The 112,083-nt window shown below is 40.0% G+C and overlaps 10 protein-coding genes, 1 non-coding gene and 1 pseudogene across 15 annotated transcripts in view; 4 read left to right on the top strand and 8 right to left on the bottom strand.

Moving 5' to 3' along the window:
- Positions 1-2,383, bottom strand: part of cox5aa (cytochrome c oxidase subunit 5Aa) — a 6,380-nt gene extending 3,997 nt beyond the window's left edge. Inside the window, exons 1-2 of one of the 2 annotated variants that reach the window (XM_034085904.2) lie at positions 2,230-2,383; positions 869-985 (exon numbers count right to left, since the gene is read on the bottom strand). In XM_034085904.2, coding sequence (XP_033941795.1) covers positions 869-985; positions 2,230-2,302 — 190 coding nt within the window. In that variant the 5' untranslated portion in view covers positions 2,303-2,383. The remainder of the gene's footprint in view (positions 1-868; positions 986-2,229) is intronic. The other variant, XM_034085902.2, reaches the window with a different exon arrangement.
- Positions 2,384-3,731: 1,348 nt separating this feature from the next.
- rpp25a (ribonuclease P and MRP subunit p25, a) lies at positions 3,732-4,881 on the bottom strand. The gene has a single exon (XM_034085994.2). The coding sequence runs from the start codon at positions 4,553-4,555 to the stop codon at positions 3,890-3,892; it is 666 nt and encodes a 221-aa protein (XP_033941885.1). The 5' UTR covers positions 4,556-4,881; the 3' UTR covers positions 3,732-3,889.
- A 1,300-nt stretch (positions 4,882-6,181) lies between these two features.
- On the bottom strand, positions 6,182-12,414 carry LOC117447650 (protein mono-ADP-ribosyltransferase PARP6-like). 2 transcript variants are annotated; one of them, XM_034084441.1, is made up of 23 exons: positions 12,320-12,414; positions 12,141-12,208; positions 11,780-11,839; positions 10,927-11,021; positions 10,776-10,836; positions 10,581-10,671; positions 10,429-10,495; positions 9,820-9,969; positions 9,603-9,735; positions 9,326-9,457; positions 8,881-8,976; positions 8,690-8,782; positions 8,456-8,581; positions 8,278-8,343; positions 8,065-8,132; positions 7,909-7,957; positions 7,671-7,783; positions 7,490-7,562; positions 7,307-7,376; positions 7,098-7,177; positions 6,940-7,003; positions 6,766-6,850; positions 6,182-6,650 (listed from the first exon to the last, which is right to left on the bottom strand). In XM_034084441.1, exons 2-23 carry the CDS (start codon positions 12,171-12,173, stop codon positions 6,554-6,556), a joined length of 1,902 nt encoding a protein of 633 aa, XP_033940332.1. In that variant the 5' UTR covers positions 12,174-12,208; positions 12,320-12,414; the 3' UTR covers positions 6,182-6,553. The 2 variants fall into 2 exon arrangements, with proteins under 2 accessions (XP_033940332.1, XP_033940333.1); XM_034084442.1 differs by having other exon boundaries at positions 9,603-9,732.
- Positions 12,415-17,253: 4,839 nt separating this feature from the next.
- Positions 17,254-26,079, top strand: pkmb (pyruvate kinase M1/2b). Of its 2 annotated transcripts, none has more exons than XM_034085696.1 (11): positions 17,254-17,309; positions 18,863-19,037; positions 19,162-19,253; positions 20,388-20,519; positions 20,648-20,834; positions 20,953-21,223; positions 21,311-21,461; positions 21,544-21,696; positions 24,304-24,470; positions 25,196-25,377; positions 25,498-26,079. In XM_034085696.1, the coding sequence occupies exons 2-11, from the start codon at positions 18,887-18,889 to the stop codon at positions 25,602-25,604; spliced, it is 1,593 nt and encodes a 530-aa protein (XP_033941587.1). In that variant the 5' UTR covers positions 17,254-17,309; positions 18,863-18,886; the 3' UTR covers positions 25,605-26,079. The 2 variants fall into 2 exon arrangements, with proteins under 2 accessions (XP_033941587.1, XP_071059646.1); XM_071203545.1 differs by having other exon boundaries at positions 17,284-17,305.
- Positions 26,080-27,161: 1,082 nt separating this feature from the next.
- On the bottom strand, positions 27,162-41,900 carry LOC117448579 (potassium/sodium hyperpolarization-activated cyclic nucleotide-gated channel 3-like). Its single transcript, XM_034085895.2, has 8 exons — positions 41,257-41,900; positions 36,984-37,407; positions 35,948-36,109; positions 34,681-34,899; positions 33,411-33,557; positions 32,001-32,262; positions 30,863-31,027; positions 27,162-30,189 (listed from the first exon to the last, which is right to left on the bottom strand). Exons 1-8 carry the CDS (start codon positions 41,898-41,900, stop codon positions 28,646-28,648), a joined length of 3,567 nt encoding a protein of 1,188 aa, XP_033941786.1. The 3' UTR covers positions 27,162-28,645.
- A 1,013-nt stretch (positions 41,901-42,913) lies between these two features.
- trnap-agg (transfer RNA proline (anticodon AGG)) lies at positions 42,914-42,985 on the top strand. Its single transcript has one exon. It is a non-coding gene; the product is annotated as a tRNA-Pro (tRNA).
- A 2,035-nt stretch (positions 42,986-45,020) lies between these two features.
- Positions 45,021-63,998, bottom strand: nptna (neuroplastin a). 2 transcript variants are annotated; one of them, XM_034085896.2, is made up of 9 exons: positions 63,688-63,998; positions 53,754-54,101; positions 52,326-52,494; positions 52,145-52,239; positions 51,219-51,352; positions 50,080-50,353; positions 48,133-48,154; positions 46,433-46,509; positions 45,021-46,277 (listed from the first exon to the last, which is right to left on the bottom strand). In XM_034085896.2, the coding sequence occupies exons 1-8, from the start codon at positions 63,776-63,778 to the stop codon at positions 46,449-46,451; spliced, it is 1,194 nt and encodes a 397-aa protein (XP_033941787.1). In that variant the 5' UTR covers positions 63,779-63,998; the 3' UTR covers positions 45,021-46,277; positions 46,433-46,448. The 2 variants fall into 2 exon arrangements, with proteins under 2 accessions (XP_033941787.1, XP_033941788.1); XM_034085897.2 differs by lacking the exon at positions 53,754-54,101 and having other exon boundaries at positions 63,688-63,992.
- A 6,247-nt stretch (positions 63,999-70,245) lies between these two features.
- LOC117447606 (UDP-glucuronosyltransferase 2C1 pseudogene) lies at positions 70,246-73,095 on the bottom strand (annotated as a pseudogene).
- A 2,717-nt stretch (positions 73,096-75,812) lies between these two features.
- LOC117447934 (ubiquitin-conjugating enzyme E2 Q2-like) lies at positions 75,813-84,883 on the top strand. Its single transcript, XM_034084957.2, has 13 exons — positions 75,813-76,113; positions 78,806-78,910; positions 79,038-79,160; positions 79,254-79,310; positions 79,624-79,776; positions 80,843-80,927; positions 81,026-81,086; positions 81,171-81,261; positions 81,348-81,406; positions 81,621-81,669; positions 81,755-81,850; positions 82,560-82,626; positions 82,717-84,883. The coding sequence occupies exons 1-13, from the start codon at positions 75,955-75,957 to the stop codon at positions 82,746-82,748; spliced, it is 1,137 nt and encodes a 378-aa protein (XP_033940848.1). The 5' UTR covers positions 75,813-75,954; the 3' UTR covers positions 82,749-84,883.
- Positions 84,884-85,815: 932 nt separating this feature from the next.
- On the bottom strand, positions 85,816-95,220 carry scamp5a (secretory carrier membrane protein 5a). Its single transcript, XM_034084359.2, has 7 exons — positions 95,011-95,220; positions 94,054-94,134; positions 93,848-93,967; positions 92,117-92,273; positions 91,921-92,022; positions 90,329-90,446; positions 85,816-88,356 (listed from the first exon to the last, which is right to left on the bottom strand). The coding sequence occupies exons 2-7, from the start codon at positions 94,058-94,060 to the stop codon at positions 88,123-88,125; spliced, it is 738 nt and encodes a 245-aa protein (XP_033940250.1). The 5' UTR covers positions 94,061-94,134; positions 95,011-95,220; the 3' UTR covers positions 85,816-88,122.
- A 1,148-nt stretch (positions 95,221-96,368) lies between these two features.
- On the top strand, positions 96,369-101,064 carry parp16 (poly (ADP-ribose) polymerase family, member 16). Its single transcript, XM_034085922.2, has 7 exons — positions 96,369-96,462; positions 97,682-97,878; positions 98,554-98,691; positions 98,773-98,979; positions 99,179-99,350; positions 99,453-99,597; positions 100,149-101,064. The coding sequence occupies exons 2-7, from the start codon at positions 97,690-97,692 to the stop codon at positions 100,282-100,284; spliced, it is 987 nt and encodes a 328-aa protein (XP_033941813.1). The 5' UTR covers positions 96,369-96,462; positions 97,682-97,689; the 3' UTR covers positions 100,285-101,064.
- A 3,444-nt stretch (positions 101,065-104,508) lies between these two features.
- Positions 104,509-106,429, bottom strand: LOC139434003 (cysteine-rich motor neuron 1 protein). Its single transcript, XM_071203389.1, has 4 exons — positions 106,099-106,429; positions 105,003-105,090; positions 104,717-104,912; positions 104,509-104,610 (listed from the first exon to the last, which is right to left on the bottom strand). Exons 1-4 carry the CDS (start codon positions 106,427-106,429, stop codon positions 104,548-104,550), a joined length of 678 nt encoding a protein of 225 aa, XP_071059490.1. The 3' UTR covers positions 104,509-104,547.
- Between the last annotated feature and the right edge of the window lie 5,654 nt (positions 106,430-112,083).

Below are 112,083 nucleotides of genomic sequence, written 5' to 3'. Positions count from 1 at the left end.
TTCAAGGTAAATGGATAATCGTTTTTAATAATTGTGATATCAATTATTGACCAAAAATAATCGTGATTATGATTATTGCCATAATCGTACAGCCCTAGCCTCAGGTACCACCAGGATGATGAAATACGATGCAGGAAGTGCAGGGTTAATGTGTTTGCAAGCTTATCATCTTATAAAACCTGCCCGGCTGTTAAAAACACTCGGAGACAGAGTGTCATCATTTTATCTTCTGTTGCCACAATAGTAGTTGTAGTGTTCACACATTACAAAATAATAATTAAGAAGTATGTGCTGCATTCACAATCAGAATGGTAGGGGAAGCATTGCTTTGACTATGGCCAGGTTTCAAATCTCAACAGGTTTTGGTACCAACAAACAGGTGTCTGTAGCCTGATGTATTAAAAACTGCGAAATACCGACAGCTCACATTGAAAGCTAATTTGACAAGTTAGGAATTGTTTCGTTCAAATAAAAAAGTGTTTAGTAGAACAACATGTGTACATTCCTCACAAACGGGGTAATGGAAATATATTGTTTTGGTTTCTTTTTTAAACAAGTTTGCACTCGTATGAAAAACCTTTCAATGATAGCGGGCTCTAGTGTTGAATAGGAGCTGTTACTCCCATCAAATGATACGCTACTATGCTCATTCACAAAACAAGTGCTAATCTTATGGAAATAAAATAAGCAAGCTTGTTGACATTTTATAATGCTTACACATTATTAATCTCACTACAATACATGATACTGTGAAATGTGTCGAGTAATAATAAGCAAAAAACGGTTTTATCAAAGTAAGGCATTTCTCTTGTAATATCTTCCTTAGGCAGTCATCCTCACAGATTTATTTTCAAACTATCAAACCTACCTTTTCTCAGCTCCCATGCATCAATGTCTGACTTGTTGAAATAGGTGACCCAGCGGGCATCAAACTCCTCGTCCGTCTCCTGCTTCCCATGCGAGTAACCCCTCGAGGCCAAAAGAGCTGTGTGATGTAAACAGTTTTTAACATATCAGGTTAGGTCATGTTTATTTATATAAGCTCATGTCACACATTTGCTTCACGAGGCTTTACAATTTGTCCAGCATACAACACCCTCTGTCATTGATTACCTTACTTCGAATAAGTGAATACTTCTCAAACATCCCTCCATTGAAAAACTCTGATGTGCAATAAGTGTGTGTGTGTCCAACATGCCATAACAAACCAAAATGACACATATAATGTGAACAAATATGGAAATAGTGATCTCCTTTCAAAGCATTCACAATGACAGCTTGTGTAAGGTAGCTTAGAAGGGCAAATACACTCAAGGGCATGTATCTACACTGAGTGAAGTGGAATAAGGACAGAGCAATGTTATGCAGCTGGCTCTCTTCCAGCGTCCTTATATGACCTGGCTGCTACACCTACCAGCAGGAAGGCAGTCTGACACACAGACAGGACATTTATGTTTCCGCTATTGTTTTTGTAAATACACTTCAGGTGTAGAAATCAGAGCAGTACAATTTTTAGGGACTTTTACTTCAATCCACAAGCTACCCTGCAGTATACAAAGCAATTAAAATTAGCTCTACCTTTAACAGATTTGATCACACTCTAATGCACCAATAATTATAATCAAAACATGTTATCTATATTGTGCAGAAATGGGCTAATCTGCATCATTAGTACTTCTACTTTTGGTACTTTAAGTATATTTTGATGCTAATACTTTAGTACTTTTACTTGAGTAACATATTGATTGCAGGACTTTTACTTGTAACGGAGTATTCCTACATTCTGATATTTCTACTTTTACTCAAGCACAAGATCTGAGTACTTCTCACACCTCTGAAATCATCGTACATTTATATCAATAACGCTGTGGTGAATGGAAGGCTTAACAAGAAGTTAGCAAGTTAGCAGCTAGCATCAGCAGAAGAACCACAGGCCCGGGCTGAGCCTCACCGACTGGGTCAAAGCAAGGACACAGACACCACCAAGCCCAACACTGGGACATTTTCACAGCAGCTTTTACTCAGAGTGTTTGGGTACTGCTAGTATTGAACGAAAGATTAATTAACCTAAGTAAAACATGGTCACATTTGACATCGCGGCGTGTTTTTTTGGTAGATGCACCGGTTAGCTACAGCTAGCGATTTCAGCCGTGAGGACACACATGATTTCCGTCTCAGCCCGGGCTCATTTTAAGAGTTACAAAATTACATTTAAAAATGAGCACATACCTTGACATCCCGGCTGTGTACGGGTGATACTCCGGACACCGGAGACCGAGAGACGGACGGCGGCTCTGAACATGATGCGGGACAGCCAGCTACACACACCGGGGAGAGTCTGAAGGAGGAAGCTAATGGCTTTAGCTCGACACGTACGCTGCCCCCCTTCTGCGCATGTGCAGACTGCAGAGCTCATACATGGTATATTGTTCTTTTTGTTGACCTACTTTGACCATGACATTGACCCTAAAATATGTTCTAAAGTACACAGCCTTTTCATGATTTTTCAGTTTTATTCTAATTAAAATATTTGAAATGTCAAGCCCTTAAACATACAATTCAGCTGTTATGTTAAGTTTCCATATTTAAATAAGTGAAACCTCTAGGTCATATTCTCTACTATGAAGTGTTTTTCCATGACAGGATTTTTATCAAACAAAACAAGATATATACACTCCATAACATCATAAAAAGGGGACATCCCTGGGAAGGAACATCATCATTATGAAAGTTAATCCTCAAGCAAAACATTGTGGTTGATCCATGAAAATATACATAATTTCACAAAAGTAAAAACCAGAATAGAGAATTTTGACGCAAACAACAATGTTTGTATTTTACCTTTTGTATGAGAGGATCTCTGATATACTATATATGACTAGTAACTATTTTATATTGCTGTTATCATCATGTGAACACATACAATGCTAAAATTCAAAACGCATTTTAACATGCAAACCCATTTCTTTATTATATTCTAATTATTATTTTTTTTATTTGTTATGCATGCTTCTACATAACATTAAGATTAGATTAGATTAGATTACTTTATTGTCATTACAAAAATGCAAGCACAGTGTAACGAAATTTAAGGATGGTCTAACCAGATTGCAAAACAGTCAGTTACATACACATTTATCAGAAGTATGTACCAAAATAAATGATACAAAAATAAAGGTAAATAGATGGGAAATGTATAAATAGGAATAAATACACAGATAATAATAAATAAATACAGTGAATACAGAATTGCGCTTCAGCACAGCATACGACGATTAAGCTGTCTTTGGCTCTTTTTCTGCTGTAACAAAGTACATTTCCTCTCTGTGGGACTAATAAAGGTATTCTGATTCTGATTTCTACATATCATTCAGAGTACCATCACTTCTTTCATTGTCAGTGAAGCTGCATATTGATGCAATATTGTAGATTATGATGAGGAGAATGTCCTTAATGTTGATCATCTGGATGTGAAATATTATAGTATTATAATATAATATGATTATTTCATATTATAAGCAAACTTAACGTGGCTAAAGAGACATAATGAAATAAACCCCTGATCAAGCTTAATATGTAAATTATCAGATATTCCACAGGCTGTAGTTCAAAATCGAAATTGAAATTCAAAGTCATTCAGGTTTAAAGAACAATGTAAAAGTACAAAATACAGTTTGTCCGTTTGGTAAATCTTAATTTATTTTCAATGTACCATACAAGGTAATCCATTTGTAGTCTTGTTATACTACATAAGAAAAACACAGAAATGTTTTTATGATTGAGAGCCATACAGCCTGAGAAAAGAAGCTGCTCTGTAGTCCGGTGGCTCCTCCTCAGAGGATATTTTTGTATAAATTGGACTTGACAGACGTTCACGAGGGACCTACACTCAGTCACCCAGACAGACTCTCTTGGCTGTGTGCTGTGAGGAGGGACTGTGAGCCGGCCTGATCAGACCTCTGAGTCTCTCTGCGTCCTCTGTGGGGACACTCTTGGTTTGGGGGGGTTGGTACCCAGGCTCCTGGGGATCCAGAGGGTCTTTAGAGAGCAGAATACAGATGGCAGGGACAGTCCTCTGCATGGTTATACCTGGGGCTCCCTGCTGGGGACTCTCCCAGACCTCATTCACCGTCTTGTAGTAGAGCTTTGACACCTGGTGGAGTTCTCCAACTTTTCGTTTCAGAATCTCCACACAAGTGATGGTCTTGGTGACTCCTCTTCCTGAGCCAGTGAAGACCACCTGTCTCAGCGATGTCCCATTGCTGTCTTTCCCTTTCCCTTCCCCTTCCCCTTCCATGCGAGCTGTTGCAAACCGCAGTATATTACGGATCTTGCTTCCTTCTTTCACTCGCATGTGCAGGATGTCAGCTGCTAGGCCAGGGATCGGATATGGACTGCTGTCCTCTGTGCGGCTGACTCTCCTGAAGTTGCTCTGGCCAAGCTTTGAAGACGAAGATGAAGGTGGGACATCAGGGTCGGGGGAAGCAGACTGTTGTTCCATTAAGGAGCTGCTTGTAGCGTTTGAACTCCGCATCTGACCTCTGGGTTCACTCATGGTTTAAAAAGCAGTTAAAGAACAGATCAGAATGCTGTTTCTGAGCCTGCAGCCTCGGATTAGTTGCATACCTCCCCTAAGGTCAGAAACATGTTTTCTGTCCATTTTGCATAAGAAATGTAAAACTGGTCAGCCTTGTAATCCAAACTTCAGTCTTCTCCTGTTCTTCTTTCTGCCCTCTGTCCATACAGCATCTCCTCCTCTTTGTCTTCAGAGCACTGCGATGACAGCCAGCAGTGGGAAGAGGGTATTTCTTCCTCTAATCCCATTGAAGTGAAGGAAAAGATGTCCTTGCTCTTTTCAGCACTGAGGACAGCTGATGCCAACAAACATATGAGGCTCAGAGAGAGACATGTAGAGTGGGACATAGGGCTCTTAAAGGCACACACATCATTTAATAATGTCTGTCACTCACAATGTAGTTGTTGGTATTTGAAGGAAGCGTTTGTTGAACCCTGAAGGGCTCAGAGGTTTTATTTGTCCATGTGGATGCTTGAATTACATGGATGAATAAACATTCAGTTAATTAGATTAAACAAGGCGTGCAGTTCAAACAATCCTCTGTTTCAACTGATTTGGTTTCGATTGTCAACGTTTTTAACATGGCTTTTTGCAGATATTGCACCAGTCTCACTTTTGTAAAGATATAGAGAAATAAAATAACAACTATGGCAACATATCATGGTTTTCAAGGCAGCGTTCCCTTTGCACTCATCAGAGAGCCATATGGTCCTTCAGAAATCTCTTCCTTTGGGCTATTACAGCGACTTCAGTTCTCCTCCATCGACTGCTGGCCTGACCCAGAAAGTGTGTGCTACCTCCTGACATTCATGAGGACAATTGTACCTCGGAACGTGCCCATTTATTTGTTTGCCACATTTGCATAAAACCAGAACTTGAAAGAAAATATCTGTATCAAACAGATGACTTTTCCAAGAGGCGTTCTCTGCAGGAGCAGAGCCCAGGGAGGCAGCTGTGGGGCTCATGTGGAACCAGTACACTGTTATAATGGTGCATTCTGCCTCACAGGATGGTATGCACCCCATAATATCCACTGACTCGAACAGTGAGCACAAATATGTGGTTCTCGGTGGTGTTGATATATCCCAGAACAAAATGCTATTGGCTCCATGAGAGTAACCCACTGGCCATGAATGTCAATGTAATGCATGTTAACTGTCCATCAGTGATTTCTCATTATGACAATAATGGTAAAAAACCACTCTGATAATGTCTGTGGTTTAGTCACTGCATGTGCCACAAAAATCCCAAATCCTTTTCTTAGTTTGAGACTTTCTTTTGTGTGTGTGAATCCTGTGACACATCTGTGGTGTTATAGTTATGCAGTGTTCTTTTCACTGAGGTAGAATACTACACAGGCTCATGTTTTAATGTTCTCACAATAAGATCTAATTTAAACAATTCTAATTTAAAAAAGTGTAGCAGTCTCTACTTAAAGACATTAAGAGCTGCTATAACATGAAATGGTGAGTTTTCGTTGGCTTTGTGAAGTAAAGCCCTCAGCAGTTGTTATTGTAACACTTCCATCTTGTGGTATAAACAGATATTACACTATCTGTTTTTGTCGCTCTTCAAACATTACATTAAAAGGAAAACATTTGATAATTTGAAAGAAGAAAATTATGTTTAATTGAAAAATGTGTGGTTATAAAAAGGTACAAAATATGTGTTTTACAGTACAAACGTACATATTTATAATACATATTTACACAAGACTATTTGGGTGTGTCAGATAAGACTAAATGAGATGTAAAGCAAACAAATCTTTACAGATGCCTGAAACAACACACCCATTTCATCTAGTATTATTGCAGTTGATAAAAGAAAGAGAGCTCTTCACCTTTGTGGTGTTTACTTTGAGTTAGCGTTTTTCATTTAAATAAAAGCTGACAATCAAAGAAAGCAAAACCTATTTCAGTCAGTGTGAAAAATAAATAAATATGAAGTCTGCACTCTTATGATAAAGCATTTGTTTTCTCAGCACGGCTTTGAAGCAATTACTTGTAAAATGTCCCTGTGGATCTTGTCCTCCTCGGTGTCGATGTGAACATCTCCCACCTGACCGTTCTCATATCTGAAACAGACAAAAGCAGAATGTTGTGCAAACCTGCAATATCATTTGAAATGAATCATAACTCTGGGAGGCCGAGAAGATGTGAAGGTATTTCTGTTTCTGCTGCAAGACTCACACAAAGAGGAAGCGTGTGCACACATGGTCGGGGATCGGACAAACCCAAATGTTCCCATGTTTTTGAAGGTCCTTGGAAGTTATGACTGGCAAGACATGCAGACAACATTTACAAAACAATTGTCCCAAAATAATTCCCACAATAATCAAATCAAGGGTATGATCTGAAATGTACCTTCACAGAGAGCAATGCAGTTTAGATTCCTGTTTTGCAGAAACCTGGCTTGACCCAGTGGTTCCTAATACAAGGAAAGACAAAATAAATACAGTAAATACAAAAAAATAAGAAGATATCCATGCAACCGGTCACCTTTTGGACAAACATGACTGTACCTGATTGATTCTGTTTATTTGATTGTATTTCTTTATGAGTTCTTCTTTGGTGTCCATTTGGTGTCGCCCTTTACCCATCTCTGCACAAAGAGGAAGGGTCAGTTTTAAAGAAACATGCTAAAATCAAAAGATGATGGTCATTTTTGTACAAAATGTAATTTTGTTTGCAAAGTATTATTTAAAAACAGTACGAAAGTGTGCATTCATACCAGAATACCCAAATGATATGTTCGAGATAGGACTCAGATAGATGCCTTTCCCATATGCAGCTCCATGAAGCTTGAATAAGAAACAATGTGACTTAAGTTCAAATCTGTATGGTTTTATAGATTTAACTCTCAAAAGATAATCGAATAAGGAATCCAAGACCCTTTCATATGTTGATACTCTACCTGTAATTTTGTATAAGAGGCATTAATCAGCCCCTTTCTCAAAATAGAGTGCCAGTTTTCAATGTGGGAACCACTGCAAGAAGAGAGAATAGCATCTAAGCGATTGGAGCAGGGATCACATCATGTATGTGCGCTGGATATGAAGGTTTGATATTAGTGGCACAGCTTTGTATTTACTCACTGAAAAGCAAAGGTGCTTCCATAAAGCTCCCTGGCTGTTTGAAAGCGAGCCTCTTTAGACGGAGGGCTGCTGATCAACAGGAACTGATGGGGCGTGTGCATGAACTTAAGTTGCTATTGTGCACAAACAGGAAAGCTTACAATTGACACAAATGATAAAAACAATATACCATGTCATTTTTGGCTAACTGTCATTTTGGGTAGATGTCATTGTCTAACTGTGAACTGCTCTATGTTACCCTGTCCAGCGGGAGCTTGACAATGTGTGATGTGTTGCTTGCTAAAATCCTGTTGTCAAACAAAACACATTGGTATGGATATAAGAAACATTTGGATTTGACTACATCTCACATTAATGAAACAGAATAAAAGTATGTTTAGATTGTGTCACTCACCATTGTAGTAAGGGATGAGCGAGAGGGTCTATCATGTCCATCTGCTTCTTTATTTCAGAATATGGACCCTGGATAGGATAAAATATCCTTTTGTATTAATGCGACTGCCAAAGAACCATTCACCAGCTTTCAGATTATTCTGAGAGGCCTTGAACCCCATATGAATTTAAAAGATTGGGTGATAAGTGTTGGATTTATTTTAGGATCAGTCACCTGCGACATCCTCCTGATTAACAAGACATTATCCAACGCTTTTTGCAGCCTGTCGTAGCTCTTTCTCTGCAATGACAAAACATTATTCCTTCAGAATAAAAGCAATGTCAGACTCAATAATTACAAATCAAGTAAGTAATCAAACATATATATATCCTTAGATACATTTAGCTGACACCTTAGGATTAAAGGCCAGGGTTTGTGGGTTGCAGGGATCAACCACAGAAGGGTATGGTTCAAATACGATGGTCTTGCGTGAAGACTGAAGGGCGGCACTGCACATGGCCACCAGCAGGTCAACCACCTGTAGATCAGCCATTACTGCAATGCATCAATCTTACATTATGATTGCCCAAACCAACTATTAAACTACCCATGAAACTACCTATGTGTGTATGTTGGTTTCTCCTACCTCTGCACCAGTGGCAACCTCCTCTGTAGCTCCAGACATAACCCCAAATGTATAAAAGGAAAACACACAGAGCTCTCTGGTGCAAACGGCTGGCTAAAAACACACAAAAGGTAAAAATCAATTGAGTTTCAACCGTTTTTTCTTAATCAGCAGATCGGCCACTAAATCTTCAGCTTATTGTGTGAGTGTACCTGTAACAAAGGGCCGTTCTGTAGCACATGTCGCTCATCACAGACAACACAGTATTCATTCAGCGTCGGGAGTCTCTGCTCCACATACCTCATTACCTGTTAACACAATGGAAAACAACATTATAGGTTTTTATTGCATTTCCTTTTACTATCTGCTTTATATGAGCTTAAACTTCAATTACAATTGTGATGTCACACTTTTTTCAATCAGAAACTCAGTGCAATATTTCTGTATTGTCTGCACAGCAAACCAATGGATTATTTGACCCATTACAACATGTGCCCTGCAATTAGTATTAAGTAACTAATTACATTTCAAAGTGATCTGACCCAGCAGTGATTGCTGCACTGGCAGAAAAAGCATGTGGTGAGTTTGACTCTCAGACAGCTTCTCTTTAATTTCCCTCTCTGACAAAACATAGTAGTATTTTATGTCTTGCTTTACCTGCACCAAGAAGCCATGCTGCAGAGTTGGGGTGGTCTTACAGTGCTTGATGGCCTGGGTGGAGAAAAGCAGCTCTATCAGCTGTTTGGTGCTGAGCTGTGCTGACGACTTTACCGCAGACACCACCACCCTCTGTGAGAGAAGAAACACAAGCACCGTGGTTAAAACCTACAGAACCCATATTTAGGAGTAACAACAACATTGAAAGGATGTTTCAAATATGGCCGTAACCATAAAATACCCAGGAGAATCTCTCAGATGAGTGCTTTAAATTCACCTTTCCACTGGGAGTGTAGGTGAAGAGGTCCCCTGGGGGATTATTGATGGTGTAAGAATTTGCACGATTTATTTTCATCGCTGGTGAAATGATCCTCCCTCTCGCAGGACGTTCCTGGAGCTCACCGGACCTGCTCACAGTGAGGAACAGCGAACGTTGACTTCAAATCAGACCGACTCAGCAACAGAACCGCTGGATTCATCAGACGGTCACATACCTTGCTTTTGTGAGCCAGATGCTGAGTCTTGCACGGAATTTCTTTATAGTTCCACTTGACCTGAACCAGCTGTGTCCTCTCTTCTGTCGGACTACAACGCTCTCACATGTCAGATGTTTCCACTCCTGAGATAAGAAGACTGTGAGAATACTGGGGAGCAGAAATGAAGAGTTAGTTTGAGCCATTGTGGAAAAGTTTATAGACGGCTTTGGATGTTTCCAGACTATTTGATGTGTGTTTATCAGCCTCCTATATGGATCACAAGGGGCTCGCTCCACCTACTAGAAGATTTAAAAAGCCCTTATCATCTTTATGATACAAGAAAACATCGATGTTGCACATAATGCTGACATTACGCAACTAACCAACTTGTAAAAACCCAGACCATGGTGTATTTCTAAATGTATTCAAGTAGTTTTGTAGCCTTAACCTAAAAAAGGCTGCTTATAACTACAACCATATTTACTTTCACCAAGTGCAGGTAAGTGAAGTTTACCTATTTTGCCCTTTATACCATTCAAATTGAATGCATAACGACTGAGTTAAATGATCTGATCTCTTTCGTAACAGGAACTTAAAACCCTTTACAATATTTGCCCAAACACTCACTTCTGTAGTTGCTTCCTCAGGCTGAAATGATCTCTGTTGGACGGTTGAAAGACTTCAACTGAAGGAGCTGTTGCGAGAATGAACACTTAATCAGGTGTTACATTGATTTATTTACAGTAAATGTAGTTTGCAGCAGTGTTGTTGATGCTCACCAGGTCCGTCGAGATACTGAGACGAAGAGAAGTGCAGACGGATAACAATGGGATCCGAGAGGTTAATCCTCCAGGCCTCGGCTACTTCCTCCTTCGGACACCACACAGCACAAGCATATTAAACACACCAACATGCCACAACAACAAACATGTCAATATACTGAACTTGAATTGAGTGTGTTGTAGTTCACGTACATCCAAAACGTTGGTATTTATCTTTAAGTCAACATCCACTTCTTCAATTGACACATACTCCCTAAAAGAAGAAGAAAAGTAGATGGAGAGTTGACAACGTAGGAAAGCAGCCGAGATCCTTAAAGATCATGAATAAGAAAAAGGTGCCGACCTGATGGAGACTGCAGAGTCTGAATACAAAGTCCTGACTGCCTCTATGTCAGTATCCAGCTGAGGGTGGTGAGTCAGGTCGGTGGCACAGCTCTCCTGCCGAGACAAACACTAACACTTTCCTCATGGCCCAAACAGCTCAGCACCGCGGGGGGCGAGGGATTAACCGGTCACATCGAATAATGGCTTAGAAAAAGGATTTTACGCCTTCTTAAGATATTAAATGTTGGTCACACTTTATTTTCATGGACCTCTTCATTCCTTGTATCATTTTTAGCCCACGGTAAACACTTAAAAACGGTTTACTGTAGCACTTTACGAGATGTAAGCAAGTAAATGGAACTGTTTGAGTTTGTATTAATATATGTTATGTTATAAACTCCATAGGCCGTTGATACACAAGATACTGCTGAAAGTCTAGTAAGTGGTAACCTTGAGTTAGAAAGTTAGGGTAAAGATTTTTAAGTTTAAGCTTTTCAATATTTAGTTAAAACCATATATTTGAAACCTGCTGTATAAAGAGCTCATCAGTGTTTCATTACACAAGATAAGGAATGTTGTATGTGATGTCATATGTAGTTTATTCAAGTGTTTATACCTGTTTGTTACTTATTTTGATTTGTCCTTAAATCTGCTTAAAACTACATCCCAGTGTTATGAATGATTGATCACATCTTTATACTCTTGTTTGCATGTCAAGAAAGGTTTCATAATATATAAAGGTAGTGATTTCGCTCCGAACATCCAGTGATGATAATTTGTGTTTTTGTGCAACCATTGTAGGTAGTTGTCTTAATTTAGGTGTGAGATGATAATTGTGTCTGTGCTTGAATAACATTCAATACAACGCTTACATGGACTCCACACAGGATTTCCTCCGAGTCACTGTCCTCATCAGTCTGGCTCTCGGTCTCCTGTCGGGTTAATGGGAAAATCTGTCAATCAAAAGATCTTCTCTGCTAATTACTTCCTCCTGTCGTCCTAATACAAGTCAACTATAGCCATGCTGCTGAGACTCTCACCGATTTTAAAATGTATGCAGATAAAACTATCGATACAAAGTCAAAATTCTGACCAAATGCAATTAATTGGCGGATAATTTCAGATGTAAAAAAGTATGCGTGTCAATGCCAATACTTTTCTACCCTGAAACAGATTCAACAGATTCAGTGTGATATTATAAATATGAGTAGTAGAGGGTTGTTAGAGACTCACCATGTGTTCAGCTCTTTGGCACTTCTCCAGCATCAACCAACAGTATGCTTCCCCCACTGTGACTAATGCTGGAAAACACATGTGACTTCAGATACTATTTACCAAAATGAACACATTGCTGTCAGTATTTTTTTCACAATTGAAGCTTTATACCTTTGAATACAAATATTTTTATTTACCTCGCGTTAAATTCTCACGTCCATGTGTGACGATCAAACGACAAAACGATGAATATTGCTGTTTGAGTGCTCTGCAGTGTTTGGCTCTCCTCCTGCCTTTGGACAGCAGGAAGTCTCACATGATCAGTCTCAGACTTCAGAGTCACGTGATTGGCTGACGATACCGACCACCTGATCAGCTGAACCTGGTCCAGAGAGGGGAGAGGCTGAGGACAAGACCTGCAGCTCCGTCAAGCCAAGACTTTGCTCTGATGCACACTTACTGATACTTTTACAGACTTACTTTTTTGAAAGGATCTGTACCAAACACATATGTTTTAAAAGTCTTTATAAGACCATTTGCAGGCCGGGATATCTCTGCAGGACCACAATAATTGATTTAAAAGTGTTATTTATCACATCATAAATGTGAATATTGAATATTTATAGCCTTTAACCAATATTGTGCTTCCTGCAATTTGAATATTGCTACTCCGTATTGCTTTTTCTGAATAAATGTGATTAATTTTGCAGCCCTAATATTATTGCTATCCTCTTTTCAGACTATATCAGAAAAACAAACATAATCCTCATGCTTTCCTCCAGACTCTTCAAAAGTCTGATTCATGAATCAGTTTAAAGACTATGAAAAGAAAAAGGGCCCCGATTGCACGTTTGAAGGATGGTGATATGGGTGAGGTTACTTTTATTTATTATTCCTGTCAGTGGGCCTCAGTCTGACCTTAATTGGCAGTTACCCTTGTTGGCCGTCACCTGCTGCTCTGCAGTCTGGACAGATTAGACGCTTCTACGACTGCATACATCTGTGCAGGTCTTCTCTCAACAAGTGCTTTTCCCAGAGTAATCCACTTAGACTGGAGTAGGTGATGGTTATGTGGCTGTGTTTATATATAGTAGGCACTATATGAACCCTATACTTTACAGAATACTGCCACTTTAAAAGCTGTGCATGAATATTGAGAACAGCAGATTGCATTTCTTCTGCGGAGCGCCAACCCTCTGCCAACGCCTCAGACTTTGTATCCACACATTTGATACAGCTCATGTTATGTCATCGTGTTAGGCCTTAACTGTCAGGCATCAGAAGACAGACACAATTTTCACAGTGAATTGTGTAGGGATAAGATTTCCACAGCAACCAGCTGTATACATCTATAAATATGTAATGCATCTGTTGTATAGAAACCAAGTGGTCAAGATTGAGCATTATAAATAAACTGAAATAAATAGGGAATGTTTAATCCTTGAATAAAATAAAAATATTCTACTGAGATTAAGATATCTCTATATCTCTTTTGTTTAATTTAAATTAACAGCCACAATATATATTAAGCGAGGGAAATAGGGGTATAACAAGGAACTAATGTCCCAAGCTGGATTTGAAACCAGTTATTAGGGTCTTCCACCCGACAACACCAGAAAGCTAGCCCTCTTCACATATACAGGATAAAATCATATAGACACGCATACAGATTTTAAACACACAGAAAAGACATTTTAATTGAAATGTTTAACTCATTTAATTGATTTACTATTTGCGCATTGCAATCATTGCAACTGAAGTTAAGGAAGAAACCCTTTTGACCTGACATTGCAGTTTCTGTAGTCATGAAGAACAATCTAATATCCTCCCACCATTCAGCACATATCCTGCAGGATCACACTGTCACCAAGAAGACACTCCAATCAGTCATCCACAAGAGAGAGCTGTTGCTGAGAGGGAGAGGGAGAGGGAGAGAGAGAGAGAGGGGGGGGGGGAGGCAGATGGACAGTATGTCCTGCACTATATGGCATGCAGACTATTTACTAAAACAAGAGTAAGTCATTGTACATCAGTGTACAATTGATTGAACAAAACAAAACAAACTCATTTGTATTTCTGTGTCTTTCTCACCTCTGTACATCAACATTATTTCAGAAGAGGGACAATTGAATGATGGTTTTGATTGAATAAATAAATGGAACAATGAATCAATGAATGTCACTGACGAATGCACCATTTTTTTGTTTTCTCACAACAGTGTTTTTTATTTAACATTTAAAATAATTTGTAATGTTTTGCAACTCAGAGTTATGTTGTCTTTTCCTTTGTGCAATGCATTGGGAGAATCACTGGCAAATAAAAAAACGGAGTATGTTTACATATTGCACTGATTGTACTTGAATGCATTATGAGTACGTTGCATGGATTAAAGACATTGATAGACATCCTCTAAGGATAGAGGGTGTCGTCATACTGATATTCTGAACAATCTGTGCTATTGTATTTGCTGTAAAGTGTCTCCACTGTAGGCTATTTTTATTATATGTACAGCACTTTGGCTCGACCAAAAATCGTTTATAAATGTGCTATATAAATAAAACTTGATTTGATTTGATTTGATAGGACGTGTATTATTCAAAAAGAGCTGAAAATACATATATTTTTAAAAACAAGATCAATTGTTAACCCAGCTTCCCCAAATGTCTTTCTTTTTGGTGTCTATATACGCTGGGATCCGGAGTCATGGATGATCCTGCGGTCCTGTGTCCTGGATCGCGAGCGCTGGATCGCGAGTCGTGGCTGTGGTCCTGGATCATAGGTCCTGGATGGATATCCTCGTGGATTCATCTTCCTATTATACACACATGCATTTCCAAACATTTGGACTACCTATGTTGCAAATGTATTATCTTTTCAATTTACACACGGCATCTATTGCACGTCTGTCCGTCCTGGGAGAGGGATCCCTCCTCTGTTGCTCTCCCTGAGGTTTCTCCCATTTTTCCCTTTAAACTGGGTTTTCTTTGGAAGTTTTTCCTTGTACGATGTGAGGGTCTAAGGACAGAGGGTGTCGTATTGTCATACTGATATTCTGTACACACTGTGAAGACCACTGAGACAAATGTAACATTTGTGATATTGGGCTATATAAATAAACATTGATTGATTGATTGATTGATTGATTGATTGATTGATTGATTGATTGATTGATTGATTGATTGTTAAAATGTTGAAATGTGAAATAATAAGTACAATATGTGACTATATTAATCTAATTGATTATTTAAAAGTGTAATAAGTACATTTGGCTCAAATTCCGAAGACAAATTAACACAATTACTTGTGTGTTCCTGCTTTGATGTTGTAAATGTGTCAAAATCAAACAGATGCAGCTGAAGTGGACTGAGGACTGAGGACTGAGGACTGAGGACTGAGGGCTGAGGAATGTCTCTGCAGACAGTTGCTCCCCCGCTCTCTGTCCATCTTTGGTTTTTATCTTTAACGCCATATATGGATGAGGGGTGAAAAGTCAGTTCAGATTTCCACCTCCTCGAGGATCATTAAAACTATGTTTATTAATACTTTGTAAACAGCCTTTTAGCCTGTGAACATTTATTTAACACTATTTGTTGTTTTAGCTGTTAGGAACCAGTAAATATTCCTTGTCCATGCCGTTAAGGGCAGTTTAAAAGGTTAGTTTAAAAGGTTAGTTTAAATAATGTGAGCGTGATATGTGATATCTGACTTAATTATTATTATTATTATTATTGTTATTTTATTTAAAATTTCCTGTAGATGAGAAAACCTGAATCTTATTCTTAAAATGTTTTAATAAACGTTTCTATAACCTGCAGTAATGTAAAAATAGAATGCATCTTAAACATGATAAATAAAAAGATAGAGCACCCCTATCATTTGACATACATATTTGGGCTGAGACAGCACATTGAAATAAATAACGTTGAAGGGACTGCATATACATGTTAACGATGCCACTGGGCGGATCTATGTTAGGAACAGTATGTTCCTCAGGCTATGAAGCATGGCTCACATATACATATCATGCATACATTGATAGTGACAACCAGACATATGGTGCATTTACAGTCTATATTTACAGAACACTATCTTTAATGGAAGTGTGTCATGTGTTGCTATACTTGAGTCAGTGTATTACACACATGTGTGCATCTTACAGTAGTTTGAAAATAGGTTTCATTCCCTGCGAGTATTTACTGTTGCTTTTGACTCATCACCTGTCATACCCCTAACTACATCTCATCTTCAACTTGGCTGCATCTTTCTTCAACTTTTGAAAAATCATTCCTGAATATCAAGCTCTAAGTGGATGCATTTGGATTGTCCTTTGAGGATCCAAATGCAAATGTAAATCATAAACAATAACAAAGGCATCTGAGAAAAGTTTCAATATGAGCATGACACAGCTGACACAGCTGTGTCAGATGAGCCTCTGAAGCAAAGTGGGAAACTTGAAAATTAACAAAAATATTTAAATGTTCATGTATTTTCAAAACACTTTAGGTTTCTACTTAGACTGCTTAGCGTTTAAGTAGAAATCAGACAAAAGGTTAGTTAATGCAGAATTGTGTTTAAAGTATGATATGGGGTCAATAAAGGCTGATCCCGGCAAGTTACCAATATAATTAAACAAATATTTAAAAATCTATTTAAGTTATAAAAATAAAATAAAAACATTAAAAAAAGAAGCATCTAATGTTGAAACATGCAAAGGACTTTTCCCTGAGATAAAACCATAATAGTCACAATAAACAGAATAGTAGGTTAGTAGAGAGTAGTATATGTATTTTACATTTATGTTTTTTTATTGTGTATGAGTAAAGCACCACAGTCTAAATTACAGGTCCTCCTGTTGCTCCTCATCCTGTATATGGCCTGCCCAGGCTCATGTTTGTGATTGGCCAGGCGAACAACACTACACCTGCGCTATGTGTATCCACGACTTTGTGTGATTTTATCTGCAAATTGCAAATTGTAAAATATCATTTCGTAAAATAACTACTTCCGTGTAAAAAACGCACGTTCAACTCACTGTCAAAAACTGTAAACCGCCCGTTAAATCTCGCGCACTATATCGAGTGTCCCCGCACATCGTTCTCACAGGAAAGTAGTTCCGGTTAGTAAGGGGGATAAAACCTGTCGCGCGAGCCAAAGAGCGGCGTCTTGGTCCTAAAGTTCACCCAGTAGGTGAGTAGCAGCAAGTAGACTAACTATAAGAGAGAGAGGAGATGATAGCATATGTTAGTTTTGAATGAATGTTTAAATCAATTTATAATTTATATTACTGATCAAACTGTTACTTAAACTATCTCCACATCACTTGGTGTGAATATATTTAAAGTTAGTATGCAGGACCTTTATTAGTATGCATCAATTGCATTTATGTATTTTAAATTCACGAATAAGCCTAAACTGTATTTGACCTGTAATATGGAGAGAGTACACTGGTCTGTATACAGTTTACTTTATGCAAACTGTACAGGGTAATGCCCCACACGGCTGTCTAACTTTGATTTGTTTTTACTTATGTATTTGTCCATTTATTTTATCCATTCCATTACATATTCTTTAATTAAACTGCATGTTTAAAAACGAAAGCATTTTCCTAATGAAATAATTAGCAGCTAAAAGTATGATTGTTTTGTCCGTGATTCAAACATTTCTTCTAACTTTTTGTAAATAATTATCTGTTACAATATGCAATATTTTGTGGTGATATTACTTAATAATAAATACTAGCATGGTGGCTTTGTAATGGTCTTATATAGTTTATATTATATACATATAAACCTCGGCTTTTCATCTTGTAGTTTTGAAGTATTTAGTCATTTTTCCTGATATGTTTCTATAGTCCATAATGCTCTCAGCTGCTGTGTTATTTTAGGTGAATGCTGGGGGCAGGAATGGTGTCCCGCCACAGCCACACACACACACACACACACACACACACACACACACACACACACACACACACACACACACACACACACACACACACACACACACACACACACACACACACACACACACACACACACACACACACACACACACACACACACACACACACACACACCCACACAATGTTCCCATGCCAGCACACATTTGTCATGCATGTTGCGTACCTCTATTACAGCTGACTGTAAGCTGAATCCTGATAGCTGCTCCTTTGACCTTTTCATTTGCATTGTTTGGATTCTCAAACAGAGTTTCACCTCAGGCAGCACAAATTAGGTTTTTTTACTTCCTTCTGGACTTATTGTTCATGTGAATCACCTTTAGCCTCTGTCAAGTGACCGGCTCCTCTTCTTCAGCGGCACATAAACTCCCGCTGGAATGTGGCGAGTGCAGTCAGGCAGGCACTGCTGTTGTTGTTACTCTGCACAGGCTGCCGGTCAGCTCACACTGTCACTCTGTAGAGGTCACACTTTCCCTACAAGTGTGTACTTTTCCATTGAGTTCATTGATCTAACTGTAGTTTCTGATATCCCATAGTCTTTTCATATGCATATTCTTACCATCATGCAATAATATATCACCTTGATAGCGTTTATTTCAAATCTTTGTTTCAGCAGCCATTGTTTTACCATTAAAATCACACCTTGGTGTAATCACCTGTATGATCTTCTGTCTGTAGCCTATGAAAAAACCTCCTGCAAAGCCTATTTGAATACATATCAAAGGTCAAGTTGTTAAGTACTAATCAATCATCACACTTGTTTCCTCATCTGTCTCCACAGGGAAGTGCAGACACAGATCCAGTCATGTCAAAGACAAAGGATATGGGTTCTTCGGTCATCCACACGCAGCAGATGCACGCTGCGATGGCGGACACCTTCATTGAGCACATGTGCCTTCTGGACATCGACTCTGAGCCGGCTGTGTCTCGCAACACTGGCATCATCTGCACAATCGGTCAGATTCATTGACAAACCCTGTTAATTTGTCTCATGTTATATTCTCTTGGCAACAAACAGTTTTCGTTATATTTTACAAACATCATGTTTAGCCTTGTATTCATTCATCTGTCTCGATGCAGGACCGGCCTCCCGCTCTGTGGACATGTCCAAGAACATGATCAAGGCTGGGATGAACATTGCAAGAATGAACTTCTCTCATGGCACACATGAGGTGAGTCAAAGAGGAGAGAATGATTATTAACTTTTTGCATCTTCAAAACTTCAGCCTGCAGCAACACAAAATCCTACATGGTGCCATCACTGATTCAAGTGTGCAGGGTTTAAACCCTGAGCAGTACAGCTGTAGTTTCAGTCATGAATCAAAGTGTACTTGTCCTTTAGAGATGCAGCCATCACTGTGACATTTCTCCTGTGTCTTGGTAGCTGTCTCTGGCAGTAATGTGATCCATGAGCCAGTAATCGCCCCACCGGGTTGTAGCTTGAGCTTTGGCCAACTCTTTGGCCAATCTTATACTTATCACCCTTCACCTTTAAAAGTCATGCTTCCTTACCTTTTTCCCTGTCACCTGAGTGGATTAGTCTTCAAATCTATCCTTAGTTGTAATGGGAACACTTGCAGTTTATATTTTGATCTTCAATGGTTAAATGCAGTGCTTTTTCTCAACTTGCTCAACTCTCAACTCTTGAGGTTTGTCCAGTCTGTGTTTTAGCCAGGCTTGCAGCAATAGTAAAATAATATAAGGGATACATCTTACTCCAGAAAATCAACATTTAGAGGATTGGTTATGAGGAAAGCAAAATAAGTCTGACCTTTGTCTCAGGTGTCAGCACAGCTATAAATAGTTGTTTCTGTTAGTCTGGCAGCAACAGTGTGAGTTAAAGGCATGTAGTGATACCACAGTGGAGTGTTCATTATTGACTGATGACAGCATACAGTAGAATGCATTTACTGTAGACAGACAGGCTACAAGTTATTCATAATTAGCCCATGGAGTATTTGGTGATTATTTGTTAATTTAAACGCAAGGTTTAACGGAACTATTTTTGGAAACTATTTATGCCAACCTAGAAAGTCTGTCAGCAGCTATTTATGTATAGGGAAACGGGTATGTGCAACATATGTGTTCCAGTTGTCATTCAAGATTTACGGCACATAATCATGTCAACCAGTGCCGTGCTGTCCTTGCGACTGTGTGACCTAGTTTATCGACCAGTTGTTGTATTCATTTAAAAAATGTCAAACATCTAGAGATAATCTTTCTACAACTTCATAAAACAACTTGTCGATTCGTTCACCTTTTTTATTTTTTTTCATAACATTTGTTAAACACTCTATGTCATTCAGTACCATGCTGAGACCATCAAGAACGTCCGTGAGGCAACCGAGAGCTTTGTTCCTGGATCTGCTGACTACAGACCAGTGGCCATCGCTCTGGACACCAAGGGACCAGAAATCAGGACCGGCCTCATCAAGGGCGTGAGTTCTTGTCAAATAACAAAGGCTCCAAAGAGGCCATTTTCAATTTATTGCATATAATCATGAGGTTTCATGCAGCAATTTTCCACTAGAGAAGAAACATGCTTTCCCTTCCTGCTCTTGTTTAGAGCGGCACTGAGGAGGTTGAGCTCAAGAAGGGAGAAATGATCAAGCTCACCCTGGACGACCAGTTCATGGAGAATTGTGACGAGAAAACTCTGTGGATCGACTACAAGAACATCACCAAGGTTGTGCAGGTTGGATGCCACATCTACATTGATGATGGTCTTATTTCCCTCATGGTTAAGGAAGTTGGTAAGCACACAAACAACCATCTTTTTGGTTCATATTGTCTGTCTTTTATGCAGATTTTGCATTCACCTTTCTGCTTAATGGTGGAAAATAAAATACACTTCACTCTGTGTGTCCTCAGGCGCCAACTTCCTAATGTGCAGCATTGAGAACGGCGGTACTCTTGGAAGCAAGAAGGGCATCAACCTGCCTGGAGCTGCCGTCGACCTGCCTGCTCTGTCTGAGAAGGACCTTCAGGACCTGCAGTTTGGCGTGGAGCAGGGTGTGGACATGGTGTTCGCCTCTTTCATCCGCAAGGCTGCTGATGTTCAAGCCGTGAGGAAAGCTCTTGGTGAGAAGGGCAAGGACATCAAGATCATCAGCAAGCTGGAGAACCACGAGGGTGTGCGCAGGTGGGCAGGATGCAAGCAGTCTCAATTTCCCCAATCTGAAACTTTGGAGAACTTTTAAGCTGATTTGTTTTGCTTTTTGTCTGATAGATTCGATGAGATCCTGGAGGCTAGCGATGGCATCATGGTTGCCCGCGGTGACCTGGGCATTGAAATCCCAACAGAGAAAGTCTTCCTCGCCCAGAAGATGATGACTGGCAGGTGCATGAGAGTCGGAAAGCCCATCACCTGTGCCACACAGGTCTGTGACATCAGTAGGACAACTGTTCTTTGGAAATCAAATTAAAAAGAAAAGTGTATCAATGAGTCTTCTTTCTGATCAGATGCTGGAGAGCATGACCAAGAAACCCCGCCCCACTCGCGCTGAGGCCAGCGATGTCGCCAACGCTGTCCTGGACGGCAACGACTGCATCATGCTGAGCGGTGAGACCGCCAAGGGAGAATATCCCCTGGATGCCGTCCGCATGCAGCACAAGGTAAGAGAGCCATTGATTGGTCCTATTTCGTTCGTTGTTATATTGTGTGTTAAATAGCAGCATATGTCATAGTATTGTTAAAAGTATAACAGTGCTTCTGCACGTTTTGTTCAGTTGTTGTAACTGCACTTGCAGAGTGTTGATCTGTTCATGTGTTTGAGGCTGTTAGAAGGCCTCCATTAAAATCTCTCTAACACTGTGTGGCATGTGGTACATCACGGTTCATTGGGAAAACTCTGACATCTTGGTGTTGAGAGTAGGCTGCCAAACCATAATGTAGTACAATGACTAAACTACCAAATACACAAGATCAAGCAATATATAATAATGTATAGCTTATCACTCCATCCATCCATCCATCCATCTTCTCCCGCTTATCTGTGGTCGGGTCGCGGGGGTAGCAGTTCCAGCAGAGAGCCCCAAACTTTCTTTTCCCTGGCGACATCAACCAGCTCTGACTGGGGGATCCCAAGGCGCTCCCAGGCCAGCGAAGAGATATAATCCCTCCACCTGGTCCTAGGTCTACCCCTTGGTCTCTTCCCAGCTGGACGTGCCTGGAACACCTCCCTAGGGAGGCGCCCAGGTGGCATCCAACTAGGTGCCCGAACCACCTCAACTGGCTTCTTTCGACGTGAAGGAGGAGCGGCTCAACTCCGAGTCCCTCCCGGATGACCGAACTTCTCACCTTATCCCTAAGGGAGACACCAGCCACCCGGCGGAGGAAACCCATCTCGGCCGCTTGTATCCGCGATCTCGTTCTTTCGGTCATGACCCATCCTTCATGACCATAGGTGAGGGTAGGAACGAAATGGCCCGGTAGACAGAGAGCTTTGCCTTCTGGCTCAGCTCCCTTTTCGTCACAACGGTGCGGTAAAGCGACTGCAGTACCGCTCCCGCTGCTCCGATTCTCCGGCCCATCTCACGCTCCATTGTTCCCTCACTCGAGAACAAGACCCCGAGATACTTGAACTCCTTCACTTGGGGTAAGGACTCATTCCTTACTTGGAGTGGACAGTCCATCGGTTTCCTGCTGAGAACCATGGCCTCAGATTTGGAGGTGCTGATCCTCATCCCAGCCGCTTCACACTCGGTTGCGAACCGATCCAGTGAGTGCTGAAGGTCGCAGACCGATGAAGCCATTAGAACCACATCATCTGCAAAAAGCAGTGGTGCAATCCTTAGTCCACCGAACTGCAGACCCCCTCCCCCACGACTACGCCTCGAAATCCGATCCATGTATATTACAAACAGGAGCTTATCACTCTTTGACTTTAAATAAACATATTCACACCGTTTGTGCAGACCTGAAGTTTTCTTCTTGTGTTTAACAGAGAAAATATAACAATGATGAATTCTTCTTAAGAGGAATTTTGCCCTTAGCCGCTTTCACACCAAGTACTTTGCCGTACTTAGTGCCGGCACTTAGTACCAATCGCGTTCACACCGGAGTACTTTTCCCTGAGAGAAGATTACGCAAATGAGCCGCTGACGTCACTTCGTCTTCTTCTGGCCGCAAACAACTTCACGGCGTATACTGCCACCCGAAGTCCCCGGCCGGAAGTCCCCAGAGTTGGGGGCTGGCTTCTACTGAAGCCTTCCGAGTAAATCGCCAGAACGCCGACACCTCCACATCTCTACCGCTCCCATGTTTTCTTTTTAGTTGCCATAAGTTAGTCTCTCTGCGTTTGTGCGCTGGGCGAATGCTAATAATGCTAATGCGAGGATAATAAAATGGCGGCTCTACAAAACATTTCAGAGTTTTACGGGGCGTGGTTTGCAATTCGCCCAGCCAATCAGAACTGAGCCACTTTTTTCCCCCAGGAGAGTACCACCTCTCAGCAGGCACTAAAAATGGGGGTAAAAGTTCCCGGCACTAAGTACTCTTTTTGGTGTGAACGCGACATAAGGGGTACTAACGGAACTAAACGGGAAAAGTACGGGAAAAAGTATTCCGGTGTGAACGCGGCTTAGGGGTACTAACGGAACTAAACAGGAAAAGTACGGGGGAAAAGTACTCCGGTGTGAACGAGCCTATTGTAATATCAAATTGGTCTTGTTTGCTCAAGGCTCCCCAAATGTGCATCATCAAAGTCATGAAGAAGTAATAATTTAACAACACATTGATAAAAACTGTTAACCAAATGTACTTCTTGCAACAGTAAATGTAAAGAAAGTGAAGATAACATTTTCTTTGTGGTGAGAGTATTATTTTATAAAAGATGAAGAATTAAGAGACAAGTAGCTTTCAGATTGCGAGCACATCATTGGCACCAGCTTGGATTTGACTAACAGCTTGTTTAGTATTTGTTCAACTTGCTTTGTGTTTCCCTGTTGCACCTCCCCTCCCTCTGTCCATCTGCTTTCTGTGTGTGTTCATATTACTCAATTAGCATGTGTCTGAAGATCTGCAATGCACAGCAATAGTCCCTGGACATCATGGCCATCGCTGTTGTTTAGCTTCATGTCTCAGTGTGCTTTCAGGTATGAATACTTCTGCACTGTAGTTGAATACCCCTTTGTTTTGTTTTGCTTTAAAGTACAAACTAACTCCTGCAGCGGAAACCGACTGTGTGACTGCAGCCTGACAGTTTATTTTCACGTGTTAAGATTGCCCGTGAAGCCGAGGCAGCCATGTTCCACAGGCAGATGTTTGAGGAGCTGCGTCGCACCACTCATCTGACCCGTGACCCCACAGAGACCGTCGCCATCGGTGCCGTCGAGGCCTCCTTCAAGTGCTGTGCCAGCGCCATCATCGTGCTCACCAAGTCTGGCAGGTGAGACGCAAAGAAAAAGTCCCTCCTGTAAATCTCCTCTGTAAGGCCCAGACTCATATTCATACACGGCGCTCACTGAGAGCAAAGGAAGAGGTGCATTGTAACATATCTCCCGCCTCCCTCCCTAACAGAAGCCCTCCGCTCATATGAAGTGTGCCAAATATCACGGCATGCACAATCTGTGCTCCACTTTTGACCTTCTGAGTTACGATCCCTGACATTCATAAAGCTAATTTTAACTCCCTCAACATTCCTGTCCAAACGGGAGTTCATCCCCCCAACACATGATACAGAAGACTATTACTGACAGCTGGGTGTATTTATTCATTATAAGGGTTTAATGAATCAGCTATAATTAAAATGTCCATGACAACAATGGATCACAGGACTCATTTCAGCTTATTGTTTTTAGCAGGCCTGTTCTGCTTCGCTTCTCAGGAGCTGAAAGACAATTATTTTTGGACAGTAGGAGAGGAAAAATACTATAAGAAAATAATAATGTTAGCTAGTAAGCTGCTGGATGTGAAATGCCAACAGTTTTCTCGTTTCAAGTTCACCATATCAACCAAAACCATTAAAATATGTCAATGGTGAAGTTCTTTCTTGTTTCCACTCACCTTGTGGTCAGAGCAAAATATATTGCAGGTCTAGGTTTTTTCGCACTTCTTATTGGGGTTGAAATGTCTAAATCTGCAGTTATACATTTTGTATTCATTTATTTTCAGGTCCGCTCAAATGCTGTCGAGGTACAGGCCCCGTGCCCCCATCCTGGCCGTGACCCGCTGTGGCACAACCGCCCGCCAGGCCCACCTGTACCGCGGTATCTACCCCCTGCTCTACACCAAGCCCGCCAACGACGTCTGGGCCGAGGATGTTGACCTGCGTGTGAACTTTGCCCTGGAAGTTGGTGAGTAGTGATGTTTATTTTGCAGTTAGGTAAACAATTAAAAAGGGCAGAGCAGGGCTTTATATTTAACCAACTGAATCCTTATTTTTCCATTAATGCTCCTCTTTTCTCTTTCTGTAGGCAAGCACCAGAAGTTCTTCAAGGCCGGTGATGTCGCCATTGTTGTGACTGGCTGGCGCCCAGGTACCGGTTACACCAACACCATGAGAATCGTGCTGGTGCCTTGAAACTTCATCAACGGACATTAGCAACCGCTCCCCATCCCCTCTTCTGTAACCTGCCTCACCCCTGTGTCGGACTTTTCGTTTCTGTTGGTCTTCATCACTAACAGAAATGCAAAACAAGGCCGCTCCAAAAAAAAAAGGACTGTCGATTACAGACATTAACTCCCAGATTCCAGTCATCTTTTGTGTAATTTATTGTCCAAACCCTGCTGCCGGAGATCAAACTCGAAACCGTTATAGTGGAAACTCTTCTGTCAAGCGTGTGCCTGCATGTTGAACAGAGTGGAAATAAGCGTTCCTCTGCATGCACTGTAAAGTAGGCTAAACTTTTTGTAATTTCCTTGGTTTTTCATTCTTTAATTATCCAAGGTTATGTACTGCTATTGTCTTCTCCAGTGTATCATGCTTGTTGGGGAAAAGTGCCATTGTGATCAGGCATGACCAGGTTCCTTTCCATTAAAATGAATTATTGGGTCAACTGTGTTTGTTTTCCTCTCATAATAGGTCTCACACCAAACTGAGACAAATGTTCCAGTGATAAAGATTTTTCTTTTTCTAAGGTGGGCTATTTTATGCCTTAAACATTAGATGGCGCCAGTGGGGAGATGACAGGAATCACGGGACGGATACTAAAACGGGGGAAATTATTTCAGAGGAATACAATGTAGAAAAACTCTATTGTAGTGAACATTAGCATAAAGAAATACCTAAAGGACAAGTCAGTGCTATATGGACTGTATTTTTAAATAAGCATCACTGGCAATGGTGAAGCTAGTACATTGGGTAAAGCTAGTCAATTATACTTTCTTTTATAAATCATCATTAATTATTTGTTGATTATATTTAGTATAATACATCTCACTCTGCAAAATACCAGTAATTAACATTATCAACTATTTGTAGCGAGGTTAATATGTCCCTCTGAAGTAGTGAAGTAGAAGTATAAAGAATCTGAAAATGAATATACTAAATTAAAGTAACTCAAAATGTGCACACTAACTGCGTACTACAAAATGACGCCATCTTGTGAAGTTGTAACAGGACATTTAACATCGGGTCTGTCCTTTTCTTGAATGTCATAAAAAAAAAAAACATTTGTCTGGATCTCATTTTAATAAAACCTCCAGAAGAAGAATTATATTTAATCACTAATCCAGCATTTACCAACTTGATGAACATGGCAGATACTTTTCCTTGTTCTGGCAAGAAAAATATCTGGCAGATTACAATCCGGGTTATTTTGACTGTTAGCACTGAACAACACCGTGCAGTTCTCCATTTATAATCCGGCTTAAAGTCTGAAACTTCCCCAGTGTTTTTATCAGATTCTCCTCACATCCCACGCTCTGCTCTTGAAAAATAAATCAACAGCTAGGACGAGCATCGTTGACCATATGGTATTTTATTGCATTGAATTCAGTAACTAAAATAAAATATATACCTAACATACATAGGTGATGGAATCCTCAGATTTGTTGGTTAAAAGGCATCAAAATGAGAAATAAATATATAAATAGATGAATGACTGACACCTTCTTTCCTACACACACCTTTAGGTCGGTTGCAACCCTACACTCAGGTGGTGTGGGCGTGGAGGAGAATAGTGATGAGGGATTGATCGAGCCCATTGGCAGTGAGTGGTTAGTGACGGATAGTATCTCTTCTCCCTCGAGGAGTGGGGGGGTCAGAGTCACTGCAAACCTCAGGGTCAGTAACCAGGCAGCTGAAGCCACTCGACACAATCCTCTGATGCTTTGACCTGCTCACAGCTCCACACAGAGAAAGAGAACGTATCATCTAAACACATGAAATGATTAACAAGTAGAAGGATTCAAGAGTCCGATTTTTTAAAAATCAGTCAGTGATACACGTCTTGTTGATGCAGCATAGCATCACAGAGCAATTGTTCAACAACAAACCTTACAATCAATTAAAAGTAAAATGAAAGCGGTAAATATGCAGCAATATGACCCATCAGAGTTTCTTGTCAACCACGTGTCCAAGTAACTGCTTTTTAGCCCTTTGACTGATGCAAGAAACACTAGGATCAGTCTTAGTGCATTGCTGGTTTCAGGATGTTTGATTATCCACAATTGCTTTGATTCCATGTAATTCCCTTTTTTAATCTGTTTTCATACTAAAAACAGAACCTCACTCAAGTGCTTCGATTCACAGTACCTTTGTATACCCATAGAAAAATACAGATTATTGCATACTATGCTGATGACACTCAAACAACTGTTCTGTACTGAAGTTATTGTCTGGCAGGAATGAGTTGGCATCAGTGTATTTGGAAATTGTCTAAAACGGGTGACACTTACCAGGACTGTACAGAAAAACCATCATCGCCCTCGAGTTCAACACATTCAAAAATGTGAACCGCTTCTTGCACTCAGACAGACAAACATTACATTACATTCATTACTTCAGTTTTTGAGAGTGTGATCTGATTTGTTTATGACCCATTTTGGGTGTGCAATATTGCTGAAACGCTATCTTGGAAGACATGCTGTCATCACGTTAGGTGATCTCTGAAACGAGCAAAGTGCACAGTCTGTCTCTCCTCGAACCTCTTGGAAACCTTGCATTCACACAACACACTAGTTGGTGGGAAAGACATAAAAAAGGACAATCATTTTTGGTTTCAACCATAACAGGATAAAGTTTTGGACACATTTCCAACTAAACAGGTGTTGCTAAAAGGTAACACAAAATGTTCTGGACAGTGGGGTAAAAACGAAATACTTAAAACACCGAGTGTGGTTATTATACAATACATATAACAATTGATATTTTCATGAGCTGCTATATATACCTATCAATAGGTTTTGTATTTTATTACTATATTCAAAGATGCAATATCCTGTAGAAAAAATACCCATCATTGTCCATAATTGTCCATTCAGTCTGATTAAAAATGTAACCACCGCCCTCCAATTTGATAAGAATAACACACCCTCCTTCTTTAAAGTAGTGGATAAATCAATGCCTTAAGGAGGTGACCTTCATTGTGTCCGGGCATTAAAGAAGGGTGTGTCCGAACCTCACAAGTTGGATGGAAGTGTGGACTGTTTGTGTTCGGTCTCCATCATTTTAGCAGGGGATCTAGCATGGGGAGAAAGAACAGCATGAGGCTGGATCTGAGGTTCGGGCCCTGAATGTGTCCGAATGACAGGAGCAGCTTGACCTGGGATCGGGCTGTATGGTTTACTGACAGCCACGGGGGAGGAGAAGGGGCTGGAGACCCCCACCAACCCCTCTGGGGAGCAGCTCATTTCCTGGTGTGTGGAGCTGTGAGAGCCTGAGATAGTCTTTATTTCCTGGGTGAAGACATTCCCCGAGGACTCGGCCCCGCCTGTGATGGTGTAGGCCACCCGGGCAGGACAGGAGGTCTGAGGGGTCAGAGGGCTGCGAGCCCCCACAGCGCTGGGGAGCTCAATGTTGTAAAATGTCCGTCCCATGGCGGGGCTCTGTATGCTGGGGCTGTGGACCGGAGGCGTGTAGCAGGGCGAGACTTCACCAGAGCCGTACTGAGCCAGGGAGGCCAGGGCCGAATGCTCGGGGAGAAACTGGGGGAGGAAAACAGACTGCAGGCCTGCGAGGCTCTGATGCGCCAGGGAGGCTGCGGCCCCCCCTCCGACTGCTGACACTGGATGCATAAATCCAGCGAAGGACTGAGTGCTGGGGATGAAAGGGAGATGTGAGAGGTACGGACTGCTGGACGTCCTGAACGCTCTGTCGTGAGCGAATCCCATCTGCTGCGCCGTGCCGTGTGAGGGCGGCTGCAGCTGGCTGATTAATGGGCCCACTGAGCTGCAGATTAGGGGGCTTATGGTGGAGGCAGAGGGGTCTGTGAACCTCCCTGAAAACCTCCCTGGTGCCCCCTGCTGGAGTAAACCTATGGGGTGTGGTGAGGTGGTCATGACCCCGTGGAAGGGCTGAGGGTGGAGCTGAGCAGAGCAGGTGTAGGAGACGGTGGTCTGGCTCATGGGGAACACTGAGGCTATGCCAGAGTGGGGAGGATGGAGCGGGAGCTGGTGTGAGGGCGGGGGGGCCAGAGGCTGCAGGCTGCTGGTGAAGATGGGCTGGGACGTCAGGGTGGGGGTCACGGACCCCGCGATGAGGTGCTGCGGCCTGAGGGACGCCAGAGGGGGAGTCTCAATCCCAGATCTGTAATTGATGGAGCTGGAAGGAGAACCAGGGACATAGCTACTGGACGTGTTGGCTCCGATGTGGACTATCTTCTGATGGAACGACGGGTCCTTCAGGGGAGCGGGGGGCAGAGGATGGTGGAAGAGGATGGGGGGCAGCTGGGAGTGGTGGGCCAAGGCCAGGGCCAGAGGGGTGGTGGTGGCAGCAGCCTGGATCAGCGGGGCCTGGATCAGCGGGGCCCAGATGACCGGGGTGGGTGAGGGGGGGGCGGGCAGAGTGTGTAGGCTCTGTCGGCTGCCCTGGATCAGCTGTGTGCATTGGGCCATGTCGCGGTCGTGCTGCACGATTCTTTGGATGATCTCCGTCTCCTGGAAGTTTAGTGCGCCAGCAGATTGGTGATGCTGGACCTTACTCTGAAGAATAGAGTTCCTCTTACCTGTTTAGAAAATATAAATAATGTCATGCAATTTGTATTTCATGGATAAGCACACATTTAAGCCTACTTCTGTTGGATGATATTTTGTCCCAGAAATAATTACGATAAACTGCGTTACTGTATTTTCAAGAACAATTTGGGACATATCTATATATCAGCAACCATCTTACATGGATGTTCAGTTCGTATGTCAACATTAAAGAACAATGTAGCTGAAACTGTAGAGAAAGTGTAATCCATCCTTAGTACAGAGGATTAATCTGTCGTCTAAAATAATGCCATTTTCAGATAATCAGAATCGGCCAATTATTAATTAATTATAGAATTATGTAACATGCCACTAAGATTGTTTTTTAACTATTAATATTTGTAGAAACTTGTCCGTTTTATTTTGCTGCTTTAGTAAAGCACTTTGTAATGTAGATGCTAAAAAAGAGCTAGATAAATAAAGATTATTATTAATGAATTAATAAATGTTGGATCCTGTTTTTTAATTGAAGACCCTACATCACATGTTCTGTCACAACCCAAATCAAATGTATAGAAAACATTTATTATTGTTAAAACTATATATTACAAATAATATAAAGTGAAACATCAACATTTAATATAAAATATTTAAATGTATAACATTAAATTGGCTCCTATACACAGCTTTTCTCTCTTGACTCACCGATGCGGTCCAGGCGGTCGAGGGCCACGGTCTCGAAGGCCCTCCTCATCATGGGGTACTCCTCTAGCACCTCGTCGAAGTTATCCACCGACAGAGAGTACAGCCGGCAGTAGTTATTCGCTCGCACGCTGGCCGTCCTCCGACCTCGGGTCAGCAGGCAGATCTCTGCAGGGAGGGGGGAAAGAAGGTTAATTAATTGTACAATTTCACTCACATTCAAATGCATGTCAGAAATAAAGATCAACAATTTAATAATACATATCAATATTGTATGATAATATCCTTATACAAGTTGTGTGAAACATTAAAAACAAATTAATATTATTTAGATCAAAAAAAGGAAAGGCTCGATTTGTATTATTAGTGTGAGATGATAAAACGTGAAAGGACTGATGTCTCTGAACCCCACAGATGGAGCACTTAATGCAATTTCTGCAGCTTACAGTTTGTCCTGACCTTATCTGTCGTGCCAGATCAGAAAAATAAAATAATGCGCCATTTAAAAAAAAAAAAGTAGACATATTATTCAGGACCGACATATTGAGGATATACTGTAGACACAAACACACTCACACACACAGGCTCACACGCTCTCTCTCTTAAACACATTTCCTGCACTCTTTAAATTATTATTTTCACATCTGTCTGTGTTCAGCTCTGTGGAGTAGCTTCAAGCCGAAATATAAAATGTTATGTCATACAATTATTGTTCAAAAATGTATTCTGGGATAAACATTTAATAAAAAATTCTTAGAAATAATTGTCAGATTACACTGCATTCAATCCCAATAAGATTGTGGTAGAGTGAGTTACACATTCATATTTACAAGACGTCGTATCAAGGGCATTCATAAATGAGATATTCAGGATTTCAGTTTTAAATATGGCGGAAACAAAAAGGGGAAACCCCCACCGATGGAATCAAAGATCCTAAAGCTCTGCTCCTCTTAGAGCCCTTTTAAGGAGATGATGTGGACAATTTTTACCAGCTGTAATAGTCAGAGAACTTAATCTGCTGAGTGCCAGAGCCAAATAAATCAAAACAAATCATACTATCAGCGCTCACATACATTTGAATGGACTCAGTGCCAGCTGCAGAACATATCAGCATGCAGTCCACACAGTGTGCAGACATTACCTCCAAAATAGGAGCCGTCGGACAGCTTGGTGTCTGAGGGCTGGACCCCGCAGATGATGCTGCTCTTGGTGAGGACGCTGACCACGCCGTGCTGGATGAAGTACATCTTCTTTCCGATGGTTCCCTCTCTGATGATGTAGTCGCTCGGCTGGAAGACCTCAAAGTGCAGCTTTGTCAGCATGGAAGTGACAAAATTAGGATCAGCGTTGGCAAACAGAGGCATGGAGGCCACCAGTTTACGACAGTTGAAGTTGATAATCTCCTGCAGAAGACAAACAAATTAAAGATTTCAGCTTTCATAACACAACTGTCATTGTGACGTTTCAATCATTATAAAAGCAGAGCAGTTTACGGCTTAGTGCTCCGTTAATGAGGTTCTCTGTCCTCATAAAAGGTTCCAGCCATTACTAATCAGATTACATGACTGCTAACATTATCGTGCTATGTAAGGGAGCCATATTAGGTTGCATAAATAATTAACTGTAAACCGTTTAGAGCAAGGATGCTCACTTCATTAATTCACTTAATTGCAGTTGAGAAAACCTTTAAAAAATAACTGAAGAAATAAAAAAATAAAAAGGAGGAATGGCTCTTCTATTTAATAGACATTGTAGCATTGTAGAAACATTTAATAAATGGTTTATAACGGACGATATTGTAGTTGTAAGCAAGTATAAGGATATATTTTTTTAATCATATACAGTACCATTACAACTATCTGTTAAAAGACTAGCCTACTCTTAATGCTGCACACAGGAGTTTTATTTGTCAAGAAAAACATTCATGAATACTTTTATCTGCTGATATCTACACTAATGTGTGTTATAAACAATTCATTTATATACATATATTGCTTATAATTTGTCACGTATTTTTATTTTAGTTGTGAAACGTGGTAACGCCAACATTATGATGACTCAGCTTAGCATGATGGGATATACTGTATGAACAAATGTTGTCATAATTATCTTGGCCTTAAAATTGCACTAAAACATACTGGAATCATCCAGTAACTGCCTCATTTTACCTCCAATTTTATAAAGACAAATATAAAAAATATAAGTTTTCCAGTATTAATTACTGAATAAATCAAAATAGCAGCATTGTGCGAGTTTGTTCTTTTTTACAGTTTAATTCATGTATGTCTTGAATGAGAAATTATAATGTCTTTCTCCGCCATGATGGAGAGCTACATAGCTTGTTTGGTAATACTTTACGGTAAGGGTACATGAATCATCATGAATTGAAAAATGAAAAAAGCATGAAGCATGACCCCTCTGAGGATATTCATGATTATCCCAATATTAGGGATTCCTTTTTTTTAGATCAACAATATAATCCCTTATTGTTCCCCGTTCATAGACTCAGCAGTCTTTTCATCAAGACAACCACCAGGCAGATGATTCTGACCTCTCTTAGTGGCTCGTTCAGCTCCTCCATGATGCTCTCCTCGTCAAACATCTTGCCCTGGTATCGGTGTTCGTAATACTCGTGGATCCTCTGGCGCATGTCGGCAGGGAGCTTGTGGAAGGACATGTACTGCTCCACTTGCTTATACTGCAAAAACAAGTCGGATTATCACAGTTATTGAAATATAATAAGTGTATAATCAAAGTATTTAAGTGAAATGAACGTAACTGTAATGTAGGTGCAAGAAAAAACGCTAAGTCATGTCAAAATGAGGGTATTAGAGTGATTGATGTGTTGGCTCAGAGGAGGAGTATAATGTGTCTAATTATGTTAACAGTCAACTGTCAGGCCATCTGTGAAACCTGCCCACAGAGCGATGCTGTGCCTCTGTCCCATCTGACAAATACAGTGGTGCTCTGCAGGCTGCAGCTAATAACATTAACTGCTGTGTCCTTCAGCCGTGTTCTCCAGCAGCAGAGCACTAGTCTGTGTCCTGCTGTAAATCCCTGTTTTGCTTTTATCAACCAGCTCTTTAACTCTCTCCCTATATTTCCCCTTTATCTCTGTTAAGAATCCATAATGGCAGCTCAGAAATCCTTCCCTAAACACTCTCATATGTGCTGTATCACTTCTCATTTATTTGTAATGTCCCTCTGCGGGGCATTTCTCACTTAAATGTCTAAAGATGCAGAACAAGTGTTCACACAAATGACATCCTCATCACATTAGTTTTTTCATCAGTGTGGAATAAGTATTGAGACGCTTTACAAGCTGCACATACATTTACACGTAGAGTTACTTGAGTTAAAATCCTACATTCAAAATGTGACTCAAGGCAATGTAAAAAAGTACTTCAGCTAATTATACTCTAAGAAGTACTAATTATGCAGAACAATTGCCATGTGACTGTTGTAATGTATACAATTGTACTATTAGTACTCATTTGATAATGTGTACTAATAGTACACAATGTACTGTACTGTACAGCAATGTACTGATGCAGGAGCCAATTTTCACATGTGTACTGGTAAGTAGTTAATCTGATTATCAGATTATATAAATGTATCATATGTTCTGTATAAAAAATGCAATCTCAAAAGTGAGGTAAGCTATTTTAAAAATGTACTACATTACTAAATTCTCCTGAAAAGTAAGTACCTCAAAGTACTTGAGTTTGGTATTTCTGTAAATATCCTTCCACTACTTAATTTGACAATTGTAGACCTGAAGAAAGTAGATTGGATCAGCCATGCAGAGAACAAACACCCACCTTCTCCTGGTACTGCCTCCGTGAGGAGTCCAGGGACTGGATGAGGGCAGTAGCGTGGCCCACGAACATGGCGAAGCAGGTCGCCCCCACGATCATGCTGAGGATGGTGAGCCACACGTCAGCCATGCCGATGGGGGGGTACAGGCCGTACCCGATGCACAGCATGTGGCTCATGGCCTTGAACAGGGCGTAGGAGTACTGCTGACCCCAGGTGTCATTCTGTAGGAGACAAAGAGGAGGAAAGTGTATCACCTCAACATAAACGCTGCAGCACAACTTTGTGAACCGATCCACAGTTTAAGATGAAGACCAGCGGTGATGACTCATTTATTTTCCAGGTTTGTTGGTGGTGAAGCCTGCTGAGGAGCTAAGAAAATATCACCTTGTAATATGCATGCTGATTTATCCACCTGCACACCTGCCCTGGATTATTCTCTGATGCCTACTTCAGTTATCAGTATATCTATTATTATATTCTGTACTCAGAGGGAATGTTAATATAGTTTATGTCTAAATACTTGAAACCATGAATAATTATGGCTGCAACAGAAGATTATTTTCAAAATAGTTTATTCTGCCAATTTTAACTCTAGTATTCATTTGTTGGGTCTAAGTGTCAGACAATTCTGAAAAATGTTTCTTCTAATATCTTATTTAATTTGACATTACAAAATCCAAAGATATTTGGTTTACTAGCGTATAAGACAACGAAAATATTAAAATGTGTACTTTTGAGAGCCTTAAACCAAGGACTGTTGGCAAATGTCATTAAGAAATAATAATTAATATGTATACAACTGTTGCCACTTAATTTGTTGTCTATCAGTTGATCGAACTGTGGCAGCCTAAATATGATTGTGTGGTTTTAAAGCCAATACAAATGGGACTTTAATGGTTAAGCATTTCTATATAATATCAAATATCCATGACTAAATTGGAAAGTTAAAATGAAATTTGGGGGGATTTTAATGTTCAACACCTCAGTTATTCTGCTTCATCATCACAAAGTGGGTGCTGAACGGATTTGATTGCCACTGACCAAATAACCACAATAACTGTCCTCCAAAAGATTTAAATCTTGATCAATCCTGATCGGTGCATGGAAATATCTGAGATCATATTTTTTCAGCTGAAACACACCGACTTGCTATCAGGAAAAAGACCAAGGTAAAAGTAAAAAATATTGTAAATTATCGACTAAAACTGTTCTAACTTTGTCAGAAGAGCCTGTGTTCAAGCAGGAGCCCATCAGTCATATTGCACCTACCACCATCTTGTTCCTGGTGACCCAGCAGTCGTGGGGGAAGTCCTGCAGCATGGGGACCAGGAACTGCAGACAGCCATCCCAGTGGCACAGCAGCAGCATCATACCGATCAGGTTCATGATGCGCACCATGGCACTGGCCAGGTCATAGGTCATATGGAAAACCTGTTACAGAGATTATCAGCATTAATAAAACTAAAACAGTGGAACAGATAAATCTATGAAATTTCAATTCTCTCATCATGCAATCAGAGGATTTAAAATATACAATAGATGCTCTGTGAGCCAATGGACACGCGGGTCCTTTACCAGGCCACACTGTTCTTAATCTTCTATATTCCACATGAGGCTGTTTCCCTGTTGCGTAATCATCTGCAAGCAACATTAATGGGCTCTGGGGAATGCAGCCTCAGTTGGAATTATAAAAATAAAATAATGCAGGGAAATAGATGTTATTACGTCATTCGATTGTGTGTGAGCCTTAGAGGGGAACCAACAAATGTACTCTAGAGCATTAAGAATTTGTACATTTGTTTTTAAAATACGCAGTATCATGATTTTCCCTGACAGAAAAAATATGTGGAAATCCAGACAAGGCTACAAGTTAGCAGAAATAATGCGAGGGGATCTCCCCGTGAAAAGCACTTCTGTCAGGGGAACATTTGAGATTAAAGCTGCAAATAATGATTACTTTCATAAATGATTATCTGTTTGTTCTGTGAAATCTCAGAAATGGCCATCACTTGTTCTCTGAACATGAGCAGAGTGTCTTTAAATCACTTGTTTTGCACAACCAGCGTTTAAAAACCCAAAGATATTCAATTAAATATTGTAATAAACACAACATATTCACAATTTCAAATGACGGAAATGGAAGATTTCTGTCTTTTGTTTTTGAAATGAGTAAAATGATTCATACAATTGCAGCTGATTAATTTTCTCTTGAGTAATTGGCAAGTAACTGACAAATTGTTGCAGCTTTATTAGTTAATGTGAAGTCAGATCTGAAGATCCGAAGAGTCGTGTCTGCAGGATCTACCTCTTCCCACTGGTGGATGTAGCGGATGAGTCTGGAGAGGCGCAGCAGCCGCAGCAGACTGAGGATCTTCGTGAAGCGGACGATCCTCAGGGCTCGGGCCGTCTTGTAAAAGTCTGAGTCAATGCGCGTCTCCACGATGAGAAAGATATAGTCCACGGGTATGGAGGAGATGAAGTCCACCACGAACCAGGTCTTCAGGTACTTGATCTTGATCTTCTGCGGGTCCAGGATGATCTCCGTGTTGTCCTCCTTAACGATACCTGTGCGGAAGTTGAGGACCAGGTCCATGAGGAAGAAGGTGTCCGAGACCACGTTGAAGACGATCCAGGGCGGCGTGTGCTCGTCCTTGAAGAAGGTGATGCCCACAGGAATGATGATGAGGTTTCCCACCATCAGCAGCAGCATGGTCAGATCCCAGTAAAACCTGAAACACACATAACTCATGTTGTAGATAACAGCGGGCCAGAGTCTTTTAGGTATTTAGATGAATCGTCAGGAACTACAAATGTATCTTTAACATGGTATCCATAACTGAGATGATTGTTTGATTTGAGGATACATAAGTGATTTTTTTAGAGGGGCTTTTTATTCCTTTATGAGTTATTAGGGCAACATTTTCTGGTTCCAATTTCTTAAACATGAAGATTTTCTTTGTCATATTTATAGTAAACTTAATATTGTTGCTCTAACATTGGTCTCTGGGATTTTTCAAATTTGTTGTGTATTTTACCGACAACAAAATCAATCTGAGGTAAGAATCAATTATGGATACAAAATGAAAATAATTGCAGTGCATTTAAGAGTACTTATTGTTATATTTTTGTTGAATATTGTTCATTTGTTTGCACGGTTTTATTTAGAAAGATTTAGAGAGACACAGGACAAACTTAAAAGAAAGTTTAACAATGGTTGCTGTTCAGTTTACACAGGAGACTTTAAGCCAGAGTGTTTGTGTCGATGTGCATACTGAATATATGCTTCATAATATTCAGATATATTCTGGACATGTAGGAACTTCAAAAATAAATGAATCCCTGTGCAATTTGCAATCTCACACTGGAACTGCAAATCCAGTAAATCTGTGTTCAAAGGCTAATAAATAATTAAAACAAATAGATAGCATAAACATTCCCAAAGCAAGAAATTAGTTTACTTTAGAAACTAATTATCTTCAAAAAGTGGGCTTCTGTTCACAGGGATGGAGAGGAAAATGGGTTATTGAAACTCATCTGAATTGCTTATGAGGAAATATAGATTTTTCACAACTAACTTAATCCTCAAGTATCAACAGCAGAGTGATTATAATTGCATTGAAAAGGCAATTTGAGTTTCAAAGTTTGCAAAACATTTTCATAAAAATTCATAGCTTAATTAAAAAATCTGGCAAGTTGCAGCCAACAGCTAAATATAAAATGGTCATGTCTGACCCAAAAGCTGTTTTTAATAACTGTTTACTATATTGACATTTTACATTGTCAGTGGGTTTTTCCCCCTGATTTTACAGACCTGTATGGATTTCAGAATACCCAACAATCACAGGAAACACACAGCAATGAAGATCTCTAACACATAACAACCAGCCAAGATGTATTCCCCAATGTCCATCTTCAGTGTGCATGAGATGAGAAAGCATGCATGCATGTGATTGCATGTCGGATCCATTTAATTTCAGAGACCTAATTAACCACTGATCGATCCAACAGGAGCCTGACACACCTGCAGGGCCAGCAGAATGCTGTGGGGGGGCAGACCTGCGAGGGTGCATGCATTACACCACTAAGGTTACTTAAGTGACATGTGAGGCAGCATGCAGTAACCACAATGTATGAGCCAAACACTCAAGAGAAGGGAGAGTACATGTAGAGGGAATGCTTTCAAAAGCGCTTATTTGACAAATTCCTCTATATCTTGTCATCAGGTTTAGTTCAAACCTTCAGTCACTGATTGACCAAGATAGAAGTATTTTATTAAAAGTATACATGATGTGATATGGATTTTGCAAGTAGGCAGCTAAACTGGTTTCCTTCCATTTGACATGTTCTGTGCTCAAATGATGGTCAAGGAAAGAGGCAACTAACAGTGGGAATGTGACCCACGTGATTTACCGATGCTAGTTGCTCACACCCAACCTTCACAGGAGAACATCATGTAAATAGGGAACCAGTGAAGGACAGGTGTCCATTCTAATCAGCTTTCCCTGCCAAACAAAGCATTTTCATTCCTCTCTTCATCTGCCTGTTTGTCTCTGCGCTGACACACTGGTCCTAATTGCACTTCCCCTCTCTCGCTAAATCCACCGTTCTCCTGGGAATCCATGTCATCTCCAGAAGTCAGCTCCCATCAACCAGATGTTGAGTAGTTAGCATTACTGCTCTGCACCGTGCTGCAGAACCCTGGAACAGCTGGACCAAAAAAAACTGGTCTGCCCCTGCAGACCATCCAGTTTGATCATCAGCTGACCATGCACGCAGCATTCAGGGCCACACAGATCAGACAACTTGCTGGTGTAATCTGGTGCTACCATCAACATAAAGCTGACAGTGGTGGGGTCTCTGGACCTCTCCCGGTCCAGAAAGGAATCTTGTGCTATTTGGGTCAGAGTGCAACTGCGTTAAAAAGCACGACAGCACAAAGAGAGCGGAGTTACGAGCAAAGTGAACACAAAAAGGCTTAAAATGGTGAAAGGAGCTTAGATCAATCAGGACAGCTGAAAAAGGGATCACATTTGTACTAGAGATACTTATCTCTTGCTGCCAGAGCGCAGCTGAAGCACAACAGCCTGCATGCAGCTCAGTGGCTTAACACACACCTGTACTGTGGCTCAGGCCCACCAGCAATCATATTAAACATATTTACGAAACCGTGCCAGTTCAGTATGTCTGCTGCTGTAACCACGGCAGCTTTAATACAAAAACAGCAGTTATGTATGCTCTAACCAACACACATATGTTTATAAAAGATATATAAAGGGGATACAAACTATGCTGTGCTGAAGAACAGTGGTTGTGGAAACATATAGGATTTGAAGTGAGTGACAGTTTTAGGATTGGATTCAACGGTTTCTCATAAACCAAAAGACCCGGAAGATCGTTAAGATTTACACCTGTAAATTAGGATGGGATGTGCAGGATAAAGTGTACACTTGAAGAGCCCAGAGTGTGATCCAAACCCAGTATAAAGTAATGACACCTTGTACCTCATACACAGAGTTAACAGCTGGGATTCCTGATTCCTCACAACATCATTTTCATTTCAATCTCTCCGTCCCTCTCTGTTTTCTCTGTTTTGTGGTGTGTCCCCTCCCCGACCACACCATCTCTGCTCCATTAGACTAATTGTACTGTAATAATCTCCACTGATGTGTGCTTCTAATATCTCCAATGGTCATGTTACCCTATTTTGATTACCCCTTTTCCAAGCCCCTGCTGCACTCTCTGTAATCCATTGCCCTGGCTGAATGATAAAAAAAAGTGTAATTCAGATGAGTGGAAAAAAACTGCTCTGACACACATCGGCATATACTGGCCGCTGAAAGTATGATGACAGTGAGCCTCAAGGTTAAATGTCATGAAAATCCCTTGATGGCGGTGATGAACAGAATGCTGCTTTGCATGCATTGTGCAATGAAATGTAGCGCGTGCATGAATGCATGCAAACGTAGGTGGTAAATCAGGGAGTTACAGGTTGGCTTACACAGGGAAAAAAGGTGGATAAAAGGTTAGTTAGAATACAATATGATATATTCTTGTGTAAACAAAGCCATATACACAACACTTCTCTATGCCAAACAAAAAAGGGACTTAATATCTTATGATATAATTTGGCTGTCATTGTGCTTCTAAGAGGATTTTGAATGCCTGTCAATTCATCCAAGATGGATCAAATGGTTGCCTGTAAAAATTGCCTGTACAGTCTGAGTGTTAAGAAAGGATCATTTTCAGAAATGAAGCCATTTATCTTTTCAATGTGTAAGGATTACAGCGGCACATTCCGTTGTAATGCCTCTATTCGGCACAGGCTCACACTCCTGATTATCATGTTATCATAACATCATCACAGTGATTAAAGAAAAAACACTTGGCACATGGGGGATTAGTGTGTCTATTAAGTTTACAGTGACTTTGACGGCATTTTAAATCAAGATTACGCTATTCTAATATGATGTTTACATTTGTATACCAAACAACTGTGTGACAGGATCACTGTTGCACTTTTTTGTAAAGACACCACTGTTTTGAAAGAACAGAAGAAAGGTTTTCTGCACACAAATTACCTAAAATCACTGTACGGGTGGATTATCCAGAAGCCAGCAGACTTCACTCGCTCCCTCTCGTGCTCCACGGCCCTCTCACTCCCCAACATCCGCAGGGAGAACTTGTTGACTCCTGGTTGGAGCATCGCCCCAAACTGCCGGTGCATGAAGCCGGCTTGGTACAGCCGGTCATCCTCGGGTATGATTTGATCGGTTCCTTCTAACTTGATGAAACTTGACTGGTCAAACGTTGATTCTTGCCCGGCCGTGGCACTCAGACCTCCCGCTGCCCGCTGCTGGGCCCCGGGGCTCAGCTCACCGGGGAAACTCTCGCTGGCTCCAGGGATGAGGCGCCGCTGCTCCGCGGGATCTGACCCGGGAGGATGCCGCCCGGTGATGGAGGAGATGCTGCCCCGGAATAAGCGACAGTCCCCGTTCAAGTTAGTCTTCACAGTAACGTCCCTTCCCAAGTCTTCGCTCCTGGCCTCCTCAATGCTCTTGCAACTGCTTGCAGGAGACGGGGAGGGCAAATGTTTTAGCCGAATACTTTTCCTCTTAGTGTCCTTGTCACCGTTGTCTCCTTCGTCAATCACGAAGGGTTTTTGCCCAATGTTTTGCGGCAGGCTGTACAACCGTTTGCGCATGTTAGACTGAAATCTTTCCATTTTGAACAAGAAGAGGAGCTGTGCTCAAGGATAGCCCGTGAAAACAGAGGAATGAATCATGAATCTCATTCACTTGGGGTGCCACTGGAGGCAAAACAGTGACGGCGCATCTGCAGGACAGGTTATATCTCATTTGACACTTGGGACGTGCCTCTCTCCCCCGGTTCAAACATTGAGATGCGTCAGCAATACCTGGCTCCCTTCAATCGGTCCGACGGTCATGCAAAAGTGGTGTACGGGAAATGCGTGTACATCCAGGTAACCCCACAGCGTGCAGATGAGCGCGCATCAGGATGCAGCATGCTGAGCGTCGGACGTGCCACAGTGCTGAGCTGCTCAATGACAAAGCATGATCTCCACCTCCCCAAAATATCTGAGCTCTCTGTCAGTGCAAGGTGGTGACACGTATGCACACATGCACGCAGCTAGCACCGGCATCCAAACAGCGCTGACCCATGATCCATCAGCGCTTTCTAATAACGTGAATATCGATGGAGCTAATCCATCAGGATGGCGCTGCTCACCCCACCCAGCCAGGACAGCTGAGAGCAGGACTCGAGAATCCAGCCTGGGAGTTTAAAGCTTATTCAATAGTTGAGAGAAAACCATGGGAGGTCAAAGGAATAAAGTCAAGTCTTTATGCATGGTCAGAAATGTTTGTCTATGTTTGCCCTGCACACGGAATAAATCATTTCTGCCAGCCAAATGAACTGAGCCATTTTAGATATGCATATACCTGTATAATGGATTCAATCATAATGGATTATAAGAGTTGTTTTCCGCTTTTGAGACACGTGGTCATGTAATAACCACTGTTAGAGAGCAGATATGTTTTTGTCCTCATTCTTAAGGTGCATTTATGCTATGACTTTGCATTAGAGGAGTCATAACAAAATGATGATATAAATACATTAAGAGGTAGGCTATGTAGGCCTAAGTAAAACAAAATGGTTTTAAAAGCAACAGCTCACAACTGCCAAACTAAAGTTCTGCGTTGACATATATGATTGTGTGGTTCGTTGGTCTAGGGGTATGATTCTCGCTTAGGGTGCGAGAGGTCCCGCGTTCAAATCCCGGACGAGCCCTACCGTTTAGTTAGAAGTTGTAGTGAGTGTACAACGTAATGCGCTTAAGGCCGGAAACTATCCACACAATAATGTAAATGGAGTGCCTTTGGACGACTAGTTATAATGGTCGAATTCCTTTCAACCTTGAGATTGAGCTGGTGTTTGGCTTTAACTATGAAGCATTTACTCTTTACGCTGCAGTTTTACTCTCTGAAGAAGACATTTGTAATCATTCAAAAATGTATGAGATTTTCTGATTTGCTTTCTGAAAGCAAAGTCCAACATGGGAAATTAATCTGGTAAAAGGTTTTTGAAAGCACATGTATGACTATAGAAAGATAAAATAAAGGTTAAAATATTAAATTATATACTTTAATATAAGATTTCAAGACTCTGCTACTTTTTCATCATTTTTTTCACATCAGTGGTTTCATAACATGTAAATGGAAGGAATGGATATTTCTTTATCAACAAAGTGCATGTTACTGTCTGCAGGCTGTACTGTTTTCTTCCTCTTCTTTCCCATTATCATTCAACCAAACTCAAGTGTGCCTCGGCCTCAGCACTGTAAGATTACAGTCTCCTGATCTCAAACTTCCCATATTAGAAGTTCACACTTGATGCTGTATTTAGTAGACTGCATTCATCACCTTCCATAATGTTTGCAGGCACGATTATCACCACGTGGGCGAGGTCATCTCAATATCACATGGCTGATTTGCACAGCCAGTTTATGTAGCCTACTGCCAACTAAAAGAAATGCAGTGCAACACAATTCCCACGTTCCGTTTTTGTTTAGTTTTGAAGAGGTGTTTTGAGTCATTTTGGAGGGTGTATTTTGTATTGCGTTTGAACCGAATCAGATGGGCTCTGGTTTTAGACAGAGGGGGAAAAGAGGAACTGCATCACAGGAGAAAAGACCTTCATGAAATTAAAGCATGGAGACATGTCAGTAGAGGCACAAAATACAGAAATGAGCATAATAGGGCCCCTTTGACACACACATTCGCTAAATATTTACATACAATTCAAATGGGAAACAAACTGTATTGAGTCGGTTCACCAACAATGTTGTGTAGCAGGTCGCAAAGATGTGATCCGTCAACATCAGATTATTAGCCTCCAGTGTACACTGAGATACATGTTGTGCCCAACACATTATGAACAGAGAGAAAAATGTGGGGGCATATAGAAAATGCAATTCAAAGCAGATTATTTTTTGTGTTGTAATGTTTTATGATCTAAATCGTGTCTAGAGGGATGATTTTTGAAGTTTCTCAGAGAACGCAAGTAGTATAGCAAGTCTAAAAGAAAGGCTACTGTGTGAATTAAAAAGAAAACAATAAACAAAGCCACCAAATTTTAAATCTACAAATGTTTAGGAACAAATCCGTAAGACTTTTTTTTTTACCTAACATCTCTTTACTTGAATGATACATCAACCCACACAGACATAACTACAAATCAGTTGTTGTCAAAGATTTTGCTTCCGTGTTTTTTTTGATGGTTCAGAAATTCACACATGTCCTCTGTACTCTCATGTACTCTGCAGATGTACAATTCTTTATATTACTGTCTGATCCCACTGACATAATAATGCAGGACACGGTTACATCCTCGGAATCAAGTCAAGACAATTAAAATACTTTTGAAACACATAACAATGTTTACTCTCCAGCTGGTAATAGAAAATCTGCAGAAAGCTTAACAATCAGCCCTGTGACCAACTGTGCTACCAGGAGGCAGCAGCCATGATCCACCAGCGCCCCCCTCTGCTGGGCTGCTGCATTTCACACTAAATGTGTTGAACATCATGCCCACAACAATTCATGACAAACACAGGAGAAAAAAACACTCAAGTTCTCATAATGTTAGGTAGGAATGACTTAAACTATAGCCAGATGAAAGTCATTTTTTTCCAACCACACCTATGATTTTATTTAGGAGGGTACTAAACATTCTTTGACCAAAGTCTGTTTTCATCTTTTGATCTTTGTCAGGCTGCCTAAAATACAACTGAAAAAGAAGAATAAACCGACATATGAAGTATGTATTGTTGACAGAATTGTAGTCTTTAACCATGCATTAGAGAGGTTTGGGATTTGTGTGCAACAAGTGAGTATTTCTTAATCAATGTTTGTTTGTCCTTGTTTCTGATATTGATGACACATGATTGCTCAGTCATTTAAAACAATGGTGCTGTTCTCAACATGCTTTAATATTTCTGCATCTCTATAGGACGGTCTGTGCAAATCATTACTACTTTTGCACTGAAAAATGTCCATTATATATACATTTAATGGACAATGAAGTATTTTGAATCTGAATCTAAATGTGTTTTTAGAAGAAAGTGATTCAACAGACACACTTTGTTTTTTGAGATATTTATTCTTAAAAATGAGTTGGGGACCTTGGGATTTTTCACATGTCGGTGCTGACGCATGTTTCTTTCTCCGCCTCCTCCCGCGTCAGCTGTAAAGTATTCATGCTGCTCTGCGGTTTGCCTTCAGCGCTCTAGGGTGATCCTACTAGTTTAAAGCTTTATCACAGAGAAATCAAAAGCGGTAGGTATTGATATGGATAATAATTGCATAGGATAATAGCCATGCTGTACAATACACATAATTATAAAACAATGTTAGGATGATTAGTACAGATTTCCTAAAGGTTGTTTATACAGTTTTTCATTATCCTCAACATTTAAGTGCATCATATCATATGAATAGTCTTTATATATTAAATGGTATTTTGATACATAGTTATAGTGATTTAATACATACAGTACAGTAAAGTAACTCTTAATAACATTTAGAGGGACATTGCGAAGCCCTTAAAATGCAATAGATATCTTCAGGTAAAACGGTATGCAGTGGAATGATAAAACTGTACACAACTGTCATACCAGAATATGGTGGCATTTTCTTTTACATTGCCAAGTTTTGTTTTCCTCTACAACACACAGTTGTCACACAAATCATCTAAATGAAGCCACTCTCAGAGAAAAGAGCACAAAAAAAGCCATTTCTGTATCAAACAGAAGGTCAACATCTTGCATGCATTATTTTAGAAGTATTAAAAATGTAAAATTAGTGGATAGGAGGGGGAAACAAATCATAAACGTCAACAACTGCATGCAGCAACAATGGTTATATTGTTAACAATTCAATTTTCGCATCCTCACACAATAAAATCATAAGGCATGCCTCATTGAACTCTCCATACTTATAATGGCAGATACATCTTATTAACAACTGGTATGGATACCCTTCTTGTTTACTTTCATATGGTCAATACATTTGTGAAATGAAACCTGCAAATAAAGAGAAAATAAAGCGATTAGCCCAGTCTGCCCATGGTTAACAAGAGCCTTCATTGATACAATCATACGGTGGATCATCTTGTAACTTGTGACCACAGACTTGTAATACATATTAACCACTAGGCTTTTAATAATGTAATACTTACTCAGCAGACAGGCTGCTCAGTTTGTATTCCTCTGGCGGAGATTCTTGTCTTTGTGGTTGTTGGTCGAATTAGTTTTCCTGTAGCAGAAAGCAAACAAAGAAATCAGTAGGTGAAAACTCAGATCAAACGTGTTTACTAAAACATTCAGGGAAATGAATGCACATTAAATTAATATAAATACAAAATGTCATCTTTTTGGGCTCTGCCAATTTATGATAGACAATTTGCATTGTTTATGGCTTCTCAGATGAAATACTTACAACTACTACTATACTAAAAATAAATTAATTTTACACACAATTATTCAGTTGTATGTCTTCTGTGGCTCTGAAGAGAGCTTTTTTTAGTGTGAGAAAGTAATCGGTAAAATGACCCTTTAATCAATAATGAAAACAACACTCACAGCAGAGTACACTGTATGCTTGTCCTTACTCTAGTGCAGGGGGGTCAAACTCAAATACACAGTGGGCCAAAATAAAAAAAATCGGTACTAGTCGAGGGCCGGACTGGTTCAATGTTTATTACAACACGTATTGAAATGAACTTATTGCACATATTAAACCTGGAACTAACAAAGCTTAAATTATTGCCTATAAAAACAACATTAAATAATCAGCTGCATTCATTTCTTATGGATCTATCTGCAGCTTTTCCGGAGTCATTTCTTATGATTACATTTTCCCACAGGCCAACAACAGCTTCAAAAAAACAATTTCTCTCAAAGAAAAAACCAAACTTGCCCTGTTGTCGCAAGAAAAAAGTGCAGAAAGAAACATCCATTGAAACTCAGTTTGCTGCTGTGATGCTAGTTCAAGCCAGATACTTGGCATCTCAACTTGGGTGCAAGTTCATAAATGTTTGGGGTCAGGCTCTGAGCTGAGGAAATCCTCAGGATTGAGTGAAGGTGTGCCTGCAATATACCAGCGGGCCAGATCTAACAGTAATTAGAAATTATCCTGCGGGCCGAAATTAAATCCACCAAGGGCCTGATTTGGCCCCCAGGCCTTGAGTTTGACACATGTGCTCTAGTGTGTGCTAAACAGCTAATATCATGAACACAAACTCTACTTTTCACTGAGTCTACCAGACCTATCTCAAGTTACAGATTTAAACAGATTTAAACAATTCATAACACTATAAGAAAACATATATTAAATGGTTTAAAACACACTCTAATGTAGTGCTAAGCAGCCATAATAACATTTCTAAATGATTGTTAATCTAAAGAAACTCTATAAAGACTTATTACCGTGTTGTTTTTATTTTCATTATGTTAAATGCATACACCACCCCACTATGATTGTTTACAGGGGAGGAGTTAAGCTGTTTATTAATAAAGTATGTACCACCCATAACTGCTTACAACAGCATTGCATGTCTAAAATGTTCGCACACTGCTTCCGACTAAAAACAGGGGCGTTTTTTACTCTAGACTCTAGAGCATCATGCAGGGCTTTCCTAATGAGGATTATTCTCATGCTAATTTGTTCTTATCAACAGAAAAAACATGTCCCTACCTGACTCGTTTTATTTTCCTGTGATTTATATATGTAAAGGCAGCTTAGCAACCGTTTCATGATGCTCTAAGTTTTGCTGTGTACTGTAAAGGAAGTCTACTCTGGATGCATCATAATAGCTACAACAAAACACACATCAAGCTAAACAGATACATGTATTGAAGGCACCATGTTTATACTCACACTGGACCTGCATGGTCATCATCTGAAGCAACAAGGGAAAATATGGAGAAATGAGAACCATCAAATAAAATAATCGCAAAGTAGTTACACACATTGATGAAGAGACATTTTTAGTTTTTTACAAAGATCAGAAAGCATTAAAAACAGCAGCTGTGAATGACACACTCTAAGATGTTCATGTGTCAACTATAATGCATGTGCAGACTGTTATGGTCACTCACAAACAGACTGAATGCATTTAAATCCACAACACCACATTAAAACAATTATAATGTAAAAAGTAAAACAATACTGTTGCCATGCAGACAGGCAGAGCTCACAGAGAACAGCTGTTCACTCAGAGAGATAAGTGAGGAGCAGACCCATTAATATCAGCCCTCTACTGAGGGCAATACAGTCATGGAAGCTGCCTAAAACAGTATTCATATTTTCAATGATGTACACTGGTTTGCATTCCATTTCAGTGCTGCAGTTTGAAGCAAAAGTTAAGTTACCACTTACATAAAATCTTTAAAAATTAAGATTTGCACGGCACTCAATGTTGATGCTCAACAGAACGGTGAACTGTGCTGTGAGCTGGGAAAATATGAGGCTGAATGCTTATTAGGGCTGCACGATATATCGTGTCGTGACGATAATCGTGTTATGCGCATGCGCAATATTGACATCGCAGGACGTGCGATTTAAAAAAAATAATGAAGTAGTCAAATGAACTCAAACACGTCATGTTACAATTATTTTGCTGCTTGCTACAAAAGGAAAACTCGCGCGGCTCTCATGTCAGGGGTACTTGAGTGAGTGACATGTAGGCTCTGCATACACAGCAAACACAGCAGGATAACCGAGCTAGCTCAGCTTGTTGCTCTGATAACTTAGGATCCAGAAGTCCGTGACTAAAATCCTTCATCCGGTTAAATATTGTTAAAATAAATACCAATTGTATAGCATTAAAGTTCAAGAAAGGATGGTTTGCGGACAAAAAAAACTGTCTTTTCTTCATTTCCTGTATTTTTTCATATGTATTTATAAGAAAATATCGCAATATCAGTTTTTTCCAATATCGTGCAGCCCTGATGCTCATTGATATTCATAAAGCATGCAAACTCTCACACTTACCACAAACAGGATTTAGGTTTTGCAATTTGGGGAGGATGGGAAATATTTCAACAATCTGTTAAAAAAAGTCAACAGCCACAGCTTACCTGTATAAAATATGGAGTTAAGGATTTCAAGCAAGAATTCGCTTTGTGATTCACACGATCTCGTCTATTTTGTGCAGATTCTCAAGGTGATTAAAACATCATGTAATGGTAAAATGTTCCTGCACAGCGCCACTGACTGTTAAAGCTTTGAGATGGACGGTGCATCTAATTAACGTCAACATTTTAATTTGAGACAAAAAGTCACCCAAATAACAATATTGCATTATTTATGATATAGTCGGACTATTGTAAATGATGTACTCGGTACAATTAGAAGATTCCCTACTGGCATTGGTAGATTATATACCTAAATGAAGTGACTCGTGGTGAAGCTTGCAGCAGCTTGGGGACAGCCCAAGGTCCCTGGAAAGCCATTAATAATTGAAACTGTCCGCAACACTGCAGTATCATATTTCTCATGAATATTAAATACATGAAATTGTCCTGACAAGGTGCGACCTCTTCTAACATTGTCTGCCTGTCCGGTCAGCCTCGGCAAACTGAATTATTGAATGCAGGCAGAGCACAGTGTCAGGTGAAGAAGTTGGAGTCTCTGGCAAAGGGATAACTTCAGCACCAGACACCAAAACACAGTGTGCCTCCTTTCCTAGGCACGTCATTAGCGATGCATTAAGGCTTTGCAAAAAAACTCACAGGAGAGATTGGACAATATAACCAGTTATCCTCAGATATATTAAAAACAGTGGAATTATAAAACACCTTAGCACCACCATGGGTGACTCACCGTCTTGTAAATCATCGGGCTTCTTGCGCTTCTCATAAACGACGATGATGACGATCAGGATGATGATCTCGGCCAAAACCCCCAGGAGAGGCCATAAGGGGGCCAGGTTGCTGCGGACCCTCAGCACGATCTTCTCGTCGCGGGTGCCCAGCATGTTGGTGGCGTTGCAGTGATACTCGCCCGGATCCAAGTTAATGTCCAGGTTGGCGATGTGGAGCTCGGTGTAGTTGTCTCTGCTGCTGATGGTGAAGCGCCCGCTTGAGTTGTCAATTTCCTGTCAAAGGAGAAGAAATAAATACTTAATAATGTTTAGAGTGTTTTTTTTATTTTATTCTTTTACATGCTTTTATATTCAAGTAAAGTCCAGGTTTTGAAACGATTTCACAACATTGAATTATATCCTGTATTACAGCTCCATGTTATAAATGTGCCACTTTCTTTAACTGGCTCCCAAATGTGACTTATTTTAACTATTTTTGTTTTATTTGTTAATATAACTATTATTATCTTGTTATAATTCATAGTATTCTATTTCATTTAAATCTCTCTTTTTTGCCTTGATTTTATTTTTAAAAAAAAAGGCATCAACTTTTTATATATTTGTTAATATAAAAAAATGATGTACAATACATGATTTTCTATTTGATGTAATCTTCTTGCCATAAATAAATCACTTTGTGAATTGTGTATTGCCTGACTATTTACAGTAACTCCTAATAAGTACAGCTTTGCAAAGAATCCTTGAAACAAGCAGATAATGCATTTGTAGAAAATGTTAGCTTAAGCTAAAGTAGATTAGATAAGCAGGTTTAACATTTTAACCTCAGTGTCCCTTATGCTTCGGTTGCTAGCAGAGGATTTCTTCTAATGCAGGATTGTGTAGACACAGAAACACTAGAATGACATGCAACAAAAAACAATTACATACAGTACCAACCAATCGCTACCTTTTGAACAATTACATAGTATCATTATGTGTTCCTTTCATCTAATGCATTACAGTACAACACTTCAATTATAAACTCAATTAACTGACAGTGTCAAAATAAACTGAACATTATAACCTTCTTAAATGTGGTACTTCTATCGGACTGACATTGTAAACAGGTGTTTAGGAAGAGTTTATGTATACCACATACCCTGGGAAAGCCATTGTCGAATTTGCGCCAGTTCCAGATAGGATAAGGATATCCGGTAGACTTACAGTAGAGCACAGCGACCTGGCCCTCGTTCTTATTCTCACTACGCTTGTGGCCTATAATGTCAGGAGCAGCTAAAACAAGAATAGCAAAAGAAACATAGATTAATTGTTACAATACATTAAATAAATTCACATAAATGTTACAGTCTTACTGTGGGTGCAGGGATCCAGTCAATGGGTCACTTATTTAGGATTTCCTACTTCCTTTTTTAAAGTAGAGACTGAATACAGTAAGTTATTTTAATTGCCTCAGTTTTTTTTAAATACTCGTAACCTAAATAATGATTATGGAGAACTGCCAAATGTTTTATGCAATATTCAAGCAAGAGACAAAGCACTTCAGAGAGAGATAACACAAATTGTATTTGGCATTGTCAAAAAGCTGCACGAGGGAAACTTTGCAGCAAACAGTATTGCTGCATTCCATTCAAGTGATCCATTGCAAAATAATTGTATTCGGAGAAATCCTAATATTTGTCATCAGCCTGGCCTGGTCATAATTTTTCTTCCCACAGGAAAATCAATTCTCTGTAAAATAAAGGAAAACAAAAAAATCCAATTTGCCTCGATAACGATGCGTGTGACAGCAGAAAAGGCTGACCAGATTTTAACGTTGGGACATAATCCCTCACCATCGGACACACAAGACACCATCTGCTGCCACTGAGCCGGGCCCTGGTTAGATGGAGGTGTCAAGGGCGCCTGCTGCCCCGCGAGCAGCCAGCAGGGTCGTTTGAAATCACAGGTCCTCACATGACCGAGCTGCTGGGGCTCAAGGCCATCCGGGCCATTTGTAATGGTGACACCTCTAATGCTGTCCTTGAAACTGACAAAAACGCCTGCAGATCACAAATCAACACCTACATTTGACTTCTATGGTGGCGTTTGCTGGAGGAGCCGTCTCGAAGGTGTAGACACACATGTACACTCCTGCGGCGTCTCCTCTCGGCTTCTTCAGGCTGCAGATCACAAACACAGCTCACATGAACCCTGCTTATCTGTTTAACACTCTGACACACAACAGTAGTATACCGTTTTCCCTTACAAATATTCAGTGTTCCTATTGGGGCTGCGTGTTTGTGCGATCTCCTCCCCGTTCTTCATCCAGTAGCTCTCCTGGTGGACGCTGTGAGCGCTGGTCAGGTTACACTGCAGCAGGTAAGAGTCACCTTCCACAGGAAGTGAGGTGTGATCAGAGGAGGCGATCGACGGCTCTGTAGGAAAGACAAGGGTCAGCTACGACAGAAGGGATGCTTGATGGAACTCGTGGGTGAGGGTGTGTTGGAGGATATAAACAACAACGCAGAAAGACACACAGCTAAAGACACTTTACCCACACATTCACAACATAGCACAGGAATAGAGTTGTGAAGTAGGAGGAATTAATCAGGCATACAGAGTTCCTTAAGCAGAGTTTAATGCATCCTTAGGTGACTGAGAAGTGGGAGCTCTTCCAAGGCCCACGGTTGAATCATCAGTACAAAGATGTCCAACTGCATATGAAAATATATTTTCAAGTCTGTCTGCATATAAACGTAAGTAATGAAGCAAACTACAGCTCCCAAGGTGCATTTCTGTTCAAATAATCCCAAAACGAACTTAAATTATTGTTAAATATGCCACTAACCATAAGCAACAATAAGCAAGAAGTAAAGCGCTTCTTCTACAGTGTGCAGCTCTACCACAACATATTGACCTTTTATGAGTAGTACCCATGTTGGGGAACATGGTGAAGGTGAATTTAACTCTCTTATCTTAAATGAAGAGATTAAATACCTTTGAAGGAATACGATATCAATTACACAATGGCCAATAACATAAATCCACATTAACATAAGTTTGCATCTGATTGAAATTCAGCCTGTGGAAGATAGTTGCTCAGATAACCTTTAAACGGTGTTGCATGCTGCTTAACGTGATGATCTACATCACGTTAAGCATGTTTGTACGTATAGGCCCCTGGTGAGTAATCGCAACACTTGTATATACAATACAGCTTGGCATGGTTTTGATGTAAATGTTGTCTCCACCTAAACACAATACAGTATCTAAGCTGTAAAACTACTGCCCAGATACATTGATCTAAAATGTTGCACATATTTTTACTAGAATTCTGCAATAAACTGATCATAGAATAAGTAAATCTGATAGGAATATAGGACCGGACATTTGGACAAATTAGATTGAGACTATTAAAATAATAGTCAGAAAAGGAAACGAGAAGATGAGAGCTATAGGGAGAGAAAAACGAAGAAGAGAGAAAATGGAGACGGAGGAGATGTGGCTGCAGGTTAAAGGATCTACTGTCACCGAGGGATGAGCACGATGTAAAACACTACTCCTCAGGTAAGAGCACATATAGACTAGTTGGTGGTGTCTGTAGGGGGGATGGCACCTATGGAGGCAGCTAGAGGTCTGAGGGAGGCTATAGCGAGGGGTGGGAGCGGAGGTTTCCTCTACAGTGACCACTCACTCTGCAGCACCGTTATAGAGGCCTGCGCACGGATCCAGGTGGTGGCTGGATTTTGGTGCAGGTCATTACGGCGCGGGTCATTGCTGGCTCTGCACTCATAGGTCCCAACATCGTCCACCGTGAGACGCGAGACCCCCAACAAGCTCACGGCGTTGGAGCCGTAGGCCGTGTTGATGGAGACTCGCCGCTTACGTGCGCCGTCCCAAAGCTGCCTGAAGGAATCGGCCCGGTTGACCTCAGAGTACCACCACTGGATTTCGGGGGTGGGGTTTCCCACCACGTCACAGTACAGCTCAAAGGCGTCGCCCGTGAGCTTAGTCTCAGAAAAAGGTGATTTCACAAAGCCCGCTGGTGGTGGAGGGGCAGCATGGACAGAAAAAGGGGAACAGGTGGAGGATGGAGAGGCAAGAAAATAACAGGGTAAATTAAAGTGGAAGCAGAAAAGAAACGAAAAAACTGAAAAAAAGACACTGATAGATTATTTTAAAATGGAAGAAAGGTTGATGAATAAAAAAGAAATATAAAATGTAGAAAATAATAGAGGTGCAGCTACCTAATCTGTCAAACATTATCCCTATTCTTTGTTTGGTAATTAGAAAATGTCTATCACAATGTAGAGAGAGAGAGAGAGAGAGAGAGAGAGAGAGAGAGAGAGAGAGAGAGAGAGAGAGAGAGAGAGAGCAACAGACAGAGAGAGAGAGAGAGAGAGAGAGAGATTATTGCACCTATTTCAAGGAAGATTTCATTTTATTCTGCTGGGACGTCTTTGTGAGGCTGCTCTCACTTGATTTGTCCAATTAATGCCATCATATTAATTTGTTCCAGACTCAAGCAGCGCTCACACCCGAAAGTCCTCCAAGTGACCTTGTCCTTTTTAGTAAATCTAGTCTGTTTAATCAAAACTTAATTAAAGGGGATTTTCAATAATGGGACACAGACGCCGGGCTGACTGTATACTGTTCATTTTACTGGATTGATATGATGTCTCGGTATTTGCACGGAAAGCATTAAAAGTGCAACAATTGATCATGGCTGCACAGATTGGAGGAGGAGGAGGAGGAGGAGGAGGAGGAGGAGGAGGAGGAGGAGGAGGAGGAGGAGGAGGAGGAGGAGGAGGAGGAGGAGGAGGAGGAGGAGGAAATCATAAGCATGGTCTATGGCACCGTGGAGAGCACATTGAGAGGAGATTTATAGAAACTGCGGCTCTGGGTCTCACGGGAGCGTGTGGGCGCATGGTGATAGACCCCCTTGGTTTCCATAGAAGCACTCTACGGCAACAAAGCAGGAAGAGGAAGAGACGGCCAACCAGACCAAGGACATCGCAAGACAGACAGACATGTTGTTTTTCCTCCAGCTGACATCATAACCCTGTTGTACAGCCCACGAGAGCAGCACAGTTGCTGTAGGCACAAATGGATACTGACAAACTATTTATTGTTTTGGGGGGGAGGGGCTGAATAACAATGTATGTAAAGTAAAGATTCATCATGTAGCATAGATAGATTTGAATGAAAAAATGTATGTCTTAACCAGAGGTTGCGCTAGCCTTTTCCGCTTCCCGTCATTTTGACGGACAAGATCGTAAAACTTCTGTCAAAATCCAGAATTACCCGTCGGCCTTTACACAACTCTGACGGGGGTGGGGGGCAGTTCACAGGGGGAGAAAGCATGCTTGTGAACTGTCAACGGGGGGGGGGGGGGAGACAGTTCACGTGCGCCGTGTTATGCATGGCTGCTGCACCTCGCGGGAGCGTGCACAGCGTAAAGCCAAAACTCACAGACATTTCAATGATTTGTACGGCACAGTTAGGTTTGGAAACGGTATGATTTCCTTTTTGGAGGGCATGCATAACACGCAGGGGCGGCGGGTGCTGTAGGCTAGGGAAGGCTAAGCCTTCCCAAATATTTGTGTCACTGCATCCTGGTAAAATAAAAATATAATGTATAATGTTTGTGTCTTTGACATTAGCACTGCTATGCAGTCACCTGTGCCCTGTACTACGAAGCCAGTTCAAACCATGGATATGTTTGAGTTATCTAAACTAACCCTAACAAACGAGATCTCGACGCTGGTTAATATCAAGTCGGTAAATCAAGTAGCCAGGGCTTCTCTCTCCAGCTGAGAGCGCGTTCACGTGAAAGGGGTGGGGTTAGCAACATTTGACCAATCACAAACAGGGACAAGTGTACTGACAGCGCAGCGTCATACTTCATTAATGAAAAGTAAACTAATATTAGACAAATATGAACTTTAAATTTCATATTTGTCTAATATTAGTCATGACTAATATTAGACAAATATGAACTTTAAAGTTCATATTTGTCTAATATTAGTCATCCATGACTTAAACATAATAATCCAGGATACAAGCCACCTGCAAGGTGAATACAGAACAACTGGTTAACTGGTAAATAAACTACCGACTGTTTGAAAGCGTAACAGTTTTATGATATCACTGCCCCATCTAAGACACGAGTGGATCTGACTTTAATTACATTTGAGTTGAGTGTTTCGTCAACCTAATGTGTTGCTTAAAATAATACTTCTGCATAGCCTACAGCAGGCCTATTCAACTAGCGGCCCACGGGCCCAATCAGGCCCTTCAGAACTTTTTTCTGGCCTCCAAGAGGTTGCCTGCAAATCGAAATGGCATATGTGTAATAGCACTACATCCGACGATGCGACGAAAACGCTGGTTTTTCCATTCATTTGAATTATTTTGAATCCGTTATTTTGCCTGCCGCGTTCTGCTCATTCAAAAAAAACGCACTGTGCCCGCACTTGTCATTGGCTCAGTCAAACTCACGTTACACACTAGGTTCGATAGCATCCCTGCGAGTAGCCTGGACACCAGAAAGAAGAGGCCCTTTACCGACGCGGAGACCATTAAAGATTGCATGCTTGCTGTCATCGATGAAGTGGTTATTGACCAAAAAGTAAAGACAGCTTCACTTCAGCCATTAAAAAAGTACTTCTCTCAGACACAACAACACTTCGCACAGTGGAACTACTTGCAAAGGATGTGTCGGGGAAGCTTTTGGAAAACCTTAGAAAAGCAGAGTTTATATCAATCGCTGTGGACGAATCAACTGACTGTACTGACATGGCCCAGCTGTGCATCTATGTGAGGTTTTTCGATGGAGTTCGCTTTAGGGAAGAACTTCTGGGGATTATTCCGTTGGAGGGACACATTACAGGTGAGGTTATCTTTCAAAAGATAGTCTCGTTTTTTAACGAACGTCTACTGGATTTAAAAAAAAGTGTGCCTGTTGGTCACTGATGGCGCTCCAGCTAGGCTGAGTGCAGTGGCGCGTCTATCTGCCATAGCCCCACACATGCAGTATTTACACTGTATTATTCATCAATCTGTGTTGTGTGCAAAGCTCAGTGGTGATTTGAAAAACACCATGGACACTGTCATGAACATTGTGAATTTTCGCACGAGTAAGCACAAACGAGCTACAAACGAGCTCCAAGCCTCTTGGAGCGCATGTTGGATGAACAGTTTATGGCAGATGTTTACTTTCTGTGTGACATTTTTGGACACTTGAACACTTTGAATTGCGAACTGCAGGGTCGCGAAAAGTCTATCGCTGATTTGGTTGAAAGACTTTGTGCCTTCAAGACAAAGCTAACGATCTTCAAAACAGACCTAATGACGACAAAACTGCTGCACTTCCCAAAACTCCCTGCATTTATGACCACATCACCTGGAGCAAACATAACGCCAGTCATGACAGACATCATGACAACATTGACTGATAACTTTACTGACAGATTCCAAGGCTTTAGCATTCCAATTGAGGTATTGCAGTTTGCCCGTGACCCGTTTTCCATCAAGCCTGATGCAGACTTCTGTGTAAAAGTAAAAGAGGTAATATATTGCATTGATGAGAGCCTCTTTCAGATGGAGCTGGTTGATGTGCAGTCTTCCTTTGCTTTAAAACAGCTCCTGCAGTCTGAGGGTGTAGTGGACTTTTGGTCTAACCATGTTAGCCAGTATCAGTACCCCACAATGAGGAAGGTGGGCTTGCTTATACTGACAATGTTTGGATCTACCTAATACTATACTTGTGAGTCTAGCTTTTCTCATATGAATGCCATCAAAACAAGGGCACGCTGCTCCATGACCAATGAGAAGTTGCATGAGTGTCTCAGGATTGCTCTTACCACTTATAAGCCAAACTATGCTGAAATAGCTAAAGCAAGGCAGTGTAATTTCTCTCACTGACTCAAACAGGCTAAACATGACAGAAGTCTGATGCATGGTATGTATGCAGATCAGTTTTTATGGTCATTCAAACAAGCCTACTTACTGTTTCAAAAATTGTAAAAATGTTTCCAAGATATGAATGTTATTGTGAGTCTGATGGCTATTGTTTTACTATGTTCTATTTGCATTTAGTATTACATTTGATGGAATTGTGTTGTCTTCAAAGCACCTTATGTATGCTTGGAAGTGTTGAGGATATTATACACAGTTACTGTTAATGTGATGAATACTGTTGTATTATATTCATCTTGTTTTGTACATTAGTGGACATGGAACTGTTGGGGAAAAAACCTCATGTCTCCTTAGTTTTAAAGATGCAACATTTTGCACTTTTGTGTCAAGCCTTGTAACCGAAGCTTTCCTACTTTTTATGGACTGGTTGCTTTCTGTAATGATTTATGTTGATACAATTAAAGTAAAAAAAAAAGGGATGCACTTGACTAGTTCATTTAATGTATTAGTATCTATTAACACTACTGTAAGCGAGAGTTATTTGTAGTGATTCCTTGACAAAGTATTGTGTGGCCCACAAACCCCCTGTGATTTTCCTATTTGGCCCACTTGCTAATGAAGTTGAATAGCCCTGGCCCACAGTATGTGACACTGAGAGTGTTGCACGGCCAGATACGGCTCAGCTTACTCAGATAAGGAGATAATATAGGCTATGATATTATATGATCGATGATCTGATAGAATGTGATATGAATGATAAGTGCGACACGTCGGCGTCTTCTTTGCATACAACAGTTTAAACTGTATTTCCTTTCTCCTGTAATATGACTTGATAGATTTAAACTCCGCACACTGAGCTCTGATTGGTCAGCAGGCGGTGCTTTCACTGAGTTGATCTCTTTTCTATAGACGCCGGAGGCGGGCAGCGTCAGGTAAAAAAAAGTGATTTAGCCTTCCCAAACCTGAGCCTCACGCGCCGCCTATGATAACACGGCATAACACCGGAGCCTCGCTGCGGGGAAACTTTGGCGCTGTTCCGAGTTTGTTCTAATCTGTCAAAATGACGGACTGCTTTCAGATTTGTCCGTCATTGTTAAAAAAAATCCGTCATAGACGGAAAATATTCGGTTAACGCGACCTCTGGTCTTAACAAAAGATATATTGTCAAAGCCAAATACATTCAAATGGAGCACAGTTATGCCACTATATATATGCTATAGTAACATTATCATGGCATCAGAGGTTTTTTTGTTGACCATCTGAGAAAAGTAATATTCAAACCAAGAGGACAACAGGTTGAATGGGTTATACGAATTAGGCGAAGTTCAAATTAATCACATTTTCCTCTGTGTCCTTATTATTATCATTAGTTCAGAATAAATATATAAAATTAAATTTTTGTTTTAAATCCAGATTTTTTTGTTTTGCTGACAATGACTGACGTACATTTTAAATGCTTTTTATACGATATTACGTTGGTTCCATGTTTTCTGGTCATTTTTTTTCAAAAAAGAATGGTGTTCAGGCTGGGCAAGTTATTAATGCACGAATCAATATTAATAAAAATGTATCCAAAATGGACTCGGCTGTTGGTTTATTACGTACTCCTAGCTAAAAATTAGTGCAGTCTAGCAATAAGTCCTACATTCACGAAGGTTTATAATGTTGAAATGAATTGCATTACACAGTGATAGGTGTTTCGGTTTCTTAATTACACTGCCGTTATAGAAATACATGGGGTTGACAACATAAGAAAAGCACCTGAAGAGATTTAATAACACCACAAACTGCGGCTTCAAAAATAAACATACAGTTGAATCAATAACTCTCCAACAGTTTCAAGATGTTCACCTTGTTATAGGGAGGATGTATTGCTTATTGTGTTACAATGCATTCATTTTTGATGGATATAGCTCATAAACTGGCATCAAAGTGTTTATGTAAACAATAAAAATACAACAAACTATTTGAAAACTGAAAACTAACACCTCAGCTGTCAACACAGAACTGCTGAGGGACAGATCCTGCCACAGCTCGTGAGGATGTGTAAAAGTGCTGAGCCAGTAGTCGTGCACATGTATGAGTGACGTCACTCATGTCGAGTTTATGTTGGATTCGTTTTGGCACGAGGTTATGTGTATATATAAAATATGAGCGCTACTTTGTGTTTTTTTTCTAAATCCTTCATTTATCTTGCATTGACCACATATTCTTAACCCCTGAATGTTTTGCAACCAATTGATCATTTTAATTGTTAGTTATTTATTTTGTTAACTATTATTTGTTCCAGACAAAATATATTTAGCTTTAGCTCTGCGGCTAATGATTATTCTTATTGCTACAGCTCTGACTGCCTTTAAAAAACAGTGCCAAAATTAAAAGTTATTTCACTTTTCTTTTCATTATTCTCATTTTCAGTATTGCCAAATTTGTTCACATGGTCAGAACTTTGTTTCAAATTAATTTTCAATTGTTAAAAAAACGTGTTAAGAACTTGTTAGTTTCATCTGATGCTCTTCTTGTGTTCATAGGTTTGTTTTAAAGGTGAACATTAAAGGTGAACATATGGAAATGTGTGCGTTTAGTCAATTCCGACATCATAAGAATAAATGTGTCTTTGCCTTGTTTTCTATAACAATCAATTCCCCAGAGCTCTACGTGACATCTTGAAATGTCTCATTTTGTGTGAACGACAAAAATGATTCAGTTAACAAGAATAAAAAATTGGTAAAAACAGCAAATCTTCATATAGATCTTGATAACTAACTGATGATCAACCAATTCTCAAAATAGTTTTCAATTAGTTTAATCAATTATTCGTATAATGGTAACAGCTCTTTATATGACGTTATTAAGTTTGTAGAATAAGGTTAATCTCATACAAGTCGTTTATAGTCACATACTGTATTTAGCCTTTCAGAAAGCTCTAGAGAGGAAACCATTGTATTATCATTTATAACCTTGTATGTACTTCTATCCAATCAGACTCTCATGTAACACCTGGACCAATCAAAATCAGCCTGTGAGCCACATCCTGCCAGCAAACAGCATCAGATATCAGATATTTTCTGTTTCTCCCGAAGAATTCATTAAAAAACAGTGTAATATGAAGTATTTCTGGACACTGTCCCAGTTCATGCATCAAAAAGTGTGCAACTCATATTTAGTAGCTAATTGAATGCTAAATGTGAGAACAGCATTGAGCCCTAATGGACAGAGACACCTTGGGATTAGAAAAGCAACAGAAAGCGATGCCTTACATATTCATTGTTTAAATGCTGGTCAATAATATTGTAGATATTGAAATGATTTAAACATGTTAATAAAATCATAAAAATGCAAATGAGAACTGAAAACAAAATCAGTCAATTAATCGATTAGTTCATAAATTATAAATAGGGTCTGCTGCGATGTTGTTAATCTATTCATTGTTTAAGTCATTTGTTCACTATTTTCTGACATTGTGATGACCAACACAATAAATCAATTGGATCAATCATTTGGATTAATCAATAACCGATGTAATAAATATGTGTAGCCCTACTGCAAAATACACAAATAGGACCTTTTACATTTCAGCCCAATGATACGTTATATTTTTCAGTGGATGAGCTGTATGTTTGTTATTTAAAAATGTACAAAAGACGATCATTTAGACACTCCACTCACAGTCCATCTTAAAACATTCTCTACTATACAGTGTGTCCAATCCGCTGACAAAACTACATTTTGGTAAACTGTACTAACAAACGGCAAATCTGGGACTAATAATTACAATGTATTGTCATTCTCTATGATTGAATTATATATGTGTTTAATGTTTGAATTGAAAAAAGGAGTTTGTCAGGATAACTGAACTCTGGCCTTTGTACTGATAAATGTCCTCAGTTTATAATATAAACCTAAAACTGAAATCAATGAATATCTTTTGGGATTATCAATCTATTCATTACTGGAGCAACACAATCCTATGCTTGCATTGATCGCATTGGTGAGCAATATGCATCAAATCCAATATGACAATATTTATTACCTCCAAAATGTATATATAACATTGCTGGGCAATAAATAGTTATTGCCCAGCAATTTATCAATTGTGGTTAACTTGAACTGAGATCTACACTTCAAGCAGTTTTTGTTACTTCTGTATGATAAATTACAACAAGGAAATGGTTTGATACTAGTACAGCGTCCTTGGTAAAAGCTACTCTACTTCAGATGAAACACACATCCTTAGGGAACATCGGCAGGAATAGCTTCAGAAACGATTAGCAGATACAAATGGCTACTGTGATGAGGCTGGCTGCTGTACGCCTTAATATCTTGTCGAACCAGACTCAGTTTATACTCTGATATATACATACGATTATTAATGCACTGTGTCATTTGCGGTATCATATTGCTTCTGTGGATTATATGAAAACAGGTGAAGAAGGTGAGAAAATATCACTTTCTAGCAGTCTGCCTGATAAAAACCCATTACATTTGAGCAGATCTTTATCCGCCGGTGTGCTGATCAAAGAAGAGATTAAATGAGTGGGTGTGTGCAGTATAGGAGGAGATGCATTCCTACATGGTCAACTCCAGGGAAGGCCAGAGCTGAATAAATTCTCACTCTCCTTCTCACACAATGCCGGCAAATCTACACTGTGCATAATTACAGTATCCACCCCCAAATACTCAGCTGAGACGGATTTACACTGCCCTAAACTGTTTGCTGGTGGGGGGTGAGATTTATGACCAGGGAGGGGGCAATTTCTCAGCGAGTAGAATCGCTCAGAGAAATCAATGCCTTTCTGCAGTGCAGCACATCTCAGCAAAGAGTTAACAGATCCACTGTTGCAAGAGGACATTAAAGCCATGGTTCCCAGTGCAGCATCTTTGCTCTAAAAATAGAAGCATGCAGCAAAATTAACTGGTGCTATTTACAGCACTTCTGAAGTCCTGCAGCTAATTACATGCGTGTTATGCTCTGTTACAAGGAGCTGATGCAAGTGGTGATCTCACCCTGTAGGAGAGTGATACACTGCTGGATACTGAATCCTAGCATACCTGAGCAGACCCACAGTGTGTGTGTGTGTGTGTGTGTGTGTGTGTGTGTGTGTGTGTGTGTGTGTGTGTGTGTGTGTGTGTGTGTGTGTGTGTGTGTGTGTGTGTGTGTGTGTGTGTGTGTGTGTGTGTGTGTGTGTGTGTGTGTGTGTGTGTGTGTGTGTGTGTGTGTGTGTGTGTGTGTGTGTGTGTGTGTGTGTGTGTGTGTGTGTGTGTGTGTGTGTGTGTGTGTGTGTGTGTGTGTGTGTGTGAGGAGGCCATGACAGATTGTGAACTTCAGAGTGACACCATTTCCTTTTCCACCTTCTTAATGAGCAGAACTTGTCCTTGCAGGTTGAATGTATTCAGCTGCACACTTCAAAGGACATTTTAGGGACACGGGCCTGCGTATGGCCCACATCAGCCCAACCAATACACATTGCATCCCATTAATGATGTATTGACCCTTTCATTACAAACGCCAAAGACCAAAACAACGTCGACTGATATTAGTTTATTTCCCGTTGAGGGATTATGTAATTAACCCGACTGCTGCTTGTGGTGATATATCCATGATGGACAGTGTTCTTCAGAAAATCCTTCATTAGAAAGTGTCCCACTGCAGAAATGCATGCAAAATCCCTCCCTAAAAAAACCCCGCATTTTCTCGTTTTTCTTACCATTCTGAGAAGACACGGTCTGCAGCAGCAGGGCTCCGATAATCGCCAGCGAGAAGGACATGACTGCAGCTCTTCGTTTGCCAGGTATCATCTTCGGAGACAGGAGAAAATGCCGGTAGGCGCGCGCTAAAGGTGACCTGAGCAGGATATGAGGATGTGGGCTGGATTCACCGAGGCTCCACACACACTAAAGCTGGGTAATGGGAAGTGTTGCTAGGTAGACTAGCGGGAGCCTACGGCACTGCTGCTAGCTACCTGTGCGGCTCTCTGCTGTGTGTCAGCCCGATGCAGGGAGGGAACCACCTTTTTTTACCCACCCGTCTCATCTGAAATCCCGCGAGATCTTGGAGGAATCTTATAAATTAGAGCAGAATTCAATTATATGATCATAATAGACAAGATGGACGCTTTTGTTTCTCAGGCAAGTTGTAAAAATACACAATATAAACCCAATCTTTAATGTTTTTTTATGTTTCATGCAATGGTCAATTTGAGGGTTTGCAGGTACGTTTTCATGCCCCATTTTACTTTAATTGTACTATTGGCTTGCATGGCTGATTTCCCAAAATATCCCAAACACATGGCCATTTTTATTATGTTGTTGTTAAGTTATCATAAATTACCTCTTTAAATAGCCTACTTTGACTCGATGTCATCTAAATGAAACAATACTTTTTAACCTGACTTTATCCAATGTTCAGATTGTTATATAAATGTATGCAAATGAGCACAGTTAAATTAGATTGTTTTGATGTAAATTCAGTGGGAAAGTTTCATGGCGATATGATATCTATTAGTTTAGTTACTATTCTACCTTTTTCATGTCAGTGGTTGAGTGTAGTGCTTAACAAATCGCTAAAGGCCTGAAACTGTGCCATGGGTCAAGAATACTCTCAGGCTGACTAAGCCCTGACCTCTATGGCACCAGGGACTTTAAGTAGACCTTTAATCCTATTACTATTTGAACTAATGAAGGGTAGTGGCAACCTCACGTCTTCAACACACTGTGTAACTTTGTTGCCTTATCATACTTTACTAGTATATTGTCTCTTAAATTGCTCATACTAGTCTAATAGTTTATAGTATGAACACAAGTCTATAGAGCATTGCTCACCTGCAATATAAATCCAACAATGATTGTAGGGACATAGGTGGATTAGGGGATCAGGTTCCATTCCTATTGCTGTGGTCTAAGTTTTACAGTCAATAACATGTTTAAGCTCCAAAATAACATAGTTACACTATAGTTAGTGTGTTAGACTTTAACTTTAACCTCCATGTAGCCTCAATTTAGTATTTGTAAGCATGGATGCTTTTCAATGTCCAAATGCTTTTATCAGATTGTTGTCTTAAACTAATAGTTTTTTTTCCCTTGATACATTATCTCATAGGGATTTGGATAATACCATATAAGGTATAGAATCTGTTTGAGGACAGTTATGATGTGAAGTTAAAAAAAGGTCACAGAAGTTAACTCCAACAATTGAAAAAGGGGTGCAAAGCTAATTGTCATGCATGCATTTATTGTATATATAAAAAAACATCTGTTAAGTTACAAATATTGAGTTGTCTTTAATAACTGAAAAAATGTTTTCCAATATCTTATTTTGTTCTCACCAGCAATTGACATCAATCAATCAATGTTTATTTATATAAACGGGGGTCCTTAGACATTTTAAAAATACTTAATTATCATATTCAGCTAATGTTTGGATTAATATCCACACCCGGAAGCCATATACAAATTATAAACGAAGTGACATTGAAGTTAGGCTGATAGTTACGGAGCCCCCTAGGGCAGGGGTTCCCAACCTTTATTGTGCCAAGGACCGGCAGATACATTAAACATTTTTTGTCAATTTTAACTGATTTTAATATTTACTCACCAGCAGGTAGCAACAGAGGCTAATTGTATGTAACAACCTGAACAAATACTAGAACAATATGCATCCAAAACATATTAACAACGTTTAAAAAAGAACCGGTGTCGTTTTTTCGGAATAACGGAAAACCAAAAAAACGACGTTATTCAGTTTTTAAATCAAAATGGGAAAACAGATAAATCAACGTTTTGGTTTTGTTTGTATGATTTACGGATAATCCAGTGATGGGAAAACGAGGAGAAGGTGCATTATGAAGGAGGTGTATGTGACACTGGCATTTGTTTTCAGAAGATATTATGATTGTGACGTTCGTTCCGGTACACGTCCGACAGCATTTAGCACTACATCGAGATTAAGATTAAACCAATTTATTTTGGGAACACCCGCATATAGGCTACCTATGGAGTTAGCCAGATGTGTGTAAATTACTGTTCATGGTCATTTGAAAACAAATGCCGGTGTCGGACAGACACAAACACAGAGCTGAGCAGAGCACACACACACACATCATGCGCCTTGGTGACTGGACATCTCCTTTATAAAACTAATAAAAGGGGGAGTAATCGGGCAGTTCGATGTGTGTAGAGATGTGTGTGGTTAACACGTAGCAGCCTGCAGTCACTCGCTGTTCTGATGAAGGTAAACACAGCGAAGGCGGTGCGTAAAAAGGCACAGCTCTCGGCGCGCTGGTGCTGCACTTCTCAGAAGCGGAGTTACACGTCCCGCTGCCTCCTGATGCTGCCTGCAGCCATTTCATGAAGTGAAGGAGGTTTTCCTTCTATAAAACAGCTGCGTGCAGCAGATACCGTGAGAGTCCCGGACATGAATTCATAGATCAAGGCAGACTGGTTTACTCTCCTGTTTTGCCAATCCGGTGCTTAAACAAAGGCAAGGCAAGTTTATTTATATAGCACTTTTCAACACAAGGCAATTCAAAGTCCATCTTCATCCATCTTCTCCCGCTTATCTGTGGTTGGGTCGCGGGGGTAGCAGTTCCAGCAAAGAGCCCCAAACTTTCTTTTCCCTGGCGACATCAACCAGCTCTGACTGGGGGATCCCAAGGCGCTCCCAGGCCAGCGAAGAGATATAATCCCTCCACCTGGTCCTAGGTCTACCCCTTGGTCTCTTCCCAGCTGGATGTGCCTGGAACACCTCCCTAGGGAGGCGCCCAGGTGGCATCCTAACTAGGTGCCCGAACCACCTCAACTGGCTCCTTTCGACGTGAAGGAGGAGCGGCTCAACTCCGAGTCCCTCCCTGATGACCGAACTTCTCACCTTATCCCTAAGGGAGACACCAGCCACCCTGCGGAGAAAACCCATCTCGGCCGCTTGTATCCGCGATCTTGTTCTTTCGGTCATGACCCATCCTTCATGACCATAGGTGAGGGTAGGAACGAAAATGGCCCGGTAGACAGAGAGCTTTGCCTTCTGGCTCAGCTCCCTTTTCGTCACAACGGTGCGGTAAAGCGACTGCAGTACCGCTCCTGCTGCTCCGATTCTCCGGCCCATCTCACGCTCCATTGTTCCCTCACTCGAGAACAAGACCCCGAGATACTTGAACTCCTTCACTTGGGGTAAGGACTCATTCCCTACTTGGAGTGGACAGTCCATCGGTTTCCTGCTGAGAACTATGGCCTCAGATTTGGAGGTGCTGATCCTCATCCCAGCCGCTTCACACTCGGTTGCGAACCGATCCAGTGAGTGCTGAAGGTCGCAGACCGATGAAGCCATTAGAACCACATCATCTGCAAAAAGCAGTGGTGCAATCCTTAGTCCACCGAACTGCAGACCCCCTCCCCCACGACTACACCTCGAAATCCGATCCATGTATATTACAAACAGGATTGGTGACAAAGCACAGCCCTGGCGGAGGCCAACCCTCACCGGAAATGGGTCCGACTTACTGCCGAGGACCCGGACACAGCTCTCGCTTTGGGAGTACAGAGATTGGATGGCCCTGAGTAGAGACCCCCTCACCCCATACTCCCGCAGCACCTCCCACATAACTCCCTGGGAACTCGGTCATACGCCTTCTCCAAGTCTACAAAACACATGTAGACCGGATAAGTGTACTCCCAGGCCCCCTCCAGGATCCTTGCGAGAGTACAAAGCTGATCCGTCGTTCCACGACCAGGACGGAATCCGCATTGTTCCTCCTCAATCTGAGGTTCGACAATCGGCCTGACCCTCCTTTCGAGTACCTTAGAGTAAACTTTCCCGGGGAGGCTGAGTAGTGTGATGCCTCTGTAATTGGCACACACCCTCTGATCCCCCTTTTTAAAAAGGGGAACCACCACCCCGGTCTGCCACTCCTTCGGTACTGTTTCCGACTTCCACGCAACGTTGATGAGACGTGTCAACCATGACAGTCCCACAACACCCAGAGCCTTCAGCATTTCCGGGCGGATCTCATCCACCCCCGGGGCTTTGCCACTGTGGAGTTGTTTGACGACCTCAGTGACCTCCCCCCGGGAGATTGGTGTTGATCCCCCGTCATACTCCAGCTCTGCCTCTAACATAGAGGGCGGAGTTGTCGGGTTCAGGAGTTCCTCAAAGTGTTCCTTCCAACGCCCTAACACTCCATCAGTTGAGGTCAACAACGTCCCATCCTTACTGTACACAGCTTGGATGGTTCCCTGCTTCCCCCTCCTGAGGTGTCGGACAATTTTCCAGAACAACTTTGGTGGCGCCCGAAAGTCCTTCTCCATGTCTTCTCCGAACTTCTCCCACACCCGCTGCTTTGCCTCGGCCACGGATGAGGCTGCTGCCCTCGGGAGTCCCCCGGGATAACAAATCCCTGAAGGCCTCCTTCTTCAGTCGGACGGCTTCCCTGACCACCGGTGTCCACCAGGAGGTTCGAGGGTTACCGCCCCTGGAGGCACCTAGGACCTTGAGACCACAGCTCCCCGCCGCGGCTTCGGCAATAGAGGCTTTGAACACCGACCACTCTGGTTCAATGTCCCCAACCTCCACAGGAATGCCCGAAAAGCTCCGCCGGAGGTGTGAGTTGAAGGCCTCCTGAACTTGGGCCTCCTCCAGACGTTCCCAGTTCACCCAAAACTACATGTTTGGGCTTACCAGGTCTATCCAGAGGCTTCCCCCGCCACTCGACCCAACTCACCACCAGATGGTGATCAGTTGACTCTCTTTACCCGAGTGTCCAAAATATACGGCCTCAGGTCCGATGATACGATAACGAAATCGATCGTGGACCTTCTGCCTAGGGTGCTCTGGTACCACGTACACTTATGAGCATCCTTATGTTCGAACATGGTGTTTGTTATGGCCAATCCATGACTAGCACAGAAGTCCAGTAACAAACCACCACTCCGGTTCAGATCAGGGGGGCCGTTCCTCCCAATCACGCCCCTCCAAGTGTCTCCATCATTGCCCGCAATTCAAAGTGCTTTACAAAAAAATGAAAGACATTAAGAAAATGGCATTTAAAAAATCAGTCATTAAAAAGAAAAGCTAATAAAATAAACATATAGCTCTACACCCCTGGCCGACATGTCCTTAAAATGAAGTCCGAATTTGAAATATATCTCAAATAATGTATGCACTGCCATTTTCCCACATAAACATAACAGTCTGCAATTAAACGGTTGTCTCCTGTGCGCTCCTCTTCCTACTTGGCGCACCGGTAACTTTCTCGTGCACACAAGAGGCTGAGACCAGGCTGAGCCGCTGAATCCCTCGGAACATCATAAAAGCCATTTTCAACGGTTTTCTGGTGAAAGATTAACTATGGCTACTGGAGGAAATAATATGACTGGTAGGCTATAGGTGCGAACATTAAACACTTTTTGAAAAAAATATTATGATAAAATATTTTTATATATTTAGAATTCTGCAAATATTACAATAAACTCACAGCTATTTCGCGGCCCGGCAGTAACACCTCCGCGGCCCGGTACCTGTCCGCGGACCCCTGCCCTAGGGGACATGGAGAAGAAAAAAATATATATTTGAAAAAAAATAAAATGTTTTGCGAGATCTCATATCGCAAAACCCCTTTGCGAAATTCGAATCTGTCAATAACTCATAAACTCAGAGGAACGTGCATGTCCCCTCGCTCCGAGTGTTTTCTTGAGGTGTCTTCACTTATGTGAGACCCTTTTATATATACAGTCTATGTGCCTATTGCCAAGCACTGATGTTATATCTTTATATTTAAGGCCAAGCTCAAAGTAAAATCGATGAACCACTCCATTGTTGTGGTTTCTGTGTTGCCGTAGGCCGAACTGACCAGGCTGACTAAATGAAAAGTATTGCGAGATCTCGCAAAGGGGTTTTGTACGGAAGAGGATTAGGGCCACATGAACAAAAAACATTTATTTTTTTGGGAGATTAAAGTCAGAATTCTGAGATTAAAGTCAGAATTCTGAAATTAAAGTCAGAATTCTGACTTTTTTCCCAGAACTAATTTTTAAAAAAAAAAAAAAAATCCTCCCAAAAAAAATATTCATGTGGCCCTAATCCTCTTCCGTAGTTTTGCGATATCTCGCAAAACTTTTTTTTTTTTTTTGTTCAAATTATTATTTATTTTTCTTCTCCATGTCCCCCAGGGGGCTCCGTAGATAGTTGCACTTTATGTCAGTTATATTTTAAAAAGGCTTTATGATTATTTTTTCATACCACAACACTTGGTGATAACATTTATTGAGTCCGAAAACATATTTAATAAATGGGGTAGTAAAAGGTAGCACTCCAAATGCATTTTTAATCACTGCCGAACACTATCAAATGTATTTGTTTTATGAGAGACCATCATGATGTGCAATAAATCAGACCTGCAAACAATGACTGATCGCACTTGAATATTTGCTACAGCACACATTCAATCTTCATTCTAGGGTTTGTAAAATACTGCTCGTAGATTGGGGTTATGATCCTCACGTTGATAGACTTTTATTCATTTAAAATGTTTAAATAAAAAAAATTCTAATGTTTGGTTGATTTTGACAAACAAACAAACATTTTATTTTTGCATCATTCAGGTTTAATTTTTCTCCCAACAATAATAATTCTCCATAGTAACCTTACAATTCCAATGCAGCTGAAAGCTACAAGTAAAACAACTGCCAACAAAGCAGCCATAACATCAATAGAGTTGTAAACAAACCAGGACATTTTGTACGAGTGTGTTTGCAGATGACGGGCTCCTTTATGCCTGATGACGTATTCTATCCAAAACACTGCCAGGTCGAGTGGTTTCACGGGCTGATCTCTATGCAGCCTTGACAGCCTCTGCATGTTCTCCCTGTAAGAGGGATCGTAAATAGTTGTCTTTAGAGCATCTGCAAAGTTGTGTCTGTCAAGCTCGGCGATATCCATAATCACAGCTCCCCCCTTTGCTCTGAGTCGGTTGAGGTTATCAGGCTGATCAAAGCTTAAGGGAAGTCCAACTACAGATACTCCATGGTAAATCGCCTCCTGAACGCTGTTAGTGCCTCCGTGGGTCACAAAGACTCTAGTTTTGGGATGTCCTAAAAGGTCATTCTGTGGCATCCAGTCGACCATTAATGTGTTGTTACCGAGATTAGCAGGCCTTTGTCCCATATACCGCCATATAACCTTTTGAGGCAGCTGGGCAAAGGCCGCAGCAATCTCCTCAGCGACATCTTGAGGAAGATTCGAGAGCAAAGTTCCTAAGGTCATCATAATGACCCCATGTTCTCCAGAGCTCTGGACAAAGTCCTCCAGGTCTACAGGGAGCGGTTTTGGGGGCTTGCACTGAAATCCAGCCATGTATACTACATTTGGCATTGTTGGACGTGGAAAATTAAAGACAAAATCATTCCTCATAAGCCATATGTCTGCATCCAGGAAAAATGTTGAGTAATCCACATCAGGGCCAAAATACTTCTCAACTAATGGTTTGTAATGAGGTTCTGTGATTTGTGACATGGTGTACATTCCAATAATATAACTTAGCATATTCTTAATTCTTTGAGGGAAGCTCATCTTATCTATTAGCTCTGTTGCAGTGAAAGGAACGTAAGACAGAGGTGAAGGGGCAATAAGGAGATGTGCTTCTCCTTGAATGGTCCATCTGACGTTAAAAACAAGAGGAAGTTGAAACCAACGCCCAAGCATTGTTCCTCCACCGATGCCGGGGTCTGTCAAAACCAAATCAAATTTGGTGTCCTTGAAGGACTGCATCAAGTTTTTATCCCCAAACATCTTATCAGCCATTTCACTCGACCCCTTATGAAGCTGAGAAAACTGATCCGCTGACTGCCGCTGCATCCTAATACGATTCCAGGTTTTATACCATGAAGATGCATGCCTACCCTGAAACCGCATTTCAAGGTGTCGAACAAAAAAGGCTTCAAAGTGTTTTTGATTAAATCCACCAGTGCTGGGAACAGTGACACTAGTGTAGAGAGGAGAGTTTTCAGTGATGTACCAGCTATCGGACGCCCGAACCACAGTGACCTCGTGGCCTTTGGCATGCAGTTCCTCTACGAGTACTTTCATGTTTACCCAATGGCTTCCATCCAATGGGAACACCAGGATTTTACCCCCAGATGCACTGGATAGTTGAATGAACAGTAGAGCAAAAGTGAACAGAGACGAGTGAGGCAACATCCTACTGACGCGACGTCCCACTGAAACCTATAAAAGGGCACAAAAACCAGTCAATAGATATCTATACATCAATATAACATATTTTGTGTTGACATTCATACTAATATGAAAAGCAGAAGCAGACAATAAGTAAATTACTAAAGTACTTCAGTAGCCTAAATTACTCAAGTACTATGGAACTTAAGTACAATTTCAAGGTCTGAAATTTGACTTTACACTTATTCTCTGTTACATTTTAGAGGGAAATGTTTTCACTCTCAATTGTCTCAATTAAATACCAGTTTGAGGCATTAACACACAATATTTTAAAACACAAGTTGAAAGCATGGTTGATAGCAGTAACTGTTTACCAGCAACTGTTTATCAGGTTCCATTCCTATTGCTGTGATCTAAGTTTTACAGTCAATAACATGTTTAAGCTCCAAAATAACATAGTTACACTATAGTTAGTGTGTTAGACTTTAACTTTAACCTCAATTTAGTATTTGTAAGCATGGATGCTTTTCAATGTCCAAATGCTTTTATCAGATGTTTGTCTTAAACTAATAGTTTTTTTTCCCTTGATACATTATCTTATAGGGAAATGTTTTCACTCCCAATTGTCTCAATTAAATACCAGTTTGAGGCATTAATACAAAATATTTTAAAACACAAGTTGATAGCAGTAACTGTTTACCAGCATGACCTTCTGTTAAACTTTACACATGCAGTACATTACTAGGACATGCACAGACCACATTTCCACGAAGCACACATGCCATGGCTGTTTTTACTGCATAAAAGAGATTTATTTTAACACTTACCGAAATCAACAGCAACAGTAAAGACAATCCAACTTCAAAATGTCAGTTCAACAGTATTAGTTGTTCAATAAGATGGTGATGGTAAGATTGGTGAGACTGCACGTCCAGTCTTTCAAAGTTATGACTGACTGGCATGTAGTCACATGCATAGAGTCGTGCAAGAACACAAATTCAACATGTATCTGCTGTGCCATCTAGTGTCAAGTCATTGTATTTAACTTCAAATACTCATATTGTTTTTACCTGAACAGAGCAGACAATTTTTTCACAGATGCTGCCCCCATGTTCTTAAACAAAAAATGTGCTAGAAAGCATTCTGCCATTTAATCATATTTGAAGTTTGATTAATAAAGACATATATATACATGCCATGCATTGTCAAATATTCAATAATACACAATTATGGGAGCAAAGAAACACTGCGATATAAAGGTTGTTGATTATATAAGTTACTATTTAATTTTTTCATGGAAAACTTTATATATTTACTAGCATTATGCTTTCACATGATACTCTCATCTAGTGTTTACCAACTTTTTTGCCTCCATCGCCTTAAGACTAAGTTACTTTCTACCCCTTGTTACAGGTTGCATGCAGGTACATTCGATGGCCAGATCAAGGAGAGATTTTTCCCTCCCGACTGTTTTATCCAAATACTTTTCAAAGACTTGAAGATGTACAATTATACATTAATCCAACTCAAAAATAAAGACTAGAAAGCACAAGCAAAATATTATTTAGTACTTTATTGTCATGTTAATCAATTCATGACCCTTCATATTTAATATGTTCAGGGATACTAACCTTGGGGTCATGAACCCAAGGTTGAAAAACCACAATCTACTGTAAATAATTGACAAACAAACTGTACACTACTGCAGGAACGTTGGGTGCAGTCACCATTAGCCTTAAGCCATTTTAGGATTATCATGTTTATAGAATCGGCATCTGCATAACAAATAAAAGTAAATTGGGATTTTATTGATGATTTTATTGATGATTTTTTTCATGTCTCCCCCTCCACCCTGAAGCTCTGTGCTGATCAGCTGTCACCAGTGTTTACAGACATCTTCAACACCTCACTGGAGACATGCCACGTTTCAGCATGCTTCAAAACCTCCACCATCATCCCGGTTCCCAAGAAAACAAGGATCACAGGATTACAGACCCGTCGCCCTGAGCTCTGTGGTTATGAAGTCCTTTGAGCGCCTTGTCCTGTCCCACATAAAATCCATCACAGAACCCCTCCTGGACCCCCTGCAGTTAGTCTACAGAGCCAACAGGTCTGTGGACGACGCTGTCGACATGGCCCTTCACTTTCTCCTCCAGCACCTGGACACAGCAGGAACCTATGCCAGGATCCTGTTTGTGGACTTCAGCTCTGCCTTCAATACCATCATCCCGGCTCTGCTGCAGGACAAGCTCTCCCAGCTGCACATGCCCAACTCCACCTGCAGGTGGATCACAGACTTCCTGTCTGACAGGAAGCAGCACGTGAGGCTGGGGAAACACGTCTCTGACCCCCGGACCATCAGCACCGGTTCCCCTCAAGGCTGCGTTCTTTCCCCTCTGCTCTTCTCCCCTCTGCTCTTCTCCCTGTACACCAACAGCTGCACCTCCAGTCACCAGTCTGTCAAGCTCCTGAAGTTCGCAGAGGACACCACCCTCATCGGACACATCTCTGGTGGGGACGAGTCTGCCTACAGGTGGGAGATGGACCATCTGGTGACCTGGTGTAGGGACAACCACCTGGAGGTCAACGCTCTCAAGACAGTGGAGATGGTTGTGGACTTCAGGAAGAACGCAGCCCCACCCGCCCCCATCACTCTGTGTGACTCCCCAGTAACTGCTGTGAAGTCTTTCCGCTTCCTGGGCACCATCATCGCCCAGGACCTCAAATGGGAGCAGAACATCTGCTCCCTCGTCAAAAAAGCAAATTACTGCTTTATTTTATTGCTATCTAACTATATTTGATTACAGTGTCCTTACAGATTTTTTGTTTTATATTTTATGTATGCACCATGACATCGAGTCAAATTCCTCGTATATGTGAACCTACCTGGCAATAAACCCGTTTCTGATTCTGATGTAGGATAGGCAATTGACAAACAGTTGTTGGTTTGCTAACTTATTTTGTATATTTTATTGTGGATTCTTTAGATACTAAAGTGGACCTCTATTGAGAGAAAAGTACTATACAAATAAAGGTATTGTTATTATCATTATTATTATTATAATTAGTTTAATTATAGTATTTGGACTCCTATGTTAGTGTCCCAGACAGTGTTTTTTTAAACTTCAATGCTTTTGTTTGCTTGTATAGCCTATTATATATATTGCATTTTTATTAAGTATAAAGTGAAAAGGTTTTTTTGGAGGCTCCTGCAGGTTATCAGCCAAGTAAAATCATGTTATGTAATATAAACAAAATTACACTTTAAAACAATAAAACATAATATATTAAATGTTGTGCAGTGTCATAACTGTCAGAAACCGGTGTGCAATACAAATAGAGGTATTATTATTATTATCATTATTATTATTATTATTAGTAGTAGTAGTATCTTTCTAGTTTTTGGGCTCCTTTGTTGCTAACCTTTTTTTATTAATTCCCAAGCTTTTGTTTGCTTGTATAGCCTATTATATATTTAATTTGTATTAAATATAATTTGAGAATGTTTGGATCTTGTGTTTCTAGGCTCCTGCTGGCCGTGAGCACTACTGCCAAATTAAATAATGTTATATAATATTACAAAAAAGTACACCTTAAAACACAATATAATAAAGAGATAGAGTAAATGGAGGTCGTGCAGGGTCATAACTGCCAGAAACCGGTGACAGTGTGCACCATAGCCCTCACCCTCCAGCCCTTTGTTGTTGTTCTCACGCTAATGTGCGAGATCCGTAGAACTGACTCAACTGCGCGGTCACATTCCGCCCAGACTTCCCCCTCTGCCAGCGGCCTGGTGGTTTGAGATGAGTAGAAGATGTCGGTGTCGGGTCTGAAGGCCGAATTGAAGTTTTTGGAATCCATTTTTGACCCAAACCACGAACGATTTAGAATAATAGACTGGAAACCCGATGAACTCAGTTGCCAATTCAACGTTACCGGAGAGAAGCTGCTGATCATCCACTGCAACATCACGGTGAGTCCAGGCCAAGATAACCAGCCACTACCGACTGAAACCAGGGAGCGATCCGTGTTTACTAACTACGATTCAAGTGTTTTAGTTTATTGCTGCGCCAAGATTTTAGTCGTCCCGTTGGTAAAAGATAAACAGAACACAGCACCCAGTGTTTAATTCACTTTGAAATAGTGAACCAGCAAACATCGTACAGTAACGACGCTGCGGTAGCTTAATGCTAGCTGCTCACTGGAAGTAGTGCTAGCTTGTGTCGTTGACTCGTTAGCCAAATTAACTGCGTTACTGCTAGCAACTACGGCCGTTAACTTTATAACTACTGAACTGTATTTAGTTACATTTCACGGCATTTAGCTAAGTCTTTCTTAGACTTTCACACATCGAATAAAGATTATTCTTATAGCCCAATATTACAAAAACACGTATATCTCAGTGGGCTTTACAGCTCAACAAACATGAATGACCGTGCTAAAAGATAAATACAATTACATGAAAATAATAAAAACACAAGATAAATGTCAAATACAAATTAACAGAGATAGAGTAGGAGCGAAAAGACAATAAAAACAATGACATGCGGGACAAAGATAGGGTAATCCTAAACCAATTGTAATCATATGTTCTTTTAAAAGGAACATTTGGACACTGTCCCAAAGCTTAAAAACATTTATTTAAAAATAAATATATGTATATATCAAAGGAAAGATTGTATATTTGGTTCTCAGGTGGTCCCTTGAGGATATTATTTGAATTTTTAAAACAAATTATTCTGCTAACTCAAATGTAAAAGAAATTCAATGCTTACATTCTTTGAGTTTGATAGTCTTATCTACATGCTTCTGTGACGAAACATATTCCCGAATTGGGATCAATAAGGCATATTTTATTTATCTGAACATCAATACCACTGATTGTAATGTTAATACATTTTTATCTTAAATACAGGGGTTTAGTGAACTCCTTTTTCAGTAAATAGACGGATCCCTGTGGCGAATTTATAATAAAACTGTGACATTACTGTATTTTATCAGGACACCAAATGATTTAGCAAAAGATTAAATGTAGATATGAAGGAGTCTGAATTATACTGTTACCAACTAAACGTGTGAGGTTGGCTGAAACTATATTTTGTCAACCTTAGATAACAAAATAGTTCTGGTATTTTTTATAAATGTTCAATACAAATTCCTTTATACATTATGAGTAATGTAAATACCGTAATCTGAAAATATACTAGGCGATATCACAAACATCTCACTCTTGTCATGGCACCTGTATTTGTATTGTTCCGGTGGTGCAGATCTCTTACAAACAGCACCCCGACCACATCCTCCTCTCACACGCACTTGCACTTTTGCTTGATTCTGGGTGACACAGGCATGGCTTGTTACATTTTTTAATAACCATGTCATGTCGAGACTCAAATTGATTCACCCTCTTTGCGTCGGCTCGATCTCAGAATCTCAAGAGTGCATTCAGCATCAAAATCTGAATCTAGAATATGCACATTTAACACATCTGATTAGCTGGATTATGTGTGATCACCTGCTCTTTATTGGTAGGACACACCTGATGTATCTGTTATAAGAAGAGCATGAGATGGGAAACATGCAGGGATGTTAATACCTGGGAGTTGCATTGAAAACCACTGCCTTCGTTATTTTAACAGGTTGTATTGGGCAAGATTATTATGCGAGTGTCTCCTTTTGAATTTGGTTTACTAAATGCTAAATCTCTAGAGTTCGCTTAAGTGTTGAATAGCATTCACTTAAACAAACAAGTCATAAATATGCAAACAATTATTCTGACAGCTCCGATATATAGACCCATACTCCTAATGCACAGTACTCTAAGGCTTGATTTGTCCAATGATATCTGTCTGTTAAAGCCAGGAATCTTTCCCATCTTTGGCATCATCCCATTAGATTACATGATACACTCCCTGAGTCATGATACCCATTTGTTACTTAATATCAAGTCATCACCCTTGCTGTATAAATATGTGCAAATATACGGGTATATGGTCATTCAGAATGTGACAGGGTTGTTTCCTGGGCCATGACTTAAAAGTAATGTTACACTTTTCTAGGGCTCTACCCGAATATTCATTCGTTGGAGTACTATTCGGGTTTCAATTTCGTTATTCGGATATTCGATTTTTTTTGGCAGCTGCACTGCGGCTGCCAAATAGAATTTATTGAAATCTCCAATATCAACGTAAGAGCTTGTGCCTCTTCGGGGGGTACTAACACTTAACCATACACTTTATCGTTTACTTTCTCCATCTTTATATGTAGATATCCGTTAATCTCCGTCACGTTGTTTCCATAGCAAATAACAACTTCCTGTCAACAGCGCTAACTCTCCTTCAAAATAGGAAGCCAAGCCAAATTACACTGAAGACATACAACTGCAACGAAAGTAACAAACACAATGCAATATCCTTTTCAATTTCAAAGAACACAAATTGGGTTAAATACATTAACAAATAACTATAAAACAACAAAACTGTAGAATAACAAAACGAATGCTGTGAGTAAACCGAAATACAGGTGTTGAAGCGGTTCGCTCCATTTAACATCCTCTTTAGAAACTTTGAATACAAAAAAAGACATTTGGTACAACCCTAACATACAATCTGTAGCCATTATCATCCAAGCATGACCAGCTTCATTTTCATATCCTTCTGTTGCAGGAATCCTATCCCTCAACGGCACCAATATGGTTTGTTGACTCTGATGATCCCAGTCTGGCTGAAGTGTTGGAGCGATTAGAGGATGTGAGAAAAGGAAGTACATTGGTAAGATTGAGGATATGGATCCAGCTTTACATTTGTTTACTGCTATAACACTGCAACCTTTATAGTATTGTTCAATTGCAGTTTCTCTTCAATGATTGATATCTTATCTTGCTCATTGTTCTCGCAGCTCCTTCAGCAGTTGAAGCGCCTCATCTGTGATCTCTGTCGGCTGTACAACCTGCCACAGCATCCAGATGTAGAAATGCTCGACCAGCCTCTGCCTGCTGGCCCCATTACCCAAGAGCGAAAGGTAATCACGTAAAGCAAGATTTAAATTCAATGTCTCTTTGTTGCGTTTGAAAACTCACTGCATGTCAACTCACATTGTTTTACCACATTGCAGCATGGGCCGTCAGATGAGGTGACCTCTGAAGAGGAAGAGGAGGAAGAAATGGGAGAGGTATCTATGTGTATTAATGACAACTTAACAATTCATGGTATTATAGCTAGGGATGCCAGCGATTATTCAAATATTCGTTACAGTCTCCATAATCGAAAATTATTTTTAAAATTCGATTTTATTTATATATATATATATTTTTTTTTTCCTGGCTTAGTTTCAACGAAAATATAGACTAATGCTAATAAATCGATTATTATTCGCCAGGGCTGTCCGATTTTCGATTTTGATCATGGTCAGTTTCTGGCATCCCTAATTATAGCTTATTGTCCAATTCTTTCCATATTTCTGAATATAATTGATACATTTACAGCAGGACATTGACCTGGACCAAGACCTGGACCATTACGACATGAAGGAAGAGGAGCCAGTTGATGGAAAGAAGTCAGAAGATGACGGGATAGAAAAAGAAAATCTGGCCGTCTTGGAGAAGATCCGTAAAAACCAGAGACAGGATCACTTGAATGTAAGTTCTCATTCAGGTCATGTTTTTCTGTATTACGTTTTGGTGACTTTAACTGAGTAGAGGAGCTTTTTTCCCCTATAAATCATATTTTGGATGCTAACTTTTGGCAGCCACCTCCGAATCACTCATCACGAAGACACTGGAGTCTCCTGGAAAGTGTTTCATTAAATCTTAATCCAGTAGTGAATCTAAATCCTTTCAAATACCATACCAACCTTATTAGATATGAAAATGGGATAAGAAGAATAAGATATTGAATGTTGGTCAAATTCATGCTTTCTGTATCAAATGTTTTTATACGATGAGGTAAAACTTTCAATGAAACATTTGTTAGCGCTGGAGTTGAGCAAATCTCAATATTTTGTCAACCAGGAAGCTTTCGGAAAAATAAAATTGATTGCCACTTCTCCTGGATAGTTTCACAGTATCATAGGATTGTACAATAGCCATAAAAAATACTTTTACATTTTTTTTCTTAGTCCTTCTGTCAGTTTCACCATGTTTAGTTCAGCATTAGCGCTGCGTCCTAAATGCCGACTCATCGTTCCTCTCAGTGCTGACACAGTGCTGCCGCAGAGGGCTCCAGCAGAAAGAAAAGCTAGTCTGTCCTGCAAAAAAAGTTCAGTTGGGTCCCAACATCGTCCAACAATGCAGAGGACAAAAGATTCCTGCTTAAAATAGGAACAGTACACCACACTGTAGCAGGAGAGATTATCCTAAATTAAACTGAATTAAATTGCTGAATTTATTCAGATTTCAAAAAGGTAATATTGTAAAATATCCTAAAATAAGTTGTATCATTACTGCATGGGCCTGCTTATGATCAAATGTTTTTTTTGTGGGCTTATGGTAAAAAGGCCTAGTACCTTTTATCACTCAGAGTTGGTTGTCCTGTTAAGTGTAGAAAACGCTCTATTCGTGCTGCTATTGATTGATATTAATGTACAGGGCAGTCAGGCCGTCTGATAGCCCTGATGTTCCCCTGCTCAGCCTTACAGTGGAGGTGAAGCGTCTTCCTGTTCCCCCAGGTGTCTGACCATCTGTGTGATTAACCTTTGTGTTGCAGGGCGCAGTGTCTGGCTCCGTGCAGGCCTCGGACCGCCTAATGAAGGAACTCAGGGAGATCTACAGATCACAGAGTTACAAGACAGGTGACTGCATTGACACATTCCCCACAGTGACAGGTCCCTTTTATTATGTCAGCACCAGATTGAAGTAATGCTCTGTGTTTGTGTCACGTTTCTCACAGGTATTTATTCAGTCGAGCTATTCGGCGACAGCCTTTATGATTGGCATGTCAAGTTGAGGACGTAAGTTCACATATTCAGTTTGTTTTAACATTTTCAAATATTGTGTAGTGTTTTCGGTTATATTTAACTTGTTCTTTATTACAGGGTAGACCCAGATAGTCCTTTACATAGTGACCTGCAGGTCCTAAAAGAAAAGGAAGGAATGGACTACATTTTCCTCAATTTCTCTTATAAAGTGAGTCCTCCTAATAATATTAGTCAATTGTTTTATTTGATAAAAGAATTTTCTGTAGACTCAAGCTTTTTGTTTGTTTTTTTCAGGATAATTTTCCTTTTGACCCCCCATTTGTACGGGTTATTTCACCCGTGCTCTCCGGAGGGTGAGTGTGAAGTGCCAAGTTTTCATATAAAACCCTCTGAAGACAGTATTCACTCAGTTTGTCCACAATTGTTGTGCACAATTTTATCAGTGGATTTTGACTTCTGTATGAAAGATTTCACTCAAAATACAAAATTGTCGCTTCATGATTGAAGTAACAAGACTGTGAAGTTCTTCATATTTTATACTGAATTTCTTTTTGTTCTCGATTTCAGTTATGTTCTTGGAGGAGGGGCCTTGTGCATGGAGCTTCTCACAAAACAGGTTTGTTAAAGTGTGATGCCTTGTATGACATGTTTTCCCTCACCTTTAACAGCACAGTTAATGTGTATTTTGTGTGTGTTTTCAGGGCTGGAGCAGTGCCTATTCCATAGAATCTGTCATCATGCAGATAAATGCCACACTGGTTAAAGGAAAAGCCAGGGTGCAGTTTGGAGCCAATAAGGTAAATGATGTCATTAATCTGGTCTCAGTGTCATACCATCCGACCATATCTAAAAGCAACACATTGCAAAAAAGTGCTGTCAGAGCGGCGATGTAACGCACACTTCACATGACGATTAGTTGATAGAACAGACAACAGAGTAGTGGGAGAGGGTTAAATAAATACCTTTTTCAATAATTGGTTAAACTATGCTTATGAAGCATACTGGGGCCCTAAGAGGCCTTATTGTATGAAGCAGTTGGGTTTCAGTAGAGAATTCAAGAGAGTTATATCCTAGGTTCTATTTACACTTAATTTCAAGTGTCTTGCATTCAGAGAAATGAGTTGTTCCTTCAGATTGTTTTCTGACAAAGGAAAACTTGGGAGGAGTAAAGGTCACGTTTGCGTCTTGCCATTGTATGCTTCTATTGGAGCTGATCAAATCAAGTTTTATTTATACAGCACATTTAAAAGCGATTTTTGGTCTAGCCAAAGTACATGTAATAAAAACACATTACTACAATCACAATAAAAGACAATAATATAAAAAACACAGGGAAATGTCAGGAGTCGTGCTCCGCTCTGACTAGAAGGCCAGAGAGAAGAAGTATGTTTTAGTAAGAGCAAACTGCGAAAGACTTATGGGAAAGAAAGATGGCAATTTACATTTTCCCTACTGCATGGGGAACAATTTCTGTAAATCTTACAGAACACTATTTGTTTATTTCAGAACCAGTACAATCTTGCCCGAGCACAACAGTCGTACAAGTCCCTTGTGCAGATACATGAAAAGAATGGTGAGTAACTATTCCTAAATGTCTGAGCCTCAGTAGACGCACAGTGGTTTGGATCCATTTGCAAAGAGGTTTCTCTCTCTGTATTCACAGGCTGGTACACACCCCCTAAAGAGGATGGATAAGGAGCTACGACCGCTATGCACTGGGAACATGTCTTTGGGTCAAAGTATCTTGTTTTCTTCCGAATATTTCCCCCCCTCTCTGACTCTACTGGGGATATATCATCTTTCTCGCGGACACCATCTCGTTGGCTCATTTGACATGTATTCCTTCGCCTCGCTCCCGTAAAGACTTTATCCTGGTATCACCTCACGTCTCCCCTCTCTGTTTGAGTGAGGAGGATGTGAGGGTATCACTAGTCCTGTTTTCTAAATATGCTCATTTGTCTTTAAAAAACAAAACTTTTCTCCCTATAGATGAGGGGAAATGCTTTTACTTTAGCTGCTTTGACAAAATGGGCTTCACCATCAGTCAGTTAGCCTTCCTTCAACTGGGAAATTTAACAGGAGATTGAAACTGAAGCTCTGGATGCGGCCCCTCACTGCACCTGTTTTTATTGGTCACAACTTCTTCCCCTTCTCTTTCTTTGGTGTGTACTGGTACCTAACTGCAAACATTTTAGAAATATTATTCAGCCATTGTTTTTATGATTTGAGCATCCTAGACAATAAATAAATTAAATGTTTTATCTTAAATTGAGGCAACCTACCACCCGGTATATTTTAACTCTTTCACAAATATGTTAAGTGTCTGACAAAGCAGAATGAAATGCTGCAATGTTGTCCGACTAAGGTGAGCTGTTGTCTGCGAACAAATCCAGCAGTGGTTGATTTACAACAAGGCAGGCGGACAGGAAAAGTCTGCACTTTGCATACCTTTGGAAGAGCATATATTACCACAAGAAGATAAGAACTTTTGACAGATCTAATACTGAAGCTGAAGAGTTTTTCTTTTTGCCTCATTTGTTTTTTTAACACAATGACCCTGCAACCCTCGGTCTGGCCTCTGGGCCGTGTGGTTGGTTTGATGCTGGAAATACAGTCAGTTTGTTGAGCAGAATCACACGGGGATAGCTTCACATAACACAAAGGTGTTTGAATGTGATTTCTTTTCTCCCATAATTCTGCCCAGTTTAGCATCTTGTGTGTCATCTTCCTGACATGCATCGATTGTAGAGGTTTGCCCCTGCCCAGGTTAGATTTGCTTCCTTGTTACATCTCCTCTCTGCTGTCAGCAGCTTAAAATCCACCATTTTCCACAACAATGTACCTTAATATGTCACTTTTGGTTTGTAACAAGAAGGATCCTTCTGAACTGACCTGAAACTCTGTATGAAACTTTAACCATGCAATATACCGCAGTACGTCATCACTACTGCTGTTCCCCATACTACAGGACACTCACTGTATCTATCAATCGGTCTGCTCTTTTGCAGTTTATTTGTTAACACTGTCTGCAAAAGTATATTTTAATGGCAACTCAGGTAACAAACAATACTTAAGAGGGTAATCTGTACATGGTTTGAGTTATTTTCTTGGTTTAATTATTGCTCTGTACAGCTGACATTAAGGCTTACTCGCACATCTGATGTTGAAAACTGAAATGTAAACGATAATATGTCCCGCTTGTTTCTATTAATTAAAGCAATGTATGAATGGCATTTGCAGTAAGATGCCCTTTTAACAGGATTGCAGTTGCATGATGACCATCCCATGTAATGGCTCATCAGTACACACTTTACTATCTTGTTCTTATTTTTAAATCCCAAACTAATACTGAAATAGATTTGATTTCAGTGTGTGATCTTTACATATTCCTGATACAAATGTTTGCACAACTGGCAACAATGTGCCTGGAGAGGTCAATTATAACAACTAACACATTGCGAGCTAAATATTTAAAAATCAGGAAGAAAGAAAGCACACATCTTGTTACATGTCTGAAATCGCTGAGGGGAGGCGTCATCGGGTCTCATTACGACCTCGTCTGAAGGGCTTGTGTCGAGATTCAGAGACGACTGGAGTTTGATAGTCATGCCGTGGTAAATAGACCTGCACGCTTCTTTAACTGGACTGTGTTAAAAATATAGTTTTGTCCCAGCTTTCGATTCATTTTCTGGCACGGACAAAACTTGATCAAGCCTGGCACCGTCGGCTCGCTTTGGTTTGATTTTTCATTTTCCATTTGAAGACATTTTGACCATGTACAGTAATTTGTAAACTTGCATCAAGTTTATGAATAAAGAATTTTAAGATTATTGCTGTTTTACTGGGGTCCCTGTGTATTATTTTCACTGTACTCAATTGATTGCAGATGTATTGGGCTGGTATTTTAATAAATGAATAAAATGATTTACTCCTGACACAACTCTCATAATGATTTTGTATAAGCGTTGTTTCCTGTCTTGCCGCTCTGCACATTCACATCAAAAACTTCGGTTTTCACTCAGCTTTGGTATTAACATTGACCAAAGAAAGAAAACACTCAATCTGTTGAGTGACTTGAAAATAAAAAGGCATTATACCCTTATTCCTACCTTTCAATCAACATGGTGTCATAACACTTGAACATTGCTACATTGAGACAAGGACGAGGAGGGTTGTTGCATTTAGTTCATTTTTTACTTTAAGAAATTAAGACTTAAGTCCAGGCTAAAATTCCTTCATTGTGTCTTAAAAGCTTGTCCTTTTTTAATTGTGACAAATAATCTGCAACAACTAACTCAAGTAAAGTACTTTGCTACAATTCATCACGCCTGAAAACATTATGGAGCATTGGTTCAATATACACCTAAATGTTGTGAAGCCGAAGTCATGTCTATCCACAGCTTGTTTGAAATAAATGAACTGGATACATTGAACCTACTGAGAAGAGTTGTTGTTCTTGTTGATGTGACGAAACAACACATCAGTATTCATCAAGAATAGGAGTCGCACTGTTCCGAGGAGCTCACACTGAAGTTGATTTTAACCCATGGAACAATGATTCATTCACATGTGGTTGGATGGGTGAGTATCAGAAACCTTTATTTTTAACACCCTTCCATCCTGCTTTAATTCATCAAATAAAAAAAGTGTTTTAGGTTTTGTGGTAAATGGTTTTTAGATTGTGTGTGTTGTCCAACAAATAACCCAATTAGATCCATGTTTCATCTACAACATTGCATGCATGAAATAACAAAACAGGATGCAACAATAACTGTTTAATATCTATTAGGGTAAGACCAAATAATACAAAAAGTAATACACAAAAATGTATTTCTCATTTACGTCACTCATGGAGACACAGCCTCCTCAAATGTTTCATTCAGCTAATAAGAGCATATTTCTATAGAATGTGTTTATCCATGGCAAGTATTTACCCCAGTCATTATATAGTTATATCTAGCTATTGTATAGTACATGATAATACATATCAAACAACATACAGTACATGTGGGAACATGGTGGACTTAATGGGAAATGGCTTTAAAGAAGCTTTGATACATAAAATGCAGAGTATCAGTAGTATATCAAATGCACTGCAGTTCCTGCTGCACAATAACTATACAGCTGTCGTTTCCATATTCACATTAACTGTGCAGTATGTACATATGGCAGATCCAAAATTCACCTTGACCACTTACTACACAAAGGAAAAGGACTTGTTTTGTTCATCTTTGTGCAGACTACACACTTAATTTATAGAACTGATCAGCTAAACGTTGTGCAGTTGCTAACAGATGAGCATGTGGATGGTACTGTCTACAGGGTTACACTTCATAACTACTGTATGTGCATCTGCTGGCGACAATGTTTTGCAGATGTAAAATTATACTTGTAGTGTCCAGCTTGAAAACAGGTCCATTTTCAATCCATAACAGTTTATGTTATGGTTGTTACTCTAAATGTCTATATTTGAAGCCTGCAAAGGATGCCACTTGATCTTATTCATTCTACTGCTTACTATATTCCTGTTAGTATTGCTCGACTGTGATCCACTATGTATTTAAGTTGCACTGATGTCAACAGGTGCAAAACATCTAACGTTTAAAAAATCATAATAAAAAAATCTGTTACCCACAGCCATGGAAAGACACAAAGAACATGTGCTTCAAACTCATCCACACATCATCCAAAATACATGGATTAATAACAGGTTGGTACAAAAAGACAACAAATGAAAAGTAAAACAACAAACAGCCTATTGAATACCACACCATCACAATCAGACGAGACGACTCACTGGATTGAAATAACGAGCATTCAGTCACAAATCTTCACATCTGTTTTCAACTCTAACACTGTTTTACTGTAATAACCCACTACTGAGTCTTGACTTGAGTTTCGGACTAAACAGCAACACATAAATATTCTCTCCTTCAGTTTCACCTCATAAAGAAATAATTGTCTTCATTTTTTCTTTTATATAAATGTCATATTACACCTACTCATAGAATAACACCGACAGCCACGGAATGACACACTAAGGCCTGAGATCCAGAGCTTAGAAACAAGTAGTTATTGAAGCATTTACATGGAGGGATAAGTGGGAGAATTTGCCAAAGGGGTGAAAACATCCATCACTTCATACAATGCTATGACCATACAACAATGATTATCAATATAATATTTAGTGTAAGTCCAACCTGCTCGTGTTTTGGTTTTCTTTCTCTTTTAAACTGTACACTGTTGATTTGGAATGTTTTATCCAATGAACCGCAATCCTAAATGCTTCACTTTAACATGTATAATAATCATTTATTTGACTGAAATCCACTCCACACATAACCATATGGGTACCAAAAGCTGACACCTTCTTAGGGCTTTACAGGTAGAATTTAAACCCAGCTATTAAACCTTTCCTGAGAATTAAAATGAAAGCTGACACAGAGTAAAGAAAAACACAATCAGGACACCAAAACATGTAAAAAAAAAAAAAATTCTGGGATTTGAAAGTTCTTGAGTTAGGAAAATCGAGAAAAATGTTGGTATCCCTTTAATTCATCTTCCGATTAATTCTTATTTTTTATATTTTGAAATTCTGATTCTATTGTCCAGATTTAGGCCAAATTCAACAACAAACATTTACGTATAGTTATCACATTGGCCAATTTTTAGCATTTGGTGTCTTTCAAGACTAATGAAATTAAACACTCTTAACTTTAATAGCTACTTAAGTACATTTGAAAAAAACACATTCAAATGAATTAAAGGATGTTTTAAAAGTGTGACACAGGCAGAGGAAGAGAGGTCACTCTGTGATGACAACAGATGAACCTACCACAATAAACTGATGAAGCTCAGAGAATAGTTTTAATGACTTATTTCATTAAATCCCAAGTCTATCAGAATTTAATAAAAGTACACTTCAATTAAAAACATGACTTTTCTCTACCTTGTTCTGGTTGAATTCAGCTTGTACAGTGTTATAATGAAGGGCACCTAATTCTGAATTGTGTTCTTAATTGATCCCTTTTTATCTCTCCCACTCGGCAGCATGGCCCCCTCCTCCGCCCTACATCGGTTCGTCGTAGTTGTAGGTGGGAGCTGCTGAGTACTGGTTCTGCTGCATGCCCCCCTGCTGCATGCCCCCCTGCTGCATGGCCCCCTGCTGCATGGCCCCCTGCGCAGCTCCCATAGCCGCCTGCTGAGCTGCTTCCTGGACGTGGGGGTTCTTCCAGGCCCCAGTGGCCCACTCCTCCTGGGCCTTACCCATGCTGCCGCCACTGCCTCGATAGAGGTTATGAACCTGCAAGAAAAATTGTGTTTCAAAAGGTATTTTACCATCTTTACAAAACAGTGTTAAAAATTGGTTTTGAAAAAACCTTGGTATTATTTCATGATACATGGCACTGAGCAAGACCTGGAATCACAGCTGGTGCTCTAGCACAATGTGTTGGTGGGGCTCCTATTAGGGGCAATTATAATTTAAGAGGGTGGTACCTCTCCATTCATTTTGTGTTTAATTGCAATTAAACTAACTATTTGGCTGATATGAGGCTTCAATATTGGTCAGGTTTACAAGCACTTTGGCAACATTAACTGGCAAGTCATATGTATATCAGAGTTTAATATTTTACTTTGAGATTTGCCATAAGAAAGTCAGACCAATGAAAGATAGAATTAGCTATCACTAGCTTCCCGAATGTGGCTCAGCACTGCAGACTGAGTGTGTGGGAGCTTCCAATGATTCAGCAGGTGTTGAAATAACAAACAAGAAAAGTCAGTACTAAAACTAGCAAGCTAGATTAAAAAGTTTCCACTCAAAGCTAGGTAGCCTAGTTGGCTAAATCTAAGTGGAATAACGTCTCCTCGCAACACTGGACCTAAAAAGTTAACTATTTCTTCAAGCCCACCCTTAGGCATGAAGCGGTTTCCACAAACATCAAAAACGGTCTTAACCTCTTGAAAAATGTAGAATAATAGTATGATTATAAATTAAAGAGACTTTTAGCCAATGAAAGCATTTATGTTTTTAGAAAAGTAGAAGAAGAAGATTAAAACCTCCTGGGACCCAGCCCATTGAAAATGTCCACTGTAGTGGACATTTTGTTAACTTGCATCTCCTTTTACTCTTTTGAGCTACTCTATCAATCTCTGATGTGCTGTATAGGACATCCTGGTCTTTCCAGTGATATGTCATTGGTTAAAATTGCATGCTGGGAAGTTCCTCTTTCTTTTCATCCAAAATGGCTGGCATACGAAAAACTAAATTGTATAGAAGCAGGAGGAGAAGTCAAATATTGTTGAATAATTGTAATATTTACCATGAAAATCATATATATTGTTGTTTATTAACATGTGAGGAACTATATAATTAGTTCTGAAAGCAATTAAATAATTCAAGTTTTCAAATAACAGCTCTTTTATAAATGTCCATCCTAGTGGACGTCAGGACTATCTTCATGGACTTTATGACTCAATATTGTTGCAGGAGACGGAACTGAAGCAGACATTTTCTGTACCAGATAGTTAAGGGAGATTCAGATTTTGAGCTCTCAGATGATGCGAGAGATGAGGATTTCACACCTGGGATAGAAGAGGGTCAAGAAGAAGGGGGGAGAAGATGCAGGAGGCTCCATGAGCGCACAGACACAGACAGAGAGACAGATAGGGACGAGCTGGAAAGACATGGCCCTCTGTGGGCCAAGAGTAGCACGTATGTCTTATTGTTGTTTTTATTTTATGTGGAGCCATGAAAAATGAGAATTGTCTCAGGAATGCAAGCTTTGTTTCTATGAGCAGGCCAAATGGAGACCACATCCATAAAACTAGTCAAGATGACCCTACAGCCCGTGCCGACTGGAGTCAATGAGGTACTTTTCCCATTACATTGACTACAAAGTCTTTGAAGATCTGGAAAGATTCACCAAAAACCAAACTAGTTTTTTAGTCACCAAATAAACAGCAATGTTCAGATCAATTACTTATTTATGTTTTAAATAAAGGTGAATGTATTATTGTATTAATATCACTCTAAAACCACAATACGTTACATTGTCTCTGTTAATTTTGGCTGTCTTTTCAAACTAAAATGATCCCGACCTCCTCTACGGTGGACATACTGTAACATTTAAAATTTAAATTAAATTAAAAAAGTCTAAATTGCAAGATGTTTTTTTAACCCTAAATAGGTAGGATATCACAAAAAAAAGGAAATTGGAAGACACTTTTTTCCTCGGGTCTCAGGAGGTTAAATGACTTAGGGTAGGAAAGGTTACCTTTGTGAGGGCGATGAAGGACAGAACAGCCACGGCAGTGAACATGATGGTGGGAATCAGCATGACTACAGCTGAGCCTACGTTGGTGCTGAAGAACGTGATGGTAGCCAGCCAGCCACTGATGGGAGCAAAAGAAGAGTCAGTAAAATGTTAAGGCAAGGCACTCATGAAACTAGGAATATTTAAAACCTGATTAAAAAATAAAATGTATTATCAATTTAGTAATCTTTAAGAAATACTTAATAGTACATTAACAAAATGATACCATTCCTAAATAAACTTAAATATCATTAATTCTAATTGTATTGTTTGATATAAGTAAGGATCTTTTAACTAAACATTTATAAACTATCATTTACAATTTATGAATGATGGTTACTATAAAATGTTAATCAAACGTGCAGATGGGTGAATAAACTCTAGAAAAGGTCGTCGCACGCATCTCGTCGCACGTCGTCGCACGTCGTCGTCGCAGGTCGTCGCACGCATCTCTGCTTGTTTAGCTGACATCTCTCAGTGGATGTCCGCTCATCATCTCAAGCTCAACCTTGACAAAACTGAAGTGCTTTTCCTTCCGGGAAAAGATTGTCCCTCTCTTGACCTAACTATCAACATCGGCCCCTCTGTTGTTTCCCCGACTCAGACTGCAAGGAATCTGGGTGTTATCCTAGATAACAACCTGTCGTTTACTGCAAACATCGCTGCTACAACCCGCTGCTGCAGATACACGCTTTTCAACATCAGGAAGATACGCCCACAGCTGACCCAGAAAGCCACGCAGGTTCTGGTCCAGGCTCTCGTCACCTCACGCCTACACTACTGCAACTCCCTCCTGGCTGGTCTACCTGCATGTGCCATCCGACCTCTGCAGCTCATCCAGAATGCAGCGGCTCGTCTGGTCTTCAACCTTCCAAAATGTTCCCACACCACGCCGCTCCTCCGCTCCCTCCACTGGCTTCCGGTAACTGCTAGAATCCACTTCAAGACACTGGTACTTGCGTACCATGCTGCGAATGGATCTGGCCCCTCCTACATCCAGGACATGGTTAAACCGTACACCCCCGCACGTGCACTACGCTCTGCATCAACCAAACGACTCGCTGCACCCTCGCTGCGAGGGGGACCCAAGTTCCCATCAGCAAAAACACGTGGGTTTGCTATCCTGGCTCCAAAATGGTGGAATGAGCTCCCCATTGAAATCAGGACCGCAGAAAGCTTACACACCTTCCGGCGCAGACTGAAAACTCATCTCTTTCGACTCCACTTCGAGCGATAGAATGACTAACAAAGAACTGCTAACAGAGCACTTATATACTAATAAAGGACTGGCTTATCTATAGCCAGTTGAGCAGCACTTGAAACGATTGGCTCTTTGAAACCTGATGTTCTTATATGATTCTGTTTTCCTCAAGGTTGTGTCTTCCTGGTCGAATGTACTTATTGTAAGTCGCTTTGGATAAAAGCGTCAGCTAAATGCAATGTAATGTAATGTAATAATGTAAAAAAGGGTGTTTACTTTCTTTAACTCGTTAACCCATCTTTACTTACTTATATCAAACACATTACATATCTGTATTAGTCAAAGCTCTTACCACACTCCCCAGCCTGGTATGCCAACAGTCTGGATGATACTAATCACCACCTGGGCCATGAAGACGAAGAAGAAAGCCATAAAGTTGAAGGAGCTGTCGGTTCTGCACAGGGAGAATAACGATCATCAGAAATGATGTGATTCAGCAGAACAGCAGGTGCAGAGTGATGAGTAGGGTCAGAGCAGGAATAGCTTACTTGAAGGCCTTGTAGATGGGCCTGAACCAGCACACGTAGGAGCAGGGGGTGAAGAGGATGAGCCACAGGATGGCCATCCCGAAATTGGTTGCTCCGCCGCCTCCACACATCCACGCCAGACAGCCAATCAGATTAATAGCCAGTGTGGCGCTATTCACTGTCAACATCACAGAGAAGGAGCGATGATGACCATAACATGGCAGACTGAAGACAAAAGCCTCTTAAGTGAATATCCCACAGGCTGCATTACTCATAATTCAGAAGGAGTGAATCACTACCAATCTCAGTAAATACTAAACACCACACTTTCAGTTCTATATTAACGCTATAATGAAGCAGCACACAGTTTCTACAAGTACCAAACTAATCTACTTATTCCAGCAGACTTACATTCTTGTTTTCAAATGGCAGAACCTATGTGGCAATGAAAGAGATACCATGAGGCTCATGTGAATATTACAAATCGACACATTATTATTATGCAATGTGACCACTAAAGGCTGCAACTTTTTTCTTAAAAGATCAAGCTTTTATGCTTTTTGGTGTTTTCCTTTTCCCGTAGTAGTTTTATATAGTTTTTTGTTAAAGTAAATGGTCTGCAAAGGCTAAAATCCCCAAACGAGGGAGTTTCTCTACCACCCCCCCCCCCCCCCCCCCACTGAAGCACCTAATGCAAATAATGATAATAATAATAAAAGACTATAAAAATAGGAGATATAAAAATAAGAGTAAAATAACTGTCAGCATATATACATATTTCGTCATCATCTAAGTTATAAAGTGCATAACAAGTTAAAGTGACAAGTACTTCTGTAACATAGTGACATCACCATGTAACACTTGGACTTCTAATGGCTAGTGCTCCAACACGTAAGGGGCGGGACATCTCTAAGTGGTTGGCCATCACACAGAGCCGGCCAGCTAACCAATCAGAGCAGACTGCGCTATAAACCTGCAAATGATAGGGTCCCTTTAAGCTACCAGTTATTTCCTTGTTTAATAGATACATAGTTTGGTATATGTAACGAGTCTATGTATGACTGAGATGTCCTAAAATTTCTTGTTTGTTTTTTAACCAAGACTCAATATATTTGATCTTTAATAATTTGTAACAAAAGAAATCCGAAGAAATGTAACATTTAAGGAGCTGGAGCCAGAGAAATTGGCTTAAAATAACCCGTAACATTTTAAGATAAGATAAGATAAGATAAGATAAGATGAACCTTTATTAATCCCCGAGGGGAAATTCAGTTGTACAAAGCAGCAACAGGGTAAGCGTGAAAAAAACAGTACAGCAAAGATTCACACAGATCAATAAAATCTAAAATAAATAATAAATAACGTAAAATTAAGGAAATAATGATCAGTCATTTTCTGCTGACCAACCTGATTAAAATCAACCTAAGCAAACGAACTTGGACACCATTTTTCAGACTTGGCACAAAAATGCACAAAGAGCCAGTTAATATATTAAAATGGCTCTGTGCCGGACAATGAGACCGGTCCATCTGGTCTCACAGCCACGTTTGAGTGTCTCTGATGTTTAGTTTAGTTCTCATGATGTTTTGGGTAAAACAAAGTGACACGGCATGAGAACACAGGAGCAGTGGGCAGGTTAACAGTTTGTACTATGATGCATACAACATACTTAAACTTGAGCTGTAGTAAACAATGTGCATGTAATACTGTCCTGCAGCCCAATACACCATTTTATACTGCAGGTACACTCACAGATCCACAGGTAGTAGAGCCGCTTGCACATGGTGCGATGCTGGTCTGGGATCTCATTGAAGTCTTGGTAAAAACACGGCCTGAGAGGGATGAATCGAGGCAGGGGAGGGAAGTTGTTTTCTAGGACACACAGTTCAAGGATTAAATTAAATTGGCTGATGTTTTTAGACTCACATGCACACTATGCAGTTGAACAGAGAGATTACCTGCCATGATGACCGTTCAGTATTTTCCTCCACTTCCAAACAGGCAAAAAAACTTCAATCTCAGCTTCCTTGCAAACCAAACTGCAGAGAGGGAACAGAGCTGTTTTATTAAGTGCAATATCACTCACTGCTCTCCTTGAAGACAGCAGGGCCACAGTCCTCCATAGGCCTTCCTGTGGATGCATGCACACACTTCCCTCGAATAAAATACCTTAAATCCTTACATGATTTGATTAAATGTGGTACCCCCACCCCTTATAGAGCATCCACCCTTATTGTTGCGCGATTCATTACAATCGACAATGACAGACATGTTTCTGGGCCACATACTACAGCTGTTTAATCTGCGCCGTGTGAAACAGGGTGGCCTTGTCGTGATTCCCAAAATGTATTCATAACCTATGTGTGCAAAACAGGCGTTACAGGCCTACACACTTCACAAATTGGACTATAGACAGGATGATGGATATGTATTTGTTTAGCTCTAAAACCTTCCAAAAGGCTATAATCAACCCACTTCCACGGTATGTGGCTGTGTTTGTAAGCCATATTTCAATGCATATGATGGGGGATGTAGGTAGAGCTTTGAAGGGCATCTTTCTGCCACAAAGTATTGCAATCTCTGCCTAGAAAAACAGACTGATCATCGTTTATTTTCATGCATTTGATGCTTAAACGGTGTCATATGTGTGTTTCTTTCTGTCGGCGGATGGCAGTGATGCTGCAGAGGGGCACAGTGCATCGTGATCCCACAGGCGATGGAGAGGCGTCCTTCAGCCTGTGCGACACGGTGCATCGGTGCTTCCTCTTCATCCGGACACCGAGCAGGTCAAAGTCCTCTCAATATACCACCATGGATAAACATTTTATATGCGTTACAAAAGCTACAATTAATTGTAATACATCGTATCTCCTCCTCCTGTTATGAATGAAAATGCATTGATTAAAACGCCTTACCTCCAGCTCAGTGCGAGAATGTGGCTAAATTCCCTCCGTTCGTTTAAATAGCATGCTATTGTTAATCTGCATGAAAACACACTGAAGAAAACGATTGCATCTGGCGCTGCTAAAATAGAAAGATGTTACGTTATTCCTGAAATGACGGGTTTGGGTGTAAGAGGCGGTCACGTGACGTGAGGTCTTTTCTTTACGCACATACACCCCCCCTATCCGCTGCTTTACCCGCCTTCACAGCATCAGGGCCCCAGGCACAAAACAATGGGATTTGTTGCTGGCCTCAACCGACCAATCAGAAAGCAGGAATGTTTCATCAAGCCCCGCCTCTTCATGATGCTGTCCACAGTGCTGAAAGTCAGAGTAGGTATTACTCAGTCTCATCTGATTGGCTGCCTGTTATCAAATCATTAAATAAAGTGCTTTACAAACAACACAACAAAAAATGTGAAGATGCATGACAGTCCTACATCTACAAACAATATTATAATCAAAAACAGATGTATTGCTAGGTAGGTTAACACATACGAGAAATGGGCCATGGTGTATATGCTGCATACATAAAACAGAGTCAAATATACAAATGTAACAAATGTAAGGCCCATATAGTCTTTAGGAAGAACTGAGAATAGAAAGTTATTACCTATCCTGACAGAAATGGTGGCATGGATATGTCCAATTCAAGACTGGATATAATTAATCCGCGATTAAATATTGGACAAATCACGTTAGAAGGTTTTAATAAATGTGTCTGTGCAGGTTAATTGAGATGTAAGAATAAGTTTGGTTTATCCAGGGTTAGGGTTATTACAAAAACATTGTGAAGGAGAAAGTATCAAGGTAAGCTTTTAAAGGACTGAAAAATAAAAAAGACACAAACATACTGCATGTATTTACCCAATGGCATCAAAACCTGTATTACAGATTTTGCCTAAAATACATTATGAAAGCAAGTCTTAACATGATTGTGTTTTTTTTCCAGAGATCACAATGTCAGACTTTTTGCTTTTCATAATAATAATAATAATAATTATAAACTGTATTTATATCTGTTAGTATTTATTTATGTATGGCTCTGAGCAGCTGTTGGGGCAGAATCTTTAATTCTGTTGTGGAAGCGACTCTCTGCACATCAGTCCACTGTCATAAATGCTGCTTTCAGGTATCCTCGTAAAATTATGTAGTAGTGTAATCAAATAATATATAGATATTAAAAACACATGACACACATGTATCGATGGTATTTATATTGTGTTTTTATTTATTTTCCAACAGTATTTGTAGGCGTTTCCCCTGAATTCATTTACTGACGTGGAGACAAAAGCATTTCCATTCTGCCACGTTTGTGTTAATACATTTCGTCCATGGTCGACATTTCTGAGGTACATGAACGCAGCATTTCCTTAAGCTGACGTTAGCTCTTCCTGCAGTGCTATGAGTTGAGCCACACTGAAGGTAACGGCATTTAATGATATAAAAATAGTTTTTGTATCATGTCAAATATGTATGTATTCAACAGGAATGTATTTTCGATATGTTGGAATCTCAAAGAATGTGGACAATGCTGCGTTATCATGAGTTAGTTTAAATTAGCAGATGTTCACTTGTTGTAGGTAAGCTAATTTTAGCTAACGTTAGCTTCCATCTCCCAAGCTAGTAAAGGGATGAGCATTCACAACACAGGCACTGAAACCGGAACTAGTGTTCTTTCCAGCAGAGTTGTCAGCTCAGAAAACAACTATATAGAAAATAATACATTGTAATTTTTGTGTCGGTTTTCGTGTTGGTTTTGACCGTAAAAGTTACAGTAGACGTTAAATGTTGACAAAAGTGATATACATGGGGTTTAAACCGTTATAAGTAGATAAGCTTATCTTTGCCAGTTCACTAAAGCCTCGAAACGAGCTAAGCTACAGTATGTGCAATGCCAAAATGTTGTTTTACTACAAGAAAATGTATTTTCTTCAAAGTCAGAGAAGATTGGAAAATCTATCTATGTTCATCAAATTACCATTAACCGATATATAATAGATATATCCACCCATATATACTGCAATATAGGTTTATTGAACTAAGTTTGTCATAATTAATATTATTATAACAGTGTATACAGTTGTTTTCTACAGTTAGTCGTCATACTGTTTCACCATAATGTGCACCGGTTTTACTTGCATTTTGTAAAACAATCTTATAATATTGCTACGTGTTACTGCAATTCTTTACATGCCTCCCTCAGGACAAATATGCCCCCCCCCCCCCCCCCCCCCCCCCCCCGCGCACATGTTGGGCTTTTTAAAGAAAGGGCTGAAACAAATAGTTGATTATTTGGTTGACAGAAAATCAATAAGTTGTGATGTCAATGTCATATATTGCAACACATATATCATGCTTCTTTGTTTGAAGTTTGTTTGTGTTAACTTGCCTATAACGATATGTAACTGAATATCTTTGGCAGTTTGGGGAAATTGTGATTTAAATTGACATTTATCACTATTTAATACTGAGCGATTTAATACATTATTTGAGAAAAGTTTAAAGATAAATTAACAATGAAAATACTGATCTATTTCTCGTAACTCTTGCTTATGCTGCCATGCCATATGAGCTGTGCTGTTAACACCTAACTTGTTTGGCTGTGCTGACCTATGTGCTGTCTTATCTCCTCTCTCTGAAGTGCTGGGAATGCAGCCGCCGCTCCCCTCGGAGGCCGTCAGAGAGCTGGTGCGCTCCTGTCTGCACAGAGACCCCGTCGCAGCAGACCTCCGCTGCAGCCTGTTTGTTGCCTCTGCACAGAACTACAAGAGAGACTCTTTGCTCAGACCGTTCCCCCCGAGATACATAAGTAGTGACAATAAGGACTTTGAGGAGCTGGTAAGATCCGAACACCTACAGACAACCCACTACGCCACACGCCTATACCCAATGCGTATAGTGTTGGTGTGATACACATTCACTTGGTGGCAGTCATGTGCTGTTAGAGGCAGCAGTGTGTCAGTAAAGAAGTGGAAGAACATGACAATGACACGTATTCAAAACAATTAAGTGGATTTGCAGATTCTTCTTAGATAGAAACAATGCATGTTGCTAGGAAAGTATGTCAAACAAAACCATATTTATTTCCTATTAAAACTGTATGGACTCTTTTATAAAGCATATGAGTCATAACGATCTGAGATCTTTCAGTGAAGCAATACTTAAAAACAATGGTTAGTGAAAGGTGTGCCATCCTAAGTTTTGTTATGTGATGCATATATCGTACTGATCAAAAGGAAGCTGTTATTGCTCTCAGGAATGAAAGGCTGTATCTGTGTCAACTTTAGGGCATTTTGAATGAGCACTGCAGGTCTCTAACATTTGATCAAAAATGCCAAAACCAAAGTTGTTCAGAATAGTTTGAGTGACGGTAAATATACAGTTTATGCTGTATATCACAGATTTATTTACTGGTTTCTGTGCACATGGTTATCATATAAAATGGATTAAATTTCATTTCAGACAAATGTTTATGAAAACATCACAGTTCATCAAAAAAATGGGCTTTTCTAGTTGGCAGATGTGCAGTCTTTGCCTGGTGTGAGAGAGTTGGTGAGACTGCGACCCAGAGAGGGAGATCATCATCTGGCTCTGACACACTGGATCCTCTCCTCAAAGAGCTTTGCTGTGAAGACCCTGCAAAAAGACAAGGTACACCTCTAGTAGTACAAATACAGACATTTCTTTGTTATGGCTTTTATGTTCACAGTGTGTTTCTTGAATCTCTTCCAGTATGCCAAACTGTGTGACCTCACACAAAATGAAGGAACTTCAGGGCCAGTGCCTGACTTCCTGTTTGAGCTGGAGTACTGTGATCAGGTGAACGCTAGGTTTGAGAAGATGAGGGAGGGCAGAGACCTCTTCTATGCATTCCACGGGAGCCGTCTGGAAAACTTTCACTCTATCATTCACAATGGGCTACACTGTCACCTCAACAAGGTTGGTGAAGTCATCACTGGTTCATTTCTCCTCTGCCCAGAAATCGTCTGTTTTTTTATGGAGGAATATACTAAAATTGTTCCTTTTTGGACTGTTATAATGCAATATAATACAAATGACATAAGGGAGGGTTTATATTCTGTTGTTGCTGCCTGACACGTCGTAGCATGTTGTTTTATTTTGTGGCCGCTGTGTGCAGAACTCGGTGTTTGGCGAGGGGACCTACCTCACCAGTGACCTCAGCATGGCCGTCCTCTACAGTCCACACAGCAGCGGCTGGAGAGAGAGTCTGCTGGGTCCGCTGCTCAGCTGTGTCGCTTTGTGTGAAGTCATTGATCACCCAGATGTTAAGTGCCAAGTGAAGAAAAAAGGTGTGTAAATCATGTATCACGCAGAATCAAACACATGTGAATTCCAATGAGACCGACGGTAATTGCTTGATATTACATTTCCCCACACATTTTTCTTTTCAGATTCTGAAATCATCGACCGCCAGCGCTCAAGAGCGAAGAACAGCGAAGGAGGGGACGTACCGCAGAAGTACTTTGTGGTCACCAACAACCAGCTTCTGCGAGTCAAGTACCTGCTAGTTTACTCTCAGAGGAGACACCTGTCCAGGTAAGAGTCCTTTGTGGGTGTATGATGTAAATGCTGAAATTGCTAGTGCTGCCACACAATGGGGAAAGTGGGAAAAAAGTTCAACTTAATATTCATTTCCTCTTAGCAAGCAGGATCGAAAACCGCTCTCCTTGTTATCATTCCCGTTGAGCAGAAACATTGTCTTTCTACTGCACTCCACAACGCAAATGTCATTCAAAGAATATGTTATTAAATAAGAAAAACGGGGAATGCTTCTTATTTTTGGCAGTATGGTTCATAATTCACTAATTTTATAACTTAATTAGAATGTTGATTTATAAGTTGATTGTAAACAAAATGAATGATGCATCTTTGCTAATAACTATTTGGTACTGTCCTTAAAGCAGTTTGGCAGAAATAAACCTCTGCAATGTTTGTTATTGCCTAAACAAAAAAGAATATACTTGAGAAATTGATTGCTGAAAAAGAACAGAGCAGTATTTGCCTTGTGTTTCTGTAAACAAAATAAAAGAAATACATCGTTTTTGGTTTTAAGGTAAACAGGATGTCCTTTTTGTTTCTCTCCCCAGGCGTTCCCGCAGCACCTCCTGGCTCCTCAGACACCATTTTGCCATCATGATGAGTCTCTACATCCTGCTTCTCATATTCATCGGTGCCTTTAACTCCACCACCTTCATTTCCTTTTGGAGCCGACTGTTCAGGTGACAAGACAACCGACAGAAGTGCCTTCCTGATCACAGACTGACTGGAGGCCTGAGCAAAGATAACGTTTTATGCACCTTTATACTGTTTTCTCTCTACAATCATTCCCTCCATTGTTCACAAAACCATAATAGCTGTATTCCCATGATCTTTTCAGTGTAGCTGTTGGGATCACATTATGTTTGAATCGAATTTAAACGGGGAATCAAAACCATTCTGCATTTTGAAAATGTTATGCAATTTTCCATCTGTAATTTGTTTGGTTTGATTGTTCTTAGAGCAGAAATGTTGCTGTGTGGTTTTAGTCTTACTAACCAAAAAAAACATATTGTTTAAATAATTGCACAGCAAAGAGCCAAGCGTTAACATCTCGTTTTGATTGATTAAGTCTTAAGTAAACCTACTGAGAGTTATTGGCACATTTACTGATTGCATTGACTCATCACAATCACAATGTCCACATTTTCTCTTTTAATTTTGTATTGCTCAGTTATGGGTAGGGACCTTTTTAATTTTTCATGATTTGTCTAATTTTAAGGTATTAAATAGAATGGTTAGGTTTATTAAAGCTATATGAGACAGCTATTGTAGTTGTGCTGACATGCTGTATTTATAATGACGGATCACAGAAAGGCCACCTAAAGCCTCATTTATCAAATCTTCAGATATTCTTCTATATCTTTATAATAGTGAAGAAGGTAAACTGTATATCGGCTTATAGCCTGAATGTTCTGAAATTTTGTTACGATTTTGGACACTAATAAAGCTATACTTTTGATTAAAGTTTCACAGGTTTGAGTGATTTTATTTTGTTTCAAAGTTGACTTAGTTGGTCTTTACCTGATTTAAATTACACATTTCTCTAAATTCTAAAACTTTTGGAAACTTGTTGGATTATGTAAGTACACACAACTCAAGAACATTTATTTTTAGTTTGTTATTATACTTATTGATGCAGAGAAGTTCCTTATTATACCTTTTTAAATACATCTTCAAAATGGTGGCTTGACTTAAAATGAGTACCACTCATTATTCAGGCATGGTGAGAATAATCGTGTTTGAGCTGCTTCCCGTACATAAAACATACTTGAAGGTCACTCTTTCATAATCATCTATTGTACTTTTCTATTGTTTTGTGTCGTATTCAAACTTTAACATGGGTTTCCTCAGACAGGGGCACATTTATTACCGCTGGCATGCAGACAGTCCTTTGTTATCCAATGTTTTTATCAGTAAAAGAAAAAAGAGACAGCTATATGGGATTGATAACACAGGCGGCCTGCTTTGGTGACGGACAGTCCTACTAATACCTGATGTCACAATGTGTTTGCAGAGGAAAATATACAAAAGAAGAGAACGTTGGTGGTGTTTTATAGTTTGCCATAAACATGTAAGAGGACCATTTTATAACTGAAAAAGTGAAATTATTCGTTTAACAATACTTACACACTTCACAAAGAGAAACGTTTGTGAAGTTTAAGCATTACATGTAATATTTTGTGCTAATAAAGCCAGCCTTATTAACAATTAGACTACCTTTTTCCTTTGTGCATAATTGCTTATATAATACTGAAAGCACATACAAGACAAATCAAATCAAGTTTTATTTATATAGCACATTTATAAACGATGTTTGGTCGAGCCAAAGTGCTGTACATATAATAAAATTAGCCTACTGTAGAGACACTTTACAGCAAATACAACAGCACAGATTGTTCAGAATATCAGTATGAGAAAAACTACACCCTCTGTCCTTAGACCCTCACATCGTACAAGGAAAAACTTCCAGAGAAAACCCACAGTTTAAAGGGAACATGGGAGAAACCTCAGGGAGAGCAACAGAGGAGGGATCCCTCTCCCAGGACAGACAGACGTGCAATAGATGCCGTGTGTAAATCGAAGAGATAATACATTTTACAGCATATAGACCGAGTGTTAGGAAATGCATGTGTCTGTAATAAGAAGATGAATCCACGAGGATGTCAGCTACAATCCTGTGGAAGCCATCAGGGAAGCAGCATGACGAGACCCAAGGCAGGACCGCAGAGACAGGTTCAGCCACGACCCGAAGTCCACAACTTAATCCAGAACTCGGGATAGAGGATCCAAGACACAGGACTACAGCAAGAGGATCAGCCTCGACTCCGGATCCCGGCGTAGATATAGATACAAAACAAGAAAAAAGATTTGGCTGGGTTAATCGGAACAAGAGAATACACAGACACAGACAGAGAGGGGAAAGGTCATTGGATAAAAGTTATTCTTGATAACCCTCTAGAAAGATCTCATGAACTTCCCCACTCAATCTATCAAGACCCGAGCAGTTCTATTAGAAGTCCAAGGTAAAGGCACAGGCCGGTGCATACCGCTCATGGAATCCCTCACCATATGAACTCTGACCCCTCAAGTGTACAAGTGAAGAGACACCATGTGTCAGCTCCTTTTTAGAATAGTATTTCTTCTCTTCTCAGAGAAACAAGGGTATGAAAAGAACAGCGAGGAAGAGAGGCAGAATGTGACTACGTAAATGCACTCTCCTAAATATTAAACGAGTAAGAGGTGAAGAAACACAAAGCCAGAAATTGAAAAGAAAAGGCACCATCATGCTTCCCCTTAGAATAGGGTGGAAAGACAAGTAGCTGCACACTCCTCTCCGTCTGATATAACGCTGCATATTATTTATTTAACGATTCACCTGACTGACAAAGTTAAACGGAGATGACAGAAAATACAGGTCTTTGTTTTGGTATAAAAAATATATTTCTTGTAGGAAAATCTTTCAGACACACTGTTTCTCCTCTTCAGGATCGGCTCACATTTGAAGGATGAAGACCTAACTGTCCATTGTTAGTCCAAATGTTATTCCCTTTCTGTGCAAGCTTCATTATAGCTGCCTCATAAACTGTATGTTATTCAATAACCATCATCTGTCAGGGGGGCAGTGATGACAGAGGGGACTCCAGACACTTAATTTCCCCTGTGACCCAGACAAAACTCCCAAAATGGAAACAGTGCCAGACTGATTTCATGGTTCCATTTAAATTGTTGAAACCAAATTATTCCACTTAAAGGTGGGGTAGGTACGTTTCAGAAACCAGCTCGAGATACACTTTTTGTTATATTCAATGGAATGCTCTTAACATCCCGATAGCAATGAATATCTTAAGTGCTTTGACAAAAAATCCATAAAAAAATGTCATCTGTGGAAGCCGTAATACTGTAAAAAGTACAACCTACCTGCCTGTCAGCCTTCCATCGGGGCACAAACTTATCTCGTGCCCTCATTGGTCATGTGCGCGTTCGTGTGTGTTGGAGGAGGGGCTCTGTAAGGAAGTGGCAGATTTTCTCCGGTTGTGTATTTTCAAATTCTAGCGATCTCGAGCCGGTTTCTCAAATTTACTTACCCCACTCTGCCACAAGATTATTTTTCTTTCTTTTGAAATATAAATATTTCTGCATTGCTTCTACTTATTCAATTGCACATGTCTTAGTTCATGATTGTCAAACTTCTTATACTAAACTTAAATGCTAATATCAGCATGCTAACATGCTCACAACGTTAACATGCTGAAGTTAAGCAGGTTTGGTTGACCTTATCATTATCTTAGCTTAGCACAATTAGCATGCTTAAATTCGCTAATTAGCACTTTATCCAAAGTACTGCTGAGGCTTATTTGAATGTGATTAGTTTTTTTTTATATTTCCAAGTTGAGATATTTTGGTCTGTACCAAAGGCTGTAAAACTCTATCTAATAATACTATTGCGCTGTACTATTAATCGAGTCCAAATATACGGAGTAGAATAATTGTTTAAAGAGAAATTAACAAGGCAGGTTGATTTTGTACTAAAGATCTTAAATCTTATGAATCTTCAACTTTGTGTCCACTAGATGAAATGTGTTGTGCAGCAATGTAAGAACATGGAGCACACACACAATCTCAAACTCAATACACACTGTACATAATACACAGTCAGTCTTCTTACATACAATAATCTATGTAAGAATATATACTATAACGTTTAAACCATAAGCACACAAGCTAACCGATAATAAATTGAATTTGAATTGAATGATATACATCAAGTGACAGGACACATCATTTTATTTTTCAATGATTTATACATTTATACATTTCACAGGTTTTATTCAGTTAACATTGCTTACAAATGGGATTGTTTGATAAAAAAATATTGAAGTTATACACAGAGTTTATATATAGCTGCCTTTTTCCATTGTGCTACATGAACCAATGAAAATACTCTTTTTACACCTTCACTGTGTTTGGACAGTTGGGGACCAGACACAGAAAATGCCCCTCAGGATGACTCTACAAAGAACCACAAGAAAGACACAGTGTTTGATTAATGAGTAAAGTGCACAACATGATACAGACATACTTTTAATGAAGGCTTTTTGATGTGATGTATTCTTACCTGCAGGTTGTTGTTGCATACAGTGTTATGAGTGGCTGTCAGGTGATTGTGCACACACTTCCCAAACTGGCGCAGGCAGGATGAGTCAGCGGGGGTGCAGGTCTGAGTGCATGATGGGGGTTTCAGGAGCAGACAGCTTGAACAGGAGGTGTGTTGGCAGGAGCCCTGGCATGCTGTCTTCTCCAGAGAGACAAGCCTACAGTGCAGGACATTTAGATTCCTGTTAACAATGCATAAGGGGAAGATATCATAGGGAAATCGTCTTTCTTTGGTTATTTTTTGTTACCTGGCAGAGCAGATTTTCGTGCGGTTCGCCTGACAGTACTCCCTGGTGCACTCTGGGTGACAGCTCTCTGGATCCAATGATTCAATCACTGCACAAAACAACATTAAAAACGTAATAAGAAAGTCTAGGACTTGCAACTCACATGGCCGATTAGTATATACATTTTCATATTTACATATTTTACTGTGCAGCAACAAAATATAAAAAGTCTTATCTTGTGCTACGTCTGATATCGTATCAATAACGGTGACAACTCTTTTCACCCTGAGGAGATAAGAGGCGTCATTATGGTTTGACTGATAGAAGAACCCTTTGAATCAAAGGAAGCCTTGACACACTATCAGGCTTCACACCTCATAAACTACATCCACCATTTTGGTGCCATTCCCACCACAATAGTGACTGATGTTGGATTTTAGAGGAAAATGTTTTTATTTACATTTATTTCATGGCTATCATAGTTAACATTTAAAATAAATATTATGACTTTTTTTAAATATATATGATACCTTAGGTTAAAGTTGAACCATCTAACAGTATATACATATTGAAATATCTCTCCCTCAACCATTAACAACTTAAATATGCAGCAAATATGTATATTTTTTTTTTTCTTCTTTACGTTTTTAATATTTATTTTAGTTTCTATAACAGGGTCATCCAGTCGACAGCCTTAAGAATTAGTTGTTTCAATAAAGTCATGTGACAAAATGCAGCTTATATTTGAATGAATCTGTAGAAATATTGCAATATTATAGTAAATATAAATATAACACTGCCAGGAGCAATTCTACTGCATGATTGACACCTTTATTGTTTTAATTTTTGTGTACATTCCTCTAATGATGTTTCTTTACTTTTTCTTGAGTAACATTTTACTCAGGGCTTTTACTTGTAATTGAGTATTTATACATTTGGGTATTGCTATTAATCTTGTGTGTACATATTGACTGTTGTGATGCTGTGTCTTTTTATAAATTCAATTAGAACCTATGAAAACATTTGGCTCACCATGGCATATTCCAAATAATCAGTAATTCAAATGTCATCACATTACCTGCATGACACTAATTGAGGTTATAAACTTTAATCTCACCTGCTTTACAGACGCCTCTGCGCTCTGTGTCTGGTTTGTCCTCTGCTCCTGACTCCTGGTAAACACACAGCAGGCCCTCGTCACACTTGCCCAGATAGTCCCACGTCCCCCCGCAAGTGTCCCCCTCCGCCCGGGCACAGACGGGGCAGCAGCCACACACACCTGTCGTGATGCCCCCTTTACACTGGAGCTTCAGCGCCCGGCGGGTGGAGCAATGTATGCGCTCGCAGGGCGGGCAGTGAAGGGTCTGGAGCTGCTGAGCTGCAGCAGAGGGCGTTTCCTGTGACCCCACGACCCCCAACAAGGCACTCAGAAAGAAGAGCATCCACATTATTCATCAACCTGATTATTCTGAGGGGAGAACACCTGTCTGCACCTTTTATATACACATGGGCCCCCGGGATAACACACTAACTTCATAGTTTACGAGCCACAACCTCCACCCCTCACCCAGCAGCCAATAGACGAGGGCAGAGGGGATTCCACTCTAAATACACAGTCTTATCTTATCAACAGTGTGATTTTGTTTTGAAAGAATTATTTCTTTTGAACACCTGTTAGATAAGTCTAATGAAGACTGGCCCCCATTGTGTTTGGAGTCACATGACCTCTGGAAGGGGCAATTCAGTGCACACCTACAATCAGGTAATGACCTATTTGTTAAAAGAACAAAAGGATCAAGACATCAGCATGTTATCTGATCAGGACATCTCGCAGCGCCGTATCTCTGAATAAAAACTCAGACAGGTGTGTACATAATAATAAAAGGAGACTACTGTCACTGGATATCTATTAAATTACACTGGATGTGTCAGTATAAATGCCTTATTCTTTTTATAGGGTGCCAAGAAGCTGCAGAACACAATAAGTTCATTCATAAATCCCACTTCAGTATTTCAGACACAAGGGGATTGTTAGATGGCCAAATATTTACCACCTTATTGAACTTCAAAAGGGCTTTTAATAATTTTTGGAGTTTAATAATAATAATAATACGCTTAGATGCGTTGATGGCTGCATCGTTACCAAACCTGTGAAGTTTTGGGGCGTTTGGAGCAGTTTCACTGAAGTTATGAGAAAACTGTGTTTCATGGCGAACATTGTGTTGCCGTGGCAACGACATTTGAAGAAAACTGTCCCGTAGATGTCTTAACGGCTGGACTGTTAGCACACATGTGAAGTTTGAGCACTTTTTGAACATTTTCATAGGAGTTATAGCGACATCATGTTCCATGGAAACGGCATATGGTGAGATCTCAGATTTGAGCTGTTGAGGCATGGACCGGTGATATACAAGTGAAGATTGGGGGACGATTGGACCGTGTCGATTGGACTTACAGCGACATCATGTTTCATGGCGAGTGGTCTGTCGCCATGGCAACGGCATTTGATGACACCCTATCATAATACGCTTAGATGCGTTGATGGCTGCATGACTGCATCGTTACCAAACCTGTGAAGTTTTGGGCCGTTTGGAGTATTTTTTCACTGAAGTTATAAGAAAGCCGTGTTTCATGGCGAGCATTGTGTTGCCAAGGCAACGACATTTGAAGAAATCTCAAAACTGTCCCGTAGATGTCTTCACGGCTGGACTGTTAGCACACTGCTATCTAAAGTCTGCTGCTCTGAGCGTGTCAGTTGGAGTGATGACATCATCGTGTTCCATTACACAGGTGTTTATATTTGAGCTAACGAGGTGTCCAGAGATCACAGGTTTCCATTGTTCTGAATGAGAGATAAACACCTCTTACATGTGAACGTTTTGTGGAAGAACCGTAACAGATATCTGTGAAATTTCAAAACGTGAAGCATGTCAAGGAAGTTGAGTATCTGAAGTGTAATAATTTTTGTGTACTTTCGGGTTAATAATGTGGCCTTTTTGGCAGTTTAACTAAAGGTGTGCGGCTGCTGCTGTGAGGAAATATCAGCCTGAAATTACAATGGGCTTTAATGGAGGCATGTTGAAAGTTGTTGTCACTTTATGCCCTCAAGAGGCATTTTGTTTAATAATTTTTTGCTTTATGTCATTTTTCAAGCTACGAGATGCTTTCCTATGTTTGTCATGAACAATTATGTCTCAGCAATGTAGGGTTTGGGAATTATGGCAGTTTTAAAAAAATATATGAAGGCAAATGTCAAGATGTTCTACCCTCTAGCTGTGACATCACGCACTCTAGTTAATGTTAAGATCTGAAGAAAACCTCTTTAACAAGGTCTGAACAATGTTTAATATCTCTAAAAGTAAGAATCAGATTTAAAAGTTGTTTGACACGAATAATGGCAGAAAGATGTGTAACATTTTAAAGTTGGAATGAGGTTTCTGAGTGAAAGTATGAATGAACAGTTAGCAGTTGAAGTCGCATGAAGATTTGTTGAAGTCTGAAGAATTTCTCCATTGACTTCAATGGTTAAAAATGGAATGTATTATGGGATGTATCTCTGGAATTATGAAAGTTATGAATGAGAAAAGTAATAGCCATCGATTCCCGACCGAGCTGAACGTGTTTAATGTTTGAACGGAGTTTCTGCGATGTTCAATGCGGGAGAAGAAGCGCAGCAAAATAAGTCGGCGGAATAATAATAATAAACTTTTTGTGCGTAGAATAACAGTTAGTTGGAATGCTGTTAACAGCAATAGTTGGAAAGCTGTTAACAGCAATGTTAACAGCATTCCAACTAAATTAGTATAGCGGGAGGGCAGAAAGCATAGCTTATACAGAGGTAGCCCACCCGTTAGTCATCCAGTTGCAGGATAAAGAGAAATACACAATTAAATACATACAAATTAAACATATATATATATATATATATATATACACATATATATATATATATATATATATATACACAAACATAATGTACATATATACATACACCCATTTCCAGGGTGAAAATAAAGCAAACAAAAAAATTCCTACAAGTCAATGTTCACGTAACAAGACATATGATGATTTTATGATAAATTATGATTATTATTAATATTGTATTATTATTATTACCTTATATTCATATCATCTTTTTTCATTTATTTTTAAGTTAAGCCAACATTCTGAAATGATGTAACACATTTGACATTTAAATAATTAGTTTGTGGGAATAGTTACCCCATCTCAGCTCATCCAATTAGTATTCAAAGCTTGATGAAAAAAGAGCCAGTGTTTACCCCATAGGTTACATTATATTAATGTTTCACAAAAACACATTTAACAATTTAAGTGTCTCTAAAGTATTCTGTCAGCATATCACTTTCTCTATTCCAAGTAATCTGATGAATGAAGTTATGCAGTCACACTTCTGTAGTGTACTGCAGGATCTTTTAAAAACACAAATGCAGTGGTGAAATATAACTAGGGTTATTATTAAAAACCTTTGATTTACTAAATAATGTATTTCAGTACAATATTGAGGTCCTTGTATTTACTTGAGTATTTCCATGCAGTAACTAAACAAATAAGAATCCTTTTAGTTGATATTTTGTTTCCAAGGTTCATGACAAGCTCTGTTATCATGTATGCTTTTATTGCAGTATTGCTAAACTACACAACAAGTCCTCCAACTCATACGACCAAATGGGTCGATTGTTTTAAGCCCTTATTACGACCAAATATGTCGTTTGTTCACGCGCTTAATACGACCTATAATTACGTTTGAAAATTGTCGGCCTCGAGTGCTCCCGTTGAATGCAAACGTTACAGAGGGTTGTTTATTCACAAATAACCCTCTCTGTAAAATCCTAAATTGTAGGATAGTTTGGCCATTAAAACGCTTTATGATTAGATTTCTAGCGAGAAGTATATATTGTACTTTTAGAATCCACGTCCAGTCGATATGTAGGATCTATAGTTTGATAGATATTACGAAGATGATTTGAGATTTCGTCAGGAGAACGTGTATATGCGGCAAGCTTCCATGTAAAGTTACGGGTTGAAAACAGTATTTCCGGTCTCGCCGTTTTCATAATAAAACCAATGATCAAATGATTTAACAGTGATATCTGCAGTACTCATCCACACTAAAACATCAGTTTATCCTAGTTAATTATACGACATTAATTGGTTTAAATTGTGTACAATGCTTTTGTGTTTTTCCCATAGGTTTTTCTCTTTCGATTCTGAGAGACACATTTCTTTTTTCAGAGGTTTTGATAGGCTAAAATCACGCCGCAATGCACGTCGGGATATGGTGTTTATGTGATATGAAATCGGAAAACATTAAAAATAATAATAATAATACTTTATTCCGAGTGTGCTTGCTTTTCTCTTTGAAAGTCATCACATAACGGCATTGTAATACACGGTTCGGCTGCATTAAATATTACATATCTGCCCTAGATATGTATTTATAGAGCCCTGATCAGAAGACCTTTTGACAAACTGGAAGAGATGCCGCCAAAACTGAATACGTGACGTGAACCATAAATATATCAACAATTAAACAACATCTTCCATTTCTTTTCACACAATACGTCTCGTTGCAGTATCAACACTAATTCGGCTGACTTTTATATTTGATCCAATTAGTAGATAGTCTGTATTTACACCATAACGGTGCATAGCTGATATAAAGGGACTTTTTTGTAGTTTTTAAAGATATTACTGATTTTCTGAACTACCTTTCCAACTCCTCATGCAGTTGACTGTTACAGGTCTATACAGGTTCATGGTACACTGCATAAGCTTCACATCGAGAGACTGAAACTGTATTTTCCTTGACCGTTCTGTTTTAAACTCACAATAAAGTGAATAGTCATATTATGTACGATATTATTATGTTTTATTAACTAGACCACTGGTCTAAACCGCACCTCCTAGTGGTTAAAGCACGTTATTGAATGTAGTTGTTGAATAAGTTATATTTATTTAGTTATTGATGAAAACATTTAAATATTAAGAGTAGCCTACATACAAAATAGGGGTCAATGATAGAAATATAGAATGGAAAATATCTAGAAGATACTGTAGTGATCTCTACAATAAAACAGTTTAGTGCAGAACGTCCAAAGATATTAACAGGAGGATGTGCAAAACAGACAAACTGATAAGGCTGAATTTTACTCAGGTGTAACTAAAGTCTGATTTAAGGGTTGTTTATATTTCACATCATTAATCAGAATCTGCAAAGTAACACAAATAAATGTAGTAGAGTAAAAATACCAGGTTAACCTCTGAATTGTAGTGGAGTAGAACAAAGTAGTACATGCTGCTGTAACAAAAACATTTCCCAACTTGGGATCAATAAAGTATCTTATCTTAAGATGATCGATGGCTACTGCCATATTTGCTAAATGTGCATCTGAACCTTGACAAGTGCATGTTTCAGGCTTATCAATTAACAACAGGAGGGGTCACAGACATAAGACCAGCTGTTAAATAAAGCTCTTCTGACCTTAGCTGTCGTGTGGGTATATTAATGCTGCCCATTATGGACACAAGCAATTTTCACCCATGTATTAATTATATGTTTTAAATTTGATAACACCAATGTGTTTCGTGTCCCCTAAACCTCCAGGGATGTATACAGTTTAATACTGGCAACTTCTAATTGTGGGAAATACGAAAACGTCTTTTAAAACTACATTTCCCAGTAGAGACGTGCCATAGAACATGTTGCGAAACACACAATAGGCAGCAAGTGTAATTCTGGGGGAGAGGGCCGGGCTGGACCCGTCCAAGTCCAGTTTTGGATAGTCTGGCGTGGTTCCATTCCATTTCAAAGAGCTTTGACGCTCAGCGTAACCTTGTCGCACTGCCACTCCAATATCCAATCACAGAGCTTGAGGGCTAATCACGGGGTTTGTAAAGCAAGGCAGATGTTGTAGTCCCAAACGATAGCTGGGGATTCTGGGTAGTGTAGTGTCTTCGGAAACTCTGTCGTGTCTAAACTCCGAAAAAACAATTTGTTTCTCCGAATCGAAGGTTAAAAACACAAAAGCATTGTACACAATTTAAACCAATCAATATTGTGTAATTAACAAGGATAAACTGA

The sequence above is a fragment of the Pseudochaenichthys georgianus genome, chromosome 6 (assembly GCF_902827115.2).
Source record: "Pseudochaenichthys georgianus chromosome 6, fPseGeo1.2, whole genome shotgun sequence".
In the NCBI taxonomy this organism is placed as follows: Eukaryota; Metazoa; Chordata; class Actinopteri; order Perciformes; family Channichthyidae; genus Pseudochaenichthys; species Pseudochaenichthys georgianus.
This window is presented reverse-complemented; position numbering and strand designations above follow the sequence as displayed.

Excerpts from the sequence above, each read along its gene's own strand:
- LOC117448579 (XM_034085895.2), bottom strand. The coding sequence starts at position 41,900 with ATGGAAAGATTTCAGTCTAACATGCGCAAACGGTTGTACAGCCTGCCG. Across the intron at positions 36,110-36,983 it reads ACATCCACCAGTGGGAAGAG|GTTTTCCATATGACCTATGA; the intron begins GTAGATCCTGCA and ends TCTCTGTAACAG. Across the intron at positions 32,263-33,410 it reads TGAACGAGCCACTAAGAGAG|GAGATTATCAACTTCAACTG; the intron begins GTCAGAATCATC and ends TGTCTTCTGCAG.
- nptna (XM_034085896.2), bottom strand. The coding sequence starts at position 63,778 with ATGATACCTGGCAAACGAAGAGCTGCAGTCATGTCCTTCTCGCTGGCG. Across the intron at positions 54,102-63,687 it reads GACCGTGTCTTCTCAGAATG|CGGGCTTTGTGAAATCACCT; the intron begins GTAAGAAAAACG and ends CTCCACCACCAG. Across the intron at positions 50,354-51,218 it reads TCGACAATGGCTTTCCCAGG|GAAATTGACAACTCAAGCGG; the intron begins GTATGTGGTATA and ends CTCCTTTGACAG.
- rpp25a (XM_034085994.2), bottom strand. The coding sequence starts at position 4,555 with ATGAGTGAACCCAGAGGTCAGATGCGGAGTTCAAACGCTACAAGCAGC.
- LOC139434003 (XM_071203389.1), bottom strand. The coding sequence starts at position 106,429 with ATGTGGATGCTCTTCTTTCTGAGTGCCTTGTTGGGGGTCGTGGGGTCA. Across the intron at positions 105,091-106,098 it reads CAGAGGCGTCTGTAAAGCAG|TGATTGAATCATTGGATCCA; the intron begins GTGAGATTAAAG and ends TGTTTTGTGCAG. Across the intron at positions 104,611-104,716 it reads TATGCAACAACAACCTGCAG|AGTCATCCTGAGGGGCATTT; the intron begins GTAAGAATACAT and ends GGTTCTTTGTAG.
- pkmb (XM_034085696.1), top strand. The coding sequence starts at position 18,887 with ATGTCAAAGACAAAGGATATGGGTTCTTCGGTCATCCACACGCAGCAG. Across the intron at positions 19,254-20,387 it reads TCTCTCATGGCACACATGAG|TACCATGCTGAGACCATCAA; the intron begins GTGAGTCAAAGA and ends TATGTCATTCAG. Across the intron at positions 20,835-20,952 it reads CCTCATGGTTAAGGAAGTTG|GCGCCAACTTCCTAATGTGC; the intron begins GTAAGCACACAA and ends GTGTGTCCTCAG.
- scamp5a (XM_034084359.2), bottom strand. Across the intron at positions 92,023-92,116 it reads CCCATCTACAAGGCCTTCAA|AACCGACAGCTCCTTCAACT; the intron begins GTAAGCTATTCC and ends CTCCCTGTGCAG. Across the intron at positions 90,447-91,920 it reads ATACCAGGCTGGGGAGTGTG|TGGCTGGCTGGCTACCATCA; the intron begins GTAAGAGCTTTG and ends TGCTCCCATCAG.
- LOC117447650 (XM_034084441.1), bottom strand. The coding sequence starts at position 12,173 with ATGCTGGAGAAGTGCCAAAGAGCTGAACACATG. Across the intron at positions 10,837-10,926 it reads GACTCTGCAGTCTCCATCAG|GGAGTATGTGTCAATTGAAG; the intron begins GTCGGCACCTTT and ends TTCTTCTTTTAG. Across the intron at positions 6,851-6,939 it reads CTGCATTGCTCTCTGTGAAG|TCATAACTTCCAAGGACCTT; the intron begins GTACATTTCAGA and ends ATGTCTTGCCAG.
- parp16 (XM_034085922.2), top strand. The coding sequence starts at position 97,690 with ATGCAGCCGCCGCTCCCCTCGGAGGCCGTCAGAGAGCTGGTGCGCTCC. Across the intron at positions 98,692-98,772 it reads AGACCCTGCAAAAAGACAAG|TATGCCAAACTGTGTGACCT; the intron begins GTACACCTCTAG and ends AATCTCTTCCAG. Across the intron at positions 98,980-99,178 it reads TACACTGTCACCTCAACAAG|AACTCGGTGTTTGGCGAGGG; the intron begins GTTGGTGAAGTC and ends CGCTGTGTGCAG.
- LOC117447934 (XM_034084957.2), top strand. The coding sequence starts at position 75,955 with ATGTCGGTGTCGGGTCTGAAGGCCGAATTGAAGTTTTTGGAATCCATT. Across the intron at positions 79,161-79,253 it reads CCATTACCCAAGAGCGAAAG|CATGGGCCGTCAGATGAGGT; the intron begins GTAATCACGTAA and ends ACCACATTGCAG. Across the intron at positions 79,311-79,623 it reads AGGAGGAAGAAATGGGAGAG|CAGGACATTGACCTGGACCA; the intron begins GTATCTATGTGT and ends ATACATTTACAG.